Here is a 120,046-nt window from a genome sequence, read left to right as displayed (position 1 = left end):
CCGCCGCCGCCGCCGCCGCCGCCGCCGCCGCCGCCGCCGCCGCCGCGCTGTGAAAGTGAAAGTTTAGACAAAGTTTGGAAGCGGCGCACTCCGGGGAGAGGGAGCGGGCGGGCGGCGCGGGCGGGAGGAGGGGCGCGGGGAGGGGCGGGCAGGGCGGGGGAGCGACGGCCGGCGCGCACACACACACACACATATGCACGCACACATGCACACACACACACACACACTCAGACACGCGCGCGCGGGGGCGCACGCCAACACGGCCACCCCGACACGTGCTGGCCCGCGTTCCAAAGCAGACACACGCTGACACGCAGTGAGGTTCGGAGCCCTCCATACATGTCACGTACAGAACGCATTGCCACACGTTCCACATTCCAACAAAGCACTCGCAGTCACCTACGCGCACACAGCATAGGCACACAACCCACACACATGCACCGACACCCCCCCAAGACTAGGAAAGCAACCCACAACCCACACACTGACGTGCACACAGGGCCCACCATCACAGGATACCCACACATATGCATTTCAACAACAAACCATGTTTAGACTCCCAGATACAGGTGGACACACTCCAATATGGGCCTCACACAGACACACACTGATACACACCAAGACACACACACCAGTGCATGCTGACATCTACAGATTCATGCTGACACACTGACACTGGCATGATCACACAACCACATCCTCACACACTCCAGGCACACAACTCCTATAATAGACACCCGAATGCACACACAACACACGCACAAAGCGGCACCAAAACAGATGCACTAATGCACTGTCACACAAACACAAACCACCAGACACCGGGACGTACATGCCAGACACAGGGAAAGCTCTGACCCTGACACAAAGTGACACTGGCAGAGACAACAGCACACAGGAACACACATCACACACCTGATGCCCAGATGTACACAGGTATCACATGCATACACCCAGGCCCCTTCCACGCCCCACTCCCAACACACACACACGCACACACACACACACTTGTACTTGGCCCTGATCATGGACACACACACAAATCTAACAAGGACCACACAGCCCAACCATCAGGGACAGAAATGGACATTGAGGCCTCAGGGACATGTATTCACACCCCCGGCGAGGCTCCATTCCTCTCATGCAGGCCCCTGGTCCCCCATTTCCAGAGCAAAGAGGAATGGGGGGAAAGGTTTGTGCTGAGGACCCTGGCATGGGCGCAAGAGGAGCCCTTAAGTGACCCCCCAGGGTGGGCGGGGAGGTGGTGTCTGCAGCCCCCAGGCAGCTCCTGCCGAGGCAAAGCTTCCTCCTGCTGCCAGGTGCAGCCGGCACTTTCTCACCCTCCTGGGGCAAGAAGCCGTGGCAGTTCTCAGCTATGCATTGTCTGTTGGAGGGGTGTCGATGCCCAGGTGTGTGTGTATGTCCATGTGAAAATATGCCTGAGGGTATGTGTTCCTGGTCACATTGCGTCTTTGAGGCAGGGTGGCCAGAGTTGTGTTCTTGGGAGTCTGGGTGGGTCCGAGTGTCCTCTGGGGGAAAGGAGGTACAGGTCAGTGTATGTCCGTCTAGGAGTCTCTTTGAATGGGCCAGTGTGGTGTAGCTGTGATGCGGGTCTGGCTGTGTACCTGGGGTGTCTGTGAGTCAGAGGGTGAGTGTCTGCCAGGCTCTGTGCCTAGCACTGGGGACATAGTAGGGAACGAGACAAAAGACCCTGTGCTGGGGGGCGCTGACATTCTAGTGGGAGTTAGGTGTAGAGGTCACCTTGGCAGTGTCTGGTCTTTGACAGGAAGTGCTGGTGATGTGGGTGCCTAGGTGAATATGCGTGTGTGTGTTGAGCTGACCACAGTGTGTGCATCAGCTGTGAGGCTCTCTCTGTCAGAAAGTGTCAGTGTACATAACAAGCTTGTGTGTGTGTGGCAGGGACGCGGGTCTCTCTATGCGTCCCGGAGTGTGTGTGACCCAGGGGGTCTGTCTGTAATCAGGGTCTGTGTGGCTGAAAGTGTTAATGGGTGTCACTAGGAATGTGTTTCTCTCTGTTGGGTCCCTGTGAGTCTGGGGCAGTGATGAAGATCTGTGTGTACCAGAGTATGTGTACACAGGTGACTGTGTGTGTCAGGGAGCGGGGTTCTGTGTCTTTTCAGAGATGTGGGTCTGTGTATCGGGCTGTGTTGGTGTGTGTGACTAGGTGTGTGTGTGCGCATGTGTGTCAGGGAGGGAGGTCTCTGTGTGCCTGAGGATGTGCCTGGGTACATGTGTGTCTGTCATTGCCGTACTTGGGGGGCTCTATCCTGGGATCCCGCCGATCCGACCCAGCCTTCCCCCTCTGCATCGCAGCCGCTGCCGATGCAAGGCCGTGGCAGAGGGAATCGATACGTCCTTAAAAATTCAAGGGCTTCTCGTAAACAGAAACTTTTAACACCGTTTAAAGTTTCAGGGCCGCCGCTGCTGCCTCCCGGCCACAGCCTCCACCGCTGCAGTCGGAGGGCGTGCGGGAGGGGGCACGGGGGGGGGGTTGGAGGAGGGGCTGCAGGAGGGCACTGGAGGATATGTGGGACTGAGGGGAGGGACAGGAAGGGGATTTGGGGATCAAGGGGCTGGGGGCTTGGATGGCTCAGGAAAGGGATGTGAGGGATAGGTCAAGGGGGAGGGAGATAGGGAGGAGAGGGGAGCAGGAAGTTGGGGGGGGACAGGGATGGGTCTGGGGGCCTTTGAGGAGGCCCAAGAGAGGCTGGAATGTCTGGGAGAAGGAACTGGGGATATGTAAGCCCAGGAGAGGTTTGGGGTGCCAAGGTGGGGCTTGGATGGCTGAGGGAAGGAGCAGAGGATAAATCTGGGGGGTTACGGGGCCTGGGTGAAGGGGACATTGGAGCAGTGTGGGCCTGTGGGGGGCTGGAGGGGAAGGCAATAGGAAAGGTTTGGGGAGGGGGGAGGAATGGTTGAAGGGTTTGGGGTGTCTGGGATCTTTCATGTAACTGGGGAATTGGGGAGACCTCGAGAGACAGGTGGACGCTCCTTGCCCCTCTGCAAACAGCCATGAAGGGGTCACCCCTCAGAAGCCCCATCAGCTTTGGCCCAGTCCTCTCCCCACCTGCCGACCTGTCCTCCCAGCCCTGTTCCACCATCCGTGCCAGGCCCTAGGGCTGGGGTCTGCCCACTCCCCCCTCACCCTCCCGGTCCGCCTCTGGCGCCAAGCCTGGGCTCTGCTTGAACCAGCATCCCATACCCACTTCACACACGCATTCCATTCATCCACACACACACAACACCCATCCTTCCATTCACACACCCTCACGCCACAACACCCTCCCTGTGTGCACACACACCCCCTCTCTCTTCCTTACACACTCGCACATCCATCCATGTTCCCACAAACAAAACATTTCCCCCATATTCATGAGCATATCCGCACTCAGAATTCTTTCCACGTTGCTCAGACCACCCCCATACCCACAACAAACACCCCCCCACGCCATGCACACACATCCACATCCACTCTGCTCCCCCCTCCACAGCTGCCAGCTGGGAGGATTTTTACAGAGAGGCTGAGGGGTTGCTGTGGAGGACACCCGGGCCCCCACTCCCCCCACCAGCCCAGGTCTTAGGACCACACCTGGCCTTCAAGAAATCACAGGGGAGGAGGGTGTTGCCGGGGGGCTGTGTACAGCTGGGATGCCACAGCTGGAATCTCCCACATTCCTCCCTGCTGGGGCTGCCCACCTGGCTGCGGCTGGCAGCAGGTGTGTTCTTACAATGCAGGTGTGCCGGGGGAGGAGGAGGGAGGAGTGGGCACCAGGCCCATGGCATTACCCAGCCTGGATGCTGGGGGCAGTGGGAGGCGGTACCAAAACATCTGGGCTCCACCAGCCAAGTCCTGGGCCACCAAAGGTGGGGCCAGGCAGTGCTGGGCTCCGGGGCAGGTGGGCAGGCCTCTCCGCAGAGGAGGACGAACATCTGGTACACGAGATAAGTCAAGAGCCAGGCTGAGGGTGCTGCCAGGGTCGGGGAGGGGTGCTCCAGGCCCTCCTGGCAGGACTGGGGATCCCTACTCCCCAAGAGGGCCTTATGCCTCTCCTGCCCAGCCTGGAGGACATGGTCTGTGCCCAGGCTGGGGTCCTAGCCTTGCACTCGCTGCCCCCTCCCTGGGCTGGGAACCTGTAGTGGGGAGTGAAGTTACAGCCCCACTGTCAAGGCACCTGCGTCCATGCCACACACACACACACACCCCCCCCAGACTCCTACAGTCACGTGCACACAGAATCACAAAGACACACACAGGCATGCTCAGACACACAAAGATACAGACCCTCCTCCTCTTCTGGGCAGTCATGTAAAATGCCATAATCACACACAGACACAGGATCACCCAGAAATGCTGTCGCACACCCTTAGTGCATGGACACACAAGCACACAGCTGCAGAGAGAATCCCACACAGATCTCCCCCACAGAGTAACACCAATAACACTCCAGTCACACACAAAGACCTTCGCCATCACATAGACCTCCCCCACAGAGACCAAGATTGACACTGACTCACAAAGACAAACCCAGTTACACAGACTCCCAGACTCATACGCTGAGTCCAGTTACACAGGTATACACAAAGTCACACAATTACACAAAGTGTTACAGACCTTTTGAGTCACGTACACAGATGTTCTCAAAATCGTCCGTAGACGTGGCACACGCAGGGTGCCACAAAGATACACAGATCACATATACACAGACACACAGGATCGTCCATGGTCACAACTGATCACACACTGACACCCAAACACACACACAGGCATCCCCAGATCACAAATGGGGATACTCAGGCCAGCCCGCAGCTGTGCACAAGGTGGCACAGACGCGCACTCACACGTGCCCCAGCAGCACAGCGTGGCTAGCGCCAAGGACAGGCAGGCGGCAGGGCTTCCTGTGGCTAACGCTCATCTGGAGGCAAGGGAAGGAGCTGGGGAAACATTTCATTTGCAGCCCGCTGGAGACCCACCCCACCGTCCTGGAAACCTGGCCCTGGCTCCTGAATGGGGCCTCTGTGTGCTGCCACCACCCAGCCGACCAGGGTGTGGGTATCAAGGGGGGTGAGGCCGGCCGCACTGTGTCCCTGGCTGAGCACCAGGGGCCACCCAGCCACATACCAGGGCCCAAGCTGGAGTCCCCCAGACCAGAGGAGCCCCCCTCGCCCCCATCCCCACCGCATCTGGAGGCCACTCCCCAGCCCAGCCTGCAGGGGGAAGACACAGCAGCAAGGCAGAGCCCCAGCTGGCACTGGGTCTCCAGGTGTCCCCCGTCTCAGGCCCGCGTGTGTCCGCAGGCTGAGCGGCTGCCAGTCCCATGTCACAAGGCCCCTCGATCCAGCACAAAGGTAAGACACCACGGCTGGATGTGACAGCATTGCTGACGATGTGACAGTGTAGCTGTGTGTGGCGGTGTAGCCGGGCTCCCTGTGCAGCCTTGGGGTGGGGGTGGGGCAGTCAAAGCCCCTTGGCTCATGTCATCACACACTCACTGTCACACACATAGTGTCACCATCACACCTTCAATCACACAGCCACACACAGCCACACTGTCTCATCTTCAGTCACACTGTCACACACCACCACACTGTCACATATGCTGTCACACCTTCAACCACACACAGAGTCACATTGTCACACCTTCAACCAGAAACCCTGCCTGTCACACCCCCAGCCACCCTGTGACACACAGAAGTACCATCACAGCCTCAAGGATTCTGGTCACACATGCCTTCAACCACACTGTCTCACACATCCTCACACTGACCCTGACACGCTGACCCTCACACTGTATTCAGTGTCTGACCAGCAGGGGCACACTCACATACCCGGTCCGGGTGCCCCTTCAGCTGTGTTAGCCACGTGGCCACACGGAGTCACTGCCCCACTAGGTCACAAGGAGGGGAAGCAGCTCTGAGCACTTCATTCCCAGGGTGTGGTGCACAGCTGCCCCTCGAGCAATGTTTGAACCCAGCCAGTGGCTCCAATAACGCGACAACACACCCTGATGGTCACAGAGCAGGTAGCCAGCAGGTACAGGCCACTGCAGAACTGCTCACAGACATTCTGATGACGTGCACTCAGCATCTCGCTGTTGCAGGTGACAGGTACACATCTCGCACTGCCCAGAGTCCCCGGACAGAGCTACAAAGAAACAGTGGGGGACAGCCACACCACAGTGACAAGGACATCCTGTCACACAACAGTCATTCTCCCCAATGCCTGTCACAACCTTGAGACAGTCCCGTAGCCATCCCAACAAGCAGCGAGGCACACTGACATGACCCCCACAGTAGTCACTAGGAAGCCCTCCAGCCCCCCAAGTCATGGAGACGGGGAGAGGCCCACGCTGCTACCCCCTCTCCCCACTGCAGTTGGTGCCTGGAGAGCAGGGGGGCTAATAGAAGCGCAGCTGTAGGCGGTGGGTGCCAGCCCCTCTGCCTGATGAATATTCATCAGCTGGGGCTCTCCTGAACCTGTGGGGAGTGGGAGGTCCCAGGCAGCTGGGCACCCCCTTCTGCGCCAGGAGGCCCTCAGGTGAGGGGGCGCTTAGCCAAGCCCTGGCAGTCCTTGGAACCTATACCCAGTACACGCATAGGCACATATGAGTTTGTGAACACGGACCCCCAGACCCACAAACAACCGTCACACAAACTCGCAACCACACCCAACGACGGGGCCAGCCACCATCACACACACACACACACACACACACACACACACACACACACACACGGCATGCAAACACAGGCACACACACTATCACACGAACCCATAATCACAAACACAGAATCACACCCAAACCACAGACACCCACCATCTCTCTCTGTCTCTCTCACATCCACCCCTCAGGCATGCAAACACGGACACACACACTGTCACATGAATTCACAAGCACATAATCACACCCAAACCACCGACACACACACACACACACACACACACACACACCCCAGGCATACAAACACAAGGGCACACCGTCAAAAGACCACAAACACACAGATACACCATCACACCCAAACTACACACACACAGGCATGAAAACACACACACACACAGAAGTACACAGAATCTCACTCTACCCATCCCCGATGTTTTACAGAAGGGGACACTGAGGCAATGAGTGGCTGAAGGCCCCTTGAAGGAGCCCTGACTCCAGGCAGAGGGTACCGCCGAGCGCCCCCTGCTGGTCCGGCCCCTTCACGAGCGCGCGGGGCGGGCACGCGCCTGACGTAACCATGGCATCCTCTTGGCACGAGCGGCCCGCACGCGGGGCGGGCGGGGCGGGCGCGTTGCCATGGCGCTGGCTGGCCGCGTGAATGGGCCATTGTTCGCAGCGGCGCCCGGGCCGGGCTGTCCCGGACCCGCCCGGACCCACTCGAGCCGGCAGAGACTGGGAGAGATAGAGACGGGGAGAGACAAGAGATGGAGAGAGACAGAGCTGTAGATGGGCAAAGACACTTAGAAGCCGAGAGAGGGACAGAGATGGAGAAAGAGAGATGGGAGAGACCTGCAAGAGAAACGCACAAATAAGGAAGGACAGAGGGAAAGGGCCAAAGGGAGGCAGAGTCGGAGATCGAGATGGAAGATGAAGGGCTGGAGTGGGAGACAGGACCAGCCAGCCAATACCCACAGAGCACACTGTGCCTGGCAACAGGATGAGGCAGAGGACCAGGACCCACAGACAAAGTCAGAGATGCTGAGAGGTGGGAAGAGACGCTGCCGTAGAGAAACCCAGTGAGAACGAGGGTCAGACATACCTAGGGAAGAAATGAAGGAAATGCTCTGAGCGCCTCTGGTCCCACCCACCTCGGTCCCTTCTCGACCCCCTTTTGGACCACACGCCTTCCCTGGTTCGACACTCTCAGAAGGCACACCTCTTTCCTACACATCTTCACACCCCAACTGACAAGACATCATTGACACAGGGTCCCAGTCTTCGGGAACCCTCCCCCAGACACTCCAAGACACCCTCACGAGCACAGTGACACCCACAAATACACCCACAGCCACCCAGTGACCCAGTCATGGTCATAGCCAGACACACCCATATGACAGAGATTAGTGCCCCACACCAGAGTGGCACTCACAGTTATAGATACGGCCCCTAGATGTGCCGTCACGTGAGGATCCTGCCAGACACCTAGTCCCCGTAACACATGGCCACACACCACCACACAGGCTTACGCTCCATGGGAACGCTGTTATATGTGGCCACTCCAGACACACAGTGCACTCTCACACATGCACAGATGTTTCCCTACATTCATTGACACCTTCACAGACACACACGTGCCTTCTGCCCAATCTGCCCCACTGACTGGGCACCCTGTCCCTTGATCCAGATTGGTATCTATGGGGATGCTGGGTCCAGTTCTCCATATTTGACAGACATCAGTCACCGGCCGACATTGGGAGGGGTGGGGAGGGAAGTGAAGTCCTGTCCCCGTCCCCCCTCAAAGAGCCGTGTCAATCCGGGCTAGGGTGGTCCCCTAACTCCTCCGTCTAGGTCAGCTTGGCCCAAATCTGAACCAAGGGTGTCCCCTGGTGGCCATGCATGTTATCTGCACCCATCAGGTTAGGGGGTGGGGTGTGTGTGCAGGGGATGGTGGGCAGCCCAGTGGCCCTGTCTGAATAGAAGGGCAGAGAGGACAGGCCAAAGTCAACACACAGAACCCAGAGACGGGAAGCCAAGGTCCAGCAGCGAGGACCCAGACCCAGAATTCAGAGCCTGGAATCCAAATCCCAGAATCCAAAACCAGATCTCAGAATCCAGAATCGGAACCTAGATCCCAGATACCAAGATCTAGAATCGGAATCTAGATCCCAGATACCAAGATCTAGAATCGGAATCTAGATCCCAGATACCAAGATCTAGAATCGGAATCTAGATCCCAGATACCAAGATCTAGAATCCGAACCCGGAATCTAAAATCCAGGTCCAAGCCATCCACAATCCAAACATCTAGATCCCATCCTCCAGAATCTAGAATCAAGGACCCAGCGGGAATTCCTCGGCAGTCCAGTGGTTAGGACTCGGCGCTGGCACTGCCAGGGCCCGGGTTCGATCCCTGGTCAGGGAACTAAAAAAAAAATCCCACAGGCCACGTGACGTGGCCAAAAAAAAAAAAAAAAAGAAGTAGAATCAAGAACCCAGAGCCCTCCTCAGAGCCAGCTCCCTGCCTTCCCCAAGTCCCCGACATCAGAGCCCTGCCGGCAGGGGTTGCTGAGGACAGGAACAAACTAAAGGGGCAGGAGAGGAGCCCTGCAGTGACCACACAGAGCCTCTCCCAGCTGCTGCCCCCGTGCATTCACACACACACACATACACACTTCGACGGGATCTTATACACAGACCCACACACCCAAACATACAGCCTGTGACCATCAGGTGTACAGCACCACACACCCTCAGATACACATGCACAGTCACACAGACACACACACACCCCATCATGCATTCACCCAGACACACCATCACCCAAAGACACCTGGAACTGCCATACGCTCCTCTCCCAGCACATGAACACATGCCCATCTGTGTACCCACATGATCTCAGAGCTGCCCCCCAGCCCTGGCCATCCCCAAGCTCAGACACACAACCACCACGCCCAGAGACACACAAAAACCCATGACTCCCAGCCCTGCACGCAGATACGCTCACTCACAGAATTGTGGAGGCTGGCGCGCGCGCACACACACACACACACACACACACACACGAACTCTCCCAGGCACAGAGAAGCCCCGTGCCTTGGCAGCCACGCAGCCCCTGGGAACGGGACCCCCGGGACGGGGCTCACCGCACACCCTCATGCCCACCCCAGCCCCCCCACCCCGCCTGGCCGGCTGGCGGGCTTTAATACAGATGCCAAACTCGTAATTGTAACTGAGGGTGACAGGGTCACCTTGAGCCCCAGATGCTCGCGCGGTGACAGATGGCGTTGGCAAACCTGATTATCGGCCCCTGTGCCAGCGCCTGTGGCACCTGCATTCCCCGCCCCTCCCCCGCTCCCCCAGCACTCATTACCCACCCATTACTGGGCCTGGGGGGTGGGGGTGGGGGCCGGCTGGCATTGCCCGGGAGGGGGCAGGGACTCTGGGGGCCCCCCTGTCACCAAGGTTCCCAGCTGGCTCCCCGGCTGGCAGGAGGTGGGCACAGCTGAAGGGGGGGAAAGCAGGCGCCTCATGCCTGCCAGAGAGAGGGGTGCTCGCGGTGCCAGGGCTGAGCTGCCCACTCGGACACTGCTCGGGGTTGGCACAGAACCCTGGAGGGAGGAGGGAGAGTATGCCCCCGACTCTGTGGGCCCCTGGTGATCACCCCCCACTTCAGGGGCCTTGGAGCAGGGGCTTGGGAGCTGCCTGCCTGGCCTGTTCCCACCCCTCTGTGCAGGCCTGTGGGGTCAGAGGTCACAGGCTCCCACGCCCCACTGGCCCATCTGTTTCCTCGGGTCCCCGCCTCCTGCTCCCCTCACCTGGGGCCTTCCTTCCTGAGGCAGGAAGAAGGCTGAGGGGGGCCTGGCCAGCCCCCGCCCTGCGCTCCGGGGGGCATTTGGAGGCAACCCTGACAGCGCCACATGTCCCCGCGTCTGTGCCAGACGGGCCCATCTGCTAGGGCCCTGGTTCCAGCCGCCCAAAGCCAGGCTGCCCTCATCCACTGCAGACCCTGAGCCCAGCTGAGGAAGGAGCACCCCTGATGCCCACGCTCCAGCACAGGGCCACCCACTCCCAGGAAACCCCAATTGGAGAAACACACACACACACACACACACACACACACACACAACTAGACTTGGCCAACCTTTACGGTTCCCGTAAATGCCACACTGGGCATGGTGCTGTGTGGAGACTCGGGGGAGGTGGAGGGACAGGAGGGGCAGCTGGGGGCACGTGTGTCCTGCCTCTGACTCGGGGAGCCCAGGTTTCCCCCAGCAGCTCTGTCTGCCTCCCGGATCTCTAAGACCATGTCATCACTGTGTCTCCTAGTCTGGGTGGGGCCATCTATCTTTCTTGCAGCTGGGAGAGTCTTTGACTCATTCTGGGAGAAGAGGTCCAGCTTGGTGGTTAAAAACAGAAACCACCATGCCTTGGGTTCAAATGCCACCTCTGCCATGCACTGCTGTGTGACTCTGAGTGAGTGACTTTGCCTCTTGGGACTTAGGTTTCCTTTTCTGTAAAATGCTACTAACCCCTGTGTCATGGGGCTGCTCTGAGGACGACATGAGTTAGTACTTATCAAAGACTTAGAGCAGGGCATGGCAAACAGTGAGTACTCAATAAATATGCACTTTGGCTATGAGTGGTCCACCCCCATGGGTGGGGCTGTGCCTGGTGTCCCTAGGAGCAGGGTGAGGACTCTGGAGACCTGTCTGGCTGTCCTGCGTCCCTGGTTGCTGGACCCAGTGTGCATGGTCCAGGTTGGCGTCTTTCTCAGCCTGTCTTCCCCCGTCTCTCCAAGGTGCATGCATCTGTGTGTCCATTCGTGATGCTCAGCTCATGCCTTTGGTCTGCACTGACACCCCTCAATCCGCACAGTGGACATCCTTCACCTGGCGACGGGAGGCTGGGCTGCCCGCCCAACACCAGAGGACCACAGGTGCCCAGCGCATGTGAGCGGGCACACAGCTGTTGCAGAGGATGAACGGGGATGTAGAAAGAGGAGCAGTGGCCAAAGCAGAGGTGATTGAGGAGGTAGACAGCCATGCAGCCCAGCCGGGAGAGCACCTGGGGCCAGAGGCAGGGAGATGAGTCAAGGGCAGTGGAATCTGGAGCCAGAGACTTCATCCTACCTAGAGAGGCATGGATGCCTGGGTTCAAATTCTGACTCTGCCATCTGCTGGCTGTGTGCCTTGGGGCAACTTACTCAACCTCTCTGGGCGTCAGTTTTCTCACCCGTAAAATCATCAAAGTTCAACCAGGAAAAAAAAGAAAACCACTCTAGGGTGAGGGACAATAGGAAGGGTGGTATTCCAGGATCCCTGGGGGGGATTAAAAAGAAAACCCTTAGCTCATTGCCTGACACACAGTTGGCACTCAGTAAATGCTAGTTCTTCCTATTATCCCCTCCACCTAAGTGGATCTATCAACTCGCTCCCAGATCATGGCCCTTCTCTGTTTAAACCCTGCACCCCCAATCCGCCCTCCCGCCTCCACATCTCCCTGCCCTTCCCCCCACCACTGCCCCAGCCACCCTGGTCTCCTCGATGTTATTTCTCTCTTTCTTTCTTTTTTATTTATTTATTTTTTGATGTGGACTTTTTTTTTTAACATCTTTATTGGAGTATAATTGCTTTACAATGGTGTGTTAGTTTCTGCTTTATAACAAAGTGAATCAGCTATACGTATACATATATCCCCACATCTCCTCCCTCTTGCATCTCGCTCCCACCCTCCCTATCCCACCCCTCTAGGTGGTCACAGAGCACCGAGCTGATCTCCCTGTGCTATGCGGCTGCTTCCCACTAGCTATCTATTTTACATTTGGTAGTGTGTATATGTCCATGCCACTCTTTCACTTCGTCCCCTCCCTGTGTCCTCAAGTCCATTCTCTACATCTGTGTCTTTATTCCTGGATGTGGACCATTTTTAAAGTCTTTATTGAATTTGTTACAATATTACTTCTGTTTTATGTTTTGGTTTTTTGGCCCCGAGGCATGTGGGATCTTAGCTCCTTGACCAGGGATCATACCCGCACCCCCTGCATTGGAAAGAGAAGTCTTAACCACAGGACTGCCGGGGAAGTCCCCCTTTTTTAATTATTTGGCCGCACCATGCAGCATGTGGGATCTTAATTCCCCGACTAGGGATCAAACCCGAGCCCCCTGCATTGGAAGCACGGAGTCTTAAGCACTGGACCGCCAGGGAAGTCCCTATTCTTTCTTTTTTTTTTTTTAATTGAAGTATAATTGATTACAATGTAGTACTAATTTCTGCTGTACGGCAAAGTGACTCAGTTACACACACATATATATATATATATTCTTTTTTTATATTCTTCTCCGTTATGGTTTATCCCAGGAGATTGGGTATAGTTCTCTGTGCTATACAGTAGGACCTTGTTGTTTATCCATTCTAAATGTACTAGTTTGCATCTACCAACCCCAAATTCCCACTCCATCCTTCCCCTACCCCCGTCCCCCTCAGCAACCACAAGTCTGTTCTCTATGTCTGTGAGTCTGTTTCTGTTTTGTAGATAGGTTCATCTGTGCCATATTTTAGATTCCACATAAGTGATATCATATGGTATTTGTCTTTCTCTTTCTGACTGTACTTAGCGTGATAATCTCTAGTTGCATCCTTGTGGCTGTAAATGGTATTATTTCATTCTTTTATGGCTGAGTAGTATTCCATTGTATATATGTACACATCTTCTTTATCCATTCATCTGTTGATGGACATTTATTTTGTTTCCATGTCTTGGCTATTGTGAATAGTGCTGCTATGAACATAGGGGTGCATGTATCTTTTTTTTTTTTAAATAAATTTATTTATTTATTTATGGCTGTGTTGGGTCTTGGTTTCTGTGCGAGGGCTTTCTCTAGTTGTGGCAAGCGGGGACCACTCTTCATCGCGGTGCGCAGGCCTCTCACTGTCGCGGCCTCTCTTGCTGCAGAGCACAGGCTCCAGACGCGCAGGCTCAGTAGTTGTGGCTCATGGGCCCAGCTGCTCCGCGGCATGTGGGATCTTCCCGGACCGGGGCACGAACTCGTGTCCCCTGCATCGGCAGGCGGATTCTCAACCACTGCGCCACCAGGGAAGTCCGCATGTATCTTTTTGAATACTAGTTTTGTCCAGGTATATGCCCTGGACATGTGGGATTGCTGGATCATAGGGTAGTTCTATTCCTCGCTGTTCTTTCAATGCACCAAACTTGTGCCTCTGCCTCCGGGATGTTGCCCCTGCTGCGCCCTCCACCTGGACTTCTCTTCCATCCACCTTTCCCAGAGCTCATTCCAACTCATCCTTCCTTCCTCAAAAGCACCCCCAAGGCAAATTTTACCCTCCTGGTAGTCTTTCTCCTAGCATCCTCATCTCTTTCTCTAGGGTCTCATAGCAATTTATTGTTATGTCTCTTTGGGGGATTGTCAATGTTCCTCTCTCTCCCAGAATATTCACTACCTGAAGGCAGGGACTCTTTCCGTCTTGTTTATGGCTACAGCCCCAAGAATCACAACAAAAGCTAACACTTGCCGAATCCTAACACCCTGCCGGGCCCATGCTGCTCACCTTTGAGGAACTCCCTCCTCCCCACAATGCTGCAAGTCTGGAACCATTAATATCCCCATTTACAGATGAGGAGACTGAGGCTCAAAGAAGTCCCTTGCTTGCCTAAGACTACGCAGCGGCCGAGGGGTCTGCTAGCCTTTAGAGCATCCTTGTGCCCCCCCGGGACAGTTGCAGCTCTGGGAGAGGGTACACAGCTGGATCCCAGGTCAGGGGTCCCCTCTGCTGTGTGCAGTGTGCACGGCTGTATGGGGCAACTGAGGCAGCTGGTCCAGGGCTGTGCAATACCACCGAGTGGTCTGGATTCAATGAAGGTTTGCTGAATGGATAACAAACCAAGGGGTCCTGGGAACTGACACCCTGGTAAGCATGGTGCCAAACACTTTGCATGAGTTCTCAACGATCATTAACTCCCTTTTGCAAAGGTGGGACTTGAGGCATAAAGAAGGAAAGCCACTTGCCCTGTGTCACACAGAAATCAGCAGCTGAGGCAGAAGTTGAACTTAGGTACGCCTAGCTCTAAAACCTGGGCCATAAACAACACATGGTATGAATTTTCAAAACCTTTATGGAGCGCCAACTGAATGCAGCTGTACGAGTGCTTCCCTTACCCCTCTCATTCAGGCTGCCCAATAGCCCTTAGGAGGCAAGTACTACTATTATTCATTCATTCATTCATTTAACAAATACTTAGTGCCCACTGTGTCTGGCTCTGCTCTAGAGCAGGGATGGGGCTACAGAAGTGAACAAGACATAAAAATCTCTGCCCGGGCTTCCCTGGTGGTGCAGTGGTTGAGAGTCTGCCTGCCGATGCAGGGGACACGCGTTCCTGCCCCGGTCCGGGAAGATCCCACATGCCGCGGAGCTGCTGGGCCCGTGAGCCATGGCCGCTGAGCCTGCGCGTCCGGAGCCTGTGCTCCGCAACGGGAGAGGCCACAACAGTGAGAGGCCCGCGTACCGCAAAAAAAAAAAAAAAAAAAATCTCTGCCCTGGTGGAGTAAACATTCTAGTGAGGGAGATAGATGGTAAATGCAACTACAAAATCAATTTCGTTTGTTAGGTGATGATGTGAACTACAGCGAGAAATAAAACAGAAAGGGGGAACATTTTAAAACAAGATCTGAGTAAAAACCTGGAGGAGGTGAGAGAAGGAACCATAGAATGTTGGGGGTGGGGAGTGCTAGAGGCAAAGGGAACAGCCAGTGCAAAGGACCTGAGGTACACATAATATTGGTGTGTCTGGAGAAAAGCAAGGTGGCTGGTGCGGCGGGAGGAAAGTGGGTGAGGGTGAGAGTGGGAGGAGGGAGAGTGGGAGAGTGGGAGGAGGTAAGGGCAGGAGATGACAGGCATTGTGTGCAGGGCCTTGTGGGCCACAGGAAGGACTTGGACGTTCACTCTGAGTGAAGTGGGAGCCATGGAGGGTTCTGAACAGAGGAGGGATGTGATCAGACTCAGGTGTTCCCAGATGCCCTCTGGCCACTAGATGGAAAACTAGACTCAGGAGACAGGGTGGCCATAGCAGAAGCTGGGAGACCAAGATGGCAGCACTTGCATTGGCCCAGGTGGGAGATGCTTATGCCCCATCTTACGAGGGAGAAAATGGAAGATCAGAGACATTTAGGTGAAGGATGCAGGGTTGACCCCAAATCTGTCTGGTGCCACAGCTGGTGCTCTATCAACGCTGAAACCCAGCCCTCTCCTTCCCCTGCTTGAGTGAAGGGCACGGCTTTGCACATCTCCTGGGCCACTTCCTGTGGGTCCAGCGGCAGAGACAGTGATGGCCACATCCTGCCCGTGCTGCATCCTGCCGGTCCCCAGCTGCCCAGTTTTCTGCAGGCCCAGGAAGGCCTTCCAGCTGCCAAGGGCAGAGGACGGCACTGGGAAAGCTGGGGCCCCTTGACCCAGAGACTGGGTCTCATTGGCAGCAGCCTGGGGCTGAGCCGGGAGGCCTCGGGGTCCAGGCCTCCCTAAGCCTGTGGGTGGCCAGGCCCCACTGAGCAGGCTCAAGAGAGTGGTCAGCTGGCTGAGGATCATCTGTTTGTCCGTCTTTCCGTGTGTTGGTCAGTCTGGGACTGGGCTCGGGGTCCTGGGCAGCCAACCCTGCTGTCTGGTAGGTGGACTCTGTGCTCTCTAGATCCGCCCCCCCCCTTTTTTTTTTTGGCTGAGCTGCGTGGCTTGCAGGGTCTTAGTTCCCTGACCAGAGATTGAACCAGGTCCTAGGCAGTGAAGGCGCTGAGTCCTAGCCACTAAGGGCACCAGGGAACTCCCTCCAGATCCACCTTGTTTGTTGTTGTTTGCTTCGTCTTGTTCTTAATGTTTATTTATTTATGTATTTGGCTGTGCCGGGTCTTAGCTGCAGCATTCAAGATCTTAGTTGTGACATGCGGGGATCTAGTTCCCTGACCGGGGATCAAACCCTGGCCCCTGCATCGGGAGCGTGGAATCTTAACCACTGGCCCACCAGGGAAGTCCCCAGATCCACCTTTAATGGCTTGCCCCCAACCTGGGTAGCCTGGGAGGCACCTCTGCAAACCCACAATGGGGAGGAGAGTAAAACCCTTACCTGCTGGGTTCCCCCCCCCCCACCACCCTGGCACGGGATCTGGGGGCTGGGCTTGAGAGTGTGTCGGCTGTGGAGACCAGAAAGGAAAGGTGGAGAGGCAGGGGCTTAGGGGCACAATGCTGAATGCCCTGAGGGGCTCCTTTCCCATCAGGGCCCCATTCTTCCATTTAGCAAACTCAGACTTTGCAGTTATGCTTCTCAGGCTTCAAACTCAACACTGAAACTCCCTGGTTATGCAACCTCAAGTCCCTAAACCTCTCTGGGCCTCAGTTTCCTCTTCTGTAATATGGGGATAACAACAGTCCCTACTTGGGGGAATTCCCTGGTGGCCCAGTGGTTAGGACTCGGTGCTTTCACTGCCAGGGGCTAGGTTCTATCCCTGGTTAGGGAACCTATCCTGCAAGCCAAGAGGCACCACCAAAAGAAAAACAAAAAATAAAACAGAAAAGCCAGTCTCTGCTTGGTAGGGTTGTTCTGAAGACTGGAGATGATTTATGTAAGGAGCTTCAAATAGAGGTTGGTACACAGTAGCACCATGAATAAGCTATGATTAACACTATTGCTGTTGTTTTTTTCTTTGGCATGCATTAGAGGCCAGGAATAATTCTGAGCCCTGGGGATACAGGAGGACAACACAGAAAATGGGTCCTCGCTGCCACAATGTTTTATACATTGTAGAAAACAGACAACACAAGATAAGATGATTTCAGAGTCTTAAGTGTTACGAAGATACTAAAATGGGATGCGCCTGGGCTTCCCTGGTGGCGCAGTGGTTGAGAGTCCGCCTGCTGATGCAGGGGACACGGGTTCGTGCCCCGGTCTGGGAAGATCCCACATGCCGCGGAGCGGCTGGGTGCGTGAGCCATGGCCGCTGAGCCTGCGCGTCCGGAGCCTGTGCCCTGCAGCGGGAGACGCCACAGCAGTGAGAGGCCTGCGTACCGCAAAAAATAAATAAAATAAAATGGGATGTGCCTTAGAGGAATCGGGGTGGGGGTTTCTGACCCCAGGGTGGTCGGGGAAGGTCTTTCTGTGGAAGTGACATTTTTGCAGAGAGCCTAGGTGCTGTGGGAACAGCCCCGTGGGGAGTGCTGGTTGGAGTGCTGGAAGCACATAAACAGCCCCGTCCCAGGATTTGGGGCCCTGGAGGCGCCTGGGGGTTCCAGTCCTGGCCCTGGCACCTGCGCGGCCCCCACCTCACACCCAGGTGAGGAGCTGTAGGCCCCGGGGCCCTGAGATGCTGCAGAGCCGGTCCTTCCCGTGCCCCCCGGAGCTGCGAGTGCGATGGGGTGCGCTTGCCCTCTGGCGGCAACTCTCGGGATTGCACGGCGACCGTGCCCTGGACAACTGCCTCCCGGACGTCTCACCTGGAGGTGCGCGGGCAACTCCCACTGACCCCACTACATCCGAGCCCCTGAGCGTCCCCCAACCTGCCCTTCCGCTGTCCTCTAGACCCAGCTAATGGCAGCGCTGTCCTGCCAGGTACTGAGGCTCCAAACTTGACAGCATCTTTAAGCCCCCTCTTTCTCTGACTCCCCCACCCCCAATTTGATATGACTGCAAGTCCCTTCCACTTCAGAATCTACCCAGAATCCGCCCATTTCTCACTCCCTCTTCGGTCACCAACCTGCACATAATCCTCATTATCTCCCACCTGAACCAGTGCAGTCCCTCCACCCTGGTACCCCAGCTCCCGCCTCCTCCCTCCCTCAAAGTCTATTCCTCCGACAGTACCCAGAGGGCTACGCCGGGAACCACCTTACTGAGATTAACAGCCAAAATTCTCCCTGAAGCCCAGCAGGCCCCACCCTGTTTGCTCCCATCACCACCCCACCCTCGTCTCTCCGCACTCTCTCCCCCGTTTTCTCACTCCCTCCAGCCACGCGGACTTCTCTCTTCCGTAGACTCACCCAGGCATAATCCCATAATCCCACACAGTTGTTCGGGGCTGAGACACTCTTGAAGTTTCAACATGGAAAATATAGATAAGAAAAATGAAGTTAAAAAAATTGCCCAAGAAGGTGCTGACGTTTTGGGGAAGAGGGATAAGAATTTACAGGTACAATTTTTTAAAATTTATTTTTGGTTGCATTGGGTCTTCGTACGTGCTTTTTTCTCTAGTTGCGGTGTGAGGGCTTCTCATTGTGGTGGATTCTTTTGTTGGGAGCACGGGCTCTAGGCGGGCGGGCTTCAGTAGTTGTGGCTCACGGGCTCTAGAGCGCAGGCTCAGTAGCTGTGGCGCACGGGCTTAGTTGCTCTGCAGCATGTGGGATCTTCCCGGACCAGAGCTCGAACCCGTGTCTCCTGCGTTGGCAGGTGGGTTCTTAACCACTGCACCACCAGGGAAGCCCCTACAGGTACAATTTAATTGTATTTGCACACTGAAAAGAGCAGCAGGATTCTCCTGTTGGGGAGGGACATTTAAATAGGCAGATGAGATTGGGGGGGCGGAGGGGGGAGGGGGCGGTGTCCCTTTAGAATTTAAAAATTCAATGCAAAAAAAAAAAACCTTAAGGAAAAAGCACAAATGAAAGCAATCAATACCTTTGTTCTGCCCCTTGTTTTTTAAGTGATTTGGGGCATTCAAGTAAGTATAGATAAAAATAGATAAAATATATAATAGGTATAGATAAGTATATAGTAATATATATATGTAATATATAATATAGAGAGATAAAAATATAACAAACACCTCTGTACTCATTACCACAATTAAGAAATAAAAGATCACAGATATGAGAGAAACTGACTCTATACTTGTCCCTAATCCCTGAATTTGCCAATTATAATCCTCAGGCCTGTATTCATAGTTTTACCGTATATGTGTCCATTCAGAAAAGATACATAAAATTGTTTTGTTTAAAACAATATACACGGTATCTGAATGTATATATCCTTTTAACTTTCATCTGTCCTGCCCTTCAGTATTTCACTGCACATATATACACCCCAGAAATGTCCAGAATGGGCAAATCCGTAGAGACAGAAAGTAAACTAGTGGTTGCTAGGGGCTGGGTGGGGAGGGGGACTAGAGAGTGACTGCTTAATGGGTACAGGTGATAGAAATGTGCAAGAAGTTAAAGAGAGATGGTGGTTGCATAACATTGTGAGTAGACGAAATGCCACTGAATCGTTCACTTTACAACGATTAATTTTATGTCATGTGACTGTTACCTCGGTTTAAGGCCTGCCCTCAGAAGCCACTTCCCCATGACCATTTGGTACCTGCTGGGTGCAGAGAACTCCAGCCAGCAGCTGAAATTCAACCCAAGCTGGTTTGACATCAGAGTGCCTACTTTTAACCTCTAAGCTCTGGTTCCCAGCTTAAAACTCAGAGTGGTTCCCACATTTCCTGGTCTGGTAGGAAACTGTAGCTCAGATGTCCCACACCTGGCTGCCTACTCCTTTGCCTCCACTATAATGGTTTGTTTTTCTCACCCACAAGACTGTGAGCTGTTTGAGGTCAGGGACTGTCTCTACTTCATTTCCTATCTCTTCAAAGGTCCAAGGAGCCAGGGAGGTGTCCACTGAGTTAAACCTGAATGATAAGAAAGAGCCCACCGTGTCTAGATCCTGGAGACAGTTCTAGGCATGATAACAGCAAAAGTAATGAAAAGGCTCTGAGGTTGGTGCAGGTCAGGGACCATGTGGCCCCTTCTGCCTCTTAATGGGTCTTCCTGCTTCTACATGTTGCCCCACTCAATATCTTTTCTGCTCAGCACCCAGAAAAGAATTGTAAGTCATATCCATTACTGCTCTGCTCAGAAACCTCCCATGGCTCCCCATTGCCCTTGGAATAAAACCAGAACCCCTCACCATGCCCTATAATTCCTGCATGGTTGGCCCCTGCCTAACACTATCATTTTACATCCCCCTTCAATTCTCTTCATTCACTGGACCTCAACCACGCTGGCTATCTGTCCCTCAGCAAACCCTGGGGACAGACTTGTTGAGCACCTCAGGGAAATTTCCCCGTGGGCACATGGGGACACAGACAGGGAGGCTTACTGCAGCATCATTTCTGCAAACAAGAAAAATTGGAGGGACTTCCCTGGTGGTGCAGTGGTTAAGAATGTGCCTGCCAATGCAGGGGACACAGGTTCGATCCCTGGTCCGGGAAGATCCCACATGCCACGGAGCAACTAAACCCGTGCGCCACAACTACTGAGCCCGGGTGCCTAGAGCCTGTGCTCCGCAACAAAAAGAGAAGCCACCGCGATAAAAAGCCCACACACCGCAACAAAGAGTAGCCCCCGCTTGCCGCAACTAGAGAAAGCCTGCGCACAGCAACGAAGACCCAACGCAGCCAAAACATTAATCAATTTTTTTAAAGAAAGAAAAATTGGAAACAAACATCCATCAAAACAGCCTGACAGAATAATTATAGTTTATTCATACTACAGATAATACTGAGCAGATATTTTCTCCAACTTTTTTTTTAACCGCTAAATGCAGTAAGAAATACATTTTACACTGTAAACCAGAGGTAGCAGATTGTACTTTCCAAAGAGGCCTCGACAATATGTCCTATCCTATATGCTCTACGTACAATCCTTTGTATGCGACTGTGACAATGTGACTTTGACAATCCTTTGATTTAGTGACAAGGTCTCTGACCCCTCCCCTTGAACCTAGACAACCTTTGTGACTGGCTTGACCAATCGAATACAGCAGAAGTGAGTCCTGTGACTTCTGAGACTCAGTCATAAAAATGCCATGCACTTCAGTCTTGTTCACTTGGGATCCAGCTGCCACGTTGTGAGAAAGCTCCAACTGGCCCACGCAGAGAGACCACTGTGTAGCTGTTCCAGCCAATAGCCCAGCTGAGTATCCAGCCAGAATGAACCATAAACCATGAATAAATAAAGATGCTTTCTGATGATTCTAGCCACAGGGTATAAACTCACTCAACTTTCAATTCTTCCCACTGGGGCTGCAGATAGCAATGGAGCAGAGACAAGCCACGCCCACCGTGCCCTGCCCAAATTCCTGATCTACACAATGAGCGTAATAAAATGGTTGTTTGGGGAAGGTTTGTTAGGTCAATCACAATTGTACCACCAGTATATACATACACGTATCTGTGACAGAAATAAAAGCTTTACCAAACAATACTTACCCTTACTACACGTGATACAACCTGACATTTTAATTTTATTATATTTTTTTCATTAATAATAACTGCTATGCACCTATGTTCACAGGAGCATTATTCACAGTAGCCAAAAGGTGGATGCAGCCCAAATGTCCATCAGTGGTTGAATGGATAAACAAAATGTGGTAAATACTTAGGATGGAATATTATTCAGCCTTAAAAAGGAAGTAAATTCTGACCCATGCTACGATGTGGATGAACTTTGAGGACATTATGCTAGGTGAAATAAGCCAATCACAAAAGGACAAATACTGTATGATTGGACTTGTACGAGGTCCCAAGAGTAGTCAAATTCACAGAGACAGAAATTAGAATTGTTGATTACCAGGGGCTGGGGGAGGGGAGAATGGGGAGTTAGGGTTTAATGGGGACAGATGTCCCCTTCTGTTTGTTTGTTTTTAAGAGTACACACCTTTATTTCTTTATTTTGGCTGCATTGGGTCTTTGTTGCTGTGCACGGGCTTTCTCTAGTTGCAGCAAGCGGGGAATGCTTCTCGTTGTGGTGGCTTCTCTTGTTGTGGAGCACAGGCTCTAGGAGCAGACTTCAGTAGTTGTGGTGCACAGACTTAGCTGCTCTGCGGCATGTGGGATCTTCCCGGACCAGAGATCGAACCCGTGTCCCCTGCATTGGCAGGTGGATTCCTAACCGCTGCGCCACCAGGGAAGCCCTAAAAGTAAATAATTTTTAAATTAAAAAAAAATGATTTCTATGAATCATCCTTCCCTTAATTGTAAACCTGGAAATAAATAAATAAATGCTGGTTGGAACCCACTTCACTGACTTCCTGAATCAATAACGGCCCTGTCACCCACACTGTGAAAAACACAGCTACACAGTATGTGCAATAAATCTACATGGATCCAGGACTTCCCTGGTGGTTCAGTGCTTAAGAGTCCGCCTGCCGATGCAGGGGACATGGGTTTGAGCCCTGGTCTGGGAGGATCCCACATGCTGCTGAAGCAGCTAAGCCCGTGCACCACAACTACTGAGCCCGCGTGCCACAACTACTGAAGCCCACCCGCCTAGAGCCTGTGCTCTGCAACAGGAGAGGCCCCCACAGTGAGAAGCCCGTGCACCGCAACGAAGAGTGGCCCCTGTTCGCCGCAGCTAGAGAGGGCCCACGCACAGCAATGAAGACCCAACGCAGCCAAAAATAAATAAATAAATAAATTTATTTAAAAGAAAAAAATCTACATGGATCCACCTGGAGATATCTGGAAACCAACAAGCGGAGGGAGAAAAGTTGCAAACTAATACATTCAGGATACCATTTATGTAAACTGTTTAAAATATATATTGATATTGTTTCCACAGACTCCAGATAAGTGGCAAAGGCATAAAGATTGATCCTGGAAGAATATGCTAATTTCAAAGTATCTGTTACTCCTGAGAAATGGGAGGGGGGTGGGGGGGGAGGGGGGAGCATCTGTAGGCGGAGGCCTTACTGTCATTGGAGGCTTTCATAATAGGGTTCAAGTTATATTAAAAGGAATTTTTAAAAAAATATCTGAAGCAATCGAGCCAAAGTGAATATTTGTTAAACCTGGGTGATGACACAATGACTGTACTCTTCTGTCCCTGTGAAATAATCCATTAACACTGTTAATAAGAATGTATAAGCAACTCTAGGATACATAAGAAACTAACACAAGTTGGGGTGGAGGGGCTCAGACACAGAGGCAGAGGATGGGAGATGGGTGGGGATAAGACTTCTCACTGAAACCCTTTATGTTGCTTGTATTTTCATTTTTTAAATTGTGAAATATAATAAAGCTACAAGAAAGTGTGCAGCCCACACATATAGTTATATACAACTGAAAGAATAATTATAACTCGGGCATCACTGAAGCCCAGATCAAGAAATAACATTGAATAAAGTCCACTTAGAGAAAAGCAAACAGGATTGGAATGCCCAGCTCAATGACCTGTTACAAAGCAAACCCCGCCCACCTGCTGCCACGTGACCACCACCCAGCTGCCTCCACAGCCCGGCGACCCATCCTGACTTCCAGAATGATCACTGCTTGGCTTTTCTTTATCTTTTACCCCTTAAGGTGTGCATCCACAATGACACTAGGATTGTTCAACTTTATTAAAAAAAGGACAATTTGTGTAAACTTTCCACAATGAAAAATATTCCTTTATGAAAAGGAATCATTTGGGTCCTGCTTCCTTTGTTGCATAAAATGTCGGTGAGAATCATCCACATTGCTGTGAGCAGCTGTGAATGCTCCTGCATTCCGGTGCAGTATTCTGTTGGCTAAAACATCACAATTTAGGTATCCAGTCTACTGCAGATGGACTCAGGTGTGGATTGTTTCCGCTTGAGACTGATATATATGAGATATATATTGCTGCTATGAACTATGAACACTCTTGTCCAGGCTTCTTTGCTCACTGAGCAAACTGAATTTTTTTTTTTTTTTTGGCTGCGTAGGGTCTTCGTTGCTGTGAAGACCTAGTTGCGGTGAGCAGGAGCTACTCTTCCTTGTGGTGCGCGGGCTTCTCATTGCGGTGGCTTCTCTTGTTGCAGAGCACAGGCTCTGCACATGCAGGCTTCAGTAGTTGTGGCACGTGGGCTCAGTAGTTGTGGCTTGCGGGCTCTAGAGTGCAGGCTCAGTAGTTGTGGCACACAGGCTTAGTTGCTCCGCGGCATGTGGAATCTTACTAGACCAGGGCTCGAACCCGTGTCCCCTGCATTAGCAGGCAGATTCTTAACCACTGCGCCACCAGGGAGGTCCCTTTTTAAATCATTTTTAAGTGTACTGTTCAGTGGCATTAAGCACATTCACAGTGTTGTGCAACCATCATCACCATCCATCTCCAGAACTTTTTCATCATCCTAAACAGAAACTCTATACCTATTAAGCAATAACTCCCATTCCCAATCTCCCTGCCCCTCCCAACCACCATTCTACTTTCTGTCTCTATGAATTCCACTACTCTATGCACCTCATATAAGTGGAATTATACAATCTATGTCCTTTTCTGACTGCTTTATTTCTCTCCGTATTATGTCTTTCAAGTTCATCCATGCTGTAGCATGGGTCAGAATTTCCTTCCTTTTCAAGGTGGAAATCCTTTCTTAAAAATAGTATTTAGGACTTCCCTGGTGGCGCAGTGGTTGGGAGTCCGCCTGCCGATACAGGGGACACGGGTTCGTGGCCCGGCCCGGGAAGATCCCACGTGCCGCGGAGCGGCTGGGCCCGTGAGCCGTGGCCGCTGAGCCTGCGCGTCTGGAGCCTGTGCTCCGCAACGGGAGAGGCCACAACAGCGAGAGGCCCGCGTACTGCAAAAAAAAAAAAAAAAGTATTTAATTTCTACACCACGATCAAAAGTTTTAAACGTTTTAAAATATAAAAAAAATTAAATTAAAAGGCATAAAGTAACTATTTTCAATAGAATTTAAAATAAAATTTCTACATAAATATCTTAAACAATAGCTACATTCAAATTTAAATGTTTTAAACAGAAATGTAAATATTTAAAATAAATGTTAAGTAAAGCTTTAAATAATTATTGAAAATTAAAATTTTAATAAAGATACTAAGATCAAATTAAAAAGCATAAAATGTTATGAACAATATTTAAATAAGTGTTTATAAAATTTAAATATTTCGAATAATTTAAAATATTTAAATTAAAATATAAAGTATCACGTAGATTGAACTTAAAATTGAAATGACATTTGAATGTTTAAATATTTAAATGATTTTAAATGTTAAACATTTAAATGTTAACATAGAAAGTAATTGCTTTTTCTTTTTTTTTTTTTTTGCTGGGATCTTCGCGGACCGGGTCACGAACCCGTATTCCCTGCATCGGCAGGCGGACTCTCAACCACTGCGCCACCAGGGAAGCCCATAAGTGCTATTTTTAAAATATATAATTAAATTTTAAATACGACTTTAATAAATTAACTGCTACAATAACATTTAAAATTACACTTGAAGATGTGTAAAAAAATATATTACTCCCCTCTTCTCCCTGCCCAGAACAGAGGCAGTAGGGAAGCTACTGGCCTCCTCCGGGACTTCAGCAAACCTCACGCGCAGGCAGCGCCTTGGCCAGCCCGGCCAGCTCGCGAGGACCCCGTACGGCCAATATGGCTGCGCCCGTACGGCAGGCGCGCAGCCTGCTCGGGTTGGTGACGACCCTAGGCCCGGGCTCCCGCGGCTACCGAGCGCCTCCGCCCCCGCGCCGCTCAAGGGGGCCCTGGTGGCCCGACCCGGATGACCCACTGACCCCGCCCTGGCAGCTGGGGCCGCGCTACGCAGCTAAGCAGTTCGGGCGGCATGGCGCCGCCTCCGGGGTGGCCGCCGGTTCTCTGTGGCCTTCGCGGAAACAGCTGCACGAGCTGGAGGCTGAGGAGCGCGAATGGTACCCGAGCCTGGCGGCCATGCAGGAGTCGCTGCGGGTCCAGCAGCTGGCCGAGGAGCAGAAGCTACAAGCCAGGTGCGTGCGTGCGGTCGGGCAGGCGCGGGGCTGCGGGCCGTGGGTGAACTGTGTCCCAACAGCAGTACTTAGTCCCTTGGGCAGTTTATCGCGGGGTTTGTATGCAGTATTTACGTGAATCCTCACCTAGATACAAAACAGACTTCTGAATAACAGTTCATTTAGTCATTCATCAACAGATCTTTCCTGAGCGCCTACCGTGCGCAAGGCCTTGCCCCCACTACTGAGGACACAGCTGGGAACAAAACAAAGATAATTTCAAGTGTCGACAGAGAGCCATTAGGAAAATAAAATTGCGTGGAGAATGCATGCCTGAGGGCGACTTCGGTTTGGTAGGCCTCAGGCCTGAGAATTTGACGTTTAAATGTTTAAGCAGAAACCTGAATGATCAGTGGTAGTCATGGGAAGATCGTAGGCAGAGCGTTCTCAGTAGCGGGAACAGCTGGTGCAAAGGCCCTGAGGTAGGAATGTGCTTTAAGGAACAGCCTGGACATTAGTGTAGCTGGGGAAGAGTGGGAGGTGATGGGGCATGGAATCAAGGGCAGAGGTCAGCCTTTGAGGCAGGTCTGAAGGATTTGGAGTAGAATGGAAGCAAGACCAGGGACATTGATTGTGCCACTTAACCGAAGGGAGGGGGCAGCCAAAGGCAGGCAGGTGTGTTCCTGGTGTTTATTGTTCTTGTCCTCACAGCAGCTCTAAGAGGAAGAGGGAACCACCCTTATTTCAGAGATAGGACACTGAGGCCTAGGAAGGTGAAGTCACTTGTCCAGTCACTTAGGCAGTGAACGGTGGAGTTAGGATGTGAACACCTCTCTGATAACCCCAGTTATCCCAGCTGGTTGACCCTGCCATGGGGCTTTCAGCTTCATGTTTCTAATTCTTAAAATGGGACAGTGACTCACACCTACAAACTCACAGGATTGGAGGGAAAGGTCCAATCCATTTCTTGCCTTCACTTCTGTGCCTCGAAGTAGGCCTGGCATACAGTGGTTGCTCAGTGATGTCTGTAGGACGGAGGAGTGAGCTGTGGGAATAGCTGGCGTAACACGCAGCATAACATGCGACATTCAGTAGACAGCTCAGGGAAACGTCGCGTTGACTTGGGGTCTGCTCCTAGGAATTACTGGGGCTTGGTTCTCTCATGCTCAAGGCTACACATGTTGGTTTCTCTTCTCCGCCTCTCTTCACTTGTCAAGAATTTTTCTTCAGTTTTAATGGCCACCATAAGTCTTCCTGGTCTTTCATCTGGAGATGTGGGGGCGTTGGGAGAAGCAGGATGTGGGCAAAGGCTTGGGGGTGGGTGGTGGGTGGATGGGTACTGCTCTGGCTGCCCTCACTGACCACTCTCTTTCCCCTGCAGGGAGCAGCTCATTGAAGAGCGCATGGCCAAGATGCCACAGATGATTGAGAACTGGCAGCGGCAGCAGCAGGAGCGCAGGGAGAAGGAGCAAGCAGACAAGGAGCGGAGGGCTCGGCTGCAGGCTGAGGCCCAGGAGCGCCTGGGATACCACGTGGACCCGAGGAGTGCCCGCTTCCAGGAGCTGCTGCAGGACTTGGAGAAGCAGCATCGCAAGCGCCTCAAAGAGGAGAAACAAAGAAAGAAGAAGGAGGCACGAGCTGCTGCGATGGCCGCTGCTGCAGCCCAAGACCCAGCAGACTCTGCAACACCCAGCTCCTGAGTTGTGTTCTTTCCCAATAAAACCTGCTGCCTGATAGCCCCACCCCTGAAGAGCTCCGCATCCTTTCTTATCACACCCCTCCCTGGGCACCCTGGTTCTTTCCCCAGCACCTGGAGCCAGGGAATCCCCACCCTTCCCTGACTCTGCTCACTGAGGGACTCTAGGCCATGCCGACTAACTCTGGGGCTTCAGGGGGAGTGAAAGGGGGATGCAATGGGGAAATAATGGAGGAGCAGATGGCAGAGGAGAAGAGGGCTTCTGTTTACCAACATTAATCTCCAGTAATTAGCCAATTACCAGGGGGGAAGTGTAGCCAAAACAGACTGTGGTGATGATGGTGGGGGGCAGGGAGAAGCAGCCCTTCCAAGGCTGAGCCAGGGCTGGGGCTCATTGCCTGGGAGTGAGACAGCTTGGGGGAGGGGGAGTGAAGACACTGGGAGCCCCAGTCTGCAGAGGTTGACAGACCCCTCTGCCCTTTCATGGCATTCCCGCATCTCCTGTGTCCAACTAGCCCCAGACCCATACAAGCTGGAGTGGGAAGCCCCAGCAGGCACAAACCACAGGACTGGCTTTTAAAACTTTATTCACTTCAAAATCTTTTATCAGAGACACGGTTCTGTTCTGGGGTGGGGGGTGGCCTTGACCTCCAGAATGACTCTGATGTTTCCCCTTCCCCAGGCAAGACAAACCAGACCTCCTCCTCCCCAGCAAAAGGATGCAGGATGAAGGCCAAGGCCAGACCATGGAGGGGTCTTGGGCCTCTGAGTGCTCACCCCAGATGGAAAGATTTGGGCCACTCCAATGGAGAATCAAAGTTTGGAGCTCCAGCTACCCCTCGCCCTGCAGGAGGGCGGGGGAGCTCTCAGGGGCTCTTTGGGGGATGGGGAAGCAAACAGCCGCCTCTCCATCTGGCTGCAGGGAGCTGGGACAGAGGCCAAGAGGGGCCCATCTGTCACCTCCAGTCCTGCCAGCTCCTTGGAGCAGGCTGGGCTCGGGTGGGGGATGGGAGGACAGCTGTCTGGCCCAGGTCTTCTCAGGCCAAGATGGGAATGCGGGGCCACTTTAGGAGAGTGGGAAGTTGGGGTGGAGTGTTTTGGTTTTTATTAGTTTTTGATTTTTTTCCACTTCTTAAATAAACATGAATATATATATATTTTTTTCTTTTATAAAACTTTTGTGGAGTTGGGGGTGGGGAGGAGGGAGCGGTGGGCGGCCTGGCCTCCCGGCATCACTCGTCATCAAAGTTCTGACTCAGGAGGAAGTTGGCAGCCAAGTTCTCGTTTTTTTCACAAGCGAAGTAGGCCTGGATCACCAGGCTCTCTGGGAAGCCCAGGGCCTTCAACTGCGGGAAGATGGGCAGGTATGAGCAAGAGGTAGGGGCCCTGCCCACCCATAAGGTCACCCCTCTCAGCCAGATGTCTTACCCTCTCTATAGCCTCTTTTTCCTGCGGTGTCACCTGGATGTAGTTCATCTGTGGGGCCTCCTCGCCTATCGCACCCACCTCACCCTCCACATCCGAGATGTCTGCCAGCTCCCCAGGGGGCTCGTTCAACATCTGGATGAATTGCTCCTGGTGCCGGCTGATTTGCTGTGGGAGACGGAGAAAGTGGTGGTGACCCACAGCCCTTGTCCCCCGCTTCCCCAGGTCCCTGTCACAGCCCTTGGTTTTTCTTTCATTCACTCAGCAAATATTTAGAGGGTGTCTATTCTGGCCATACAGCCACACGGTGGACATGGGCCCTGTCCTAGAAGGAGCTGATGTTCCAGGGTGGCGAGGCAGGCCGTAAACAAGCAAGCAAGTTGACAGCAACTTACAATGTAAATACTGGGCGTAACATACATTAGGGTAGATCTTGGGCTGGGAAAGACACTTTAGGCCAGGAGCGAGGGCCCTGTGAACTACTGGATGGGGAAGGAAGTTTCCCTCCACGGAGAGCAAAAATCAAGTGCAAAGGCCCAGGGATGGGGTCCATTTGGAAAATTCCAAAAGCAAAAGATCCATGTGGCAAAACAGTAAACAAGGAAGGGAAGGAGGAAGCAGAAGATCAGATCAGAGAGGCCGGGACCAGATATGCTTTCTTCTAGTGTGATGGGACACCACAGTGGTGAGGATTAAATAGGGAAAGACATCTGTGTACCTTTTAAAAAGATTAACTCATCTGGGTGTTGCGTATCTGGGGGTTCTAATATGCCTCTCTCTATTTTTATGTACATCTGAAAATTTACACATCAAAGGAAAAAGTGCTTTTTCAGGAATCTGGCTCCTAGTGGAGAATGGACCGTGGGGGCTGTGCAGATGCAGAGAACTGGGTGGTGGCTGCCAGGGGACCTGGGAGAAGATGAGGTGGCAGCCACAGAGGTGGAGTGCAGGGCTGGGCTGAGTGAGATGTTCTGGAAGTAGAGCAAAGAGGACAGGTGAGAGACAACCCCAGCAGGCCCCCAGTGCCTGGGGCTCAAGCAACCCCAGGTCCTTGCGGGGTTACGGAGGGCTGGGAGGATCTGTTCTGGTCTTGGATATCTAAAAAGCATTTTCACGGAGGTATCAAGTCAGTCACGGGAGAGCATGGCATCCAGAGGGTCCAGACTGGTCATATGGATTTAAGGGTCGCCACAGACTGAAAGCCCTAGGATCGATTGCAAATAAATGGAGATGCGCAGCCCTGGCCCTCCAACATCTGGAGGTGAGCGGAGTCAGCACAGGAGACTGAAAAGTCGGCGGTAGAAGCAGCAGACGCCTGAACCAAGAGAGGCAGGTTTTCACAGAGGACCCGGGAGACCCTGTCACACCCAGGGGCCACTGCCCCTCCGCCCAGGAACCTTCAAGGACAGGATGGAGCCTTGCTGAGCACGGTGGTCCCAAAACCAACTAGGGCACAGCAGTCCTGGGTGCTGCCATACAACCCTATGGACATTCAGAAAGCAACAGCTAAACGCGGAGTGGAGCCAGAGCACAGGATCCAGAGACTGGAGGCAGACACACACTCCACCAGTTGCCAGGCTGCTCCAAGCCTCTGACATCTTCCTCCATGGAGTGGAGATGACAGTAGCACCCACACCTTACAGAGTGGTTGAGAGCATTACGTGAAACCACGTAGGTCATTAGGTCGCACGGAACAGCAGAAGGCTGTCGTTAGTCCTGCTTTCCAAGCATAGAGATGCCTACATACCACGCTGGGCCAGGCTCACTCTCTGGGGCTGTGGTACCCACAGGAGAAGGGAGATGGTACCTGCACTGACTCCCTCTGTCCCCAGGCCTGTACCTGTAAAAGCTGGGGGTTCTCCTGGCCCAGCTGCTGAAGCAGGGCTGGCAGCAGCGCCGGATTCTGCTGAATCACCTGCCGCATGTTCTGGAACTGGGGCTGATCCCGCAGGAATTCCAAGGGGTTCTCTCCTGCTGGCAGGAGGAAAGGGTGCGGTCAGATACCACCCTGGGCTCCCTGAAGTATGGGGGGTTGGGATGAGTCAAGTGCCTTGACAGCAGACACCCCACATGCACACCTCCCAATCCACTCACCTGCTTCTGTGGCTGGCTGCTCGGGTACTTGGCTCTCCTGGACAGAACCGTGTTCCGGCTCGGGGCTCCCAGGAATTCCCTGTCAGGGGTCCTATTTAGTTCAAAGCACAGACTGCCCACTGCCTCCTTCCTGCATACTCAGCCCTGGCGGGAGACACGTGAAGCCTCTGCTCTGCCCTCCACAGGTCCACCCCATCGCTCATGTCCAGGCTCCTGCAGGAGGTCTTTCCTGGCTAGAACCATAACCCAAAGGCTTTTGGGGGCAGATTTTGACCAGCCATCAGGGCACCGAAGCCTGCATGCTCCCTTGAGGACTCCCCAGGCAGCAGCAGCCCCACCTCACCGTGAGTAGATACTCCACGGCCCGGTGGGGATTGTTATAGCTGGCCCTCAGGGCAGCCACGACCCGCTCCCGCTCGTAGCCCATGGACATGATCTCCGTCAGCATCGTCTCGTACTCAGAGCCAGTCACTGTGGAGGGAGTGGCAAAAGGTGGGTCACCAAGGAGAGGGAAGGACAGCTCCCAGGCCCTCCCACACCCCCACAAGGCCCAGCTGATGACTGGGGCACCCAGTCATTTTCGCTCTGGGGACCACCCACCCACCTAGCGTGGAGGCCGCGTCTTCCTCTCGCCCGCTGCTACCTGAAGAGGGAACAGAGCTGCAAATTCAAGAGAGAGAAATCGGACCCTGGCTTCTGGTGGCTTTCCCTCCCCCAAGGTGTGTGGAACCACAAACGTGGGCGCTGAAATGTGCCGGAAAGACAGGGCCCAATCTGGGGCTGCTGCTCCCTGCCTTACCCGGACACAGACTCCGGGGAGGTCGTGGGGGCTGATTCCTCCGATGGGCTCTTGTCCTCTCTGGCGGTAGGTGGGGGATTGGACATGCCTGAGGCAGGGGCCGATGGGAAAGATGTGGAAGACTCCGGGGCAGCAGTGGGTGAAGCCTCTGGGGGTACTGAGGTGCCTGGGCTAGTTTTGGCCTGTGACACCCAGAAAAAGGGAGCAGGCATCAGTAACTCTATCTAGCCCCAACATCCTTCCACATCTCAGCCCCACCCTGTTCATGGCTAATCTCTCTTGGGCACACATGCTCTTTGCCAGCTCCCCAGCTAATCCACCCGTCCTCCCAACCAGCATACATCACCCACCTTGGTCACCATGACGACCACGAAGTTCTTCTCATCGATGTGATAGTCCTTGATGGGGACATCATCGCTCAGGATCTTGCCAGCATAGATGAGTTTCTGTCCAGCCACGGGGAAAGCATCACGACCCTTCTCAGCTTCTATCTTCTCCTTCAGCACCTTCACCTGGAGGAAAGGGTAGACAGTCACTGCAAACCCCGAGATTCTCTCTTCCCTTCTAGTTTGGGGGCAGGGGGGAGGCTGCATGCCCTGATGGCTGAGAAGCTAAGCTTCATAATCAAGCATACTAGACCATTCCACCATTAAACAGAATATTTGCTGAACACCTGATATGTGCCAGGTGCAGTTTTAGACACTGACGATACAGCAGAGAACAGAACTCAATACAAGTCCCTGTTCTCATAGAGATGACATTTATTTGAGAGAAGAAAAAACACATATTTCAGGTGATGTAAACATGATGAAACGCAAATCAAAATAAACGGGAGATAGGACCATTCCTCACTCCATGCTGCTGAGAGTGACCTTTACTAAGAGAATCCTAAGTTGACACCTCTATTGTAAACGTACACGGGTCACAAGTTTAAAGCCTCATATTAACTGAGTGAAACAGTTACCATTAGCCTCATTTTATATTTGAGAAAAACAGAAGTACAGACAGATTAACCAACTTGCCCCAAATCAAAAAGTTAGGCTGGTCAAAAAATCTGAGTCTGTTTCCTTTTCTACAAAAAGTGAACTTCAATGTCTCCCTCGTGGGGGAAATTGTGCAAAAAGTGCCAAGTACATATTTTTGTTAGGTCCTAAATCTCTTTTCAGCTAAAAGGACAGCATCATGTTTAGACCGTGGGCTCTCACTTGAGGCAATTCCGAATTGAAACCGCTCTGCCATGACTTGCTGTGTGCATATGCAACTATACCGAAGTTCTTTAATCCAAGTTTCCGCATCTGTGAAGTGGGGAGACTCAGAGTCCCCAAATGACAAGCCTACTTCGCAGATTTAGTAAGATAACATAAAAACGCTCAGCGACTGGTGAAAAACAAACACGGACCACTGAAACTCAAGACCGTTTATTATTATCGTCGTTGCTGTCATCACCCGGCATCTCCTGGTCACTACTCCCAGATTCGGCCACCAATGTCCCGAGGAGAAGCCTACAAAGCTGGGAACTCGGAGCACCCATCCCAGAGCAGGCCAGCCGGGAATCCGAGCCCGCGGCTCCCGCGCCCCGCGAAGACACTGACATTGGACCCGAGGCCTGGCGGGCGCCCCGGGGGGTGGAGCCTCGCCTGGAGAGAGATCCAAGAGCTCCGCCCGAGCCACCAGGGGCTGAGCCGGGGACCATCAGGGTATCTGGGAAAGTCAGGCCCGTTGGGAGAATGGGCACTGCCCGGCGCCGCGCCGTCTTCCCCGCCTCTCTTGTCAGGATCCGGCCTCCCCGCCCCCACCCCATCCCCGGCACCCGTCGCTCCCGCTCCCGGGCTCCGGCCTGGCTCGCACCGTCTCATCAGGCTCCATGCGGATCTTGAAGGTCTGCTGCTGCAGCGTTTTGAGCGTGATCGTGACGGCCATGGTGGGGCCCGAGCGACGCGGCGGCCCCGGGATCCTCACACAACATGCAACTCACGCCGCCGCCATCTTAGCGCCCAGCCGCGCCGTAAGCCGACCGCTTCCGGGGCAGGCGGTGCGCGCGCCGACCACCGCAGCACGTGTCCTGAGCGCGCCCCCTTTGCCTTCATGAGCATGCACCAGAGAGCGGCCTCGAGCCAGGCATGCGCAGACTAAACTCTGCTCCGGGGGTGGGGGGGCTTCTCGCTCAACTGTCACGTGGCTTCCTGCGAGTGACGCCATGCCCGTTAGCGGTGACGTCATGCGGCCACAAAATGGCTCCGACGTCCCCAGTGTCAAGCCTACGAGTTTCATTTATTTGTTGACGTTAAACTCTTCATGTACTTGTTATACTTTTATTTCTTCCATAAAATGTTCGTGTTTTTTTGCTCGTTCCAAATGAGTTTTATTCTGGTCTGGCTACCCTGACAGGAAGCCCGTCAAGCCCTGAAAGAACTAAAGGATACTTGAAAGGTCACCAACAATTAAACGAAAACTCTGTAAACACGTTTGGCCAAGGAACTGGGGACACGAGGCCATTTTGTGGTCCCATCCATTCCTGAGGGAAGAGCTGGATTTTTGGAATGAATCTGTTCTAGCTCCTGGGTCTCCCCACGTCTCTGCTGCTCCTTCCCTGATCACTTTGTTCACCCACCTACCCCCAGTCTGACCCCAGAGTTTTTAAGGAAGATGTAACTTTCAAGGCTTCCCTACACCGAATACAAAATTCTCTCCTTAAACTTTCCCTGGATATGCCAATCCTGGAGGCTTTCCAGAAGGGTGGCACTAGGCCACAGGACACAGGAAGCTCAAAGGAGGCCTATCCAAGGAACAAGGAATCAAAGAGTTGGTTGGCCGAAGCTGAAGAGGGTGCTTTGGCAGACAGGATGGAGGTGATGGTCTCATCTTCCAGTTAGTGGGTGGACTCTCCCCCGCAATCCTGAACTATTACCTGCCTCCTAAACTGCTCAACATTCCCATCCAAGTAGGACACCAGGCAGTCGCCTGCCACCTGACTCATTACCCAACTGTTACCAGGTCCTACTGCTTCTCCCTTCACTGCATGCCCTGAGCTAAGAAGCTTCCGCAAGAATAGGCCAGACTTGGCTGAGGGATTCTTAACCTCTGGCAACAAGGGACATCAGTTCCCAACCACCCACTGGACGTTAAGTGGCAGCCTTCAGGACCCCAACAGAGGTGGGCCTAGGCCAACCTTAGGGGCCCACACTCTCCTCTGCCGCTTTTACACCATCACTTGGTGCCACCTCCTTCCCTTCAAGAGGTTCAAATCCTGACTTGGCCACTGAAGACCACTGGACAAGCTAGATACCATTTCTGAACCTATTTCTCCTTGACAATGAAGAGAATAGCTTTTGACACTGGCTAGTATTAACAAAATGTGTTTAAAACTGTCCAATAGCTCTGTGTAGTCTTGCTCCTTAATAGGTAAGACGTACATATGCGGCGCAGTGTAAAACGGTTGGTACGAGTTGGTGGCTAAGGTGTGGGTTCAAACCCCACCTCTTACTAAATCTCAGTCTCCTCATCAAACACAACTGGTACTAGAACCAAAACTCACCAGTTTGATGCAACGACTCAATGAGTTAATAAGTGGAGTATTTGTAATGGCACTTAGAATAGTTACTCTTTCCCACCTGTTTGGGGTTCTCCGGATAAACAAGGGCCCCTGTAACCTTATGGGACGTTCAACCGACACTTGTAGTGGCTGCAAAATGAGCCTCACTTAAGAGTCACCTACCCCAAAAGGAAACACAGGAGGAAGACACAAAACTTAATTTAATAGAAATTTCATTTGTAGTTCTTACATTCTCAGTATGAGCCGAGCTAGAACCCGCTGCCCCACTCGGAACTGGCCCAGTCCTGGGGGCAGGGGAGAAAGGAGAGAGGGAGGTCAGAGCTCAGGGCTTAGGAGCCCCATTCTTCCTCAGTGCTGGGGGGCTGGTGATGCCACCCTCTTCTCCTACCACCCCCCTGTGGGATCCAGGAAGGAGAGCAGATGGAATCTTGGGCCTGGGGCTTCTCCTCCACGCCACACCCCACCCTGAGTCCCCAAGTTGGAGGGGAGCTAAGGGATCTGGGGAGATAAGGGGACAGCAGAAAGCAAAGATGTCAAATCAAGAAAGATGAAGGCCAGGGGTGAGGGGTGAAGGAGGATCAGAGACAAAACACCAGTTAAAAAAAAAAAACTTTAAAAAAAAAAAAAAAAGGGAGGGGGAGAACAAAAACAAAATCCACCCCAAATTGGAACCCGCCTGGAAAAAAATGAAAGTTCTCCAGTCTCACAGAGACATTATTTGGCGCGGCCGGCTCTGCGGCAGGAGCACTCAGGCCTCAGTCCAGCCCTGGAGGCGGCGGCGGCGTGGCCCCTACAGCTCATCCTTGGCCTGGCCAGCGGCAGCGTCTTCCTCGTCCTCTTCCTCTTTCTCGTCCTCATCCTCCTCATCCTCATCCTTGTCCTCCTCCTCTTCCTTGTCTGCCTCCTCCTCTTCCTTGCGCTTCTTCTCCTCCTCCTCCTCCTTTAGCCTCTGCTCTTCGTCTTGCTTGTCCTTCATTTGTTTTTCTGCTGCCTGTGTGCAAACCACACACCTCAGGGCCCGGACTCCCTTGGCAGCCCTGCCCACCCCCAAGCCCAAGACTGGACCCTGGTCCCACCTTCGTAACACCCCATGTCTCGTTGCCAAACTCCTCAGCGTATGCTTCGTCGTTGGTGATGAGGAAGTTGTCAAAGATGGTGCCAGACTTGACCTGTAATGGGGCCAGGGAGTAGAGGGGTGGTCGGAAGGGTGGTCAGAGGGGATATACCTGTTGGCCTTGGCCTCGAAAAGGTCTCCCGCCCATATTCCCACAACTACTACACAATGCTACAGTTTAATGTTGCAGTTAAAAAACAGGCTGCCTGGGCTTCCCTGGTGGCGCATTGGTTGAGAGTCCGCTTGCCGATGCAGGGGACGCGGGTTCGTGCCCCGGTCCGGGAAGATCCCACATGCCGCGGAGCAGCTGGGCCCGTGAGCCATGGCCACTGAGCCTGCGCGTCCGGAGCCTGTGCTCCGCGATGGAAGAGGCCACAGCGGTGAGGGGCCCGCATACCGCAAAAACAAAAAACAAAAAACACAAAAAAACACAGGCTGCCTGGGTTCCAACACCAGCTCTGCCATTTCCTGCCTACATGACCTCAGGCTGGTGACTTCACGTCTCTGCACCTCATTTTCTTCATCTGTAAAAAGGGGTCTCACTCCCTTCTTTAAATATTTCTCTAGTACCTACTACGTGCCAGGCACCATTCTAGGTGCAGAAGGTACATCACTGCACAGAACAGACAAAAATTCAGTCCCTGTGAACCTAATTTTCTAATGGTACTATCTAACCACCTTCTAGGTTGTTGGGGGCAATAAAATGAGTTGGTTCCCGTAGGTACTTGAAAAAGTACTAAGAAGTTAGTAAGTACAACTTCAGAGTGGGTGCTGTAAGAATGCCATAAGGACAAACCAGGAATTTCTTTAAAAAAAGAAAAAGCACCATTTTGGAGTGAGACCTCCTTTGTCCCTTTCCTCCTGGGTTGATCCTGTGCACTTGAGGTCCTGGGATCCTTCTCTTCCCTCCGTGTCTCACCTGCCATAGATCCAAGCCCAGTACAGCAAAGTTTTCATAGGCGTAGATGTTGCTATCAGGGGAATACTCAGGGTTGTCGATCTCTGGGTGGATCCAAATGCCCTTGTAATCTGGGTTGTCAATCTGTCGGGGCTTCCACTCACCCTGCAGAAGAAGTGAACTGGTGGGTGAGTGGAGATCAGTGCGTTCCCCACTGTGTACCGCCCTGCTCAGAGCCCCAGGCTCACCTTGTACTCTGGGTTCTGAATCACTGGTGGTTCCCACTCTCCGTCCATCTCTTCATCCCAGTCCTCGGGCTTCTTAGCATCCGGGTCAGGAATGTGCTCAGGCTTGTCCCAGTCCTGCAGGTACATTAGGAGGTCAGAGTTGGCCCAGTTGTCCTCCACACCCTCCATGGTGGGGAGCCCCTGCCCAAGAACGAACCTCAGGCTTGGAGTCCGTAGGGTCATCAACCTTGGCTCGCTCGTCCCAGTCTTCAGGCTTTGCAGCATCAGGATCCTTTATCTTCTTGGGAGGCAAGAAATCCCAATCGTCCTCCAGGGAGCCTGACTCCACTTGGCTGTTGTCAATCTTTACCTCATAGGTATTATCAGGCCGCACAATCAGTGTGTACAGGTGTGTGAATTCATCGTCCTGAAGAGAGTGGGAGATCAGTGCCCCGCCCACCAGGCTGGCCTCTGAGCCTTCCCTTACAGCCATTTGTCACCACCCCCAGAGCACACCTTGCAACGGATATCCTTGTTTATCAGCACGTTCTTGCCCTTGTAGTTGAAGATGACATGAACCTTCTTGGTGCCAGGACCACAGATGTCCGGGCCTTGATGAGAAGCAGATCCAGTCAGAACTAGAGATTGTCTACCATTATGAACCCCTCCCCACCCATTTATAAAAAGAAAACTTGGTTCTTAAGCTCAGGTCTGTCAAGGTGAAAAGACAAAATTCAGATATCTCTAAGGGACCGTGATTAGGGATTTAAAGAAAAAAAAAAAATCAGTGCTCTAGAAGTCAGTATCTTTACTTGCAGAATTAGTAAATGCCTACCTTATAAAACCGCGCAAATTAGCAGTCTTAAATCAACGATAACAATATAGAAAGTTGCTACTAACTGTAACTATTTTCTCAGCTTCTCCTCCAAAGAAATGTTTAACCATTTAAGTGTTTTCTATGATCTTAAGACCACTTTTCATGGGCTATAAAGAACTCATGGGGTTTCAAACTCCCTCTAACTAATCAGAGGTCAGCATCAGGGTGGGGCCCGCTCACCAAACATGATGTTGTATTCAGAGTCTCCATGCATGTCTGTCTGGTCCAGACCATCTGGAAATAGCTTCACGTAGCCGCCCCCACAGTCGATATTCTGTTCGTGTTTCACGGTGAACTGCACCACCAGTGTTTGACCCTTATTGGAGAAGGGCTCGAATCTGGCCGACAGAGCATAAAACCGGGCATCCTGGCTTGTCTGTAGCCCTAGCAAGGAACGGTAGTCAGATCACGGCTCAGCAGCAACACCCGGGAGACCCTTAAGATGGGAAATACAGACGACTCTCCCTTCCTCCACCTCTTCTACTTCTAGGGATACCCAAACTGTGTGGTGACTAGGGCTTCCTCCAGGAAGTCCTCCTGGATCGGAGCACCCACCCCTAGGCTCTTACCTTTATCTTTCTCCTGGTCACCGTAGAACTTGCCGGAACTGAGAACGAATTTGCCAAAATCTGGTTTGTGTTTGGATTCGATCCAGCGCTCGGTCCATCCGTCTAGGGGACCAAAGGGGCAGGTCAGAGTAGCGGTGCTGAGCACCCCCCACCAAACATCTACCAGGAGCTACAAGCTGCTGGGGGCAAGGAAGGAGATTCCCCCTCCCCCCGACTGTCCCCACCCCAACCTCTAGCTTGACAGCTCTGGTGGTTTAAAAGATCCTCGGGCGAACCCTAACTCCCGCCGCGCCCTCCCCGCTCCCCAGGGACGCAGAAGGAAAGATCGCCTGCGGCTCTAGCCCCTGAAGGCCACTGTGTTGGTCCTCTGAGCAGTAATTACAGGCGACACGCAGATATGGGCTGGGGGGCCAGCCGCGTCGTTAAGACGGCCTCAAGGCGGGACTAGCCGTTACCTCCGTCCAGAAACTGCTCCTTGAAGTAAACGGCGGGTTCAGCGGCGCCCAGGCCAAGAAGGCCGAGCAGCACCAGCACGGGTAGCAGCATGGCGGGCCGAGGGGGCGGCGGCGCGCGGGCCCTTTAAGTCACTCTACCAGCAATAGCTCTGCAGTAGGGACGGACGGTGCCGCCGGCCGTGCGATTTTATAACCGGCCGCCTCTCAAACCAACCTGGTCCGGCCTCTTGGCCCTCCTCTCCCACTTTATCATTGGTCTGTGGCCACAGCTCTGCCTTTCCATTGGACCCTTGTGGGTTCAGCAAGTTAGGCTGTGCGTCGGAACGCTGGGTTCCCAGATGGCCGATTTCTATTGGCCGCACCGCTGGCCAATGAAGGTCGACCACGCGTTGTGGGGGACGCCCACCGGTGTAGTGGGGGCCTCGAGCCCCTCAGGCCAGGTCATGTGACCAGACCGCGGCCCAACCCCGCCCTCGCCCGCTAGCAGCGCTAGAGGTCTAGGCGTTTAAAGAATCCGCGCGAGAGCAGGTGCAGCTGCTTAGAGCTACGGCCCTGCTCCAGCATCGACTCCACTTATCCCCTCTACAGGGATGGGTAGGCAAGGTTTTCCTAACCTTTTCTACCCTGAATTTGGGGAACCCCACCACTCCGACCCTCTCTCTCTCCATCTCTCTCTCTCTCTCTCTTAACCCCCGCCCCCCGCCCCGCCAGGATGGGGCAGAGGGCATCGAGCCCTAGGGCTTCACTTCACCCCAGCGCCTGAGCCGTGCAGGCCTGCGGGGGGAGTGCCGGCTCTCTCCTCCGTACGGCCCCTAGTTCCCTGGCATCCTGTCAGACTGCTGCTGTGTGAGCTGGGGCAAGGCATTTAGCCTCTTTGAAGGCACAGGAGCTCGTGAAAGGCCAAGAGGAGCGACCCCGGCCAGCTGCTGGCCGGCAGAAATGCTTTCAAAGCTTTTAGGGATGTCTGGGACAGAGGGAAGGAAGCCCTGAACGGCTCGAAGTTGTGACTATAGGCTGGGTCTCCTACGGTTGTTCACCTTATTGCAGCCTGTCCTTTACCCCTCATCCCCTCCTCAGCCGGTAAATGAAAGGGGTCACAGTCTTGTGGTCTCCCACAAACGGCCTGCTTTTGCAATTAAACGGCTAAAGATGAGAGGGCAGGGGGTTCCGTTGGGGAGGGACAAAATGGGACAGATGGTGGGGAAGATAAGGTCTAAGGGAGGTGGCCAGGACCCCTGAGACTAGAGCCTTCTTAGGAAGGCAGAGTCACATGACTGAAAGTAACACACCAGCTCCCTGCCCCTAGGCTGCAGGAAGGAGGCAGGAGAGGTGGGGCTTTCCCAAACTCTGACCAAATTGGCTCTGGACCTGGGAAGTGGAAGTAAACTGCTGAAGGGGGTGGATCTTGGCAAAAGGGTGGGGAGGGGGTGCTTCCCCTCTAGTGGTGGGGACTCGGAAAAGAGAGGAATTAGGAGTCTTGGAGAAGTTGGGGTTCTGCCCCTTCCCCAAGACAGTATCCAGTATTGCCCAACCTGGTCCTCCCCAACGAGGACCCCCCAAGTCTGGGATGACCATTCTAGGCCTTCCACTGACCTTCCCCCCGCCTTCCCGCCCTTCCACCATGTGTCAGGGACACATGGGCTAGGTGCTGCCTGCCAGAGGGTAGACACTATGCCTGTCTTGTTCACCTCACCATTCCCCCCCGCACCCCACAGTGTCTCCTGCAGCACCAGGCACAGAACAGGCTTAAAACCTACTTGACGGGGGACAGAAGCAAGGAAAGAAGGACTCTTGCTGGAATTAAATAAGCAAAAATGGGGAAAGTGCTTTGAAGCTAAGAAGAGACTTTGAGGGATGCATTCTGAATTTTTATCAGGATCTCACTGTAGGTCCAGCATTGGGGGATATTAGTAACCGCATTTACCACGCTCAAATAACAGTTGTGATGGCTAAATGAGTAGGTGCTTAGAACACCTAACACAGAGTCCACACTCAATTTAGTACCAGCAAGTATTGCATGTGTGTGTGGGTACTATTTCACTTAATTCTCACAGTAACCTGGGCTCATATCATTTCCATCCAAGCGAGGAAACTGAGGCACAGAAAGATTAAGTGATTTGGCTGAGGGACAAAAATGGCAGATCTGGGATTAGAACCTACTTGTGCTGTCTAATGTAGTCTCCACTGGCCACATGTGATTATTGCCTTTTGAAATGCAGCGGCTGTGAAGTAAGCTGTAAGTGGAAAATATACATCAGAATTTGAAGACTTAGTGTGAATAAATAAGGTAAAATATTTCACTAGTAGTTTTATATTAAGTGTTGAAATGATAATGTGGACATTTTAGGTTCTATAAATTCTTCAAATTAATTTCACCCCTTTTGTTTTTAACGTTGCTACTAAAATGTGTAAAATTACATTTCTATCTCGAAATATATTTCTTGTTTTGTCTTGGCCAAGCTGCGGCATGCTGACCAGGGATCAAACCCGTGTCCCCTGCAGTGGAATAGCGGAGTCCTAACCACTGGACCACCAGGGAATTCCCAGTATCTTGAATTATATTTCTATAGGACAGCACTGATCTATACTACAAATTATTTTCCTGACATTGGTCTTCTCAGAGCAGGGGTATGGGGAGGAGGGGGCAGGTTCTGGAGTGTTTATAATTTCTGACACTGTCCACCAGCTCCTTGCAGAACCTTGGGCAAGGCATACCACCCTCCAAGCCTCAGTTTTCACATCTGTGAAATGTATATTATATCAGTATCTACATCATACAGTTTTGGGGAAAATGAAGTAAGACACCTGAAGCACTTAGCACTGGGCTGGGCACAGGGGAGAACGTCCATACAGGTTAGCTGCAACCTTGAATATATTATTCAATAATATACTATTATTGAGTCCTTCTCCCCTCTATAAATAGGGTTGGTCCCTACCCAGACTCCCTTTTAAAATTTAAAAGTCGTTGACATCAGGGACTTCCCTGGTGGTGCAATGGTTAGGACTCCGTGCTCCCAATGCAGGGGGCCTGGGTTCGATCCCTGGCCAGGGAACTAGATCCCACATGCATGCCGCAACTAAGGAGCCCTGGAGCCACAACTAAGGAGCCCATGGGCTGCAACCAAGGAGCTGGAGAGCTGCAACTTAAGACCCAGTGCAACCAAATAAATAAATAGATTTTTAAAAGAATAATAGAAAAAATAAAAGTAGTTGACATCAGCAGGATGACTATATCTGGAGTCCACCACCCACAGCCCTCCTGTGGGGGTAAGAAAGAATCCCCAAGGGAGGACTGGTCTGAGGCCGAGAGAGGGGGAAGTCCAAGGTCACACAGCCCCTGCTGGAGAGGCTGGGTGAAGCTTAAAACAATGCTGTGAGTCTGTCTTTGATGGTATTAATTTGACCTCTCTGGTCAACAAGAAACCACCAGTCCAGCCAGTACTGGGTCCCTAACCCCCTCTTAAGTTCAAGTGACACGCTCAAGATGGCGGCACCCGAGCCCTGCAGCATAGTCTGCCACACTCAAGATGACGGTGTACGCCCCCCGGCGCCGGTTCCGGTTCCGGTTCCGGTTGTTCTGGCCGCCGGCAGGCGCACGCCGAGCGCCCTGGGAGCAGTCATGGCAGACGGTCCGGTGGCGGAGGTGCTGCTGCAGCGGCTGGAGGCGGCCGATGGCGGCTTGGACAGCGCTGAACTGGCGGCCGAGCTGGGCGTAGAGCATCAGACCGTGGTGGGCGCCGTGAAGAGCCTGCAGGCGCTGGGTGAGGTGAGCTGGGCCGGTGATGCCGGGCCTCCTCGCTTTTGCACCTGCGGTTCCCTTGCCAGGAGGGCTCTGCCTCCAGGCCAGATTATCTCAGGCCTGGTTAGGAGTAATTGTATGTGTCCCGCCCAGGGTGCGCAGGCGGGGAGTCAGGACCGAGTGAGGGCCCCGGGGTACGGATGTTCCTCATGCAGTAAACGTCCATTGAGGCATGATCAGTGTTGAGGGGGTGGAGAGGAGAATGGTGGACCAGAAAGACGCAGTCGCCGCCTTCACGCAGGCTGCGGTATAATGGATATACTCAAGTGACCGGAGTGATGGAGGAAGCACGGGGCACTCAGAGGTGTTAGCAGACCCAGGCTTGAGGATCAGGGAGAGTATCCCAAAGGAGATGACAGCTGAGTCGGGTTTCTGCATTGAGTAGAAAAGCCATGGCACTTTAAGGAACAGTGGGGTAGGGAGGTGGCACAAGTGGTGAGAGAGACCCAGCAGAGCCAGATTTTGCGAGGCCTTGTAGGTCTTTATCTCACAGGGGTACTGGGGGGCCATGGCAGGAGCTAGAGCCAATGAGATGTGTGTACTGCCTACATCACTCTTGGAAAGGATCGGTGCGGGCAGGACTGGAGGCAAGGGGGCAGTGGCAGAGGCTGGCACATCCCCAAATTACAGGGTATGGTCCCTGGCTGTAGGGAGGCAGCTGGAATGGAGAAGGGATTCAGGTGAAGGAATGAAATAAAGTTCATGGAAATGTAGGGATAGCTCGGATGAAGCCCAGCCTTCTGACTTGGACAAGGGAAGGGTGATGGAGCCAGAGGGGGAGGATGCTGACTGACCCGTGGGTCACCCAGCAGGCTGGATCCATGAGGCTAGGACTCAAAAAACATAGCTGAAAACATCAAACTTACATGATGTGCCCTGCTCTGGCCTCAGATTTATTCCTCATCCAATCTTTGATGTGCCTTTCAGTTGATTACTGTTGGCACTGTTATTATCCCCATATTGCAGATGTGACAACTTCTAAGCACTGGTCAGAATCTTGATCAGTGTCACTAGAAGGAACAGGCAAACCTGGATTTGAAGCCTGAGATCGTCAGTGCAGAAAGGGATTGAAGCTATGGTGTATGGGATGACAGTACCTTGATGGATGTGAAAGTGACATTTGTGTAGGCTACTGAGGGTTAAGTGTTGGCAGTTTAATGGGGTTCATTGTAAGGATGATGACGATGATATTAATGTAGTAGTAGTTATATTTATGCAGCATTTGCTGCATACTAAGCGCTCTGCATCCTTTCTGTGTATTAATTTAGTTACTCAAAACAACTCTCTGAGGTAGAACCCACCACACCCTTCTCTCATGGATAAGAAAATTTGCTCAGGGACGTTAAGCAACTTTCCCAAGGTCACACAGCAAGAGAGGAGCAGAGCTAGGAATTAAAACGAAAGGGGAGCCTAGGGTTCCTGTGTGTAATGTGGGCAGCCTGGGTTCTTCTCTGACGTCTGGCTACACTGAGATGCATGTAAGTGTGGAAATAAATCATTTCACCCGAGACTTTAAAAAAATCTTTCCCAGGTTCAAAAGTGATAGGATTTGTTCTTTGCCAGGCAGGTGATACCCTCAGTACTTTACCTCACCCTGGGAGGTGTGAATCATTTTTGTCATTTTTCCCATGTCACAAAAGATCTACTGAGGCTCAACGAGGCGAGATCACTCTGCTGGGAAGTGGTACAGCTGAGAGGCAAAGCTGGCATCACAGGCTGTTCTTTGACCCGCGTCCCCAGTGCTGCGGCAAGGGGGTGCCTGGACCTGAACCCTGTCCCTGCCCGTGTCCCCCTGTTTTCCTACAGATAATCGAGGCTGAGCTGCGTTCCACCAAGCGCTGGGAGCTTACCGCTGAGGGCGAGGAGATTGCCCGGGAAGGCAGCCATGAGGCCCGGGTGTTTCGCAGCGTCCCCCCAGAGGGCCTGCCCCAGAGCGAGCTCATGGTAGGAGTCTGAGTGGGCAGGGCCTAGGGAGGTGTTGGGATGAGGGCGACCCTTGTGTCCCCCTCACTGCAGCCTTGCTCCCACAGCGACTGCCCAGTGGCAAGGTGGGCTTCAGCAAGGCCATGTCCAACAAGTGGATCCGAGTGGACAAGAGTGCTGCCGACGGGCCCCGGGTGTTCAGAGTGGTGAGTCCCTGCCGGGCGGTAGTTGGACAGGTAGTCGGACAGTTGGGCCCCCTGCCCTCACGGCCCCTCACGCCCATCACTGTGGCAGGTGGATAGCGTGGAGGATGAGGTGCAGCAGCGGCTCCAGCTGGTCCAGGGTGGACAGGCCGAGAAGCTGGGAGAGAAGGAGAGGAGCGAGCTCAGGAAGAGGAAGCTGCTGACTGAAGTGTGAGTGGGTGCCGCCCCCCCGGCTCACACCTGTGTCACCTGCATGGCCCTGGAGCAGAAGGGGAGCCATTCTGCCCACACTGGGCCAGGGTGCTATCAGTCTCCTCCCAGCCTCCCTTCACACTGTGGTTGTCGAGCACGCACGCCAGGCTCATGCCGTGTCAGGGCCTTTGCCTCTGTTGTGCCTTCTGCTGAGAAAGAGCTTCCTGCTCTTCTTCAAAGCAAGTTCTGACATCAAACCTCTGCTCATGTGTCACCTTAGAGAGGCCACCCTGACACCCTTTCCTCCCTTCAAATTCCATAAAAGTTCCTCACTCCTGGCCTCCATCCCTTGTGCCCTGTTGACTTCCTTTACAGTCCTAAGCACCGTCTGAAAGTTTATGACTGCTGGGACCTGGACAGGCTGGGGCTCTGCCCTCACAGAGCTGACGACTCCTTTGAGCAGACATAGCAGTGGCCTAGCAGTTATAAGAACGCAAACTGGGAATTCCCTGGTGGTCCAGTGGTTAGGACTCTGAGCTTCCACCGCAGGAGGCCTGGGTTCGATCCCTGGTTAGGGAACTAATATCCCATGTGCTGCATGGTGTGGCCAAAAGAAAAAAAAAAGACTGGAATGGGGCTGCCTGATTCAAGTCCCAGCTCTGTCATATGCTAGCTGTGTGACCTTGACCAAGTCACCTGATCTGTCCAAGCTTCTGTTTATGCATGTGTAAAATGGCTCCTTTTCACACAGGATTATGGGGTGATTTTATGGAGCAGAGCCTAGTGTGGAGTAAACTCTCTAAACTTGACCTATTATTATCACTCCCAGCTATATGCCTAGTGCCTTGAACAGACCCTGGTACACATTAGGTTCTCAGTGTTTGTTGAGTGAGTAACTGCATGAACATAGGGATGTAGGTCGGGGCCAGCTAAGAGGATTCTGGAGATGGTAAGTGTCAGGAAGGAAATACAGCAGAATGACTTGGTGGGTGACTTTGGGGTCAGCATCAGATGGGAGGTCAAGGGAAACCACTTGGAGGAGGTAACAGCGTTGTCCTCTGGCCTCAGGAACCTGAAGACCTACTGGGTGAGCAAAGGCAGTGCCTTTAGCACCAGCATCTCCAAGCAGGAAACAGAGCTGAGCCCAGAGATGATCTCCAGGTAGGGGGTAGCCCCAGAGCTGGGGGCCGATGGGGGTGTGGTAGGCAGCCCCCACCAGACCCATGTACCCTGCATCTCCCCATAGTGGCTCCTGGCGGGATCGGCCCTTCAAGCCCTACAATTTCTCGGCCCATGGCGTCCTCCCTGACAGCGGCCACCTGCACCCCCTGCTCAAGGTCCGCACCCAGTTCCGGCAGATCTTCCTGGAGATGGGGTAAGCATGGGGCCAGGGGTGGGGCTAGCCCACCTGCTTGGCACAGGCAGGGCAGTCAGGCTGTGTCTCCCACCAGGTTCACCGAGATGCCGACCAACAATTACATTGAGAGCTCCTTCTGGAACTTTGACGCACTCTTCCAGCCCCAGCAGCACCCAGCACGGGACCAGCATGACACCTTCTTCCTGCGAGGTGGGTGGGCCCCGCTGCGCCATCAGAGGTGCCAGGACTGGACAGAACCTTTTGGGGTGGCATACCGTTTTACAGGATAAACTCCATCCTCCTCAGTGTGGCCGACAAACCTGTGTGAGCTGCTATCATCAACTTCTGTTATCTTCTTCCACCTCCCCTCCTGCCCACCTCAGGGCCTTTGCCCGTGCTGTGGCTTCTGCCGAGAACTGTCTTCTCCCAGGTCTTCATGGCAGGCTCTGGCATGAAGCTTCTGTTCACATATCACCTCAGAGAGGCCACCCTGACATGCCCTTGTCCCCCCAAGTTCTAAAAGCTCCTCACTGCTAGTCTTCAACATTGCTTCCCAGTTCTTTCTTTCTTCCACAGTCCTTAGTACTCTCTGAAATTGAATGACTTTCCAAAATGGTTGTTGTTTCCCCCACCAGCAGGGCAGATGAGGCTGTTGGGTGCCTGTTACCTGGCCAGGAGCAGCAGCCCCATTGTCATCATTTCAGCATCCAAAACTTGCTGAGCCATGGGACTTCCCTGGTGGCCCAGTGGTTAGGGCTCTCTGCTTCCACTGCAGGGGGGCGCAGGTTTGATCCCTTGTCAGGGAAGTTCCACATGCCATGTAGTGTGGCCAAAAAAAAGAAAAAAGAAAAAATATATATATATAAAACTTACTGAGCTGTCACTGTCCTAATCTTTCCACCAACTATAGGAAGTAGACTGTTAGCCCTGTTTTGCAAATGAGGAAATTAGGTCTCAGAGAGGGGACATCACTTGCCCAGGGTCGCAGCTTATAGGCGGTGGGGCTGGGATTTGATGTCAGGCTTTTCAGGTGCACTAAAATTGTGTCTCTGGAAGGGACTCATAAGAACTTGCACATTCGTACAGCATAGAGTCTGCACCTATGACTGAGCTCCTGTGTGCCAAAGTCTCTGTGAAACACCTGGGTCACAGCCAGGAATGAGACAGAAATCCTTGCCCTGATGAGGCCCGCATATCCTGGTTGGGTGAGATATGCATTTAATTCTAAGTAAGCTGTAAACCCGGCAATGAAAGATGGCAGTAAATGTGATGGGGGAATTGACGTTATGTTGGTGGGGGAGCACGCTGTCAATTTAAGTTAAAGGCCGCGGGCTTCCCTGGTGGCGCAGTGGTTAAGAATCCGCCTGCCAATGCAGGGGACACGGGTTCGAGCCCTGGTGCGGGAAGATCCCACATGCCTCGGAGCTACTAAGCCCGTGCGCCACGACTACTAAACCTGTGCTCTAGAGCCCACGAGCCACACCTACTGAAGCCCACGTGCTCAGAGCCCGTGCTCCACAACAAGAGAAGCCCGCACACTACAACGAAGAGTAGCCCCCGCTCGCCGCAACTAGAGAAAGCCTGCGCACAGCAATAAGACCCAATGCAGCCAAAAATAAATAAAATAAATAAATTTATTTTAAATTAATTAAATGAAGGCTGCTTGGGACTTCCCTGGTGGCGCAGTGGTTAAGATTCCGCCTGCCAACGCAGGGGACACAGGTTCAATGCCTGGTCTGGGAAGATCCCACATGCCGCTGAGCAACTAAGCCCGTGCGCCACAACTACTGAGCCTGCGCTCTAGAGCTTGCAAGCCACAACTACTGAGCCTGCATGCCACAACTACTGAAGCCCGTGCTCTGCAACAAGAGAAGCCACCGCAATGAGAAGCCCGTGCACCGCAACGAAGAGTAGCCCCCGCTCGCCGCAGCTAGAGAAAGCCCGCCACAGCAATGAAGACGCAACGCAGCCAAAAATAAATTAATTAAAAAAAAAAAGTCTCCGTGCTCCCAATGCAGCGGGCCCGGGTTCGGTCCCTGGTGAGGGAACTAGATCCCACGTGCATGCCGCAACTAAGAGTTCGCATGCTGCAACTAAGGAGCTGGTGAGCCACAACTAAGGGGCACACCTGCCACAACTAAGGAGCATGCCTGCTGCAACCAAGACCCGATGCAACCAAATAAGATAAATAAATTTTTTTTTTTTTTTTTTGCGGTACGCGGGCCTCTCACTGTCATGGCCTCTCCCGTTGTGGAGCACAGGCTCCGGACGCACAGGCTCAGCAGCCATGGCTCATGGGCCCAGCCGCTCCGCGGCATGTGGGATCTTCCCAGACCGGGGCACGAACCCATGTCCCCTGCATCGGCAGGCGGACTCTCAACCACTGTGCCACCAGGGAAGCCCCAATAAAATATTTTTAAAAATAAAATGAAGGCTGCTTAAGCAAAGATGGAAGGAGGTCAGGGAGGGAGCTATGCCTGGGGAAGGAAAGTTCCAGGCAAAGGGAATGGCCAGTGCAAAGGCCCTGAGGCTGGCACATGCCTGGTATGCTCACAGATCAGCAGGGAAGCCCTGTGGCTGGAGGAACTGATCAGTTAGGAGTGGGAGGAGAGAATTCCCCAGCAGTCCAGTGGTTAGGACTCTGCGCTTCACTGCCTAGGGCACAGGTTCGATCCCTGGTTGGGGAACTAAGTCCTGTGCAGGATGGCCAAAAAAAAAAGAGGAAATGGGACCACGGAAGGTTCTGGGCAGAGGAGAGTTGTGACTGACTCAGGTGTTCCCAGGTACCCTCTGGCAGCTGTGGAGGGCGGGGGAGGGAGCTGCCTGTGTCACTATCTGTTTTCAGTGCGGTGGCTATTTGAGAAATGCTCCTTGACTGACCAGATGTTGCTCTGTCCTGCCCAGATCCAGCCCAGGCCCAGCAGCTCCCAATGGACTACGTCCATCGCGTCAAGCGGACCCACTCTCAAGGCGGCTACGGCTCACAGGGGTAAGGCAGGACCCAGGACTTTGGGTCCTGGGCAGGACACCCAGGGGTGTCGGGGGAAAGAGGTTGGGGGCCGTGAGCTGCATCATGGACTTCCTGTATGTCCCTCTGAAGGTACAAATACAACTGGAAACTGGACGAGGCTCGGAAAAACCTACTGCGCACCCACACCACGTCGGCCAGCGCCCGCGCCCTCTACCGCCTGGCCCAGAAGGTGTGGCAGGGCTTGGGCAGCGTTGGAGGGGCCAGGGCTGACATGCTGACCTTCTCACCCATGCCCGGGCTTGGCCTGCCTCTCATCTCCAGAAGCCCTTCACAGCGGCCAAATACTTCTCCATTGATCGTGTGTTCCGGAATGAGACCCTAGATGCCACGCACCTGGCCGAGTTCCACCAGATCGAGGGCGTCGTGGCTGACCACGGCCTCACGCTAGGCCACCTCATGGGCGTCCTGCGGGAGTTCTTCACCAAGCTGGGTGAGCAGGCGGGCTGGGGTGGGCAAGCAGGAGGATGCCTTGGTTGTCAGCCTGACCCTCCCCCTTTGCCCCTCTCCTCCCCCTTTGCCCCACCCCCACCCCCACTCTGTTTGGCTGCCTCCCCACCCAGGTATCACCCAGCTGCGTTTCAAGCCGACCTACAACCCTTACACCGAGCCCAGCATGGAAGTGTTCAGCTACCACCAAGGTCAGGTTGGAACCCAGTACTGGGACAGGGAGGGAGGTCTCAGGCTGCCCATGGCTCAGCCCAGGTCCCCGTCACTGCCAAGCCCACACCCCACCTCCCAAGCTAACTGCCAGGCCCAGTATCACCCACACAAGCCGCCCCATCGTTCTCCTGCCTTCACAGGCCTGAAGAAGTGGGTGGAGGTTGGAAACTCTGGGATCTTCCGCCCCGAGATGCTGCTGCCCATGGGGCTCCCTGAGAATGTGTCAGTCATTGCCTGGGGCCTCTCCCTTGAGCGGTGAGTACCCAAACCACTTAGGGTATTGGCTGCCTTACTCAGGTGGCTTGCCAGGCGTGGGGGCCTGCAGACTTTCAGCTCCATTCATTCGTTCATTCATTTGAGAAACCCTTAGTGAGCACCTGCTGTGTACTGAGTCCTGTGCTGTGATTATGACATACACATCTCTACTTCCATGAAGCCAGGGGTGCTAGTGGAACACAGAGGATGATAATTAGCGAGATAAATAACAAGTAAAGCTTAAAGTATGTCCAAAAGCAGTGTTATAGAGAAAACACAGCAGGGAGGGCTAAGGAGATGTCAGGGAAGGCCTCTCAGAGGAGGTGGCATCTGAGCAAAGACTGAACGTGGGTGAATTGGTAAGCCGTGAGGATATCTGGGGAATGGCGTTCCAGGCAGAGGGAATAGCCAGTGCAAAGGCCCTGAGGCTGGAGCGGGCCTGCTGTGTTTGGAGAACACTAAGAAGGCCAGTGTGGTTGGAGGGAATGAGTGAGTGAAGGTGGAGAATGGGAGGAGATGAGGGTGGGGAGGTGACAGGACAGCTTGAGCAGGGCCTTTTGAGCCCCAGGAAGGACTTGGGCTTTTACTCAAGGAAGGTGATAAGAGAGGTTCTGATCAGAAGAGAGCATGACCTGACCTCGTGTTAAACCATGTCATGTCCCCCCTCCCAAGCCCGACAATGATCAAATACGGCATCAACAATATCCGGGAGCTGGTGGGCCACAAGGTGAACCTGCAGATGGTGTACGACAGTCCCCTGTGCCGCCTAGATGCCGAACGGGGGCCCCCGTCGACACAGGAGGCCGCATGACACGAACCGCCCTGGATAGGCCGCCTTCCCCAAGACCCTGCTGCCCTTTGCATCCCTGCCAGTGACCCCCTTGTACTTACGAGGCCTCTGTGAGGCCAGTCCCCCTGCCCCTGGTATCTCCTCTTCCCCACTGGCCCCAGGGTCCCAGGGACAGGGGAGCGGGTAGCAGGTTCATTCTGTTGTCCACCTGTGAGGGTGGGCCTTGGGGAGCTCTGCAGACCAGCTGCTGGCTAATAAAATGGGCACTTGCCCTCATCTGGTGCCTTTCCTTAGGGGTGGAGGGGTGCTGGAGCCCCGAGTGTGAGGCGTGGTGGGTTGGAGGTCTTGGATCTTCAGGAACCCCTGGCCAGCCTGAGCCAGATCCCACCAGGGAAGACTAGCTCCATCAGGCATTTACTGATTTACCTCCTGGTGCCAGGTCTCTTCTAGGTGAAGGGAACAGAACCCCCTACCCCTGTGGAAGGGGCATTTGGGAAGGGGAGGCCAAGGCGGGCGTCGGGGCCCCAGGAGTCAGCATTCCCACCAACTGGGAGCCAGCATTGGTGGGGTGGGGCGTATAGCAAGCTAAGCTTTTAAAGCTGCCCTTTTTGTTTTTTTAAGAGCAGTTTTAGGTTCATAGCAAAATTGAGTGGAAGGTAAAGGGATTTCCTATAAACCCCCTGCCTTGACACATCATAATGACCCAAAGTCCATAGTTTACATTACAGTTGATTCCCTGTGTTGTATGTAGGTTTGGACAAACGTATGATGACATGTATTCATTCATTATTATGGTATCATAGAGAGTATTTTCACTGCTCTGAAAGTCCTCTGTGCTCCACACATTCACCCCTTTCTCGTCCCCCTAAAACACTACTCTTAAAAAAAAAAAACTCTCAAGGATTTCAAATGAGCCCAGAATAGAGATGAATGAGTAGGATAAAGCTCCGTGAACCCACCACTCACACTGGACAGCGAGCAGCATCTCACACCTGTTTCTATGGGAATATTTCAAAGCCAATCCAAGTCACCACGTCGCTCAGCCCAGATCTTCAGGGGCAGCACGCTTTTGGAAACATAGACAATTTTTTATGTAACCATGAGGCCACTTTTATACCCAGGGCAGTTGGCAGTCAGCTGAGACCATGGGTTTTGCTGGTCCCAGGGCCTGGGGGCACCAATCTTCCAAGGGCTCCTCACTCAAATCTTTTGTTTATTTATAATTAAATAATCCAGGAATACAGAAAAATATTCCTTCATTCAATAAATGTACACCTTTATTTTTTTAGTTTTTTTTATTGAGGTATGGTTGATTAGCAATGCTGTGCCAATCTCTGCTGTACAGTGAAATGACCCAGTTATACACATATAGACATTCTTTTTTAGTTTTTTTTTTTTTTTTTTTTTTTTTTGCGGTACGCGGGCCTCTCACTGTTGCGGCCCCTCCCGTTGCGGAGCGCAGGTTCTGGATGCGCAGGCTCAGCGGCCATGGCTCACGGGCCCAGCCGCTTCGCGGCATGTGGGATCCTCCCGGACCGGGGCACGAACCCGTGTCCCCTGCAACGGCAGGAGGACTCTCAACCACTGCGCCACCAGGGAATCCCACTTTTTTAATATTCTTTTCCAGTATGGTTGATCACAGGATATTCAATATAGCTTCCTGTGCTATACATTAGGACCTTGTTGTCCATTTGTTCTAAATGTAATAGTTTGAAACGTGCATCTCTTAAGTGCCAGCAGTGTTCATGAGCTGAAGACCCAGCAGTGGGCAAAGCTGGCTCAGGTCCCTGCCTTCAGGAGCTGACGTGGGGTGGGGGTGGGGAGGGACCTGGGGAGGCATGAGAGACAGGATGAACAGATAAAGAAATGGGGGAGGGGTAGAAGCCATGTAAAAAGTAAAGGCTGGTGAGGGTGAAGCATGTATAATATGAAGCATAATACAGTAAACACCCAAGAATCCACCCCTAGTTCATTCGAATCTGAGCATAGATTATATTTGCTTTGGATCTTTCACTTTTTAGATCTGTGCGACTAATGGTTTGAAGACCCTATGAGCTTGTCCTAGTTTCTTTTGCCCCCAGCCCACTAAGGTTGCCGCCTCCTGAATTTGGTATTTATTATTCTCATGTGCTTTTAAACTGTTGCTACTTACATGTGTCACTTTAACAAGACACGGTTTCAATTTGCATGTTTTCAAATGTTACACAGACTGTGCACCATAAAAATCATCCTGCATCTTCTGTGTTGCCTTTGTTTTGGTTTGGTGCCAGTGTGTTTGTGTATGCATGCTTAAAAATAAGTCTGAGGGGCTTCCCTGGTGGCTCAGTGGTTGAGAGTCCGCCTGCCGATGCAGGGGACACGGGTTCATGCCCCGGTCCGGGAAGATCCCACATGCCGCGGAGCGGCTGGGCCCGTGAGCCGTGGCCGCTGAGCCTGTGCGTCCGGAGCCTGTGCTCCGCGACGCGAAAGGCCACAGCAGTGAGAGGCCTGCGTACCAAAAAAAAAAAAAAAAAAAAAAAAAAGTGAGATTTTTCCCAGTAGATAATCCTCAAATCTTCAAATCTGATGCTGCAGGAAGACGCATCTCGCATAACTTGTAGCTTTGCCACAAGATACTGTTAGCCACTGTTTATTAAACTCTTAATGTGTTCCAAATGTTTATCCCTGAAACTCTTATAATAGTCTCATGTTTTAGATTTTATCACCTTGCTATTAGACAAAGATGGGTTTTGAGAGTGAGTGGCAGTTTAATGATCACCCCCATTGGGAAGAGCCCAGATTGAAACCCAGTTCTCCAGAACGTAGGTGTTAAGGTGTGTGCTCTAGTGTGTGGCCAGGGACAGAGCCCTGCACAGAAGGGCTCAGCGATGTGAGCAGATTCCCACTGTCTCCCTTTCGTGAGCAATGTGACAGGTGTCCCGAAGCGGAGCTCCATCTCCTTCTCAGTCAGATGGGACAAAGTCCCAACCCTTCATCCTTCACCCACTGCTTCCCCCAAGCCCTGCTCGCGCCACCAGGCCTGGCTACTCCTCAAAGGCACTGAGCTTGCTCAGACCTCAGGGCCTTTGGCCAACCATTTCAAATCCTTTGCCTTTTTTTTTTTTTTTTTTTTTTTTGCGGTACGCCGGCCTCTCACTATTGGTGGCCTCTCCCGTTGCGGAGCACAGGCTCCGGATGCGCAGGCTCAGCGGCCATGGCTCACGGACCCAGCTGCTCCGTGGCGTGTGGGATCTTCCCGGACCGGGACACGAACCCGTATCCCCTGCGTCGGCAGGCGGACTCTCAACCACTGCGCCACCACGGAAGACCCCTTTGCCCATTTTTTAACTGGGGTTTTTCTGTCTCACTGAGTTGCAAGAGGTCTTTGTAGATACTGGATACAAGTTAAATATTTTCTCCCAGTCTGTGGCTCCTTGTGTGCCAGTTACTATTATTGTTGTCACTATTAATTCATTACTGTTATTACTACTCTTATTATTAAGGGGTATGGGCCCAACCCTTAAGGGCCAGGCCCCCATGCTTTCAAGGAGCTTCTGGTTTTGGAGTGCAGGTAACTGATTCAAGGTGGTAACTGCATAAACTTTTTCACTGAGGGCAACAGGTCGCAATCAAGGGACAGCAAAGGTCAGAATTTTTTATTGGAAAGACCTCCGGGCAGAGCCGATGAACGGTCGTCCCCATTCCCCTACTGACCTTGGGCCCTGGAACCTCACACATGCGCACACGCGCGCTCAGAGACCACAGGCTCCTCCCGGCGGTGCCGGCTGCGCGCGCAGCCCCTAGACAGCCCAACCGCCACTTAACGGCCGTCCCCGCCCCGCTGCGCGCTCAAGTTCCCAGAAAGAGGCGGGGCCAGGAGTGCGCACCGCTGCCCATCTTGGGGGCGGGCCATTCCGGGGGCGGGGGAGGCGCGTGCGCAGAGGGCGTGAACAAGAAGGCGGGAAAAGACGGAATGGAGCGGCAGGGAGTACGCTGCGCTTGTTTCCTTCGCGCGGGCGGCGGGCGGCGGGCTGACGGGCAGGGAATGGCAGCGATCTTGGGCTTCCCCGACGAACCAGAGCCCTGCCGTTTGTCTCCTGCCATCGCGGCCCCTCCTCGCCCGACTGGGCTCCGATTTCCTGACTGACCTACCGGGCCCTGACTAACCGACTGATTGTGTGACTGACGCACTGACAGCCCAGGCAGGACCGACTTCCACGCATGGCGAGTGGCAGGAGTAGGGTAGAGAGAGACTCAGACATCCACGCGCCTCACCCGTTTTTCTTCTTCTTTTTCTCCTACCTCTTTTCCCTCCTTGAAGGCCTTGAGCCGACTCGCACACCAGTTAGCCCAGGCCCCCAGCACCCCATCCGGAGCACCTGTCCTCACCCCGGCCCCTTCAGGTCTCCCCACCTCAGTCCTCCTGTGCTCCAGGCACAGGATCCCCGCGATCCTCGTGGTGCCCGTCCCAGCACCCCCCGTCTCTTCTGCGGGTCCCCAACATGCCGCATCGGCAGACAGAGGTGCCCAGGGTTGACGGGGCGGGAGCAGGGGGATCTGACTGCTTCTCGCCCTCCTTCGACCTCTCAAGCGCTGGCCGTGCTCACAGGTGGACATGCCCCAGACAGAGTGCAAGGACCAGGAGCCACAGCTGTTGGGAGAGAGCCAGGAGCAGCAGCAAGGCGAGGAGAGCCGCGAAGAGGAGGCTGGTCGAGGGCCAGCTAGGTGAGGAAGAACCCGGCCCATCGAGTCCAAACAGACCCCTGAGTCCCTCTCATTCACCCTTTTCTTCCACAAGACCCTACCAGTGTCTGCTCTTGTCGCATTTGTTGCACATACTCGTCCAGCATCTCCCGTGTGCCTGGGATGGAAGTGCTGGGGACACAGCAGTGAGGTGACGTTCTAGGAGAACGTCTATAAACTTGGGAATATGCAGTAGTCAGGGGATGCTAAGTGCTCTGAGGAAAAAAATAGGGAGGGAGTGACAGGTGACCAGTTTATTTATTTATTTTTAAGTTGATAAAATACATTTTGTTTATTCTGATGCAAAGCCAGTCTAAATCAGCTAAGTCTAAATTATAAAATAAGCTTTTAACAACTAGGAAACAACTTTTATATATATGCATTAGCCAGTCTAAATTAATCCAGCCAAGTATTGCTTTGAAGAGGCCCTTAGATACCTGGAGTTAATTTGAAAATGAAGAAAAAATTGCTTAAGAACATCATATAGCAGTTCCTGTTCAAGAGAGCTGTGTATTGGGGTGGCCAAAAAGTTTGTTCGAGTGTTCCATAAAATGGTCAGAAAAAACCCGAACGAACTTTTGGGCCAACCCAGTATGATGCCTGTGAACTCCCCTCCTCCCAAGAGTCTACAGCTACATATGGAAAAATTTCCTCTTATAAAAACCTAAAGGCTGGGTTTCCCTGGTGGCGCAGTGGTTGGGAGTCTGCCTGCCGATGCAAGGGACACGGGTTCGTGCCCCGGTCCAGGAAGATCCCACATGCCGCGGAGCAGCTGGGTCCGTGAGCCATGGCCGCTGAGCCTGCGCGTCCGGAGCCTGGGCTCCGCAACGGGAGAGGCCACAACAGTGAGAGGCCCGCGTACCGCAAAAAAAAAAAACCCTAAAGGCTGGCTGAGTAATAACTACACATTAGGCAAATGAGAAGAAAATCACATAAAAGTGGGTAGGAAAGGCTAGGAAACAATCTCACCATATACCCTACCCCCAGTGCGGTGTCCCACAAGCAGGAGGGAACTCAGACCCTGGAGCTTCTCCCTGAGGACTGAAGGGTTCAAACCCACTCCTCAGGCATTTCAACTTGTTTTGAAGAGGTGAATTGTTGCACCTGAGACCATATGGCCTGCAAAGCAGAAGACTTCCTATCTGGCTCTTTATAGAAGTTTGTAGCCCTCTGGACTAAAAGGCTCCCTCTAGCTGCTGTGTAGAGAATAGATTATTGAGGGCGGGATTGGAAGCAGGGAGGCCAGTGATTAGGCAATTGGAATAACTGATGTGCAAGATGACCCTAACTTGACCCAGGGTGGATCCATGTAGGTGACGAGAAGTGGTCAGATTCTGGATAGATTTAAGAAGATAGAACTAACATAAACTGCTAGGGGATTCGATGTTGGAGTGAGAGAAAGAGTAGTGTCATGGATGACTTTAAAAAGACATTGTTGTCTTGCACATTTATTCACCAAGTATTTATCAAGGGTCTTGTTTACCCAAACACTGTTTTAGATGCTGGGGATACAATAGTGAACAAATCAGAATTCCTGCTCTCTTGGAGCTGACTTTCTTTCTCTTAGTGATACACACTTAGTAATTTACACAATGTACCCCAGTTTATTAATCTACTCGCCTATTGAAGGACATCTTGGTTGCTTCCAAGTTTTAGAATTATGAATAAAGTTGCTATAAACATTCATATGCAGGTTTTGTGTGGATGTAAATTTTCAGCTCCTTTGGGTAAATACAAGGAGCACAATTGTTAGATCATATGGTAAGAGTATTTTTAGTTTCGTAAGAAACTACCAAAATGTCTTCCGAAGTGGCTGAACCATTTTACGTCCCTGTCTTCAATGAATGAGAGCTCCTGTTTCTCCACATCCTCACCAGCATTTTGTGTTGTCAGTGTCTTGGATTTTTCCCATTCTAACAGGCAGTAGTGGTATCATTGTGTTGATTTGCAGCTTCTTTACAAAGTATAAAGTTGAACATCTTTTCATACGCTTGTTTGACATCTGTATATCTTTTTTGGTGAGGTATCTGTTCAGATCTTTTGCTTATTTTTAAATTGGATTTTTTGTTTTCTTATTGCTGAGTTTCAAGAGTTTTTTATATATTTTGGGTGTCAGTCCTTTATCTGATTTGTGCTTTGTAAAGATTTGCCCCCAATCTGAGACCTGTCTTTTCATTCTCTTAATGGTGTCTCTTGCAGAGTAGAGGTTTTAAATTTTAATAAAGTCCAACTAACCAATTTTTTCTTTTGATATTGTATCTAAGAAATCACCACCAAACCCAAAGCCATCTAGATTTTCTCCTATGATATCTTCTAGGAGTTTTATAGTTTTGTGTTTTAATTTAGGGATATCTATTTTGAGAAAAATTTTGTGAAACGTACAAGGTCTGTGTCCAACTTTACTTTTTTTGTATGTGGATGTCCAGTTGTTCCAACACCATTTGTTGAAAAGACTCTCCTTTCTCCACTGAATTTTCTTTGTTCCTTTGTCAAAGATAAGTTGACTATATATGTGTGGGTCTATTTCTGGGCTCTCTATTCTGTTCCATTGACCTATTTTCTATTCTTTCACCGGTACCACACTATGTGGATCGCTACAGCTTTATAGTAAGTCTTGAAATCAAGTAGCATCAGTCTTCCAACTTCATTCTTCTTTAATATTGTGTTGGCTATCCTGGGTCTATTGCCAAGCTGCCTTTCTAAAAGGTAGATAATTTTTTTAAAAATGTGATTTCACTTGGTGGCAAGTGCTGTGAAGAAACAAAACAGAGAAGGAGCAACTAGAGTGACAGGGAGTTTAGAGTAGCTGGAGATCGCTAAGGAGGTCACATGAGGAGGAGCCAGCCAGGAGGTGCCCAGGACTCCAAACATTCCAGGCAGAGGGAGCTGCAAGTAGCAAGTCCCTGAGGCAGGAGCAGGCCGGGTGTGTTCACAAAACAGTGGGAAGGCCAGCATGTCAGTCATTGTGATTGGCAGCAGTGACACCCAGGGTACACTGACAGACATGCTCATACACTCCCAGTGCTTCCATCTGACAGGAAAGGCATATACTGAACAAGTACTGACACGGAGGAGCTCAGGTAGCTAGGAAAATGTTTCCCTTGTGGGCAGGGGAGTGAGTGCCAGAGGGGGACTCAGCACAGGCTAGGTTGCAGGGCATTTTGTCAGCTGTGGACTTGATCCTAAGGATTTTTTTTTTTTTTTGGTAACAGCTTTATTGAGATATAATTCATATACCATAGACTTCACTTACTTAAAATGTACAATTCAATTGTTTTTAGTACATTCACAGAGCTCTGCAACCATTACCACAGTCAACTTTTTAACGTTTTCATTGCCCTGAAATAATCCTTTGACCCCTTAGCCATCACCTCCCAGTCCCTGCATCCTTCCCAGTCCCTGGCAACCACAACTCTACTTTCTGTCTCTACAGATGTGCCTCTGCTGGATATTTCATATAAGTAGAATCATACAATTATGTGGTCCTTTGTGACTGGCTTCTTTCACTGAGCATAATGTGTTCAGGGTTCATCCATGTTGTTGTAACATGTATCAGAACTTCATTCCTCTGTGTGGCTGAATAATATTCTATATTATGGATGTACCACGTTTTATTTATCCATTTGTCAGCTGATGGAAATTTGGGTTGTTTCTGCTCTTTGGCTCTTGTGAGTAATGCTGCTATGAACACCCGTGTACAAGTTTTCATTTCTCTTGGGTAGATACCTAGGTGGGGAATGGCTGGGTCATAGAAGTAACATGCTCAGGTTCCTGTTAAAAAAAGACACCGGCTGCTCTGTGAAGAATAGGTGGGAGGGGGCATGAGTGGAGCTGGGAGATAGGTGGGAGGCTTCTTCAGGGGTGGCATCTAGCAGGGCAGATGGAGAGAAGATGAGGGGGGTCATTTAGTGAGGCATGAGGATGGTGATGAGCTGAGGATGTCTCCCAGCTGCAGTGTGCTGGAGCCAGCTCCTGCCCGCAAGAGCCAGTTCTACACATCACTTCCCAACCTGGCATTTAGCAACTTCATGTTAGTAGCTTGAAATTGGCTATAGTGGGAGTCTCCGCACCATGGAAACTGGCAGACACTACAAATCAAGGCTTCCCCTGCCACTCCTGCTCCCCGCTTTCTGGCTTGGGGCAGTTTCCAGCTGGCAGAAGCACAAGTTGTATTTTGCCCTTGTTGAGTCTGAGGTGACCAGAGAAATACACATGAATGCGTCCAAGATAGGGGTTGGACTTTCTGATGCAGAATTTGGGGCGGGGTGGGGCAGGGGCTGGAGATGGTGCTGCTTCAGTGAAGGAGCTCACCTGGGGATAGAATGAGGCTCAGGACAGGGCGCCTGAGGACTGCACCACGCACGAAGCCAGCTTCCTCTTGCCTCCCAGATTCCTCAGTTGTAAACCAGACCGCAGGGCGGAATGGTTTCCAGGTGTGTGCAGTCAATTGGAGACCAGAAAAAAAAAGAATAATTGAAGTAGTTTGATAACACCTTCCTGCAAATAGTATGTTTAGACTGGGATCTAAGTGGTGAGGAGACACAGACAATTGCGAATCATTGAGAGACTTCGAGGAGTTCCAAAAGAGCTTTGGGCTGAGAAGCAGATGGATTAGGACCAGTGCAAGGACCAGTTAATAGATCCAGCAGCAGACTCTCAGTGACGTGATTAAAATGTGAGCACATTTCAGGCGAGAAGAGCAGAGGGTGAAAGGAATGGGCTCCGCAGCTTCGATTCAAACCTTCCCCCTTCCTGGCTGTACTTTAGCAAAACATCGTTTTGCCCAAGCGCCAAAGATTCTGTTGTGTTCCTCCTTGAATGTTTGATGAGCTTTCCTCCCCTCCTGGGACTGCCGCCTGCGGTGGTCATAAGTGGCTGGCGGATTGTTTACTTGTGTATCTGTTAGAGGCCATGGAGGGAGGGCCCCACCAGCGGGTGGCTCTGGCTCACACGCCTGCCAATCACAGCTTTACCTGGAGCGAACAGATGGTCTCTTCGCTTAAACCCATTTCCTCCGCAGTTCCCGGGCCCCCTGCCAGCCTGAGCTCTTCTCGGGAACTAGGTCCTAATCCTCAAAGCCGAATTAGGTACTCCTTAGAAGGACAGACCGTCATAGATGAGCGGAGGGATGTGTTCACAGCCCCCATCCCGACCCCCTACTGCCCTACCCCGTGCACACGCGGCCTACTGTGTTGAGCTGACTTCCATTCCCTGGCTTCCATCCAGGGTTGGGCAACAGAGGCAGGCCCGGGAATGGGGGGAAGCCGGTGGAGAGGACATGGTGCATTTTGTTTATTAAAGTTAATTGGTGAATGCAGGCCCAGGGAAGCCTATGATTCATTAGCATCCTGATTATATGCAGCTGCTGAGTATTAGAAAAATGAAATGGAAAGGAATAAATCCCCAAAGGAGAGGTTGGGGAAAATCAAGAAGCTCTCTGCAGACATCTGATGCAGGCCTTTGTCCCATAACGAAATGTGAGTGAGCTGAATTCCACTGATTTTTCACCATTTGTGTAGCTGCCACGAAGACCAGTTCCAGCTTTATCCCTTGAACTTGAAAAAGGAGCAACTCTGAACAGTTAGCAGCTCAAGCAGGTTGTGAGCAATTACACAAAAAGAAGCACCTGGTTCTATCATTGATTTTAATTTCAGAATCCTATACTGTTGGGACAACAAAGCAACTTTGGGTGCAAAGTGGCTTAAGAGCAAGAATGTTACATCTGGCTCTGGCTCCAGCAGCAGTTCATTCATTTAGGTATTCGGCAAATAGTTGTGATGCCTTTGGCATGAAGGCAATGCAGCCCCTGCCCAGAGTGTGCATGGCGCCTGGGGGGAGTCTAGTGTACAAACTGGCAGTGTTGTGATTAGAAAGCAAAGGTGAGGTAAGGATGCTCCAAACGTTGCCTCGTGAAGTTGACAGAAAGGAAAAATCGTTTTGGGCAAAGGCTGATGAGTTTGGTGAAATTGTGGAAAGTTTCAAGTTGCTGGGAGTGGAGTCTGAAAAGAGAAGGTGGAGGCCAGGGCCCTGGAAAGCCTTGTGTGCTGTGCTAGGGAATTTACTTGCTTCTGCAGCTGATAGGGGCTCTTGTAGGCTGTGGAGCAGAAGTGGGACATCAGATTGCGGTTATAAGGTCACTAGGGCCCAGGTGAGAATAATAGGCGTGGGGTTGTGAATGGTTGGGTGGTGAGGAGAGGATAGATTTGGGAGAAATTAAGGAGGTGGAAATGAAAGGATTCTGTGACAGGATTTGGAAGGACAGAGAGAAGCCAGGCTCCAGGCTGACTGCTAAGTTTCTGGCTTGGGAACCAGGTGGCTTTTGGTGTCATTCAATGAAATGAGGAGGGAGGACAACATTGGGCTGGTGTGCAGTTTTTTTTGCTGTTGTTTTTTTTGGCCGCATTGCCCTGCATGTGGGATCTTAGTTCCTCGACCAGGGATCCCCTGCATTGGAAGCGTGGAGTCTTTTTTTTTTTTTAAATATATTTATTTATTTATGGCTGCATTGGGCTTTCTCTAGTTGCGGCGAACAGAAGCTACTCTTCGTTGCGGTGCGTGGGCTTCTCACTGTGGTGGCTTCTCTTGTTGCGGAGCACGGGCTCTAGGTGCGCAGGCTTCAGTAGTTGTGGCGCATGATCTTAGTTGCTCCATGGCATGTGGGATCTTCCCAGACCAGGGCTCGAACCCGTGTCCCCTGCATTGGCAGGCGGATTCTTAACCACTGCACCACCAGGGAAGTCCTGGAAGCATGAAGTCTTAACCACTGGACCGCCAGGGAAGTCCCTGGTGTGCAAATTTAGAGGAGTTTGAAATGCCTCTGGGACAGCCAAGTGGAATGGGCCTGGGGATAGTCAGGTACCTTGTTGGGAGCTCAGAAGTTTGGGAGAAGGCTTCCCTGGTGGCGCAGTGGTTAAGAATCCGCCTGCCAATGCAGGGGACACGGGTTCGAGCCCTGGTCCGGAAGATCCCACATGCCGCAGAGCAATTAAGCCCGTGTGCCACAACTACTGAGCCTGCGCTCTACAGCCCGCGAGCCACAACTACTGAAGCCGGCATGGCAGAACTACTGAAGCCCATGCATCTAGAGCCTGTTCTCCGCAACAAGAGAAGCCACCACAGCGAGAAGCCTGCGCAATGCAACGAAGATTAGCCCCCGCTCACCGCAACTAGAGAAAGCCCACGTGCAGCAAAGAAGACCCAACACAGCCAAAAATAAAATAAATAAATTTATTTGAAAAAAAAGAAGTTGTTTGGGAGACATGAAAGAATGGATGGTAATGAAAACCGTTGCTAGTCATTCATTCTTTTATTTGATGCACTTTTATTATCTTCCCATGAGAGGTAGGTACCGGGGACAGCAAAACATTTTTAACAAGAATGCCCAGGGAGACTTTAGTTGGTCTGTTGTTTTCTAGCTGATATGAGGCTTTGCTATAAAACGTCTGCCTTAATCAGAGGCACGCTTTCTCATCTTGACAAATGCACTGAACACAAGTGTCTGGCTTTGGAGGCAGATGAACTTGCATGCTTTGTGTGAAGCCAGAGGAAGGAGGACTAGATCAGTATCCTTCACTCATTCAGCAAACAGTGGAGGACTTACTATGTGCTGGATGCTGGGAATGCAGAGATAAATGGGGAAATAAGGGTGTGAACAGTGACAAGCATAGGTCATAGGCGGCTCTGAGATGCCGTGGTCTGGGCTAGATCTCACAGTCAGAGAGCAAATGCAAAGGCCCAGGGGCAAGGAAACTTCTGGTAAGGAATACACGAGGACAAGGACACAGCCAGCGTCTCAGGCCTGAGGACTTTTGTGTCAGTGAGAGCCTGGCTCTCATGCACCCAGGTTTCACTGTGCTTGCATCCTGGGCCAAAATGAAGAGCTCAGGCAGTCGCGGAGAAGTCAAAAAAATAGTTGTATGGAGGAAGCATCCAAAAATCAAGACGTGTTTTTCTAAGTAGCTGTGCCTGCCTTGCAGTCATGGCTGACTTTATGGTTGTGTGTGAATTGGTGTGTTGAGGAACTGCTGTGTTGGCACCTCCGAGTCAGCCATTCAGAGCTGGAATCACCTCAGGGGGCGAGGAGGAAACAGAACTTTGGGGGAAGCAGGACACAGGCTGGGGGTCAGGCCAACTGGGCGCCACACCTGGCTCTGCACGGACTGGCTGGTGATCCTGAGAAAGTGACACAAACACGCTGAGCCTGTGTCCTCAGATATGAGGTAAAGATGATGGGGATAGACCCCAAAGCGTGGTTGAGAGGATGCAGCAAGATGAGGCATGTAGTTTAGCATGGTGCATGGCAGATAAAGCAAAGAAATGGCCAAAAAAAAAAAGCAACTTACCTTAAACATTTTAGCTTAATTTAAAACACCAATGGGTCTGCTGATCAGATTGCAACATTTTTCTTTTTTTTGCATAAACCTCATTCATAATGCATTACCCACAATTTCCACTTCTGTGTTTTTATAGCGGAGCAAAAACTTACAGGCCGTGACAAAGCGATCTGTATGCAGAATCCTAGATTTTTACGTTCTTGGTCCCAATATATAGCTGTCTCCCCCACACTTGATTTAATAGTTATGTTTTATTAGGGTCACCTTTATTCATTCCATTTAGCTTTATTAGACACCTGTCCCTTTTTCACATGTCACTAGCTAACATGATATTTAATGAATTGCATAATTATAGCCGTGTACAGTGTGGGACAAACATAACTAACTCTTCTGAGGGGTATTTTTTAAATTTTTATTTTTTAACATAACTACCTCTTTTTTAAAAAATTGTATTTATTTATTTTTGGCTGTGTTGGGTCTTCGCTACTGCGCGCAGGCTTTCTCTAGTTGCGGTGAGCGGGGGCTACTCTTTGTTGCCGTGCGCGGGCTTCTCATTGAGGTGGCTTCTCATTGCGGAGCACGGGCTCTAGGCGTGTGGGCTTCAGTAGTTGTGGCACGCAGGCTCAGTAGTTGTGGCTCACGCACAGGCTCAGTAATTGTGGCACACGGGCTTAGTTGCTCCGCGGCATGTGGGATCTTCCCCCACCAGGGCTCGAACCCGTGTCCCCTGCATTGGCAGGTGGATTCTTAACCACTGCACCACCAGGGAAGCCCCCCATAACTACCTCTTAACAGGCCACCTTACCTGATGGGAGCAGAGACACGCAGGTACACTAGCCCCAGGTGGTCTGCATGCTGCTATGAGCATCACTAAGTAGGTTTAGAAAGGGATGGAAAGGGATTCAGCAGGCTGGTGACAGGAAGATCATCTAAGAAAGCATCTAAACTATTTTTAATATTATTGATGCTCATTTCAAAGCAGCAAGTAGGTGTAATAAAACGACTGTGGGCTTTACAGTCAGGCAGATCTTGTTCGGGAACCTTGGGCAGATTTTGTTTGTGCTCCTGGGTCTGTTTTCACAGTTATAAGATGGGATGCCATCCCTGCCTCTCAGGGGTGGGGTGGGGGTGTATGTGTGAATGAAATAAAAAGTGTCACCCACGAGAGACACACAACACAGGTTCTCCTCCCACCACAGAGCTAATTCAGATCAGCCACTGTCAACAGAGTTTGGTGCTGATCTCAGTTTCCTATACTTTCAGAAGTCAGGTTTCTAGCCCCTCTAGTGCCACCTCCAGTGCCAACCGCCAGCTGATGATGCTGGAAGGGAAGTCAGGACCCTACTTCTCCTCTCTGGACTCGAGCATCGACATCCTGAAGAAGAGGGCCCAGGAGTTGATCGAAAATATCAACGAGAGCAGGCAGAAGGACCATGCCCTCATGACCAACTTCAGAGACAGCCTCAGGATCAAGGTGACGGATTTCCCCCTACATACTGCCAAGCCCCAGTGAAAGGGGAGGGGGTTCTTTATGTAAAAAGTGAAAGGGGAGGGAATGAACCGCAGTTATGTTCCCAGCATGGTGCTAGGCAATTTGCATGCAGTACCTCATTTCACCCTTACAACAATCCTGCAAAGAGATTGGACCCATTCTGTAGATGGGAAAAGTAAGGTTTGGAAATAATTTGCCTAAGTGAGAAAACCAGGATAAGAAGCCAAGGTTCATCTGCACCCACAGCCCAGGCCCTTACTTCATGCCAGGACTAATGGCTGTGGCAGGAGGGCATTGAGGCATAACCTGCATTGTCACACCCATTTGTCCTCCAGAAGTTGAATGATTTGTGACAGGAGAGTGGAGGTCCCTGGACATGGCTGGGGCTTATGTCTAACAAAGCCTGATGTTATGTTCAGGTCTGGTGTTAATGGTTGTCCCCGCCGATGCTTCTTCAGAATGCGTAATGGGTCCTGTGAGCTGGACAGCTTGTGGATTCCACATGTCATCTCTCAATGACAGGCTGACTTTTTTCCCTGCCCCCCACCATCCCTACCTACCTTGTACATAGAAAATTTAGAGAGTAGAGAAAAATATAACATAGCAGAAAAAATATAAGAACACCCTGATACCACCACCCAGAAGCCACTTTGTTGCATGTTTTCTTCCAGTCTCTGTTCTATGTACTTTCCTCCTAACCTGGTTGAGCTTATACTATATACATACTTTTGCAACTTGTTTTTTTTAAATATTTATTTTATTTATTTATTTTCCTTTTCTTTTTTTGGCTGCGTTGGGTCTTAGTCACGGCACACGGGATCTTTGCTGAGGCACGCGGGATCTTTTTCCTTACGGCACGTGGTCTGCTCAGGTTTCTCTCTAGTTGCGGCGCGCAGTCTTCTCTCTAGCTGTGGCGTGAGGGTTTTCCTCTCTCTAGTTGTGGTGTGTGGGCTCTGCGGCACACAGGCTCTCTAGTTGAGGTGTGGGAGCTCAATAGTTGTGGCACGCGGGCTTAGTTGCCGCACGGCATGTGGGATCTTAGTTCCCAGACCAGGGATTGAGCCCGCGTCCCCTGCACTGGAAGGCGGATTCTTTACCACTGGACCACCGGGGAATTCTCGCACCTTGCTTTTTAAAAAGAAAAACTTAACATATAGGCAATTTCACCTCCAGTCACAGGAGTTGTTTTTACCACTTTTATAAGATAAATTGCAGAAATCTTAAAGAGCCAGCTAGAACAAATGTCTTGTGATGCCTCTTGTTTGACTTTCCAAGAACATCTTATTCTTTCAAAGGTTTCAGACCTGACAGAGAAGCTAGAGGAGAGGATGTATCAGATTTATAATCACCACAACAAGATCATTCAGGAAAAGCTCCAAGAGTTCACCCAAAAAATGGCAAAGATCAGTCACCTGGAAACAGAGCTCAAAGAAGTGTGCCACAGCGTGGAGACCATGTACAAAGACCTGTGCGGCCAGCCTGAGGTAGGACTGAACTCAGGCATGCACATGGCTGCCGCCAGAGGAACGAGAGTTGTAGCAGCTAAGGTGAAAGTAAATGTCAACAGAGAACAAGGACATTAGCACCACCGGGCCCTAAACCCCACAGGGGCCACTATTACTGCAAAAGCCCTGGGGCTCTTGCCATCCCACTTGTGGCGCCGTGCTCCCCTGTAATGTGGGGAGTCCGAACTGAGAAGCTGGACCGTTATTTCCCACACTGTGCGTCAGCTCTGTGGTGACAGAAAGGACAAAATCCCCTCTGCCCTGAGCCCTGAGCCCTGGCAGTGCCTAACCGGGTTTATTTATTACAGCCGAGCCCAAAACTCAGGCATGGATCACTGAGGCGGGGGAAATCCCCACCAGGTCCCAGCGCGCTTCACAGCCCCGACACATGTTCCTTTCTCCTGTGACTGAAATAACTTCTCGGGTGGTTACAAGTAACTGTGGTCCAACACTGTGGGCTCAGACACGCAGACTCTTTATTATTCTCTCTTTCCCCCTCACTCTGCTCCAACGTCCAGCATAAGGCACTTACCCTAAGATGGGAGGGTCAGAGGGCGCAGAGTAAACTCTTGCTGTGTGGAGGGGGTAGTTTGCGTAGTCAGACACCAGGTGGGCCTCACAAGTTGCTTCCATGTCACTCTCCTTCCCTGTCCCTGCTCCCCTGTCAAAGGGAGCTTCTGTTCCAAGGTGAGTGGAGTCTGTTCCCATCCACAGTTAAAACTGGATTGAGAAACTCAGTACAGACAGTCCCATCTTCTTTTTAAGGAACACATTTGAATGACTTCAAAAGGGAAATTTTGATATTTAAAAATCAGCGTCTCTCACTTCCCACCAGAAGAAATGGCTCCATCTGCCACCTCCCTGACTAAGCTCAGAGCGCAGTATCTCCCTGGGAAGGGGTTTGGTACCATCCGGGCTCGCAGGTGAAGTGGGTTCACTTGCTGGCTGTGAACGCCTGGATCCCTGTGATTGCCCTTCCGAGGATCAGAGCATGGATGTCATGAGTGCCTGGGCAAGACAAATGCAGAGTTGGTTTGGAGTCTTAACAGCTTACAACTTCCCTTTAAAGTCAATCTTCATGTCTCCCCACAGGCTACTACTTTGGAAGAAGAACAGACCCACAAAGACAGCGAATGCTGACAGCTGCCAGGAGAGCCCCCTTAGTGACAGCCACCAAGGGAAGGCTCAGAGGCCACCATTCTGGCCATGCCGAGAAAATTGTTTTTCAGAGTTCTGTAATGCATCTTGGCAAAAACCGACTGACCAACCAACCCAAAGCTCCTTGTGCCAGGCCCAAAACTGCAGCGAGTCCAGCCCCCACCATGGGCCAATCTTTGGTGCTCCCCGATTCACCCGACCCCAACCACACACGGTTGATTAAACATTTGATTTTCAACCCAGCCATGCTTTCTTCCCACAGAGGTGGAAAGAGCTGATGAGCTCTGCAGAAATGGATCAGGCCCTTTCTCACTCACAGGAGGAATGGGAAAGCAAACATCAGACAGTTAGTTGCCTGTCCCAGATGATCCCCCATCCTAGAGCCACCGCCCCACGCCCCACATTCCACATCCCATCCCACATCCACATGTCTAAGTAATACCTTACAGCACGCAGTGTTCTCATTTGCTCTTCCTCAGCTTCCAGAGGTGGAAGGCAGAGATTATGGCCTCCCTTTTATGGAGCAAAATAATTCTATTTTCTTCCTAAAGTGCAAATCTGACCCTGTCCCTCCCCTGCGTAAAACTATCTGAAGGTGCCCTCTGCTTGTCCTCTGGGTCATTGTCATGCCTGTAGAAACCCCCCACCCCCAGCCCTCCTTCTTGCTGTTTCTGGAATGTCCCATCCAGAATACCACATGGATACTATTTCACCATCTCTGCCCAGGGAGCTCCTACACCTCCCTCAAGGCTTAACATGGTCCCACTTTCTCCCTAAGAGATTGAGTGCCTGTTACAGCTCCCTCTAGTTCTGTGTGACTCACACTGGAATTGTACACCTCTTTTCTTTTTTTTTTTTGGCCGCACCACGGCTTGTGGGGTTTTAGTTCCCCAACCAGGGATTGAACCAGGCCGCAGTGAAAAGGCCAAGTCCTAACCACTGGACCTCCAGGGAATTCCCCACATCTCTTTTCTTTTTAATTATCTTTTTCTATGTCTGTCTTCCCACGAGGCAAGGGGTTCTGGGCCCCATGTGAGTCACAACTAGTTGTCAGGTGCAAACACCACAGCCTGCAAATGATTTACCTTTTCTCTTTTTTTCTCACATAAAATGGAGTGGTGATTCCTGTGTGTAGCTGCACTCTCACTCCCTTGTATCCACCAGCTCCCTGGGCATTAATGCCCCGCTCTGGGAATGCCTGTGGAAGCCATAAGCAGGCTTGGGAACATCCCTCCCCTGGAGCATAATGGAGGAAAGGACTGGGAGGGTTTACTTCCACGGTCCCAGTATGGGCCACTCCAGATAAGGGACACAGGGTGGGACTTGCCCCAGGTCATGCTGCCGACTGGTGACAGCTGGGAGTAGGACTTGGGTCTGCTGTCCTCTTCCCCAGACGTGAGGCCACTGTGAACCCCACCCCAGGGATCCGGCCCCCACCTTCATAGGTGTTCACGGCCTCCAGGTTCATGGCATGCCGGATCACGTGATACTCATCAGAAATCCCATTCCCTCCCAGCATGTCGCGGGCCTGGCGGGCAATGTCCAGGGCCTTCCCACAGTTATTCCTCTTCAGCAGGGAGATCATTTCCGGGGTGGCCCTGGGAACAGCACAGACGTGTAACGAGCATTGGATTATAAAGAACTGACCCTGCTTTGGGCATCCAAGCATCCCTACACCCTGGACAAACCCAGCTGGGGAGGAGGGTTACCGTCACAGCAACAGACACAGCTCCTAATGAAGGAGAGGCAGGAACGGATGGGTCCCAAGGGGCCACCAGGCAGGAAGGACCTCTCTCTCCAGGGCCAGCTGCCACCATGCCCAGAAGGGGCACTGGGTCCTCCCACCACAGCTGCCTCCCGCTTCCTCCCCAAACACACAGCCCCTACTTGTCTTGATCCTTCAAGCGGCCGAGCTGCAGGCAGGTATGAAGGCCCAGCGTGATCTCGGTGAGCATGTCCGCCAGCTTCTTCTGAATCAGTTGGTTCTTGGCCAGTGGGACACCAAACTGGATCCTATGTGGTCAGGGTCAGGGTAAGTACAAGGAGGGCCCACTCCCCAGTCCTGTCCCAGGGCCTTCCCGTGCTGCCTCAGCCCCCATGCAGCTCACTCTGGCCCTATTGTTGACTGAGCGCCTCACTGCTCAGAAGGACTTCCTCGGCCATTTCACAGAGCAAGGAACTTAGGTCTTGTGGGTGGGGGCCAGGGGTGGGGGGGGTAAGAGACGGAACCCAAGCCCCCACGCACCCCCCCAGGAGTTCTCATGGCAGCCCCTACACACCTGTCCAGGGTGTACTGCCGGGCCGTGTGCAAACAGAACTCAGCAGCTCCAAGCACACCCCAGGTGATGCCATAGCGGGCATTGTTTAGGCAGCCGAAGGGACCCTGCAGGGTTCAGAGGGGGCCTCAGCCCCACCAAGAGGAGATGAGAGGCCTGCGCAGAACTAACTTTTAAGTAGTGGGGGGAAGGCCCCCTCCCCAGATACCCAAGACATGCAGTCAGTGTAAACAAGGGGGACTCAGGGCAACTGTTTAAGTCACACGTGGCCCTGACACCAAAGCTCATGCACATAAGGTCTTGCTCACTGCCGGCTCACTCTTGGTTTGCATACAGTTCTACCCAGCCCAGGGTCTGGATTGGATACTCAGACCTGGGGTTGATGTAAGGAGACAGGAAGATGCACATGCATCAAAGGATTAAGCTCGTTCAGGCCTATAAGTACTGGGCAGAGCCAGCATGAATGAGATGGTCACCAAAACGGGGCAGCTTCTGCACATCAGTGAGCCAGGCAGAGCCTCTCCAAATCACTACTGTGTGAACTCCATGTGTGTCTGTTCCCCAGCTGGGTCTCTAGCATGGTACCTGCCCAAGAAAAGAGAACCAGCAGGTGACCTGATGCCAGTTCCCAAGGTGGCTGCTGCTTACCGCCAGACCAGACGCCTTGGGCAGCACATTCTCCTCTGGCACTTCCACGTCGTCCATGATAATCATACCCGTGGCCGAGGCCCGCAGAGAAAACTTTCCCTCAATCTTGGGGGCCGAGAGGCCCCGCATCCCCTTCTCCAACAGGAAGCCCCGAATGCAACTATCTTCGCACCGAGCCCACACTACAAACAGGTCGGCCACAGGTGAGTTGGTGATCCTGGAGGCAGGACAGGCAGTGAGGCGTCTGGCCGTCACCCACTGCCCTTGCCCACCTGCCTGAGGCGCCCAGGCCCCTCACCAGGTCTTGGCCCCATTGAGAGTGTAGCTCCTGCCGGACGGGTTCTGGCGGGCTCTGGTCTCCATGCTCCCGGGGTCACTCCCATGGTTAGGCTCTGTGAGCCCAAAGCAGCCCAGGAGCTCCCCCTTGGCTGCAGGCATGAGACAGGGTCACGAGGCTGCCTCTCCCCCATTCATTTCCTCTACTGAAAATTGTCAGCCTCTCCGCTGAGCCAGGCCAAGGCAGGTCCAGCCCTGCCCTCACAGCACTCCCAGGTGGTGGGGGGACAGGTCTCACCCAGGCCATAGTCACAATGCCATGATGGGGTGAGGCCCAATACAAGTCAGGAAAGGGTGGGCTAAACTGTCTTGAAGGGCAGTGAAAAGGAGTTAAGCAGGAAAAGGTGTGAAGAGCAGTCCTGGTAGAGGGACCAGGATGTGCAAAGGCCTAGTGGTACAACTGAGAATTCCAAGTAGTTGAGTGTGGCTGGGAAGGAGCAATCAAGGGAGTGGCCAGAGATGCGGTGGAAAGATCAGCAGAGGCCTGCTCACGTGGGGTTTTGTGGACCCGGTTAGGAAGTTAAGACTTTAAACTTTGGACTGGAATGGGGAGTACAGAAAGCAAATCACGGGGGCTATGATGGTGGTGAGGAAGGGGCAGAGTTAAGAGAGACCTAGGAAAAAAAAAAAAGACTTAGGAGAATCAGATGTGGGGGTGAAGCCCAGGGTCTGGCAGGGGGCCTGAGTGGCCACTGGTAATATCCTTGGGGTGAGGACAGAAGGCAGGCCTGGGGATAGCCCTGCCCCTGAGTTTCAGACCATTGGGACTGCCCTCCTTCCACCAAGCTCCACAGGCAGCTGCTCACCCAGCCGGGGCAGGTACTTCTGTTGCTGCTCCTCGCTGCCGTACGCGTAGATGGGGTGCATGACAAGAGAGGACTGGACACTCATCGCTGACCTGTAGCCGCTGTCCACTCGCTCCAGCTCTCGGGCCAGGAGCCCATAGGCCACAGATGAGACTCCAGCACAGCCATACCCTGGTGGGTGGGTGGGGGAGGGGAGAAATAGGGCAATGGGGGACAAAGCCCTGCCCAGATGAGATCAGTGACTCCTGGGGCCCAAGAGACACAGCTACATGGGGCACCCAAGGAGAGGGTACCAAGCTGGCCCTTACTTGAGAGTTTCATCCCCACAGCCACTTCAGACAGAGGGATTAACAGCCTCTCTTTACAGACTGGGAAACTGGGCTCAAGGAAAGGAAGGGGCTTTTCAGGACACAGTGGGGGCTGCAGAGTGTGGAGAGAAATTTGTCCCTACCTTTGATGGTGGGGCCCAGCACACCCAGCTCCCCCATCTCTGAGATGATCTCCCGGTGAAAAACTGCAAAGGGACAGATGCCCAACTTCAGCCTTGGCCCATTGGAGACCCAACCCAGGGCCAGAGGTGCCCAGCTAGAGCAGGCAGAGCTGGTGTGAATGGTGGAGAGTGTGGTTCAGGTGGCAGCGGGAGCTCCAGGGTGCCCACCCGCCTGCCTGGGCACCTTCGTTGCGATTGGCCAGCAGGATGCGGGGCATGAGGCGCTCCTGGCAGTAGGTGCGGAAGGTGTCCCTGATGAGGACCTCATCTGCTGTCAGCTGCTCCTCCAGCAATAGTGGGTCCCTCCAGTCAAACTCGGGCTGCGAGGCTGGGCAGAGTTGGAGGAGGTGGGGCTCATCCCTGCCCACCCGATCACCACACCCTCCCCTCCCCAAGAATCATCAGCCCCATCCCTCAACCCCCATTTCGCTCCCAACAAATGTGGGCTGCAAACAGGACTGACAAAGTGGCCTTTCTCGGGGAAACTCACTGCCTCAGCGGCCCTGCCTCCCCGCCTGGGCAGCCCTCGGATTCCGGGACAGAGCCCATCCGGGACAGACAGACAGTTGGACAAGGGCCGCAGACGCACGGCGCGACAAGAGGTCCTTACACTTGGCTGATCGGCTTTGGGTCTTCCCGCCTTTTTCTGCAAACACAGGACGGGAAAATCACCCCGGGAAAGTCCCCAAGCCTCAAGTTCCTCCCTCCCCATCCCACCCCAGGTCCGGCACTGACCGGTCTGCGTCGCCGCCGAGCTCCATGAACGAAGGACTCGCAGGCTGGGTCCGCGGCTCAGTAGCCACCCATAGACGCCTCTCAGAGCCATGTGGGCAGCGAGCTGGCGAGCGGAACAACCAAGGCCGACCTGGAGGAATGGAGGCGTCTGAGCGGACTGGCTTCCCTGGCCCTTTGCGCCCTTGGCCCCTATAGCCAGTCCTTACCTGGAGACCCCGGGCTCACCGCACAGGCCACAGGGCTACTGACCAAGGCTTTTGACCTCCGGAGGGGGCGGGCTGGGAAGAGGCCAAATGGGGCTTGTCATTGGTTCGTCCTAGGACTCCGCTCTTTCAATGCTCTGCCTTTTAAAGGGGCCACGGCAGCCTTGCAGGCGTAAGCAGGCGCGCCCAAGCCAATGCACCTTAACCCCTTTAAGGGGCGGAACAGGAAAGGGGCGGAAGGCGAGTGCGCCAACTCGATTGGCCAGCTGTATTCCTGCTCTGATTGGCCCTGGGAGGGAGCTCGGCCCACTCCTGGTGGTAGGGGGCGAGGGCAGAGTCTGGAGTTAAAGTAGGCAACTGAGGCACGAGAAAAATGGGTCCTAGTACCCAGGAGACCAGACCTCAAGGTCTCCTTTAATGGGGTACTCTGTGTGGGAGGAGGAGGTGGGCTCTGGTGGGCGATCTCAGCCCAAGCTGTCTGCCAGTCTGTCCCAGGAAGCTTGCTAGCCACATGTGACTGTGACTTGGTGTGATTCCCTATGCTTTGTGATTCTGTGCGGTTGATTGAGTGACTGTGTATCTATATGTGAATGGGGCTGACTGTATCTGTGACGTTGTGGGGCTGTTGATTATGGGTGGTTGTGTGCCTGTGTAACTGTGACTGTCTGTGTGGCTGAATGTCTTTGTGGTTTCTTGTCTAATTGTAAGCTCGTGTAATGGTATTCTGTGTGATCGTGTGTTTTTGTGGTACTGTGTGCATGACTCTTTTTTTAAATAATTTTTTCAGGGCTACTGATTTTTTTTTAAATTTTTTGTTTTATTGTATTTATTTATTTATTTTTGGCTGTGTTGGGTCTTCATTGCCGCGTGAGGGCTTTTCTCTGGTTGCGGCGAGCGGGGGCTACTCTTCGTTGTGGTGCGCGGTTCTCTCACTGCGGTGGCTTCTCTTGTTGCTGAGCGCAGGCTCTAGGCGCGTGGGCTTCGGTAGTTGTGGCACGCAGGCTCAGTAGTTGTGGCTCACGGGCTCTAGAGCACGGGCTCAGTAATTGTGGTGCACGGGCTTAGTTGCTCCGCATGTGGGATCTTCCCGGACCAGGGCTCGAAGCCGTGTCCCCTGCATTGGCAGGTAGATTCTTAACCACTGCGCCACCAGAGAAGCCCCATGACTCTGTTTTGATGGCTTTCTCTGTAGATGCGGCTGTTACCTTTGTGAGAATATGACTATATATTTTTGTGTATGTCTGGGCGATTGTATATATGTGTCAGTGTGATTTGGTCTATGTGTTGTGTGTGGTTGTGAGCTTGAGTATATAGCTGAGTGAGTGGCTATGCTCACCTAGATCACTTTTGTGAGCACTTGTGTGGTGTGCTTTCGAATCTGGATGCATCATGCTTGACCATCTCTGTATCTGAAAGTCACTCATCTACCATGACCGTGTCCATTTCCCAGCTGGGGAAAGGAAGGCTCAGAAAGCAGATTGGTCTTGCTCAAGGTCACAATGGACCAGGCCTCCTGCTTCCCAGGACAGACCCCTCCCTGCTCACCCAGGAACACCTCTTCCCACATAAACAGTCTGGGTAGTTGTGTGTAGAATGCTCTGTCTCACACATTGTGGCTGAGTGTGATGGGAGTAACTGTGAGACTGTGTCTGAAGGTGATCACTAGCCTGCATATCCCCAAGTGCCTGGGGCCTGGGTGTGTCCAGACTCTTCCACTTTCTGGGCCCTTCTTGCCCTTAATATCCAAATAAGATGATTTGAACTCTCTTCACTCAGTAGGGAGTCCATCACCACCCTGAATTGTCTGGGATTCTACATAACTCTTATTCTTCTGGACACCTCCCTCCGCCAGGAACCAATGGCCTCCCTCCTTCCATCCCTTCCTTTCACCAAAGCTCCCTGCCCTGGAGTTGTTGTGGATATTGGAGTTCTCTGTAGGGGGGCGTAGAGGGTGCTGACAGCATACACATTAGGAAACCCAAATTAAGGCTCAGGCCTTGCCACCCAGGGAAGTCTGTCATCCGTACTGGCTACCTGCTCCCAGAGGCCTTATCTCCCAGCCAGATGTCCACCCCTCCCCCCCTGACCCTCAACCTCTTGCCTCACCTTTCAGAGCCAAACATGCCTGTTAGTGCTTTATCCTAAATCATGGAGATGTCTCCCCAAGAGACACTCTGCTTTCTTCTCCAGGAAACCACTCTAATTTCAAACATTTTGTTTGATTGAAGTGAAATTCACATAACATAAAATGAACTTTTATTTTTTGGCTGTGCCGTGTGGCTTGCAGGATCTTGGTTCCCCGACCAGGGACTGAACCCCAGCCACAGCAGTGAAAGTGCTGAGTCCTAACCACTGGACCGCCAGGAAATTCCCTAAAATGAACCATTTAAAGTGTACAGTTCAGTGGCTTTTAGTATATTCACAATGTTGTGCAACCACCACCTCTATCTAGTTCCAGAACACTTCCATCACCCCTGAAAGGAGACCTTATACCCATTAAGCAGTCACTCCCCATTTCCGCCTCCCCCTCCAGCCCCTGGCAACCACTAATCTTTCTGTCTCTGTGGATTTGCCTATCCTGGATATTTCGTATACGTGGAATCATATAATATGTGACATTTTGTAACTGGATTCTTTTACATAGCATGTTTTTGAGGTTCATCCATGTTGTAACATGTATTAGAACTTCATTACTTTTTATAGCTGAATAATATTCCTTTCTATAGATGGACCACATTTTGTTTATCCATCCATTAATGGACATTTGGGTTGTTTCCACCTTTTGGCAACTGAAACTAATGCTACCGTGAACATTAGTATACACATACTTGATCCAGTACTGTTTTCAGTTCCCTTAGGTATATACCTAGGAGTGAAATTGCTGGGTCATATGGTAACTCTATGTTTAACTAATTGAAGAATCATCAAACTGTTTTCCACAGTAGCTGCACCACTGCATTCCCACCAGCAGTGTACGATGGTTCCAATTTCTCAGCATCCTCACCAACACTTGTTATTTTCCTTTTTTTTTGTTGTTAATAGCCATCCTAGTAGGTTTGTCGAGCTGATTTTTCTGATTTTTTTTTTTTTTTTTTTTTTTTTTTTTTTGCGGTACGCGGGCCTCTCACTGTTGTGGCCTCTCCTGTTGCGGAGCACAGGCTCCGGACGCGCAGGCTTAGCGGCCATGGCTCACGGGCCCAGCCCCTCCACGGCATGTGGGATCTTCCCGGACCGGGGCACGAACCCGTGTCCCCTGCATCGGCAGGCGGACTCTCAACCACTGTGCCACCAGGGAAGCCCTGTCAAGCTGATTTTTACATGACTCTTTTGCTCCCCCCACCCTTGTTGCACATGATAATTTTTTGTCTTTTTGTGTGATGCATTTATGCTGCACCAGCTCTGGTGATGTTCCTCCATCTGGGTGAGGTTGTATGCCTTTCACTACCAGGGTATCTGATTTCATGTTAGTGTGGTTGTGTTTGGGTGCGCCCCCTGTGGTTGTGCATTAGTAGTTCAGTTGTGTGACTAAATAATTATACACAGTATCAGAGACAGGTGGCTGTGACTATGTAAGGTTGTAGCGTGTGATCATGTCTGTGCCTGATGTATAACTGTGTGCCTGACTACATCAAAAGTGTGTTCGTGAATGGTTGTGTGGATGTGTTTTACACTTTTGTGTCTCAGGCTTCGTCTGTGTCTGATGGGATTGTGTGACTGCATCTTCTATAGTTCTGTGACGATATATCCAGGACTCTCCATGTGCCTGTTTGGTTGTGACTAAATCGTGTGTGTGACTGTGTGTGTGACTGTCAGCGCCTGATTATGAATTCTATGTCTGAGGGATTGTGTGACTGTAACATCATGTAACCAACGTAGTGGATGGTTGTTTTTGTGCCTGAGAATTGTATGTCTGTGCATGGTCTATGTGACACACAGACACACAAGTATTTGTGCAGGGACTATATGGGGTGTGTGACTTAGGGACCAGGGGATTTGTGTCATTATGTAATTGCATAGTGAGTGAGTGTGTGTGTGTGTGTGAGTGTGTGTGTGTGTGTGTGTGTGTGTGTGTGACTATGAACTATGTGTCTGTGATGTGTGTCTGTGTCACCCACCTGGACTCCCTTGGTACCACGGTCTCTGGTGCAGAACCTCAGATTCCCTCCCCCACGTGGGGTAGAAATCAAGAAGCAGCCAGGTCTCCTGCAGGTCAGGTATTTCCTATGGCCCGATCCAACCTTCCCATGCCACGCAGGAGAGGGAGTCACCTCCTCCTCCCCAGCCCCCATCATGCTGGAGCAGCTCTAGTTGCACCAGCCTCAGCCTCCATGCAGCTACACTCCCTGCAATGCCGCCTGGGTTGGGGGGGTGTCCACGGTAGACAGTGACGGCTGATTGGCAGGGGCCTCTCCTGCCACTGGGCTCAGACCTGGGAGCTCACTACCCAGGAAATTTAAAACCGAGTTAATTCCCAGCCCCCAGTCCTCCCACTCACCAGGGACAGAGCCTTGGCTCTTCTGGGTCCCCACCTGATAGCAGCCTCCAACATCTGGGGAGTCTGATAATGCTTGGCCTGGCAGGGAGCTCATGCCAAGTCCCGCCATCAGCACAGCTGCTGCTGTTTATGGGGAAGGGGAGAGCTGCAAGGTCCTGGTCAGGGGCAAGGGGGTCTTGAAGCTCCTTCCCAGAATCCCCATTCTGCCTGTCACCCCTTCTCCAGGAAGGTAACTGAGAACAGACTCCAAGTTTCTCCTTCTTTGGGAAGCCAGTGCCTCACTTTGCCTGACCCCTGAACCCCCAGCCCCTGAACCCCCAGCCCCTGAACCCCCAGCCCCTGAACATCTGATTGGCTTTGGCTACAGGCTCAGTCTTTAAGGCTCAGCCCCAAACAGGCCTAGGCGAAGTCTGTTCCCCCAGAAACGGTGACCCCCGCCTTTGCCTGCCCCTTATCAGGGGCTGCAGCCAATCAGCTGAGGGCAGAGAGGAGCCCTCCAAGGGGCCATCAGAGCCTCAGAGCCCACGAGGCCGCCAAAGGAGAGGAGGCCTGAGCCCCAGGGTGGGCACCAGCCAGCCATGGCTGCAGCGGAGACCGCCTTGCCCTCCATCAGCACGCTGACCACCCTGGGCCCCTTCTTGGACACACAGGAAGACTTCCTCAAGGTGGGGCCAGTGGGGTCTAGATGGGCTGCCAGGGGTTCCGGGCCCAGGCCGCAGAGCTGGGGGATCAGGTCTGAATATTGCCTTGGAATTCAGAGACCTGGTCGGCACTGGGTGTCCTCAGTGCAGGCCGGGGGTCTGAACTCGGTCTAAGGGCCGATTTCTGTCATAGAAAACTGAGGCTGGGAACTGAACAACTCAGGGATCTAGGCTCAGTGAGACACCCCCAGATATCAGAGGGAAATGGCAGATGTGTCTAGGGGACATCCAGGAATTAATCTTGGAATTAATCTTGCTGGGGGACAGGGAAGAAGAGGAAGATTCTTGGGGGAAACTGAGGCAAGGCTGAGCCTCCCCCAGCCTTCCATTCTTGACTCTGCCACCCCTTCCCCCTTGCCTGAGTGTGGCTCCAGATAATGTAAGCCTTATCTCCTGTCTCCAGCCTGACCGACAGACCTCTGTCTCTGGAGCTGAGGTGGTGGGGGGAGGGGGAGAAGGACAATGTGAGGGACAGACTGACATGACAGACAAGCAAACAAGACCCCTTTACTGAGCCTCTAGCCAGTCTGCCCCCATCAGGGCATCCGGCCCCCACCGTCTCCGGGCAGGATACCCTGGTGTCCACTGAAACTTCGTGCTACCGGCTCCCTCCCACAGTGGTGGCGCTCTGAAGAGGTGCAGGACTTGGGCCCAGGCCCCCCCGACCCCACAGGGCCACCCCTTCACGTGAGGCCTGAGTTGGAGGACACGCCCGGGGAGGACGAAGACGATGAGAGGGACGCGGCTACCCCCTGGGACCTGGATCTCCTCCTCACCAACTTTCCGTGCCCAGAGCCGGGCACCGCGCCCCAGACCTGCGTCCCCCAGACTTGCGCTCTGGCGCCTGGCGAAGGTTCCGGGGTGCAATTCCCACTGCCGCCCGAGACTCTGGGCGCGTACGCGGGAGGCCCGGGGCTGGTGGCTGGGCTCTTGGGTCCCGAGGAGCACCCGGGCTGGGCGCGCCCGACCCCACGAACCCCGGCTCCTGATGCCTTCGTGGGCCCAGCCCTGATTCCAGCCCCCGAGCACAAGGCGCTGCCGCTGCAGCCGATGTACCCGGGACCGGGTGCGGGTTCCTCCAGCAGCTATTTCCCCCGGACGGGGCTTTCAGTGCCTGCAGCGCCGGGAGCCCCCTACGGGCTGCTGTCCGGGTACCCTGCGCTGTACCCGATGCCGCAGTACCAAGGGCACTTCCAGCTCTTCCGCGGGCTCCAGGCTCCGGCGCCCGGTCCCGCCACGCCCCACTCCTTCCTGAGTTGTCTAGGGCCCGGGACGACGGGTGCAGGACTCGGGGGGACCACAGGAGACCCAGGAGGGACCGCGGAGGCCGCGCCACCCAAGCGCAGCAGGCGATCGTGGGCGCGCAAGAGGCAGGCTGCGCACACGTGCACGCACCCGGGCTGCGGAAAGAGCTACACCAAGAGTTCTCACCTGAAGGCGCATCTACGCACGCACACAGGTGAGGGGGCAGGGCCCGGTGCAGGGGCGGGGCTGGGTGGGACCTTGGGAGCCTAGAGCTGCAGAGGAGCTGGAAACCGGGAGCAAGGGGCGGGGCTAAAGCAAAGTCTCGGAGCAAAAGGCTGGGCAGAAGGAGCTGGGGACGAGTCTGGAACATCAGGAGCCGGATGGGAAGTAGTGCGGAAAGCATGTGGGGACGGAGAGAGGACATGGAGAACCTGGGAAGCATTTCAAGGAACCGAGGGCTAAGACCTGGGCCAGGGACGGGCCGAAGAGCAGAAAGCCAGGCAAGATGTGTAGGGGCCGGGGCTAGAGGAGGGACTGCGGGGAGAGGACAGCTCGAAATACCAGGGGCGGGGCCAAAGACCCAGGGTTCAGTTTTGGGGCAAGCGGGAACGGAGTTAGGTGTTCTGGGGTGGTAGCCAGGAGTATACAGAGTGGGTTGCTTGGTTAGACTGTAGGGGGCGTGCTGGAGCTCAGGAGAGTTAGTTTCAGGGGCCCGGACGCAGAGGCAGATCCTGGAGAGCAAAGGGAAATGGCTGGGAAATACAGGAGGGTAGGCATAGAAGAAGCCGGGTCCCGAGAAGCCAAAGACAGGGGAGGGGACGTGGAACAGAGGCGGGGAGGAGGAGGAATGAGGCCTATGCATAGGGGTCCGCTCAGAGGATGGGGCCACGTGTACAGACCCGTCCAGGAACGCAGGGAGGAGGGGCCACGTCTAGCAGGGGGAGAGCATGATCACTGGGGACAGGGCCTGGAACACCAGGTGGATTTCGGGGCTCAAGGGCCAAGGCCAGGGACAGGATTGGGCAGCAGCTTGAGGGTCCCCTGGTGCAAAGGAGGGGCTGGGACATAGGGGCAGTGCCAAAGGACGAAGATTGTGGCGGCATTAGGACGCAGGGGCAGGGTACCGGGCACAGGAAGTAGGGCTAGTAGTGTAGAGGGCGCGACTTGTGACCAGGAAGTGAAAAGGGGCCTGGCGCCAGCAGGCACAGAAGAAGAAGGGTCGGGGTAGCAGGGGCCGGTCCTGGGTACAGATTCAGACCCTCCCCGAGAGTGAGTGCCTCCTTAAACGTCACGACCTAGGCGCCTCACTTGCCTCACCCTAGTCTCGGCCAAGGCTAGGAGGGAGGACTCTGGGACCAGGTGTGGGGGACAGTGGCTCTCAAGGCTTCCTCGTCCCCCCCAGGGGAGAAGCCATACGCCTGCACGTGGGACGGCTGTGGCTGGAGGTTCGCGCGCTCCGACGAGCTGACCCGTCACTACCGAAAGCACACCGGTCAGCGTCCCTTCCGCTGCCAGCTCTGTTCGCGCGCTTTTTCGCGCTCGGATCATCTGGCCTTGCACATGAAGCGTCATCTCTGAGCCCCGCCCCGGCACTTGGACCTTTTCTGGGGACTGGGGTGAGAACAAGAACGGATCCAGGCACGGTGGTTTTCCCTCGGAGGAACCCTCGTCTGGACTCTTGGGCCCACAGATCCACCAAGGACTGGCCCATAGACAGACCTGGGGGAGCCTCCAGCAGAAGTTCCCACATGTCCTTGACCAAAGGGAGCCGCAGACACACGGTCATGCAGACCGAGCGAGACAGACCGCCAAATAAACGGACTCAGGTGGATACTTAGATACTGCTGACAAAGAGACAGACCCTCAGAGAGCTGGACCATCAGGCCAGCTCACAGGTGGCCCTAGACAACGGAGGTGTTGTGCGGTGAGGCTTCCCAGAGACCCTGGTTCTAGAAGAAGGCTTCACGCTGTGACTCCTGAAGCTCCAGATAGCGGCTGGCATTGCTGTGAATGGTTACGGGTCTCGTAAAAATGCTCCTCCCAGATAAAGCTTCAGTGTTGGTCTGAATTTGTGGGTTTTGGGTGTGGAAGTTGGGAAGAAGCTTAACCCCAGAGGTGATATTGGGGAGCCATACACACACTACACCCTCCTCTCCTAAAACTGGGCAACCCTCTTCAGGCACTTGCAGCCGGTCCTTCCCCCACCCCAAGGTCAGGCTACATTGTCCCTGCCTCCTGCCTCGAAACCCAGGGACATTCACAGGGACCACCTTCCTCCACTTAAGAATCCTCAGCCCCGGGGGCTTCCCTAGTGGTACAGTGATTAAGAATCCACCTGCCAATGCAGGGGACACGGGTTGGAGCCCTGGTGGGGGAAGATCCCACATGCCGCGGAGCAACTAAGCCCAAGGGCCACAACTACTGAGCCCGCGCTTTAGAGCCCGCGAGCCACAACTACCGAGACTGCGTGCTGCAACTATTGAAGCCCGCACGCCTAGAGCAGGTGCCCCGCAACGAAAAGCCATCGCAATGAGAAGCCCGCGCTCGGCAAAGAAGAGTAGCTCCCGCTCACCGCAACTAGAGTAAAGCTCACGCGCAGCAACGAAAACCCAACGCAGCCAAAAAAAAAAAAAAATCCTCAGCCGGGTCCCAGAGCCCCGTCATCCTTCACCCTGTCATCATCCGAAGTGACCCCTTGGCTAGCTCAGCGACGGTGGCGGGGGCTGGGGGGAACGTGCAGAATGAAAAGGGGGAGGACCAGGAGGGCAAGCGCCCTTTAAGGGAGCAAAAATCACAAGAGTTGGACCTCAGGCTATAAGGCAGGAAAGGAAAAAAAAATCCAAATTTACCTCTGACGGAGAAGCCAGGGGAGGAGCGAGGTTCAGCGGAAGAGTGTTGATTGGGATTAGCCAGAATTGAAAGAGACGGAGGCTGGGCCTGCTGGAGGGGCGTGGGCTGTGATTGGCCAGGAGTAGAGCCGGAGGCCGGACACTGGAAACCACCTGGCCATGAGAGGCCGTGTCTGGGCCGAGCCAGAGCGTGGAGCCTATCAGGAACTAGTCTGCCGGAAGCAGGAGGAGGCCCCAGGCTGGCCGGGTCGGGGGCGGAGCCTGCAGGGAGTGACTGTCCGGAAGAAAGCCGAGCCCTCTGGAGGATCCTTGACTACCTATTCAAACTTCTGCTTCTCACCTCGCGGGCGGAGTCTCCATCCTCGTGATGCCTGGGCCTGGGTTCCCAGGCGGGTTTGGGGAAGTGAAAGTCACCAGAGGCCGCGTCTGGCCCAGCTCGTGACCCTGCGCCTTGCGGTCCCGACACAGATTTCTAGACCCCAGCTAGAGCTCTGAGCTCATGGACGCCCTGAGTTTGCTGCTATCGGCCGCGCTGCTCTGGATCCCTGTAGGGACCCTGACCTGCTACGGGGACTCGGGGCAGCCTGTGGACTGGTGAGTGCGCGGGAGCCGACCGTCCCTCCAGGGCCGCATTGGGGATTGCTGCGTTCCTAGGTGAAGACTGGGGTTCCTTCTCTTCTCCCGCTATTCTGTCCATTTCCTAACCTCCAGGTTCGTCGTCTACAAGCTGCCGGCCCACACAGGGCCCGGAGATGCGGCGCAGAGGGGGCTGCGGTACAAGTACTTAGACGAAGACTCAGGGGGCTGGCGCGACGGTGCGGGGCTCATCAGCAGCTCCACGGGGGCCGTGGGCCGCAGCCTGCTGCCGCTGTACCGAAACACCACCAGCCAGGTGAAGACGCCCCCGGCGGAACCAGGGGTGGGACTCTAGGGTGGGCCCGACTTGGGGGAACCTTCAAGTTGCCCCTGTCCATCATCCCCAGCTCGCCTTTCTACTCTACAATGACCAACCGCCTCAATCCAGCGGGTCTCAGGACTCTTCCAGCCGTGGGCACACGAAGGGTGAGGCCAGACTGGGGACTGGGGAAGAGTTCTGGTTTCCCTGTGCATTTCCCCCAGCTAACCCATGAGTTGCCAGGGGGGTGAGGGTGGGCTGCTCTGTCAGGCCCTAGCCATCTGTTTCCTTATTTTAAATCAACACTGTCCTTCCTCTGGACTATGAGAATCGATGGCTGTGGAAACTGAGCTCAGCGGTGGTTCTGACACTGCCCACTGGTCCTGTGGTCCAGGGCCCCCTACAGACTGAGTGTTCCTGGGTTGCACATGTGCTCGCTGGGATGCCTCAAGCAGTCCCCCTGATCTCCAGTTTCTGGTTCAGGTGTGCTGCTCCTGGACCAAGAAGGGGGCTTCTGGTTGATCCACAGTGTTCCGAACTTCCCTCCACCTGCCTCCTCTGCTGCGTACAGCTGGCCTCCTAGTGCCCGGAACTATGGGCAGACCCTGATCTGTGTATCTTTTCCTCTCACCCAGTTCCTGGATATCAGTGAGTGGAGACGGGGAGGCAGGGTGAGTCCCTGATTCCCAGGCTAGAATCTTGGAACAGTCCCTCGTTTTCTTCTCCCCTTGCCCTCCAGGCAGACAGCTGACCTACACCTATCCCCTCGTGTATGACCATAGGCTGGAAGGGGACTTCGCCCAGAAATTCCCCCACCTGGAGGAGGTAGTCAAGGGCCATCATGTTCGCCAGGGACCATGGAACAGCAGTGTGACACTCACATCAAACAAAGGACACGTGTTCCAGAGCTTTGCCAAATTTGGAAACTTTGGAGATGGTGAGCCTTGAGGTTGACAGTTGGAGAACTTTTTCTGCAGAGGGGGTGTCTGGTGTGTCCATGGCTGAGGGCAGGTCATGGTTAGAGACTAGAACACCTTGGAGTCATAATCACATGAGAGGTAAAAAACCAATATACCTGTGTTCAAATATTGGTTTCTGGCTGTGTGATACACGATTTAACCAGGGCCTCAACTTACCTTTTTGAAAAATGGGAATAATGGTATCAACTTTAAAGGGCTGTTGAGTGGCATGATGCATATAAAGCATTTACTAAGGGCTGTTAGTCTTAATGTTATAATCCCCCAGATTGCCAGGGATTGATAACTGAGGAAACAGCTCAGAGATGGGAAGTGGCCTAGGGAATCCCTAGCAGTGATCCTGACCCTGTCCATGTCCTCTTTCCATCTTCTGCAGACCTGTACTCTGGCTGGTTGGTGGAAGCCCTTGGCAGTGACCTACAGGTCCAGTTCTGGCAAAGATCTTCTGGCATCCTGCCCTCCAACTGCTCTGGGGTCCAGCATGTACTGGACGTGACCCAGACAGCCTTCCCTGGGCTAGCTGGGCCAACCTTCAATGCCACAGAAGACCATTCCAAGTGGTGTGTAGCCCCAGAAAGGCCCTGGGCCTGTGTGGGTGACATGAATCGGAACAAAAGAGAGGAGCACCGGGGTGGGGGCACACTGTGTGCCCAGCTGCCCGCCCTCTGGAAGGCCTTCCAGCCTCTGGTGAAGGCATGGGAGTCCTGTGGAAAGTAGAGCAGGGCCTTCTCTCTAGGAAGCCCAGCAGAGCATATAAGAGCTAAGGCTCAGGGGCCAGTTTGGACTTCAGTTTGAATCTATTTAGTCTCTTCCTATCTGTTTGGCCTTAATCATGTGCCTTAACCTCTCTGTGACTCAGTCTACTCATCTGCAAAATGGGAATCATAACACCTCACTCAGGATTGTTGAGGAATAAAAAGAAATCGGTAAATGAGGCTGTTAGTCTTTTCTTCAGGTGGGCACTGGGACTCAGAACAGCACTGCAGTTTGCTGAGGGTCTGGGGGCAGCTGGCACATAGGGGGGACACAAAGTGGGACCACAAGGAAGGGCCAACCAAGACTCACCTCCCCTCTTTATGGTAACCAGGACTGGAGTTCCACCCCTCAACAAGCACACAGGCAAGGGGGAGGAAACATGATGTCCTGCCTTGCTAGGGGAGGAGGGGCGAGCTCTAGGAAGCTCACGCAGCACGGACGCACTTTATTTATATGTGTACATATGTATACAGGCGGCTGTACAGCGCGGGGCCAGTGGCTCCCTTTGCTATGGGCCCGGAGGCATGGGGCAGGGCGCCCCTTTTTTGGTCGGGGCTGCTGGGGGCACAGCTTCAGCAGGGCACCGGGAAGTCAGCGCCACCTCAGGCTTGGTGGTGGGGACCAGGAGGGAAGCAGGTGGGGCTGGGGGCCCTGCACTGCTGGGTACATTCTTTGTTAGGGCTTGGGAGGGGGTCTGGGGCTCTGGGGAGAGCTTGGGAGAGGCAGGTTTGGAACGAGGCCCGCTCAGCGTGGTCCGCTCCTCCACCACCTCCAGCACCCAGCGCTCCCGGCCCCGCGGGGCCTCAGGTGCGGGAGGTGCCAGGGGTGCAGATTCCTGCGACCCTTTGGAGTCCACACTTGGGAGTTGTGGCACCTCAGCCTTGGCCCCAGACCGCACAGGCTCTACGACAATGGGCACCGGGGGCGTGCCTGCTTCGCCGGAGCTGCTGCGCCGGCCCGTCTCGTGTTCCTGCACCGGGCTCAGCGCCGCCTTGGCCACGGCCCTGGCCGCCCCGCCCGCGCCGTCCTCTGTCTGCACGCTCTGGTGTCGCGTGCCGCTGGCGTCCCGCTCCAGGGTCCGGCCCCCGGGGGTCGTCGCGCGGGGCGGAGTGCAGGCCTCGGCGCCACCCGGGGACTCTTTCTCCTTACTCGAAGCCGGCAGCAGCGGGTCCGCGCCCAGGCTCAGGGGCGACTCCTGGCGGCCCAGGCGGCGGACGGCGACCTGCCGGGTCGCGCCGGGACCCTCGACAGGGGGCGTCTCGCCGTCCGACTCGGCGAGGCTATGCAGCGCTAGCTCGCCGTGGAAGTCCTTGCGGAAATCCGGGTGGCCCACCTCGAGGCTGTGTTTGCGCAGCGCGCCCTTCTTGTCGGCGCCCAGCGAGGCTCCCAGCTTCTCCGCCGATTGCACGCGTTTGAGGAGTGGCGAGCGCGGGGGCTCGGCACTCTTAGGGCGCGGGCGCACCACTGGCGGCGACGAGTGCAGCTTGGCCGGAAAGCTCTGCGTCGTGTGAGAGCTGCCCACCGTGTGGCCCGGGAGCGGCGGCGGCGACGCCTGTGTCGGGGACGGCGTGTGCGCTAGCGGCGACAGCGGGATGTTGCCGGCCGACTTGCAGCGCGCAGAGCGGTACTGGCGGTGCAGCTTCGGCGACAGGCCGTGCAGCGTGCTGGGCCGGATGTGGTGCGAGGCCGACGACGCTGGCGAGTTGGGCGTGCTCGAGGCCGGCGAGCTGCTCTGGGACGAGGCGCCTGTGGACGGGCGAGAGAGGACGATGAGCGCCGCGGGCGCCGCCAGGGCACCGACCCGCCACCGCGCGCAGCTCGGCCCCCGCGCAGGCTCAGGGCCTACCTAGGTAGGCGGAGTCAGGCGTGGAGCGGTAGCTGTGGGTGGGCGAGCGCGCCGGCAGTCCGTGCGTGGGCGAGCCCGGGAGGCTGTCACTGGACGACAGCGAACGGTTCAACGACGACAGAGAGCGGCTAGTGTGCAGCAGGTTCGACTGCTTCGTTATCTTGCGGAAGAGGGAGCTACGCTTCTTGCTGGAGGACAAGGAGGGGACCACCTTCCCTAGACCAGACTCCAGAGCTCCCGGCTCCTCCCACTTCAGGACTTCAAGGTACCTCCTGGAACCACCCACCCTTTCTGACCCCTCCCTCTTCAGCGACCACACAGTTCCAGACCGAAGAACTTCCTTTAGCTCCGTCCCACTTGGCTCCTCCCACCTCAGGTCTACCCATTCCTTTCTGACCATTCACAGTCCAAGCTGGAAACACCCATCAAAACAGAACCAACCTTTTCTGGCTGCGTCCACCTGTCTAGCCCCTCCCTCTCCAACTAAACCCACCTGTCAGAGTGGGAAAAAATTCACTGGACTCAGCCAGGCTTATCTCAAATCCCCACTCACTCCTTGTCCAGGTCAAACCCACTGATCAAAACAGAAAACTCTCCTGGCTCCACCCACCTCTCCTAGTTCCTCCTACATATAAGGGAAGAAATTATTTCTACAGGCCTGGCATACTCATCCCAGATAGAAATCTCTTCTCCCGGCCCCTCTCAGTCGCCTAAATATAATACATCCAGCAAGGCAGAATCATCTCCTGGACGGCACCCTCTTAGTCCACATCTGCTGGCTCAGCTCTGCTCCCACAGTGCCTTTCCTTCAGCCTAGGAGCTTGGTACATCCTCCTTTCCTGACTCCTCCCGCTTTCCCAGCCCCTCCTTCTCTGTTGTCTTGGTTTTGCTCTTCACTTGGTGGCCCCGGCCACCTTTCCTGTGAATGTCCCTTCTCCTGTCCTCACCTATGCCTCTCCCACGTAAGCCCTGGCCATCGCTCATAAACTGGAGTGTTCCAGGGGCCTGCTGTTTATAGCCCCTCCCACTGCACTTGGCCCCACCCACCTCTCCTGGCCCTCCTTGGCAGAGGGCCGCTTGTTCCTCCGAGCCATTTTGGCCTTGTAGCTGCTGCGCCGCGCAGGGCCGATGCGGATGGAGGTATTTTCGAAGGGCGTGGTGGTCACGGCTACTTTGTTGCCACTCTGGGGGAAGAAAGAGGGAAAGTTCTCTGCTGGAAGCTGCTCTGGCAACTCCAACTCCCCGGGATCTCTCCCACCCTTCGCCCCACCCTCACCCCAAGACAGTTGGCGCTCTCCCATGGACTCACCTTAAGGATCAGCTCGACGACCTCAGGATGCACCATGCCATGCACAGGCTCCCCATTCACGTGGGTGATGAGGTCCCCGGCACAGAGCCCTGCCTCCTGGGCTGGGCCCCCCTCCTCCACGTGCTGGGGATAGGGAACCCCACAGGAGCAGAATTAACAGACTTGGTAACAAGGAAAGCTCCCTAAGCTTATGTGCCAGACACCTAGCTCTGCAGGCACGGTAATCTTCATAACAGTTTATGAAATAACAGTGATTCTCCCCAGTTTACAAATGAAGAAACTGAGAGTCAGAAAGGAAAAGTTACAGAGGAGGGTCACAGAGGAGTCTCATGCAGGTTGCCTGGTTCCAGAGTTTGAGCTGTCCCTCACCCCTGGGGGGGGGGGTGTCTCTCCCCACCCCCACCGTGGAACACAGGCTCCGCCCATTAGTGCTCACCCAGACAATGTGGTGTACACTGTAGACGTCTGAGTCACCCATGTAGACGCGGATAGCACGCAGTGTGAAGCCATACTTCTTGCCCGAGCGTTGGATGGTGATGGGGGAGCGAAGCCCACTGACAGCTGGCGAGTAGTCCCGACTCGGTGAGGAGTCCCGTGAGGACGGGTTGGAGGAGAGAGATCGTGGGGACATGGGGCTGGCCAAGGGTGAGCTTCCATGGGGGTCCACTGCAGACACAGACCCATGGTCAGAGGTCAAAGCCAACAGACACAGGTCTCCCTGTGTCCACTCCTCCCTCCTCCCAAGTCAAAGTCCCAGAGCTCTCACTGGCCCATCCCAGAGCCAGTCACTGTGGACAAGGAAAATGCACCAGGCACCAATGGGGGCAGCCCCTCCCCTGCCAGGCGGGGCCCAGTGTCACCTGCAGGGATCATGACAGACAAGGCAGTGGCCGAGGCTGACTTGATGACTTTGCCCCCGGTTCGAGAAGGCCGCTTCTCTACCACCGGGTCTCCTGACAGCTGCTGGTGCCGCGCCCGGCGCAGAACCAGGTCATTGGTGGCTCTCAGGCCTGATGGGTCCCCATCCTTCGAGGATGGGCAGAGGTCGCCTGGGCGTGGGCGGTCGGCTGCAACAGAGCAGGTGGGTTAGGGGTCACTCCAAGGTTATAAACTTCTTGCACGCTGTTCCCTCTGCCTGGAATGCGCTTCCCACTTCTCTCCCTTGCTGGATTGTGAATTTCATGGGAGCAGGTACCATGCGTCACGAACAGCTCCTGACTCAGAGGAGTGCTCAGATACGTTTGCTGACTGACCATGGAAAACGGGTCTTCCTCATATTGATGAGAATCCCAGATTGGAGTGTGAAGAGTACACGAGAACTTGCATAAACAGTACAGGCTCATTGAACGCTCATATATGACCCCTGAGGAATTGGGGAAGGCGGCAGGAAGGGGCACTCACCGGCCTCCGGGTCCCCGGCGCTGGGGGTGCCATCCCCTTGAGCTGCCTCCTTGGGGGCCCGCGCATCCAGCGAGCCTGGGGGGTCGGAGCTGGGCCGAGCAGACCTGCGCAGCCGGGCCTCATCCTCGTCCTCTTGGGGGGCGCTGAAGCGGCTGGGCTCCAGCAGCGCCGAGAAACGGCGGCGCGCGCCCAACGGAGGACTGGCCTCCCCCTCCAGGAAGCTGGCCTCGGACGCCGAGAAGCGCTTGCTGCGCAAAGGGGCGTGGTCAGAGGAGTTACTCCCCTTCGGGTCCAAAAGAACCCAAAAGGACCCAAACCCCAAATCCTGCCCCTGCTCACATCTCCGGGGAGCCCCCTCTCCAGGTCTTCTCGCGCAGGGTCAGGCCACCTAGGCCTTCCCGCTTGCCGGCCACCTTCTCCTCTGGGCCCTTGGCGCTCGGCTCCCGCTTGTTGGTCCCGGCTGCTGCCACGGGGGTCTTGGGCTCGTGCTGCGCCAGCTGCTCCATACTGCTATACACCTTCAAGGACGGATGAGTGGTGATGGAGGCAAGTCCAGCCCCCAGGTCCCGCCTTCCCTCCCGAACCAATCGAATTCCCGCTACTGGACCCGGCCAAACTACGCTCCGTCCCAGTAAAGCCGGGGTCCCAGCCCACCAATTCTGGGCCGATCCCGACCACCTACAGTTCTTCAGTTCTGGCCCCACCCCACAAAATTAGGCTCCGACCTATTCTAGACCCTGCCCTGCCCAAGCCCTAAAGAATCTGCTCTCCTTCCTGCCCCGCCTCTCCAGGCCCCGCCCAGTTATGTGTGCCTTCGCCCTAGGCAGGTCCTGCAACCCCCCTCTACGTGCTATTCCTAAAAGCGAGACGTTGCCCAGCCTCGCCAAGGCCTGGCCCAGCCCCCTCCATCCCCAGGCCCTGACTCCGCCCCTTCCAGATCTAGCCCCGCCCCACTGTGGGTCCTCATTTCCACAACTCTCCAGGCTCCCGTTAGATTCCACTCGATGCCAAAGGTCGGTTCCAAGACATCCAGCGAGGATGTCCCCCCGCCGCCCCCGCCCAAGCCTCATCACTCCCCGATCCTCACCGCCTCAGTAACTTCTCTAGTCTGAGACCTTGGGCCTGGACCCTGCTCCCCATACCCTCCTCAGCCCCTGGCCACTTCAGGCCCACCTCCATCCCGTACTTAAACACAGGTCCCCCCTCCCGACGGTCTCACCCCACCCCTATCCCCGCCTGGCCTCACCTTGCTGAAGCGCGGGGAGCAGGAGGAGAACTGGCGGATCTCCACGGGCTCCTCCTCCGTCGTGTCATCCTCGTCATAGGAGTTCACATGGTGATACCTGTCTGAGCGGGCTGGAGTGGAGGTGTGGGTCGTGACCGCGGGCATGGGTCCACTCCTCAAATCACACCCCCACCGGAGCCAGGTTTGGGTCCTGCAGGCCCGGCCACGCCCCTGCCCCTTTCTCGGATCAGATTTAGGTCCTGCCCCCTCGCTGGGTCCCCGTCCCACTCTCCGAGGCTTCGTCGAGCCCCGCCTCCACAAAGGCCACATCCCCAGATTGCACCGAAGGCGCTGTCCACCCTGGCTCCGCCTCTGCCAGCCCAGGCTCTTGCCTCGTGCCGCGTCCTAGCACCGCCTCGTAACCTAGGTCCAGTCCCAGTTTTAGAACATACTCCTGTCCAGGCCCCACCCCTACCCCAGCTTCCTTTCTTACCTTCTTCTCAGACTGAGCCCCGCCCCTATGCCAAGCCCCGCTCCCGACACAACTTCAGTCCTCTCCTCTCATCTAAGGGGCTAGTCTCCTACCCAGCTGCGTCCCAGCCCAGGCCATATGCAAGTGCCCCCTCAAAGGATCCCACACCCCGTCCCCGCTCACTGTCAAAGTAGCTGGTGTCATCCTCGGACTCCAGGTGGGGGATGAACTCGGCCTTCTGCCTCAGCAGCCCTGTCCAATCCAGGTCTCGAAAGAAACTGTGCTGCTTCACCTCAAAGGCACCGCCTGGGGAGGAAGGGGTGGAGGGTGGAGGGGAGGCAATTCTTGCGACAGCTATGGCCAGCCAAGCAGCCCAGCTCCCCACCCATTTTCTGGCCCAGGGACACAGCACTTGGAGCCCTGCTCCCGAACAACAGACCCCCCAGCTCTGCGACCCCTTACCTGCCCCTAGCCGGCCCAAGGGGTTGGTCTGCAGGAGGCTGGATATCAGGTGCTGGGCATCTGTGGGCAGGGCCTCGTCTCCCTCGGGCCACAGGATGTCATCTGCAGAGCAAGGTGTAGGGCTGGGGTTCGCTTTTGGAGTCCATGAGGCCCTGGGCCAGCCCATGTTTCCATGCCCCCTGCCTGCCCACCGCGGAGGCACGCACCACTGATGACCTGTCCAAAGAGCTCTTCAGGTGTGTCTCCAAAGAAGGGCACGCAGCCCACCAGGAACTCGTAGAGAATGATGCCCATGGCCCACCAGTCCACCGGTTTGCCATAGCCCTGGCGCAGGATGACCTCGGGTGCGATGTACTCTGGGGTCCCACACACCTGGGGGCAGGACGTCAGCCCACGCCCTGGCCACAGGAGGGGCCTCCCGGGGGAGCAGTGCCCCCCGCCAGGCCCTGGGCCCCACAGTCCTGCCGGGTCACTCCACCCGAAGTGACCCCCACTCCCGCACACACACCTGTTTGTCCAGGAACTCCCGGGCGTCCTTCTCAATGTGGCCCTCATATAGGTTGGTGGTTAGGCTCATAAGCCCCATCTTGGAAAGGCCAAAATCCGTAAGCTTGATGTGCCCCATGGAGGTGATAAGGAGGCTGCAGAAACAAACTGAGGTCTCAGAGGCGAGGACCATCCACTTCACTCCTGGCCCTTCCATGCCAGGGCCTCCCGAGGGGCAGGGAAGGAGTGATGGGAAAGGTCAAGGCTCACTTGTCAGGCTTAAGGTCGCGGTGCACGATGCCATAGTTGTGCAAGTACTCGAGCGCCAGCACTGTCTCAGCGAAGTACATGCGGGCCATCTCCACAGGTAGCGCCCCAATGTTCTTCAGCAGGGTGGCGCAGTCCCCCCCTGGGGGTGAAGGAATAGGCCCACGTGAAGAGGGAGGTACCCCTGGTTCAGAGCTGAGCACTCAACATGCACCGTAGTACCGGGTCCCCATCTCACATTGCCCCAATTTTATAGCTAAGGAAAACTGAGGCTTCGATAGGGGTCTCCCTCTCCCCAGCTTGCACAGGGACTGCCCTCTACCAGGCTTCTCTTGTCCTCTTAGCCATCCTCCAATGTCAGTATAATCAGCTGATTTTACCCAGGAGGGGACTGAGACTCAGAGAGATGTTGGGTCATGCAGGGAGTTGATGGTGGAGGTAAGGTTTGGTTTGGGCCAAGGCTGCCTGCTTATCTACTGAGTTTAGGCCCTTGATCTGGAGTCTGAAACTTGAGGGTCTGGGGCCTTAATATATAAATTACTTGCCCCCACCAGATTTACTGCAAACAGCATTTATATTTTAGTCTCCTTCGGTGTCCATTTCTCCTTTTTCTTACAAGGGCCAGATTTCCTTCCAGGTTTAACAGGTGGGTCAGCATGTAACCCAAGTTGCGCCAATGACTTTTCCCTATTTTTTCACAAAGATTACTAAGCCCATAGAATGTAAACTGGAATCTGTTGGATAGTAACCTCACTATATCAGGGCCTGTTTAAAGGGAGGTCCACAGAGCCAAAATATGGAGCGATTACTAATGACATGATTTGAGCACCTAGATACAGCCATTCCTGAAGGTGACATGGATTTTTTCTATCACAAGTCAATAAATTTCTTTCTTTCCTTTTTTTTCTCTTGAGCCAGATTTATCTATGTCAGAAACTGATGAATCAGACTTGAAGCCATGGCCTCTGCAGTGGCAGCACGGAGTCCTAACCACTGGACTGCCAGGGAATCTGAATTTGGGCACCAGATAATCCTGACACACACTTATGCAGAGAATAAAGTGCCCATGTGGCCATGGTCTTCCTGAGCCTTATATCCCTTGTTGCCAAACTCACTATATGAAACAACCTTGTCTCTTTTGGCTTATTTTTCTTGTTTATTGTATGTTTATACAGACTTGAATGTTACCTACATGAGGGAAAAGTGTGTTTGTCTGGGTATCCACCAGCGCCCAGCACAGCATGTGGCATGAGGGAGATGATGAGGGGACACCTGTTGAGTGACTGAATGCTCAATTAAGGCTCGGAAGTGGCACAGTTGTATCCCTGTGAGATCATGTGTGTGTCCTAATAACCATAATACATGTCTGTTTGGATGATAGATGGATAAATATTGGGGATGGATAAACAGATGAAAAACCTATACATTGGTGGTTGGATGATTTGGATGGATGGTAAATGGACAGATAAATTGATGGATGAATTGTGGATGAATAGATGGATTTAAATAGCTTGCTAGAGAAAATGAGATAGCTGCTAGAATGGAGGTTTGGATGAATGAATAAAACTAAGAACAGTAAATGGATGGATGGAAAGAGGGATGGATAGCCGATGGATTAATAAATAGGTAAATAGGTATTGGTGGAGAGATGGATGGTAAGTAGTTAGGTGAATAAATAGATAGATGAATGAATGTCTAGATATAGAAAAAGATGGATTGATGGAAAACAGATGTACAATACAAGCAATGAACCCTAATATAAATTACGGACTTTAGTTAATAATTATGTATCAATATTTGTTCATCAATTGTAACCAATGTATCATACTAATACAGGATGTAAATAACACGGGAAACTGGGGGGAGGGGGAAGCGAGTATGTGGGAACTCTCAGTACTTTCCAATCAATTTTTCTATAAACCTAAAACTGCTCTAAAAAGTGAAGTCTATTAATTTTAAAAAATAGATGTAGGGCTTCCCTGGTGGTGCGGTGGTTGAGAGTCCGCCTGCCGATGCAGGGGACACGGGTTCGTGCCCCGGTCTGGGAGGATCCCACATGCCGCGGAGCGGCTAGGCCCATGAGCCATGGCCGCTGAGCCTGCGCGTCCAGGGCCTGCGCTCCGCAAGGGGAGAGGCCACAACAGTGAGAGGCCCACGTACCACAAAAAAAAAAAAAAAAAGATGTAATATAATATTGTAAATCAACTATACTTGAATAAAATAAATAACAATGTAATGGATAAACAGAAATATGGATGGACAAACAGACGGATAATCAAATGGATGGATGGATGGAGAGATGGCACATAGATATATGGATAGAAAAACAGATGGATTAGCAAATAAATAGATGAAATGAAGGAAGGGTGGATAATTGGATGGATGTATCTATATTGAGAGAAATGAAGATAAATCAATAGATGGCTGGATATAAATAAACAGATGGAATGGATGATCAGTGACTGGATGGATAAATGGTTGGATAAACATACAGGTGGGTAGTTAATTTGGTGACTGGGACTCAGGCAGGCCACCCCCAGCAGCCCTGACTAGCGAGCATCCCCTCATCTTCCCTGCAGCCCTGCAGGCAGCCACACCTTCCACATATTCCATGACCATGCAGAGGTGGCGCCGGGTCTCAAAGGAGCAGAACATGCCGACCACAAAGGGGTTCTCAGCGAAGGTGAGGATGTCGCGCTCCACGAAGGCCTGCTGGATCTGGTTGCGCAGGATCAGGTTCTGCTTGTTGATCTTCTTCATCGCGAAGCGCTGCCTCGTTTCCCGGTGCCGCACCAGGTAGACGGCGCTGCAGGGGGAGAGAGCGAGGACCGGCCATCACCTCCGAGACACCCGGCCTCCGCCACCCTCCCCCCGCCAGAGCCCCGGGTGGCTCACCCGTAGGCACCATTGCTTATGAGCTTGATGGTCTCAAAGTCATTCTCTCCAGGTGGTTTCTTAGCCTTGCTGCTTCGGCCCTGCAGGGGAAAGATGGAGACCACCCCGTCATCATCATGAGACTGGCACTCTTGTTATTCCACCTAACACATGGGGAAACTGAGGCACAGAGGTGGTAGGTGTGTCCTTCATCCAAGTGCCACAGTGAGGGAGTAACAGAGTCAAGACGTGAACCCAAGACTGGCTGACCCTGAAGCCATATACTGATAACTAACTTCTCTCCATTAGGAAAGAAACCTACAAAACGGCTAATCACTCTAACATATAAAGAGCTCTCAGACATCAACAAATAAACTAACAATTGAAGAGAAAAAATAGGCAAGATATGTGAATTAGAGTTAGAACTCTTAACCATGTGAAAAAATGTTAAACCTCACATATAACCACAAAAATGCAAACTAAAACTATGCCAAGATACCATTTTGCACTCAGAAGATTGGCCAAAAAAAAAAAATCCAAAAAGCTGACACTCTGTAGGCAAAGCTGTGGGGAAACAGATACTTTTATACCTTGCTGTTGGGAGTATAAATTGGCACAGCCCCCATGAAAGGTACTTGGGTGTATATCAGAATTACAAATGCATGTTCCCTTTAATCCAGCAATTTCACTTTTGAATTCATGCTACAAATATGCTTGCACATGTGAAAAATGACCTATGTACTATCCTGCTCATTGCAAGACTGGAAACAATCCATACACAGGAAATTGGTTAAATAAACACATGAGGGGATATAATCTAAAGGAATATTGTACCGTTGTTTTGTTTTGTTTTGTTTTGTTTTTGGCTGCATTGCGCCACATGCAGGATCTTAGTTCCCTGACCAGGGATCGAACCCATGCCCCCTGCAGTAGAAGCATGGAGTCTTAACCACTGGACCGCCAGGGAAGTCCTGTACATTTTAAAAATGAGGAATATCTCTGTACACTTATTAGAAAGTTCTCCAAAGTATTTTGTTAAATGGGGAGGGGGATAAGGAACAATATTACTGTATGCTTTTGTGTAAAAAAGGGGACAAAATATAATCATATTTGAGGTAATAGGGATATGGGGGACAAGAATGGGTATAAGATTTTTCACTGTATGTCTTTTTAAAAAATAATATTTATTTTTCTTAGGGACAAGAGATTTATTACATAAATATTTCACAAAAAGATCTATGAGATATAAAAATATTGAACTCTACACTCCTAAAAATGTAGCCCAAAAGAGTCTGACACAAACATTGACAGAATTACAAAGAGAAATTACTCAGAACAAGAATTTAACACATGGCTCTCAGAAACTATCAGATCAATCCGGCAAAAAAAAAGATGAATAGGAAGATGGAAGATTTGAATCACTCAATTCACAAGTTTGATTGAATGGAATTACATAGGATCCTACAAACAACAGTTAAAGATAAATACCTTTTTAGAGTTTTAGACTTTTGAGTGATGTCATTCCATTACCTATTCAAAAAATTAAACAAATGGCATGTATAATGAGATTCAAAATATATATATATATACATATATATATATATATATGACAGATGTGTGTGTATGTATGTGTGAATTCATAGACACAATTTGAAACAAAAGTCACAAATCCAAATGCCTTCATGGGCCAGGCATACCAGGTGAGAGCCATGGGTGGCTGGGGTGTGGATACCCCATATCATAGGCCAGCCCCCACTCAGTGTCAGCTGGTTTCATCACAGTATTGTCAGAACTTCTAATTTTTCAAAAAGGCACAAACCCAGATTCTAATTTTAATCTTCTGATTTCTATATTTTGTTTCACATTTTTGAAAACACTAGGCAGCTCAGAGAAAACACATGCATGACCATTATGGTGGGCAATCTCCACCAGATATGTGGAACATCTACCGAGTATGGTTGGCCTGGGGGGTGGAATTATAGTTATTTTTACTATGCTGAGCTGTTAACACACAGAGACACTCAACCCACTCAAAACTCCATGCAGTGTTCCTCAAGAAATTAAAAATAGAATTACCATGTGACCCAGCAATTCCACTCCTAGGTATGTACCTAAAAGAACTGAAACATTTGTTCCAACAAATACTTGTACACAAATGTTCACAGCAGCACTGTTCACACAATAGCTAAAAGATGGAAACAACCTAAATGTCCATTGATGAACGATGGATAAACCAAATGTGGCCTATTTTATTCAGCCATGAAAAGGAATGAAGTACTGATTTATGCTACAGCAGGGATAAGCCTTGAAAACATTATGCCAGACACCAAAGGCCACAGAGTGAATGATTCCATTTATATGAAATATCCAGATTCAGCAAATCCATAGAGACAGAAGGATCTAGAAAGCAGATCAGTGGTTGCCAGGGGCTGTGGGGGAGGGAGGATGGGGAGGAACTGCGTAATGGGCACAAGGTTTCCTTTCGGGATGATGAAAATGTTCAGGAACTAGACAGAGGTAATGGCCACACAACATTGTGAATGTAGCAAACAACAATGTTATGTGTATTTTACCATGAAAAGAAAAAAGCCTACGGAGGAAGAGCCCATTTTAGAGTTGGGGAAACTGAGGCTCAGAGTGGGGACCAAGAGGTTCACCCAGCCTGAGGACAAAGAGCCAGGAGGTGAGCCCCGACCAGTCGGGCCAGACCAGAGTGTTGCCTGCTGGGCCACCTGGCCTTACCTCAGAGAGGTCGTCCTGCTCAGGTGTGTTAGAGCCGCCACTGTCCTGTTCCTCCAGGTGTACCACATCTAGGAAGGGAATGAGAGTGAGTGGAGACTGGGGTCCCAACTGGTTCACCCACAGTCCCCTGCACCCAGCAGCAAGCACCTGGAAAGGGGTCACGGGTGAGGCCCAGCTGGCGGATGATGTAGCGGGGGATGTCCGTCTTGACAAGGTGGCCCTCCTTTGCATGGCCCTCGGCTGCCTCCAGCAAGTGGTAGAACTCCTCGGGGTTGAATTCCTGAGGCAAGGCAGGGTGCGCTCAGGGTGAACTCCAAGGTGTCCCAGCCAACCCCTCCCCAGTCCCCCACCAACTGCCCCCCGCCCATGCCCAGCCCCCTTACCAGGCACTCCAGCAGCCTCGCTGGGCGTGAAATGATAATGAGCAGCTTCTTCACCAGCTGAGTGACAAAGGCCACCTCCAAGCTCTCGGAACGTTCATAGGCCTGGGGTGCGGGGCATAGTGGGGGTGTGGTTCACAGGTGCCTTTCCTGAGCCAGGCTTCTCTCCCATCCCCACAGGAACGGACAATACTGCTGCTGTTGTCCCATTTTACAGATGAGTAAGCTGAGGCCCAGGCCACATGGTAAAAATAATCATTATTATTACAGCAAACATGGTCCTAAAACCTTCACTCACTCAATTCATCTTCAAAACAGCTCTATAATCCAGGCCGAGTTAAAAATCCCTCTGCCTGGCATGCTCTCTTCTCAGATCCTTGCATGGCTTCCTAATTCTCCTCCTTTAGGTCTTTGCCCAGTTGTCAACTCCTCATGGAGGCCTGCCTTGACCCCTCCAATCCAAAATCACACCCCCCTACCTGGTAGGACTCTCAATCGCCATTACTCTACTCTCCTGTTCCTGTTTTCTATCAAACAGGCCACATATTAATTTATCTATCATGCCTATCAAAGTCAGGACTATGGTGAGGCAAATGAGGCAGTCACCTTGGACACCAAAACCCTCAGTCTTCAAGATAACTAATATTTTAATGCACTATTTGAAAAATCAAAATTAATGCAGAAAAAAATGATAAGCAAAACTTATTTATTTTTTGGCCGCAAGGCTTGTGGGATCTTAGTTCTCTGACCAGGGATTGACCAGGGATTGAACCTGGGCCCTGGAAGTGAAAGCACCGAGTCCTAACCACTGGACCGCCAGGGAATTCCCAGAAAAATTTAAATAAGGACAGGATCCCAGGGGGCTGGGCCAAACCATACTGGAGCTTGAATCAAAAGGAAACGTGTGGGACCGTCTCTACCTGTTTTTATGTTTTTCAAATGATTAATGATTTTAATGAAAACAGTATTACTGATTAGTTCGTTTCCATTAAAACCAGGAAAGTTAAATTATAACAAATTTTGGTTTAATTATAAATAAAATATTTAAACTTAATGTTAAGTTTTAACATACTTTTTTTTTTCAACTTTTTCAATAATTAATGCTCTGAAGGGGGAAAAAAATCACCTGCCTCATCCTAGTCTCAGTCCTGATGCCATCTGAGGAGGTAGCATTTGAGTAAAGACCTGAAGGAGGTGAAGGATGTTAAATTCCTGCTTCCTGTTTGGGGGGTTGGGAGGGATAAATTGGGAGATTGGGACTGACATATACACACTATTGTATGTATAAAATAGATAACTAATAAGAACCTACTGTATAGCACAGGGAACTCTACTCAATACTCTGTAATGACGTATATGAATAGAATCTAAAAACGGAGTGGATATACGTATATGTATAACTGATCCGCTGTGCCGTACAGCAGAAACTAGCACAACGTTGAAAATCAACTATACTCCAATAAAATTAATTAAAACAGTGAAAAAAATAAAAGAAACTTTTAAATTATTACTGTCAATATCACCAAATTATGTGAAAATCTTGGTTATAACAATATACTGATTTTGATGAAATAAAGGTAAAAGGTGCATTTTGTGAAATATATACGTGTATATATAAATTCCTGCTTCCTCCATCAGACCTAGAGCGGGGCTTTAGTCTTTCTCCTCCACCCTTCAATCCACACTAGCCCCTTGGCACGTGGTAGGCGCCCCCTGAGTGGATGTGGGATGAAGAAAAGTATGGGGCCACTGAGCCTGATTTGGGGGTTCAGAGCCTGAGGTGTGGCCGGCCTCCTGGTGCACTCACGTCCTGCAGCAGCTTCTCCAGGTTTTCCTGCAATTCGTAGAAGTATACGGTGGTGATGAGGCCGTCGCGGGACTTGGTCAGGCAGTCCCGGGCCAGCTCGATGATCTGGTGGTGAATGAAGCTGAGCACGCCGTCGGCCAGCGGCAGCACGCTGTCAGGTTCGTAGGCGCGGGCGAAGTCGCGCAGCTTCTCTTCCATCTGCGCGGTGGCCTGTGGGAGGGACGGAGGCAGGGCCGGGATGCCGGCGCGGGGCTCAGCCCAGAGGCAGTGGTTGCCAAAGCCTGCACGGCGCGGCCCCGGCCGCCAGGGGGCGCGCGGAGCTAAAGCGAGCGAGGGCTCCGGCCGCCCCGCTTCCCTGCAGCCGCCCCCTGCCCCGCCTCACCTTCGGGAACCTCTCCTTGTAGACATGGTTCATCATCACGATCTCGTTGTCGTAGGAGGAGGGGGAGCGCCCGGGGCTGCGGAGAGAGAAGCCCATCGCGTCCAGCCACTTTCCTCCAAAACTGCAGACAGGCGTCTCGCAGGGCATGAGCCCCCAGACCCACCAGCTTGGACGGGGAGGGGGATTCAGGCCCACCTGAGGCTCCGCGAGCGAGGCCGCACCGCAGGGGAGCGGCGGCCACCATCCTCATCCGTGATGCTCTCGGTGCTGCCGAAGTGTTTGGAGAGGAAGTGGAGCTCGTCCACGGTGGGCTGGTAGGGCAGCTGGTGCAGGCGCTCCTGGGAGGAGCAGGAAGACTGGGGGGAGGGGCGGGGCCGGGGTCAGAGCCACCACGTTCCCCCACAGCTCGGGACCCTGGTCTGGGACCCCCGCGGCTGGCGGGCCACTGAGCAAGGCCAGAATCTGGACCCGGCTTATGATCCTTGGACCCCAAGGCTCAGCTTGGGATTCCTGGCAACAGAGGGGGGCGGGGAGGGGGCAGGGACAGACACAGATGAGAACAGTGACACAGACATGAATGTGGCCCGAGGGAGCCTGTGAAAACCTGAGTCAAGTCTCATGCCTCCTCTGTTCAGAAGTCTCCATGGCTCCCACGGTACTCATGGTGAATGCCTAAGTCCTCCCCACAGCCCACAGGGTCTTGCAAGATCTGATCCTGTCTCCTTGCCATCACCTCCTCCCACTCTCCCCCTCACCTGCTCTGCTTCAGCTGCACAGTCCTCCTTGATGGTCCTTGAACAAACCAGGCACACTAGTGCCTCAGGGCCTTTGCACTGATTGTTCCCTCTGTCTGTGACACATCTACTATGGATCACTTCTCCTTCAAGTCTTTGCTTTAAAGTCACCCTTCGGGAGGCCTCCTCTGACCACACGCATCATTCCCTCTCCTTGCCCCAACTCGTTTCTTCTTGCTGACTTCTTATCGCATTACTTACTACTGTACATCTTTATGACTTATTTGTTACTGCTGTCTGCTCCTCCAGGGCAGGGATTTGGTTCTGTTTGGCCCCAGTCAGGGCCTGGCATGCAGTTGGGGCAAACACAGATCCACAGACATCAGTGGAGAAACACAAGGACAGCCACCTGATTCTGCAGGCAGGATGATCTTTTTCAACATGATATCACTCACTTTCTTGCTTAAAACTCCCCAACCCATCATTATCTATTAATCTTTTCAGTGCACACAATCTATGACCTACAGAATCAGTAGGTCAGACTGAATTTTTAATTTAATTTAATATAAAGCAAAACAGCCTTTCTATGGCTTCCCACTGCATTTAGAATGAATCCTGGCCAAGAAGTCCCAGCATGAGGAGGGTTGCTGCCTGCCTCACCTCCATCCCTCCACTTCCAACCCAAAGCTCCAGCCACACAAGGCTATTTTCACCTTTCTAAATGTGAAAAGTTCTCTGTTGCCTTGGGAGTTTGCACATGCTGCTCCCCTTTGCTGAAACACCCTTCCCTCCCTTCTTCCACCCGCCAACCCCCTGCTGATCCTTTGTCTTGGCTTCAAGGCCACCTCTTCCAGGAAACCTTCTTTGACCCTCCCTCCAGCTCAGTCAGGTGCCTCCCCTCTGCTATCATCCCCTTGCCTTATGCTACCCCCATCACAGCTCCGACCACCCCAGCACCCCAAGTTATAAATGCCTTCTTACTGATCTGTCTCCTCCCATGAGGGCTTTGTGAATCCTTGGGCTCAGGCCCAGCTTGTAGAGCCCCACACACATGACAGTCATGTGATAAAAGTCTGCTGAACATCATACCAATGTATGGATGAGCGAACCAGAGAGACATGTAGAAAAGAGGGCAGATGGAGAGAGAGACTTTGGGTACTGCAGTGGGGGAGCAAATGGGCTCTGGGTGAAAGGGGTGTGTCCTGGCCCTGGCCAGCTGCAGACACTTGGGCAGTTGGTTTAACACATGAGCCTTAATGTCATTATCCAAGGTAAGTAAAATAAGTAAGTAAAATAAGTAAAAAAGTAAAATAATTAAAATAAGTCCGAGGTAAGTAGGACCCCCAAGAAGATATGTTGAAGATGGAGAACAGGACCTTGGAGGGGACTTGGAACTCACTAAGGGATGGACAGATGACACCCTTGGAGAACAAGAGAAACCCAAAGCTCTCATTTAGGCCAGTCCAGCCGGCCCCCCGCGGCTCCCACCCACCGGCCCCGCCTGCCACACTCACCGAGACGGTGGAGCTGGGCGTGTTGGTGCCATAGCCAGACGAAGGGAGTGAAGCCAGAGACCAACGGCGTCCGTCCGCCCTGGAACCCAGCCGACATGCTCAGAGGCCGCCAGGCCCCACCAGACAGCCCCATTCCTCAGGGTGTGAGAGAAACCACTGGCCGTGGCCAGAGCAGGAGGTGGGGGAATATATCTGCACTCTGAGATTCCTGAAGTCCCCCAGAGTCAAGGAGGTAAAGAGGAAGTCTTCCAGCCAGGTACCCGGGACCTGGAGCAAAGATCAGTCTTCTCTGCTCCTTCCCATTTATACTCCTCTCCTGTCAACCTCATGCCAAACAAGCCCCCAAAGTGAAAAAAGCCCACTCAAGGAAGTCATCCCAGAGGGACCCCAAAAGATGACCGCTAGAGGACCCCTATGAGAAAATTCTCAGAGGAAGATCACTTGGGTCTTTTCAGAGAAGAAATATTCCTTCCTCATACACACACACACATGCATGCTCCCATAGACACAATCACTCTCGTGGCTACACCCATTAGTATTACTGTTACTAGTACGGTTGAGTTCACACACTGAAAGTCACACACATTCACACCACGTGACTCTTCAACACAGACACTCACATGCATTCACTGTTCCATACATGGACCCAAATATCACATGTTTCCAGGCTAACACACAATCATACATGAAAAAAGAGACGTACACTCACATATAGACATATATACTTACAGAGACCTGGTACTCACACACTCTGACATACACACACACTCCCCCACACACTCTAGACTTTCACATTCACGTGACACACATTGAAGACACCCTCACGCAGTCAGTCACACATTCAAACTCTCAGCCACACACTCATTCACACTCCCACACAAATTACATATTCACATGGAGACACACATGGAGGTACATGTTTCCTCAGCTATTCACACACACATTTACAACCCTAGAAGTACACAGTCACACACGTTCACTCTCACACGCTGATACACACCCATGGATACAAAAACAGGCATGGGCTGCCTCCCATATTCACAGCCTCACAAACTCACACACATCCCCATCAGCACACAGATTGCACACTCACGTGTACACACACTCCCATGCACTGGAATCCTCTCTCCAGGCAGTGACCTCGCTCAGCTCACCTGCTTCCCAGCTCACCCTCCATGTAGGTAACCACATCCGGCCCAATCTTGGAGCCCTTTTCTGGCTCCCTATTGCCCTCAGCTGAATTCCACGGTCGCAGGGAATCCCCACTCTTCCAAGGGAGCCGTCCTCTGTCCCCACAGTCTCCTGTGACTCGCACCCCACAGCTTTCACCAGCCTTTGCGGTGACCTGCGTTGCCTCCCCAACTCAACTCCAAGGATAGAGAAGGGATGTGGTTCACCCCATATCCCAGGTCCCAGAACACAGCAGTTGTTCAGACGTTTTTAGAATGAATAAAGTTCAAAAAAAAAAGAGACCCACCCAAGCACCCTGGTGACTCCTCAAAGATTCCCCCTCAAAATTCAAAGAATCTCTCTTTCTCCCCCAATCTCGACAAAGCCCCCCAGAAAATTCATCTTAGGGACACTCCAGAAACCCACAGAGACCCCCGGAGGGAAACATGAGATTTCTCCTCTTGGGCCCTCGAGAAATAGCCCTAGGGGCCCTCCCCCACGTCAAGGACCAAGTCTTTCGATGGGCATCAAGCAGTCTGCGCTTGCGCACTTCCTCCCTGCTTCCCTGTCCTGTTGCTATGGAAACGCCTGGCCTGGAGAGCGAGGCTTGGGAGACTAAGACCCAGGCCCCATAGCGCAAGCGCTTTCACTCCGCGGCAAAGGAAGCTCCGCCCCTTCCCTGGTTCTGAACTGGTGGTTGGCCCCGCCTTCTTATAGGTCCCGTCCCTAAGACTGGGTGCCTGTTCCCGCCAGGACGTTGGGGCACTCTGCGGGTCCCTCAGGCCTGACTCGGGTGCAATTAGAAGGGGAACAGATGGTGGCCCAGACGGTGGGTAGGGAGGGTATGGCCAGGGTTCTGGGGCCCTGGGGAGAGGGACTCACCTTCGGGAGGAGGCGAAGGAGAAATGGGCGGGGGTGTTGGGGGAGAAGTTACGGGGACTGTCCAGGGGACTGCTACCTGTGGCGGAAAGAGAGGGATCTTCAGGCTTGGGATAGAAGGCAATCCCATCAAACCTCCTGATCCTCAAAGCGGGTTCCAAACAGCAGCTTGTCCCCTCTTTAGTCTAATCCCACCCACGTATGGGTGGACCGCTCCCCTTAGCTGTGGCCCTGCCTCTCAAAATGTTTTGGCTACCGAGTCAGCCCAGCCCCTCTCCAGGCCGATTCCGTCTTTTTCGGGGTGGCCCCGCCCCTTAGGTATGGCTCCTCCTTTCTGCTCCATCCCCTTTCCAATCAAGCTCCTCCTGGGCCTCCGCCCACAATTGCCCGTCCCCCTGCGGACCGGCCAAGCCAACACAAGGATGGCTCCGCCCCTTGTCCAATCCCGGTCCTCTCCGTCTAGACTCTGGACCACCACTCCTGTGGCATGGACACACCCCTCGCCTGTGACCACGCCTCCTCTAGTCTGGCCCACAAACCCACCACCTGTCTCACCCAGGTGTCCAGGCAGTGGGGAGTGGGGTCGCGGCAGCGTGGGCGAAGTGCTGGTCAGGATGAGACTTTTCCGGTTACTGGTGCGGCAGCTGCGGGGAAGGCGAGGCAAGGGACCGGACCCGGCCGTAGCCCAGTGAGTTTGTGGACCCAACCCGCGGCCCTCCCATCTCAGATCCCCACCTGTCTCCCAACTGTGTGTGCTTGGATGTGCTCCCAAAAGACTGCTCAGAGGAGGAGGCAGTGGAGGCTTCGGTAGGACTGTGTATGGGAGGTGATGCGTATGTGTTGTGTATGGGCAAGACTCCTGGTGTGGATCATGTGTGACCATGCATGGCACAGTGTATCAGTCAGGGGGTGATAGTCATGTCCACGTGATACTAATGGAGATACTGAGTGTCTGTGTGTCTTTGGGTCCTTGCGTGACATTCGCTGTGTGTATCCAGGTGTGGCACCCGTGTGTGAATTCAGCACTGGGAGCATCCTAGTGTGACATCATGTGTGACAGTCCTTGGGTTTATCTTGTGTGACATGACCTGTGGCTTTGTGTGTCTATATGACACAGTGTAACGCCACTTGTCCATGACTAGATGTGCCACTGTGTGCTGTAAAGTGTGTGTGATGCATGATTTCTGCTACGTGTCTGTCTTCGTGTAGCAATCTGAGTCTGTATGAGATACTGTCCTTGTGTCTGAGTGTGACATTCACCATGTGTGTTCCCGTGTGGCATCTACTGTGTGTGAGTTTAACCCCCTGTGACACTGGGCACGTCTGAGCATACCACTGTGTGTGACATGGATGAAAATGAGTGAAAACCTGTGATATTGTGTGTGTCTCCGACTCTGCAAGATTCTGTGTCTGTTATTCTATCATCCGTGTGGCACAACATATGACATGCTTAGGTGATATCGTATATTGTGACATTGCACGGATGTCATTGCCACACATGTGTCTGTGTGCATTTCAGATGGCACAATTGTGTGTGTGGATCACCAGGCATGTGACATCTTACTGAGTGTACACTACACTGTGCCTGTGGGCTTACTTGTCTGTGTGATGCTGCGAGTGTCCTTGTGTGTCTGTGTGTGCCTCTGACCTATGGCCACCATATGGCTGGGTACGCGTGGCGGCTCCCGGGTGTATCTGGGACACTAGGGCTGTTGTGTGTGTATGTGTGTGTGACATCATGTCCTGAGTGACGCTATGTGTCACTATTTTTCGAATGAGGCTGTGTTCTTTGGGGGGCGGTTGTGCTATGATAAAAGCCCCCCCTTTCATTCTGCCCCTCAGGATCCCAGCTTCCAAAGAGGGACCCTCCAGCCCCTCTATTCTCTTCGCACACACCCCCCTCCCCGGCTCAGTGACTGAGCATATTCGCGCGGCCAGAGCACGCGGCATGGGGGTGGGGGGAGGCCAGGCTGCGGCTATTGTTCTGAGGGTGCTAAGCCCCCCACCCTCCCCTTCTTCCCCTACCCTCACCGGGCTCCGGAGCCCGCAGCGCCATCAGACAAAGGCGCCTCAATCCCCCACCAGGCGCAGCCCCCTCCCCCCGCGGCGGTCCTTTCTAGCGTGCAGTCCCCCCAGCCTCAGCCCACACTGCCCCCCATTCAGCCCCATCCCTGGCAGGAAGGCGCGAGCGAGCACCTCTGGCGCAGCTGGACCGGGTGCAGCATCCCGGGCCCCGCCCTGCAGCAGCAGCCGGAGGGCGGTTTTGGGGGAAGGGCCAGGTCAGGGTCTGAGGGATCGGGGGTCTACCTCTTGGTGCGACGGAACATACTGCCGCCAGGGAAGGAGGGCATCGAGAAATTGGAAAGCGCGGTCCAGAGAGAGTCAGACATGACCCGGCGGCGGCGACATGGTGGCAGGTGCGGCAGCGGCGGCGGCGCGGGGAGCAAACGCGCGGGGCGGAGGCTGGAGCCGCAGCGGGCAGGGTAGGGCGGGGGAGGGGAAGGCCTGCGGCTGCCGCTAGCCAGGAGGGGGCGCTGCAGTGCACCAGCGCGTCTGGCCCCGCCCGCGCGCCCGCCTGGCGCCCCCACCCGGGCCGGAGAAGGGGCGGCCAGCCCCGCGCGTTTCTCCCCAGGGCTCACCTGCTGCTTTTCCGGGGCAGGGGCAAATCTTTCTGGAAGGCAAAGGAGCAAAAGGATAGAGGTCAGCGGGGACCAGCAGCCACTGCCCAAAAGCCCTGTCAGCCCCCCGGAGGGGTAGAGGTGGGATGGGACAGGTCCTTCATCAGCATGGTCACCTGCGCCCTTGGCCATGAGGTGAGGGCTGGGCTCCTAGGGGAAAAAGGTACCAGGGTGATTCCTCTCCCGACCCCCAGAGGCCAGCAGAGGGCCCCCTATAGGACTCCTGAGCTGGCGTCTCAGTATGTGTTTGTGCAAATGAAAACATCCAGGAGTCGTTATTTGAAAAATATTTCTTGAGCACCTACTGTATGACAGGCCCCGTGCTAGGCACTGGGGACACAGCCGTGAATGAGACAAAAATCCTGCCCTTTGGGGACTAGCATTGAAAGGAAGGAAGCAGACAACCAAGATTAACATAGAAGTGAATGAAATAATTTTAGACAGAAATAAATGTTATGAATAAAATTAAGCAAGGTGATGTGATGGAAAATGGCTAGGAGGGGGACATGATAGTTACAGAGGTCTGCTCTGTGGAGATGATTTTTAAGTTTGTTGCTGAAAAATAAAAGTCAGCCCTGGGAGGCTCTGTGGCGAGAGCATTCCGGGTAGAGGGAATTGCAAAGGCCTGGAGGTAGGAATAAACTTGGCATGCTCAAGCATGAAAGGGTGAATGACTGGATGGATGAATGAATGACTCCTCCACACCTCAATGGTTCTACCCCACTCTCAATCAGATTCACAGAGTTGGGGTGGGGAGAGTTAGGGTGGCTCAAACTGAGATTTGACATGGGAATCAGGTGATGGCTGGGTGGTCTTTTTCAGTAATGGCAGTGATAATAATTGGTAGGTATTGGGACTTCCCTGGTGGTCCAGTGGTTAAGACTCCGTGCTTCCAATGGAGGGGGCGAAGTTCAATCTCTGGTCACAGAACCCATATGCCACACGGTGTGGCAACAAAAAAAAACTTAGGTATTAACTCTGTCCACATCACAAGAAGGTTGCATTCTGTTTGTCAAGCACACAGGAAACCACTACAGGGACCAGAAATTACAGAGGTCTGGACGCTTTTCTGAGAGTACTGGGGAGAAGGGTCATCACCTTCCACCCAGTTCTGTGTCCACAGGCTAAGGTGAATAAAAGGGATTGGGTAGGGCTGCAGGCAGAAAGATTCAGGTTAGGGTTCCAAAAGCCCTTTGGTGGGGACTCCAACAAGGGAGAAATGAGGAGTGTTCTAGGATTTTTCTAGAATCTCTGATAGCAGAAAGCCCCGGGTTCAAATCCCAGTTTTGCCACTTATAACCTTGGCAAATGACCTTCCGATAGTCCATTCCTTCTAGAGGATTCTGTCAGATGATGCAGGTGCCTAGCACCTTAGTATGGTGTCTAGCATATAGTAAGTGCTCAATAAATGTTAGGTCATAGGAACAGGGGTTATTGTGGATGGACATGCTGCATGGCAGAAGATGGGCCAGAGGGACCTCACACTCCCATGTACAGAGGACAGATGGATGGTCGGCGTCAAAAGGAACACTGTCCAGATTGGCAGCCCTGCCATCCTGAGCCAGGGGTGACCGGAAATCTATACCAGGTTTTCCCTCTGTCTTTGCAGGATCAGCTTGAATGAGCGGCCCCTTGGACAAGCCCCTTGGACCAGCCGGCCTGCCAGGGCCAGGCGGCTGCAATGGCACAATCAAAATCAAGACCTGGATTTTCCCCGCCACGGAGCCCGGTACTCCAGACTCGGGTACAACGGGCCTAGGAGGGTGAGCCCCAGGGGGACCTTTAAGTGCTACCTAGAAAAGTCCTCGACTCTAGCCCCATCTGCTAGCATCCCTAAACATTTTAGGGTCGAAGAAAGGGGCAAGGTGGAGAGGTAGAGGATCTGGATCCTTGGCGTCCGTGTAAACAGACGCCACTTCCATCCCCAGCTGCAGAGCTGCTCTGCCCAGCGGATTCTGCATCTCTTCGTGATTAACGGACGGCCCTGTGGCCGGGGCATTCGAACTTAGGTTGCTGTACGATCCCAACTGCACACAGGGGACCTTGGGAGCTCCGTGGTTGTGGGACAGCTCCTAAGGGGTTGCACCAGTGTGTGAGAGTGTATTCAGGCTGCGAAGTGGTTAACCCTGCCAGAAGGGAAGAGGTTCGGGCAGGACTTCGGTGGAGTAGCTCCCTCGGCCTAGAAGCCTGGGGAAGGATGGGTGGATGAGTGGGAGGATCCCGGGTTGGGGGCGTGGTCTTGCGTTGGAGAGCTAAGTCCCGCGTGGCACTGAGCCAATAGGAGTCGGCGCCGGCCCAGGGGGCGGGGACACACCCCATGCAGGCTCCGCCCGTTTCAGCCCTTTTCTGGGGACCCGACGGCGCGGACCCAGTCTAACTGCTTCAGCACTTGCTCTGGTTTTGCAGCAGCTCCCTCCCTTTTATCAGAACCCGTTCTCCTAACCCAGCCCAGGGAAAGGAAGGAAATCCGAGGAAGACCTGGAGAGCCCATCTGGGCTCTGGTTAAAACTCAGGTCTGGCTCCAGCATCATCCAGACGCCAGGGAAGTCCTTCCTGCCCTCTGAAATGGCCCCATCCAAAGATGGACGAGGCCCCTGGGTGATGGTTTGAATCCTCTCCTTCTCTTTCCAAGTTCCAGGCTAGGGATGTAGCCTGAGACTGGGCCCATTCTAGGCTTTATATAAACTTCTCCGGACTACCTAGCTCGGGGCTGCTTCAAGGAGGCTCAGAAAGACCAGATGCCAGGCAAACCTTAGGGTGAAGCTTTGACCGATTTCCTCTCTGGGGTTAGTTTGGGGCCAACACCGAACCCCCGTATTAACCCTTAGAAGTGCATGCTGCAGACCGAAGAGAACCCTTCTCAGCTTCAGAATCCCCACCCATCTAGGATGTGGGAGTTCCTGACGCCTGGATTTGTCCCCGCCTTCCCCACACTCCACAGCAAACCTCAGTGTCCCACTCCGCGCAGTGGACCCACGTCTCCTGCGCCTGCGCAGCCTAGAGACCAACATCGTCTAAAGCTGCAAGGAGCTAAAAATCGCTCCCGCCCACCCACAAGCTGGGCTGGACTTGAGGATCACGGAGTGGGGGTGGGGGGGTAGTGTTGTAGTGGAGCGGGGTGGAATGAAGAGTGAGGAGGGAGGCTGTCTAGATGCCTGTCCAATTAGGGCAGTAGGAAGAATCCTGGTGGCCGAGCAGGTGCGTGGAGGTCGCAGGGGGTCGGCATGCCTCAGGAAGGGACTCCTGGGGTGGTGAGGGGCGAGACTGCAGCACAAATATGTTTACTACTGCTGCGGCGCCGGCAGCCCCGAGGGGCGCGGGCCCTGGGGCAATAACTTTGTTCTGCGCCCCCTCACCCCCAGCCTGGCTGGGCACCAGGGCAAAGACCTCGATCCCAGCCCCTTCCCCCTCTGACGGGCCGGGAGCCCCTCGGGTTATCCTCGAGGGGAGCGCAAGGCTGCATCCCCCTCTGTCAGATCCCTGGATCCCCGGGCGGCCCCTGAGGGGCGGGGTCCCCAGCGCGGCGGGACGCGCGGCCACCGCGTTCCCCTTAGGTAGAGTCCTGAGGCCATGGGAGAGGGCGCCTGGGCCAACCCTGGCGTAAGTTCTCCCGCCTCCTGCCGGGCCCCGCCCCAGGGCGCCGACCCCTTCCCCTCCACCCGGGGCCAGGGCTGCCGAGTACCTGCAGCCTCCGGCGACGAATCAGGCCCGAATCGTCCATGGCGGCGGCGGCGGCAGAGGCTTCGGCCCCGGGGAGGGAGGTGGGAGGCGGCGGCAGGGGCGGCGGCGGGAGGAGGGAGGCGGGGGCAGGGAGGTGGCGGGGGCGGAGCAAAGTGGGGCGGACCCGGCGTCGTCACTGCGTCTGGGCGCCCGAGCCCGGCCTCGGCCAAGGCTGCCCGCGCTGGGGGCGGGGGGGGGGGCGGGAGGGGCGGGGGCGGCGGACAAGAGGGGGAAGGAGCCTCCAGATGTCCCCAGGGAAGTCAAGCTACCGAGAGACCCCTGTAAAGACACTCCAGGGGAGAGACATGCCCATGGGTAGACTCCCAACCCAAGAAACACCCCAAAGGAGACAGTCTCACTAAGATATATTCCTTATGCAGACAACCTCCTCCCCGCGGTGACCCCCTCAGAGAGACACATTCCCACGGGGAGGTAGTCTCCATAGGGAGGCCCTCTCCAATCAGAAACTCCTCTCACCCTGAAAATCATTTCTAAAACAGATGGTCTCTGAGGGGTGACGCTTCCTCTCAAAAGCCCACCCTCCAAAGAGGAGACATTTTCGTAGAGAAAGATCCCCGCGGGTGATATTTCACTTGGGGAGCTTGGTGAGGTTACCCTCAGTGAAAGACCCCACGAAAGCCATATTCTCTATGGGAAATTGTCCCCACCCACGAGACCTCACATCCCAAGGAGATACACTCTTACAGAGTGTGTATTTGCACTGAGGAGACCCGTCCTTACGGGAGAAGCCCCCTCCGAAAATCATTTACATGCTTATACCAACCCGCTTCCCTGGCGATCCCCTCCCTCATCGTCAGGATTAAGAAGCCAGGCCAGGCTGGGCCGTATTTATAGGAACGATTAGCTGGTGGTTGGGGAGGAGGGCAGCCGAAGCGATTTTCACCACTCCCCCGCAGTGTTCCTGCAGCTGAGGCCAAGCCAACCATGCTTCCCCTAGTTGTAGTGAAAAGCGTCGGAGACCTCCCCACGCCAGTCTTGGCATTGGAGGGCATGGTGGGGTGGGGGCTTCCCAAGGGTCTCAGTCCATAACTGTCCCGAAGACCCTGGAGGGCGCGGTCACTGGGCGGGAGCGACCCCTGCCTGTCAAAGGGGGCTACAGCGAGGTCTAGGTCCCGGTGTTCCCCAGGCGCTTGTCTGCTCATCTCTGCGCCTTTGCCTGAGTTGTCTCGGTCTGTTTCTCTCTGTCTCTGTCAGCATGTTCGTGTTGCCATCTCGCTGAGTCTGTTCCTCGCACCTCTCTGTCCAAGGCCGGGAAACCGCTCTTGACGCGCCTTCTCCCGCCGGCTGCCGCGGGAGCTCTCCGTGGTGCTGATTTCTAGCGCTCCAGTCCGTAGTGCTGAAATATGAGCTCAGGTTGGGGGCGGAGGTTAGGGAAGGGGAAGGGTTGTCGGGAGGCACAGCCTAGAGGCTGGACAGATAAGACCCACGAGCACCCTGGACTACCCCAGGATGAACCGGAGGAAGGCTAGGTCCACTGAGTACTGGTTGCTGAAGCTTCCAGGACATCAGTGGGTGTTCTTAGAGGGGCCAGGAGACAGTGCCTCCTGATTAATTTACTCAACAGGTATTGAGCACCTACTGTGTGCAAAGCAGTGTTTTGGATTCTGGGAGTACATCAGTAAAAGAGACAGACAAAAACTCTGCACTATCCGAGAAAAGAGGGAGAGAGATTTGTGGTAGTACTCATTGCTCACAAAAACACATATGCAAACTCTACAAGCACAGGCACGCACACACACTGTGCAAATACACACACAAACACGAAAGTATCAACACATGCTCAACAAACAGACTCGCATATACCCATTCACACACCCTGCAAACACATACTCCACAAAAACACATATTCTGCAAATACACACACATACAAACACATACTCAGCAAACACAAACTCACAAACACATGTAATCATTTGCAAACATGGAGTTAGCACATAGACACAGAGAGTCTTATGCAAACACATAAACACAGAATACAAACACACACTCAGCAAACACAGAAACACATATTCACATAAACTCACATTCTGGAAACACACGTGCAAACACATACTTAGAAAACACAGACATACACACACTCGGCAATGCAGGCATACACAAACAACACATAAAAACACTCAACAACACAAGCACACACTCATCGTCCCCAAACCAAAGGAAGCTCAGCTGCACACAAACTCTTGTCCAAAATACAGACTCATTATCCTCCCAATGCAAAACATGGACACATATACACACACTCACATACCCACTGGAGGGCTGTTTTTCTTTTCTTTTCTATTTTATTTTATTTTAGAGGGCTGTTTTTTCTTACTGGACTCCCCCACTAAACTATCAGCTCTATGAGGGTTGAGATTTTCATGTCTTAGTCACTACACTGCATCCCCAGAATCTGGCACACACTAGGTGCTCAATAAATGTTTGTTGAATGAATTGAGGGAATGTTTGCAGGGACACAAATTCACAGAAACTGCAAAGGGGCACACACACATACACACACACACACACACACACACATGTCAGATGGAGTCCTACACCCTCTCCACACATGACAACACCTTCTTGTTCACTCAATGTCAACATTCATGGTCAATAACCTTTGTCCAGTGACCTATTCACAATAATTTGCACAACATCTATCCTCATCCTTCATCCCCCTCCCCTTCACTTATTATCTGACTCTTACTCAACTGGACACACTTGGCTCTTGGAACACTTACAGACCTCCTTACCCAGATCTTGAGCACACACACACACCACACACTAAAGAGACGCACATAAACATATCGTCACACAACAAACACACATACCCACTCAATACATACACAAACACAAAACACACCCTCATCCCACACACACACCCCCTCATCCATCTCCTCACACATATACAGAGTTTAAGTCACAAGCTCAACATAAAGACAAACACAAGGATATATACACACCAGCCTCAGATCCTCTGGTCTTTGGTCAGCTGGAGCAGAGGGCGGGGCGGTGGGAAATCCCTCCCCTGCATCAAACCACGCCCCTTTCAGCTGTTTCCTGGATTTGACCCTGAGGTGTCTCAGCAGCGCCCTAGACTCCAGTCCGGCTAACAGGTGAGGGGTGGCCGGAGGGGGCAGAGAGGGGGAGGGAATTGCCGTGTCTTCACAGATCCCTAGTTCCCCCTGCCCTGGGGCCTTTGGATCCCACTGGCAGAATCCGAGTCCTGCCACAGCCAAGCTTGGGTCCAGAGGTCCAGCCCTGGGTGTCAGCCCCTAAGCTGATTGTGGGCCGAGAGAAGGTGACCATGAAAGGGGCCAGCAGGGATCAAGAGGGAGGGAGGAGACTGGGCAGAAGAGAAGGAAGAATTACTGGACAAGAGGGGGGATTGGAAGATCTGGGGAGGTCCCTTTAGAGGACGGAGGAGGTTGCCTGAGGGCCCATAGGGTGGGAGATCCCACTTTGGGTCGGGGTGGGGGGGAAGGGAACCAATGTCAAACAGGGGTGGGGACACTTGCACCTGAAGGGATGGAGGGGACATAAGTCTGACGGGGGGGGGCTCCTTGGTCAGAGACAGACCTTGGTGGCCCCCGGGGATTTGAGGGTCCTTGGCTATTGCTTCCTCATCAGCTGCCCTTTCTCTGCTCTGCCTGGCACTGTCTCCTGGCTGCGTATCAGGACAGTGCCACCCTGAGCTACCAGAAAGGGACAGCTGAACCTCACCCCGTATCCCAGCTGACTCTTATCTCAGGTGGACATGGTCTGCAGGGGTTGCACTCGACCCAGGGGCCTGGCCTGGGCCCTGCAACTGACCCTGGCATGGATCCTGCTGGGGGCTTGTGGAGGGAGCCACCCACTCCCAGCTAGATCCCAGAGACACCATAGGCTGGTGACCAATTTGGGCACAAGCCAGCTGCACCTGGCAGGTAAGCATTCCAGACTTTGCCTAAACTCTAACAACCAGAAACCCCAACTCAACCATAACAATGCCAGAATTTCCTTTGGAGAGGGGTTTAGGGTGACCGGAGGAGGCACCTGGGTCTAGTGGTGGTTAAACAGCACAAACTGCCTAGGTTCAAATCCCAACTCTGCCACTTCATAGCTGTGTGACCCTGGGCAAATCACTTAACCTCTCTGAGCCTCAGGTGGGCCATTAAGAAAGGAGGAGAAATAATAGACCTACCTCATAAGGATGTTGTAAAAGTGTATATGTAAGTATATGAGAATTTATATCACCACCAGGTTGTCATAAATGATAAGCTGATTATGATTAGTGATTATTTCTTGAAGCTCCATTTGCATCACAAGCGAAGTGTCTTTAACTTTTATGTTTGAGAGAACATATATAATTGGGGTCTCCCCGTTCAGAGGAACCCCAAGCCTTGGTTCCCCAACCCTACCTGAGGATCCAAGATGGCAACTCACTGGAGTCCCCTTCTCCATGACACTCTTGTCCCTCAGAGATGAACACACCAGAGGCATCGGACCCTGGGATCGTCTCAGGGAGCTGTGGGGAGCTGAGCCCCGGGCAAGTACAGCAACCTCCAGTGTTTCCTTGTGTTCTTTGCTCCAGCTGTCCCGACCAGGGGACAGAGCCCTTGCGCACCTTGACCTATCTGGGCCTGTCTCTCCCGATATCCAGGTGTGAATCCTTCCTGGGAAACCTCCAGGTTGCCCTCCGCAGTCGTTTCCACCTGCTGCTATTGGGGGTACGCCAGACACAGCCTCTCTGCTCGGAGCTCTGCGATGCCTGGTAGGAGTGGCGGGGCGTGAGGGGTGTGGTCTATGGCTTGGGCGGGGCCGAACGGGGGATCTGCAGCTTGATCCTCCGGGTGCCTGAAGGGGCGTGGCCTGCGTCCAAAGCCACCAAGGTGTACAGGACGAGGCCTGGTGTTTAGAGGCTAGGTAGAAAGGGGCGGGGCCTGTGGAGGACCCGCTGCTAAGACTGGCACTACGGAGGACTGGCCTTCCATGGAGCTGGCTTTTTTTTTTTTTTTTAAGGGGAGGGCCTCTTGATTGAAAAGAGAAGCTAAAAGGGTGGGGCTGGCCTGGAATAGATGGTCTGAGGTCGGCAGGTGTGAGGCCTGAAGTGACAGAGCCCTGGTAAGTTTAGAGAATATGGGGCAGGCTGAAATCTGGGGGATGGCTTTTGTAGGAGCGTGGTTCTAAGAGGCGGTGCCTGGATCTGGGGAAGGGACATACCCGGGGCAAAGCCTTGGAGAGCAGGAATCCCACTAGGACGTGGCTGCGGAGTCTTCACCCGCCTTCTTTTCTCCACACACCATCCCCAGGTTTGCCACCTGCGAAAGTGATATCATCTGCAGCCCGACTTGGCTCCCACTCCTAGAAAAGAGGGGCTGCGAGCCTGGCTGCACCACCTATGGGCAGGTGAGCATGGGACAGAGGAAGACAGGAAGAGACTGATACTTCCCCTCACTATGTCCTGGGTTAGCCCGTCTAGGTCCCAGAGTCCGGACTGGCACTCCCAAGGCCCCCACTCCCATCCTTCCCGCTTCCACAGCCCAATCTCCATAATAGGATATGCCTGTAGCCTCCCTAAGGCCCACTGAGTCTGGATTTGCCCTCCCCAAAGGACGGTCTCTGCTCTAGGCCCGTCCACAGTCCCCCTGGAAGGCCCAGAAACCCGAGTCTCCTTCTCCAAGGCCCCAGCCTTCATCTGGTTCTCTGCCACCCGAGCCCCCTGGGACCCAGTAAAACCTCGCACTCCCCAAGGCCCCACCCCCACTATGGCCCTGCCCCCAGACTCCCGGGATGACCTAGAGGTGAGAATTTCCTGCCCTAAGATCGCGCCGCTGCCCCCAGGGTAGCTGGACTCCACCAACTCGGACCCAAACTTCACCCCTTCCCGCCAGACTTTTGCTGACGGAGCGGAACTTTGCCGCTCGTTTCTGGGCTACGCGGTACCAGTGGCGGATCCTGGCTCTGGTCACTGCCTCAACATTTCCACCTCGGTGCTGCCGCGTCCCAGACACACACGGAGGGCCCGGGAAACCACTTTCCGGCGCTCCCGACGCCCTCGCACCTGGATCCTGGACGCTGCAAGCAGCGGAAGTGGCAGTGGAAGTGGCAGCGGCCCCTAGGGGGCGCCTGGCCTTGAATGGAAGATGCACCCCCTCTCCCCACCTCCGGCCCCGCCGCTCAAGACACCCAGAGTCCCACCCCTGTCCCTCTCTGCATTCTAGTTTCCAGAGTCCCATCCTTCCTCTCTGGGGCCCCAGAGACTCGCGCCTCTTCAGATTATTTGAGAAATAACCCAATTGTAGTTCATTGTTTTCCTCACCCCCCTGAATAAAGTCGCCAGTTAGAGCACGTGATGTGGCTGCTTCTTGGGGGAAGTAAGTGGAAAGGAGAGTTGCCAAAAAGTGATAGTTGTCTCTCAAATCTTCAGGTCCTAAAGTTAGCCACTGATTCACAGGAGCGTGTAAATGAGGGCTTGTCTACACCCTGGAGCATCTGTCACAACTTGGAATATCCAGGTGTCAGAAATGGGGAGGAGGACTTCCTGGTGGCCAGTGGTTAAGAATCCACCTGTCGGGCCTCCCTGGTGGCGCAGTGGTTGAGAGTCCTCCTGCGGATGCAGGGGACACGGGTTCGTGCCCCGGTCCGGGAAGATCCCACATGCCGCGGAGCGGCTGGGCCCGTGAGCCATGGCCGCTGAGCCTGCGCGTCCGGAGCCTGTGCTCCACAACGGGAGAGGCCACAACAGTGAGAGGCTCGCGTACCACAAAAAAAAAAAAAAAAAAAA

At 53.3% G+C, this 120,046-nt stretch overlaps 11 protein-coding genes across 19 annotated transcripts; 6 read left to right on the top strand and 5 right to left on the bottom strand.

Annotated features, from left to right (window-relative positions):
• Positions 1 to 11,221: 11,221 nt before the first annotated feature.
• On the bottom strand, positions 11,222 to 16,277 carry DAND5 (DAN domain BMP antagonist family member 5). Its single transcript, XM_027084917.1, is given in 5 exon segments — positions 11,222 to 11,562; positions 11,564 to 11,666; positions 11,668 to 11,744; positions 15,953 to 16,022; positions 16,024 to 16,277. Coding segments are annotated over 5 exon segments (552 nt in total). The 3' UTR covers positions 11,222 to 11,514.
• Positions 16,278 to 26,048: 9,771 nt separating this feature from the next.
• On the top strand, positions 26,049 to 29,244 carry GADD45GIP1 (GADD45G interacting protein 1). Its single transcript, XM_027084916.1, has 3 exons — positions 26,049 to 26,414; positions 27,775 to 28,093; positions 28,772 to 29,244. The coding sequence occupies exons 1-2, from the start codon at positions 26,065 to 26,067 to the stop codon at positions 28,091 to 28,093; spliced, it is 669 nt and encodes a 222-aa protein (XP_026940717.1). The 5' UTR covers positions 26,049 to 26,064; the 3' UTR covers positions 28,772 to 29,244.
• RAD23A (RAD23 nucleotide excision repair protein A) lies at positions 28,660 to 34,545 on the bottom strand. 2 transcript variants are annotated; one of them, XM_027084915.1, is made up of 9 exons: positions 34,256 to 34,545; positions 32,758 to 32,919; positions 32,408 to 32,589; positions 32,213 to 32,268; positions 31,952 to 32,079; positions 31,609 to 31,687; positions 31,355 to 31,485; positions 29,518 to 29,682; positions 28,660 to 29,435 (listed from the first exon to the last, which is right to left on the bottom strand). In XM_027084915.1, exons 1-9 carry the CDS (start codon positions 34,325 to 34,327, stop codon positions 29,322 to 29,324), a joined length of 1,089 nt encoding a protein of 362 aa, XP_026940716.1. In that variant the 5' UTR covers positions 34,328 to 34,545; the 3' UTR covers positions 28,660 to 29,321. The 2 variants fall into 2 exon arrangements, with proteins under 2 accessions (XP_026940716.1, XP_026940715.1); XM_027084914.1 differs by having other exon boundaries at positions 31,355 to 31,488; positions 34,256 to 34,522.
• A 1,597-nt stretch (positions 34,546 to 36,142) lies between these two features.
• Positions 36,143 to 40,256, bottom strand: CALR (calreticulin). Its single transcript, XM_027084913.1, has 9 exons — positions 40,101 to 40,256; positions 39,646 to 39,747; positions 39,257 to 39,460; positions 38,716 to 38,810; positions 38,417 to 38,626; positions 38,221 to 38,334; positions 37,994 to 38,137; positions 37,037 to 37,129; positions 36,143 to 36,951 (listed from the first exon to the last, which is right to left on the bottom strand). Exons 1-9 carry the CDS (start codon positions 40,189 to 40,191, stop codon positions 36,751 to 36,753), a joined length of 1,254 nt encoding a protein of 417 aa, XP_026940714.1. The 5' UTR covers positions 40,192 to 40,256; the 3' UTR covers positions 36,143 to 36,750.
• Positions 40,257 to 43,680: 3,424 nt separating this feature from the next.
• FARSA (phenylalanyl-tRNA synthetase subunit alpha) lies at positions 43,681 to 52,586 on the top strand. 2 transcript variants are annotated; one of them, XM_027084911.1, is made up of 13 exons: positions 43,681 to 43,866; positions 45,706 to 45,843; positions 45,930 to 46,028; positions 46,117 to 46,235; positions 47,286 to 47,378; positions 47,464 to 47,592; positions 47,669 to 47,784; positions 50,479 to 50,563; positions 50,675 to 50,774; positions 50,867 to 51,035; positions 51,166 to 51,243; positions 51,406 to 51,520; positions 52,193 to 52,586. In XM_027084911.1, exons 1-13 carry the CDS (start codon positions 43,720 to 43,722, stop codon positions 52,329 to 52,331), a joined length of 1,527 nt encoding a protein of 508 aa, XP_026940712.1. In that variant the 5' UTR covers positions 43,681 to 43,719; the 3' UTR covers positions 52,332 to 52,586. The 2 variants fall into 2 exon arrangements, with proteins under 2 accessions (XP_026940712.1, XP_026940713.1); XM_027084912.1 differs by lacking the exon at positions 52,193 to 52,586 and adding an exon at positions 51,636 to 51,731 and having other exon boundaries at positions 43,692 to 43,866.
• Positions 52,587 to 56,171: 3,585 nt separating this feature from the next.
• On the top strand, positions 56,172 to 69,704 carry SYCE2 (synaptonemal complex central element protein 2). Of its 4 annotated transcripts, none has more exons than XM_027084908.1 (5): positions 56,172 to 56,277; positions 56,899 to 57,014; positions 66,629 to 66,839; positions 68,153 to 68,341; positions 69,455 to 69,704. In XM_027084908.1, exons 1-5 carry the CDS (start codon positions 56,263 to 56,265, stop codon positions 69,500 to 69,502), a joined length of 579 nt encoding a protein of 192 aa, XP_026940709.1. In that variant the 5' UTR covers positions 56,172 to 56,262; the 3' UTR covers positions 69,503 to 69,704. The 4 variants fall into 4 exon arrangements, with proteins under 4 accessions (XP_026940709.1, XP_026940708.1, XP_026940707.1 ...); XM_027084907.1 differs by having other exon boundaries at positions 56,207 to 56,277; positions 56,881 to 57,014; positions 66,632 to 66,839; XM_027084906.1 differs by having other exon boundaries at positions 56,212 to 56,277; positions 56,881 to 57,014.
• Positions 68,802 to 75,139, bottom strand: GCDH (glutaryl-CoA dehydrogenase). 4 transcript variants are annotated; one of them, XR_003428347.1, is made up of 13 exons: positions 75,018 to 75,138; positions 74,812 to 74,941; positions 74,687 to 74,722; positions 74,261 to 74,404; positions 74,038 to 74,100; positions 73,587 to 73,757; positions 72,743 to 72,872; positions 72,445 to 72,661; positions 71,800 to 71,903; positions 71,408 to 71,533; positions 70,958 to 71,118; positions 70,606 to 70,718; positions 68,802 to 69,370 (listed from the first exon to the last, which is right to left on the bottom strand). XR_003428347.1 is itself a non-coding variant. In XM_027084903.1 (12 exons), the coding sequence occupies exons 2-12, from the start codon at positions 74,900 to 74,902 to the stop codon at positions 69,297 to 69,299; spliced, it is 1,317 nt and encodes a 438-aa protein (XP_026940704.1). In that variant the 5' UTR covers positions 74,903 to 74,941; positions 75,018 to 75,137; the 3' UTR covers positions 68,802 to 69,296. The 4 variants fall into 4 exon arrangements, 3 of the variants coding, with proteins under 3 accessions (XP_026940704.1, XP_026940706.1, XP_026940705.1); XM_027084903.1 differs by lacking the exon at positions 70,606 to 70,718 and having other exon boundaries at positions 75,018 to 75,137; XM_027084905.1 differs by lacking the exons at positions 70,606 to 70,718; positions 70,958 to 71,118 and having other exon boundaries at positions 75,018 to 75,139.
• Positions 75,140 to 79,844: 4,705 nt separating this feature from the next.
• On the top strand, positions 79,845 to 83,523 carry KLF1 (KLF transcription factor 1). The gene is made up of 3 exons (XM_027084902.1): positions 79,845 to 80,174; positions 80,829 to 81,669; positions 82,858 to 83,523. The coding sequence occupies exons 1-3, from the start codon at positions 80,088 to 80,090 to the stop codon at positions 83,031 to 83,033; spliced, it is 1,104 nt and encodes a 367-aa protein (XP_026940703.1). The 5' UTR covers positions 79,845 to 80,087; the 3' UTR covers positions 83,034 to 83,523.
• A 1,049-nt stretch (positions 83,524 to 84,572) lies between these two features.
• Positions 84,573 to 87,107, top strand: DNASE2 (deoxyribonuclease 2, lysosomal). Its single transcript, XM_027084901.1, has 6 exons — positions 84,573 to 84,898; positions 85,016 to 85,196; positions 85,288 to 85,366; positions 85,683 to 85,847; positions 85,939 to 86,136; positions 86,553 to 87,107. Exons 1-6 carry the CDS (start codon positions 84,804 to 84,806, stop codon positions 86,891 to 86,893), a joined length of 1,059 nt encoding a protein of 352 aa, XP_026940702.1. The 5' UTR covers positions 84,573 to 84,803; the 3' UTR covers positions 86,894 to 87,107.
• Positions 87,108 to 87,357: 250 nt separating this feature from the next.
• On the bottom strand, positions 87,358 to 102,415 carry MAST1 (microtubule associated serine/threonine kinase 1). The gene is made up of 20 exons (XM_027084900.1): positions 102,204 to 102,415; positions 100,400 to 100,501; positions 100,164 to 100,296; positions 100,017 to 100,084; positions 97,296 to 97,375; positions 96,998 to 97,206; positions 94,404 to 94,542; positions 94,156 to 94,288; positions 93,854 to 94,019; positions 93,648 to 93,749; positions 93,369 to 93,491; positions 92,735 to 92,844; positions 91,828 to 92,006; positions 91,489 to 91,736; positions 90,948 to 91,154; positions 90,524 to 90,753; positions 90,088 to 90,210; positions 89,826 to 89,962; positions 88,779 to 88,966; positions 87,358 to 88,678 (listed from the first exon to the last, which is right to left on the bottom strand). The coding sequence occupies exons 1-20, from the start codon at positions 102,399 to 102,401 to the stop codon at positions 87,441 to 87,443; spliced, it is 4,113 nt and encodes a 1,370-aa protein (XP_026940701.1). The 5' UTR covers positions 102,402 to 102,415; the 3' UTR covers positions 87,358 to 87,440.
• A 13,915-nt stretch (positions 102,416 to 116,330) lies between these two features.
• On the top strand, positions 116,331 to 119,681 carry RTBDN (retbindin). The gene is made up of 6 exons (XM_027086044.1): positions 116,331 to 116,396; positions 116,959 to 117,206; positions 117,742 to 117,808; positions 117,923 to 118,033; positions 118,572 to 118,668; positions 119,154 to 119,681. The coding sequence occupies exons 2-6, from the start codon at positions 117,038 to 117,040 to the stop codon at positions 119,379 to 119,381; spliced, it is 672 nt and encodes a 223-aa protein (XP_026941845.1). The 5' UTR covers positions 116,331 to 116,396; positions 116,959 to 117,037; the 3' UTR covers positions 119,382 to 119,681.
• Positions 119,682 to 120,046: the final 365 nt, after the last annotated feature.

This window comes from Aethalodelphis obliquidens, unplaced genomic scaffold (genome assembly GCF_003676395.1).
Source record: "Aethalodelphis obliquidens isolate GAN/ISIS:26980383/991018 unplaced genomic scaffold, ASM367639v1 scaffold53, whole genome shotgun sequence".
Classification (NCBI taxonomy): Eukaryota; Metazoa; Chordata; class Mammalia; order Artiodactyla; family Delphinidae; genus Aethalodelphis; species Aethalodelphis obliquidens.
Note: the sequence above shows the minus strand (reverse complement) of the source record. Positions and strands in the feature narration are given on the sequence as shown.

Bases quoted from the DNA above. Each gene is read 5' to 3' on its own strand.
- MAST1 (XM_027084900.1), bottom strand. From the start codon at position 102,401: ATGGAAGAGAAGCTGCGCGACTTCGCCCGCGCCTACGAACCTGACAGC. The intron at 100,502-102,203 runs GTGAGTGCACCA...CCCGCACCCCAG, and splicing joins TGGAGAAGCTGCTGCAGGAC to GCCTATGAACGTTCCGAGAG. The intron at 90,754-90,947 runs GTGACACTGGGC...CTGTGTCTGCAG, and splicing joins GTCTGTCATGATCCCTGCAG to TGGACCCCCATGGAAGCTCA.
- DNASE2 (XM_027084901.1), top strand. From the start codon at position 84,804: ATGGACGCCCTGAGTTTGCTGCTATCGGCCGCGCTGCTCTGGATCCCT. The intron at 85,197-85,287 runs GTGAAGACGCCC...CATCATCCCCAG, and splicing joins ACCGAAACACCACCAGCCAG to CTCGCCTTTCTACTCTACAA. The intron at 86,137-86,552 runs GTGAGCCTTGAG...CATCTTCTGCAG, and splicing joins ATTTGGAAACTTTGGAGATG to ACCTGTACTCTGGCTGGTTG.
- GCDH (XM_027084903.1), bottom strand. From the start codon at position 74,902: ATGGCTCTGAGAGGCGTCTATGGGTGGCTACTGAGCCGCGGACCCAGC. The intron at 74,405-74,686 runs GTAAGGACCTCT...AACTCTGCCCAG, and splicing joins CCAAAGCCGATCAGCCAAGT to CCTCGCAGCCCGAGTTTGAC. The intron at 72,662-72,742 runs GTGAGGGGCCTG...TCCTGCCTCCAG, and splicing joins CTCAATGGGGCCAAGACCTG to GATCACCAACTCACCTGTGG.
- RAD23A (XM_027084914.1), bottom strand. From the start codon at position 34,327: ATGGCCGTCACGATCACGCTCAAAACGCTGCAGCAGCAGACCTTCAAG. The intron at 32,269-32,407 runs GTAAGGCAGGGA...TTGAATTTGCAG, and splicing joins TCCCCGGAGTCTGTGTCCGG to CTCTGTTCCCTCTTCAGGTA. The intron at 32,080-32,212 runs GTGGGTGGGTGG...CTCCCTCCACAG, and splicing joins AGACGCGGCCTCCACGCTAG to TGACTGGCTCTGAGTACGAG.
- RTBDN (XM_027086044.1), top strand. From the start codon at position 117,038: ATGGTCTGCAGGGGTTGCACTCGACCCAGGGGCCTGGCCTGGGCCCTG. The intron at 118,034-118,571 runs GTAGGAGTGGCG...CACCATCCCCAG, and splicing joins TCGGAGCTCTGCGATGCCTG to GTTTGCCACCTGCGAAAGTG. The intron at 118,669-119,153 runs GTGAGCATGGGA...CCTTCCCGCCAG, and splicing joins GCTGCACCACCTATGGGCAG to ACTTTTGCTGACGGAGCGGA.
- KLF1 (XM_027084902.1), top strand. From the start codon at position 80,088: ATGGCTGCAGCGGAGACCGCCTTGCCCTCCATCAGCACGCTGACCACC. The intron at 80,175-80,828 runs GTGGGGCCAGTG...TCCCTCCCACAG, and splicing joins CACAGGAAGACTTCCTCAAG to TGGTGGCGCTCTGAAGAGGT. The intron at 81,670-82,857 runs GTGAGGGGGCAG...CGTCCCCCCCAG, and splicing joins GCATCTACGCACGCACACAG to GGGAGAAGCCATACGCCTGC.
- SYCE2 (XM_027084906.1), top strand. The intron at 66,840-68,152 runs GTGACGGATTTC...ATTCTTTCAAAG, and splicing joins GAGACAGCCTCAGGATCAAG to GTTTCAGACCTGACAGAGAA. The intron at 68,342-69,454 runs GTAGGACTGAAC...GTCTCCCCACAG, and splicing joins ACCTGTGCGGCCAGCCTGAG to GCTACTACTTTGGAAGAAGA.
- GADD45GIP1 (XM_027084916.1), top strand. From the start codon at position 26,065: ATGGCTGCGCCCGTACGGCAGGCGCGCAGCCTGCTCGGGTTGGTGACG. The intron at 26,415-27,774 runs GTGCGTGCGTGC...TTTCCCCTGCAG, and splicing joins GAGCAGAAGCTACAAGCCAG to GGAGCAGCTCATTGAAGAGC.
- FARSA (XM_027084911.1), top strand. From the start codon at position 43,720: ATGGCAGACGGTCCGGTGGCGGAGGTGCTGCTGCAGCGGCTGGAGGCG. The intron at 47,379-47,463 runs GTAGGGGGTAGC...ATCTCCCCATAG, and splicing joins AGCCCAGAGATGATCTCCAG to TGGCTCCTGGCGGGATCGGC. The intron at 50,564-50,674 runs GTAAGGCAGGAC...GTCCCTCTGAAG, and splicing joins GGCGGCTACGGCTCACAGGG to GTACAAATACAACTGGAAAC.
- CALR (XM_027084913.1), bottom strand. From the start codon at position 40,191: ATGCTGCTACCCGTGCTGGTGCTGCTCGGCCTTCTTGGCCTGGGCGCC. The intron at 38,138-38,220 runs GTGAGCCTGGGG...CTTCTTCTGCAG, and splicing joins TTCAGAACCCAGAGTACAAG to GGTGAGTGGAAGCCCCGACA. The intron at 37,130-37,993 runs GTGAGACACGGA...GCCCCATTACAG, and splicing joins TGGGCTTGGATCTATGGCAG to GTCAAGTCTGGCACCATCTT.